General features: G+C 48.8%; 1 protein-coding gene across 1 annotated transcript; it reads left to right on the forward strand.

Annotated features, from left to right (window-relative positions):
- Positions 1-10,015: 10,015 nt before the first annotated feature.
- Positions 10,016-119,044, forward strand: LOC8033744 (knirps-related protein). The gene is made up of 4 exons (XM_040500147.2): positions 10,016-10,069; positions 36,832-36,909; positions 115,631-115,775; positions 118,254-119,044. Exons 1-4 carry the CDS (start codon positions 10,016-10,018, stop codon positions 119,042-119,044), a joined length of 1,068 nt encoding a protein of 355 aa, XP_040356081.1.
- Positions 119,045-144,179: the final 25,135 nt, after the last annotated feature.

Here is a 144,179-nt window from a genome sequence, read left to right on the forward strand (position 1 = left end):
TGGCAGTCTTCTAAAGGCATTCGCGCCGAAGGCCTCTCGATTGACCGTGTGCTTAAGTAACAGCCTTCGCCAGCGCTGTTTATAGCTGTTGAGTGTGTGGAGTTTCACGCACTTAGATGGTATCACAGCGAAAGACCGCGGGTTTAAGTTGGATTTTCGATCGCCCAGAAGTGTCAGTTTTCGGCACATAATGCCTGTAGCAATCAGCCTTCGTCAAATTGCGACCGCCTCAAACGAATTTGTACTTGCTGCCTGAGGATCTGAAGGCCGACACTTCATTTCGGTGTTAGCGCCTTTAAACTTTCGTCTCATTATTATTGTTAATCCCCGAATCAGCGCTATACCGGGGCGCGTATTACAACGTACTCACGGAGTAAAACCACGGAGCAGATCCCGGGCCCTGAATGGCCTATTTGAACGTCCCGCTCTTTCGGAAGCAGGAGACGGCAATGACCCTTGCGCGCTCGCTGTTTCTTGTTTGAGATAAAAAGACAGCTCTCACCGAGGCCGGCGGACGGGTCGCCCTTTTCGGAGGTGCAGTGGGGGACGGCGGGGTGTATCACTGGGGCGCGTGTTAACCCCACTGATCTCTATTGTAGTAGGCTGGATCGCGGATCCGGAGCCCGTCAGTGGAACCACCGGCGGCCATTGCTCGACACCAGGCAATGCACGCAAGTCTATGGGAGAAACACTCAAAAGTAGGAATATTAAGCCTTGTACGCGGTGCTCGAAGGCGAGTATTTTATGGTGTGCTGCGATCATTATATCGGGTGTTTGGAGGTCGAATCCGTATGTGTCAAGTGTTTGAACGCCAATTAAAAAAATCAAATGTGCCGGAGCACCACCATCTGTGCCGGCATCGCTTGCTTGAATCGCTAAATAAATGACACGTTCGACAAATGAACGACACGCTCCGAGTTTTAGTTCGTCACAGAAGCCCTCACTGCAGTGCAAAGGAAAAGCTTGCACCAGATGTACTCTGTACAAGCTCTTGAAACGAGCAACTATACGCGACCGGCGTATGCTCTCCCCCAACGCTGAATATACACGTGAGATCTGCTCAGCCAGCCCCTGGTCTCACTTCCCTTCATACCAGATATTTCTCGCTTGTCACGCAACTACGGTGGTAAATGGTTTGTTATACAGGCCCTTATACAAAGAGTAAGTAGAATAAATATCTTCACTGTGCGTTCGAAACCAACAAAGACAAGAGAGCGAGTGCGACCAACGAACAATCGATGAGCGTTCTTTAGCCCGCGCACGGATGCGGCACTAGTCACGTGTCAAGCCAGCCCAATGCAAGCGGTACCTCCTCGCCGATCCAGCGTGGTGGCATCCCGCAACGGTCTGCCCGCAGAGCCGCGGCGCAAGACGCGAGCGCTACAGGTGCCCACGGACTCTGGAACCCGAATCCAAGCACGCGATGCAATGAACGATAGCGGTTCACCTGCCTGCGCAAGGGCGTCTGAAAACGCCACCTGCGCCGGGATCCGTTGAAGGAGCTCGTTCAGGAGCGGCCAGTCGACAGCCTCGCGTGCCACGCGGGCCGCGGCTGTCGAACCGGAAGCCGCCGGCCCTCATTAGCCAAATCGGAGAGATTTTCGGGGCGCGGCGTTACTCCAGAAAATCGACGACGGGACGCAGATGCAAGTGCTAACCTGAGATCTTGGAGAAAAAAAAAAAAAAAAAAGAAAACACAAACAAACAAGCACGAGGCAGCAGACCTGCTGCGGATGCACACACATATATATGTCCATCATGACCCCAGCCGCGTGTCTTCTGCAGTGGCGCCTAAACAAAATATGCTAAATCTCTGCTTGTCAACGTGCCTCTCGTCGGCTACGGATACGATCATTCCTGGGTTACGCGGGAGAGGTACTGTATAATCAGTTAATCACCGTGGTGTGCCTCCCAATGGCTTTCCGGTGCCGCCAGTAACGAAAACTACCGTCGAAACAGGCGCGTTTTACGGGGTTTCGCTCTAGTCGCATCATATTGTGAGTGTGTGAGACCGTTTTTGGGATCTCTGATACAACCATCCATCCGCATTGGCGCTTATTGTCTCTTGATTTTGCTTAGTACAAAGTTGGTTGGACTATATCCCGCTGCATACAAAAAGGCGTAATCGACAACGAGCTCCAAACCATGTTGTTCGAGGAAAAGTCTTGCTCGGTCGGAAATCAAACAAAACCATCGAGTTTTAATTTTTGTTAGACTCTGGTGTCCTTGATAGATTTGTGGCGCTTTACACACCCGTGACACGACACCCACGCTGCTGAATAATTCAGCACGGTGGGTCGGGGTTGCGTTTCTTCGGGGGCGAATCGATCCTTCGACGTCGCTCTTTCCCCCGCACAGTGAGACGGTCACATTGGGCCCCGCTGCCCACCGGCTCAGAATGCCAATAACGGCCACACGTTGTCGATTCATCCGTCACATCCTACGCTTGGAAGGCGCGATGGGTGTGGAGTTCCCCACAGTCATTTTCCGCGAGTGACAATGGACACGTCCGCCCGCGCGTGAACTTGACGTAATACAAGTTTACCAAGGTGGCCGCAATGAAGGAACGAGTGCGTCGATCGGGATCAGACCCGCTCACGCCGCGGCTGAAGGACGACCCCACGGGGAATAATGCAGTCTGCCGTTGACAAGCCAGCGCCAAGCCTCGCTCACGTGCGCTGCCATTCATGCCTCTGCTGATCCGAAATGGAAATCCAGTCTTGTTCAAAGTCCCCAATTGGAAACGCTCAGTAGCTAACTGTACTTTGCTCGAGAGCGATCTTCTTCCTTCATTGGTCAAAATGGCCCGCAGATTACAGTTCCACCGGCAAGAAAAAAAAAAAAAAAGCCCAAAAAGGAACACACCAATAATTTTATTTTCAATGCAGAATATTTCCTGTTGTATATGTCGTTTACCACAACATTCAAAACAGCTATTTTTATTTTTTTTTTATTTTATCGGAATGAGTGCAGCCTCTGAGCCGAAGACGAGCCTCGAGCGGCTGTCCACTCACGTACCGGATGCCTCGCTCGGGGAGAGCATCACACTTAGAGCAGCGATCATTTATAATGCTTACTGGAAATCACGGCAGTGCGGGCGCAGGCAGCGTTCGCTGGCCTCATCGGCGATTCAATCCGCGCAGTCATCAATTCGTGACAACGTTTCGAAGCAAAAATGATATGAGCAGCTGGCCTTGCTTGGGACAGCGGCCTCTGGCCGAGTAGTGGTCGACACCGGCCGGTCTCTGCGGCCTCTAATAAATGGCACCCATCGGGAGCGGCTTCGCTGGCCGTGCGTAAGGATGCGCGTAAGCCCTCTTTGGGCTCCCGCGGTCGGCCCGATCGGCCGCTTGCTTTCTCGACGGCATTCATCATGGATCCACAGGCGCACTTGGGACCACATGAGACATCCACTCCGTGCTGCGGTGAGGGTGAACGCACCTCCTGAAGCCCACTTGAATCGGCATTACGCAGAGACGTCTCCTATGTTTCTACAACCACCACGATTCTTTTTTTTTTTTTTGGTCCGAGTATAGCAGCCAACCCACGCTCATCTACATACACAAAAACACGAGATCGAGGCTATCACACACCCACACACGCACACGCGCTCTCTCTCTCTCTCTCTCTCACACACACACACACACACACACACACACACACGCACGCACGCACGCACGCGCACACACACACACACACACACACACACACACACACACACACACACACACACACACACACACACACGGGTGTATCTCAAAACGTCCCATTTGCATTTGAACATTGCACATTTCGACCCATTCTCATTTGGTCCTTCTCGTTTGAACCTTCTCATAAGATCCGAATCGTGTTTTTTGTAACTGGACCCATTCTCATTTCGCCCGTTCGCGCAACGACCGAATGGCACTAGTTCGGCAAGATGTATATATATATATATATATATATATATATACTTCCAAGTGCGGTTTCCTCTTCTCCCTAGTATTTTTCCTCAATGTCGGGTTTCTTTTTCTTTTTTTGTAAAGCTGAATATTCTCCAGCTTGCTTGTTCTTTAAGTATTTTATCAGTAACCCATACTCGTCTACAGATGTCATTCATTCGAAACCAAAGCCGATAAAAGTTTGTTGCCGCTTGTCAGCTCTCCCGCCCGCATCCTCTAAAACTTCGTTGTGATTCTCAACCTTAGACCCTCGAGAAACGCTTTCCAATCCAACGGACTTTTCTGCACTAAATTCGGTAACCTCTGTACTCCAGGAGCGGAACCATAGCAGCTAAAGAAGCTCACTGCAGAAGACGCGAGGCATCTAAGTAGCTCGAGTGCATGATGTACGACGTTTCAGTCCAGCAACAACAAAACGATTTCTCTCACGGCCACTCACGGTACTGATTTCCAATTAAATGGCCGTTATATTCTCTTCGGGTATTGAAAATTGCGTTGCACCTGAGGGGATCTGTAAAACTACTTAAAAGAGGCAAACTTCCTTGTTGTCTTTTTTAGTCGCCTTTTCACGCGGGTCAGACGGATCCGGAGAGCGTGTTCATATATATGTAGCCCATTGAGAGGCAAGGATTGTCTGACGTGTCTTGACTTGCGTAACACTCTGTTCCTACGAACCTCTCTAAACAGATCGTTGTGAAAAGCAGACAAGAAAGCCGTGCGCGGTGGCATTCGCTCGTTTCGGTCGGCTGTCAAACGGTAGGGCACGGTTCCAATGACTGCTCGAGCTGCAAAGCTCAGCCAACAGGTGTGTCCATGAAGGCGACTGCCGCGAGTAACCACGTCCATCTCCCGTCGCGACGCACTTTCCATAATCGCTTCTAAACGAAGCCCGCGCGTTTCCTTCGCTCATTGCCAACTGGATTCCGTAACTGGTGCAAACGGCGACGAGCCTCCGAAGGGGCAAAACCCGCGCGCTGCTTCCGCAGTTGCCCCGACGCAGGCCGTCCTTTGGCGGCCGCTGTCGAAACGGGCACCAGGAAGCGCGCGCCTCTCCTCTTGAGCTGACGGCGCGGGGAGAGCTGTCACCCAGGGGAGCCGCGAGAAAGTCGCGCCGAGCGCTTCCTCTTCTCCCCGAGTTCTTCGGCGAAATTCCCTCGCGCGCATGAATGCTCCGGCGGAACGTGGCTGCCGCCCAAACTGGGGCAGGCGCGGCCCAAGAAAGTGCCGGCGAAAGTGTATCACCCAGATCCGCCCTAAGCGAGGGCGCGCGCGCGCGGTGTGCCCCGCTGGCAGCCGCTGCATAGATAGAGACGCATCCCGCGCCTTCGGCACTCTGTGCGGGGCTGCCACGGGCCGCGTCCTTGATAGGCCTATTTATGGCGACGGAAAACCGCTCGCCTTCCCGAGGAAACACGAGTTCTTGGCAAGAACAGGGGCGCCGAGCCAAGAGTCCGCCCCGACAGCGTCCCCAAACATTTCCTGCACGACCATCCTATTAGCCACCGACAAAAGCACACATTTTGAAGGGAGAAAAAAACAAAAAGTTTCGGATAACCGCGAAAGTGTTTCGGGCTCGGGGCCAGCTTCGCGTGTGCGAGGAATGCGTCCAGAGAACTCGTAACTCGCCTCCCTCGCAATCTTGCATGGACCGTGTCGTAACTACGCCGACGCGTTGATCGGTTTCCAGGTTGCGTGGTGGCGCGGATGTTTACCCTTAAGCATGGCTCGGAGAAGGCTTTCCTGCAGCGCATGCCAATCAGTCATTCCTGTTTTGACGATCAACGGCTGAGCCGAGAACAAAACCCGGAACTAGGGGGGGGGGGGTCTGATCGGGTAACTGCGGAGCTTACCGTCGAACGAGATCGCTTCACAATGCTCATTTGAGTCAATGGTTGAATTTGCTGCCCACTTTTCAGATTCAGCATTGGGTGAACAGCACGTTGAAGAGGACAAACTGTTTGTTAAAAAAACACTCGTGCCGTCAACCCTACCAAATTTGACAGTATTTAATGTATTGATTAATGCGCTCGGCAGAACGTTCGCGCACATTTCTTCTGCCGAAGCGCGCCCCCGCCTACACTCTAAGAAATGCCTGCGCGTCTACTTACCCGCAAAACACTCGAACAGCCAATTTCTGCGAGCTACGAAATCAGCTCAGCGAATGATGAGGCGGCACATATGTGTCATTACGCAATGCCAGCATGACACTTTGCATTACGTAATGCCACAGCACAGACTTCATTTTTAGGTCTAAACGGAATTTCCGCCTTATCATTCGCTGAGCTGATTTCGTAGATCGCAGAGATTGGCTCGTTGACGCGCAGGCATTTTTAGAGTGTAGGTATGTAGTACACTCTAAAAAAAAAGCCCGTGCGTCTACTTTCCCGCACAACACTTGGAGAGCCAATCACCGCAACGTACGGAGGCAGCTCAGCGAATGGCGATGCCGAAACATATGTTTAGACCAAAAAACGCAGTCTGAGTTGTGACATTAAGCAATGCAAAACATCACGCTTGCATTGCTTAATATCAAACTCAGACTGCGTTTTTTTTTCTAAACATATGTTTCGGCATCGTCATTCGATGAGCTGCCTCCGTACGTTGCGGTGATTGGCTCTCCGAGGTTGTGCGGGAAAGTAAACGCACGGGCTTTTCTTAGAGTGTATGTAGTACGTATGAAGAATGTAAAATGAAAACTGTTGCTGTGGCTGACGTTCGTTTTCAACGGGAAGAGAGAATGCCCACGCGTACTGGTAGCCTCCTTAGGAAGGGCCAAAACTACGACCTAGGCCGCAAGACCGACCCGAAAGGGGGAAGGGATCAGAAGAGGATCGGAGAGGGCGATTCATTTGGTCAGGGATTTCTGGATTAGTACTAGAGTTGAATCGGGAAAGCCCCTTGACAAGGTGGATGCTCCCGAACGTTCTGCTGGAAATATTGCCCGCAGAAAACGGTTGACTGTGATGGTCGCGACACGAAGGCCTGACTACTCCCTGCCGCATGCCGGAAAGTTAGGTGCGCGTTGCGAGTCGAACCATGCAGCCAGGTACATTCCTAAACAATAGTTACAATTCAACTATTTGTGCTCTTTGTTTCTATGTTCCAACTCCCCATTTGCTGTGTCCTAACCGCTTTTTGGTTTCTTGATGACAAGATAATGCTTATGATTTACTTTCTCCTTAACTAGTACCGCGTGTCTTCAGTGGCAGTGGTAAACACATCGAGTACGACTTCAAAAGGTATGCGCTAGAAGCTCCTTCCAAACCAGGGCTGGGTAGTGTCGATATAAAAATGTGTTGCGATGGTATCTTGAGATACCTTCGAGTGTCTGTATCTCTGTATCGAGAATTCGAGATACATTTGTAACATCTATTTGTATCTAGTAGTGAAATGCATTTACAATGTATCGCTTGTATCGCGATACTTTGCCGTACTTAGGTATCTCTACATTTGTCGCTCTTTTTAAGATAAATTTAAAGGATAAAAACATCTGTTTGGTGCAAGTTGCTTCGGAATTTATAATATTAACTTGCCCTATAACATGATCCATCTCAGTCACCAACATTAGAAAAAAGAGAAAAACTGTTGTTTAAAGACGTTTATTTTCAAGAATAACAAAATCAGCTCCTGTTGCAAAGCCCTCCACTCTTTCCAATTTAGCAGAGCGAACGCCGTAAAGAAGTTGAGCCGCTTTGAATCAGAATGGCATGGAAGGTTTTATTTGCCAGCAAGCAGTGAACTGTTTTCCAGCACGACGCAAACGGTAGGACCCAGCGTTCGCATTGGACTGCTCGGGCCCAATTCCGTCGCAGACTTCTCGGTCGGAAACCAATGCGGAGCGCATGTTCGTCTGCTTCTTGCACAAATTGCGATGATGTCAGAATGCTCAGCTCTTAATGGATGATTGAAAAACAAAATACTAGGTAGACCTCAAGGCATCTAGCATAGAGGGCTACCCACAATCCTTCCAATCAAAGCCAATCAGTGCTCGGCGTCGTTCGGACATCCCCGCAACCCATGCGTAAAAAGCAGACGACTTGCTCTCTGCCTATAGTGTCACGCTACTGCATGTCTTCGTGGTGTTATTGCACCCCACAGCCAATGACCAATTCCCCTTACACCCCATCGTATGCGGCAAACAGCCTAAAGACTGATTCACACAGTTGCGACCGACTCCGACACAACCTGTTTTTAAGCCTCTTGTGAGTGCTTACGACAGTCAGCGCAGCCGCAGGGATGGCGATCGCTTAAAAGCTGGTTGTGTCGGTCGCAACGCACTCAAACGCAAATGAACTAACCAGCCGTAAACCAGACGCACTTCGCAAAACCGCGACACTCACTATCACTACAATGCACAGCGCCATGGTGTAGGGAGCGGCGTCTGCTCTCGGATACATTTGACGTCACGAGTGCTCCTTCTCGTTGTTGCCAGCAGGGTGGCAGCAGGTGATATGGAGGTGTACGCGTAAACTTCAAAATTTTTTTCCTCAAAAGAAAATTAATATGTTGATTAAATAATTTGGTAGACATACTCACGGGTAGATATTTAGTACATGGTGAAAATTTATTAACATCAGTGGTAATAAAACCTGAGACTCAGGAACACAGAAGGGGACGAACACAACACAACGACTCAATTGAGACGTTGTGTTGTGTTCGTCCCCTTCTGTGTTCCTGAGTCTCGGCTTTTATTACCATGAATCATCACCAGCTCGCTTGTTTTTTTTTAAGTATCATTGCAGTTAACATCAGTGACCGTCAATATTTCGCCTTTTTAAAGAAACACTGACACCCACCCATTAATGTTTATGCCAGGCGATTTAATATGGTGTCCGAAGACTATCGAATCAATATTTTGCTACATCGTCACATATATTTTTAATATAGTAAAAAAACGAAACTGCTCGGAACTGAAACCGAAACTGGACTGTGGAGGAAGCAGAAATATAGAGTAGAGAGTTGCCGGAAGTCACGTGGCTACACCTAACCGCGTTTCCTTTTTTTTTTTTTTTTCCCCTTTGTTTTTCCAGCCGTGCGAAGCACACGAAAAACGCGCACGTCGCACGAAAAACGCGAAAGTTAAGCACTTCGTACAATGTCAAACACTTCATGCTTGACGTTTCCGCGTTTATCAAGCTCTGACCAAATCGCATTCGTAAGACGAGCGATGTCTTCAGCCAGGAGAAGGGGGCGACAACTCGGCGACGTCTTTGTGAGAATCAGCTTGGTGGTCGGGCGTGGCGTACGGAATAAATCCTGAGTGTTTTGATCGGTAAACGATTTCTCTTTCGAAGCTAGACAGATTCGCCGGTACCTCAAACAAGAGTTCTGAAGTAGAGGTCCCACGCACGTCGTCCGTCGCCATCGCTTAGTCTGCTTCATTCAGCCGTCCAGCACGCGACTCTCGCGATACGACGCCATGTTGAGAATTAGGCAGAGAATGCACCGAGTGCTGCTGGTTCTCTGTGCAACATTTTTTTTTTTTTTTTTCAAGCAACGTATTTGCAGTTTTTTAGAAGCTACGAAAAATGGGTATAATTTTTTTATATTTAATATTGAGACTGTGCCTTCAATGACTCACGACTTTGATTATGTTTGGCGTGTGCGTCTAAACCATAGAGAACGGCGCGTTACCACGGAGAAGAGAGGGAGCGCAACTCAAGCCGGCCAGTTCTCTCTCGGTCGACGGTTTTCGGGCGGAAGGAAAACGAATTTCGAGCCGCTAATTGTGTTCTGGGTAATTGGGCTTTCATACGTCATGTACAAATAAAAACCTTGGCGAGCATAAATACCCTGTCAGTGTCCCTTTAAGTTCGATTTTAGCAGGTAGGGGCCTTTCCAATACGCATCATATTTTGATGTATACATTTTTAAATGTAGTACTGCATCCGTCGCACGCGGGGTTAGGTATTCTGTCAGCGATGCGAGTCCATTACTGAAACGAGGAGCAGGGAAGTGTGCGAATGTGCCAAGGAGCAAGAGTGCTTCCTTTTTTCTTTTTTTTGTTAGCCGTATTTGTTAGGCGACTGCACCACAGTCCCTGACCGGTCACATGTGTTCTTTTGTCTTTTCAGATGGAAATAGCCTTGAGCGAGCCTTGCATGCCAAAGGAATGGTGGCCGAACAGGGTAAATACCCCATTCCTCGTTCGTTCTGGGGGCAAACCAGGCACGTAGCCAAGGAAGGGGGGGGGGGGGGGGGGGAAGAAGGGAGCCCATGGGCCCCCTCCCCCCCGAGATCTTACATTTTGCTGGGGCCTCCTCTCCCCCCTCCCCCTCACACAGCATTTTGACATGGTATGAGCCCCCCTCCCCCCGAAACTAAATCCTATCCTGGCTACGTGCCTGGGACAAACCACATTGTCTCACTTGACTCAGTGCTGCAAAACGCCGTGATGCACTACGATCCGGGCTGCGGCGCACAGAACTTCCGGAAACCCCCAAACAGTGGAAGAGAACGGACAAGGTTAAGGCTGAAGTTTAGTTTCGTGCCAGATCTCGATGGCACCAAGTAGCGAAAAAGTTGTCTGAAAAGAACTTTTTTCCAAGAGTGCCGGATACACTGCACTGAAATAATAGACCGGAGTTATACTCGGCTCTGGGTACAAAGCATGCTCTTCAAGAGGTTGGAAAGGGGGGGGGCACTAATTCAATCAGAAAAAAGGGGGATTCTGCACAAAATTAGAAGTGGCTAGAAATTATTTTAAGTACTCTCTGAAAAAAAAGCCCGTGCGTCTACTTTCCCGCACAACACTCGGAGAGCCAATCACCGCAACTTACGGAGGTGACAACTCAGACTGCGTTTTTTGGTCTAAACATATGTTTCGGCCTCGTCATTCGCTGAGCTGCCTCCGTAAGTTGCGCTGATTGGCTCTCCGAGTGTTGTGCGGGACAGCAGACTCACGTTTTTTTTTTAGAGTGGTACCCCTCTCAAGCGCTCAGTTTGTGTATCCAAAGCATTACACCTATTCTAAAAATAATATAGCGTTTTGAAGAGGTGTAATCGGTTTGAACCGCCTGCCAAACACCATTATAGGTGTTTTGAAGTTTACTGCATCGAAACCGAAATACCCGAATCGGTGAAGCGCCGAGGGGCGTGAACGGCTTTCCCGAGCAACGAGGCACTCCAGCTCCAGCGGGCGGCCCCTCGCCCAATCAGGCAAGGAAGCAGGCGTTCAATTGGACCAGGCAGATAATCGGCCACCCAACAAGCCCGGCCGCAGGCCGCTGAATCGAGTCGGCAGCGAAGCCGTCGCCGCGCCGTCGTCTCATTGGCTGCCGGCATCGGCCAGTGTCAATGATACAGCTGGTCGAGTCGTGACAGTTGGACCGCGGGAGCGCCGCCGGCCAGCACCGACAGGATAGGAAGTGCCCTCCCGAGCAGGGAGGCACCGCGCTCGGCTCCAAAGGGCAAGAAGACGTGTCGCGACCTGGCCCCACCGTGCGGCTCCGCCGAGCGCGGCATCGGGTTGTCTGGAAAGCCGGCATCTCAAAGGGGAGCGCGAGAAATTGTTTTAGCCGCTCATCCAGCTAGGCAGCCGGCTGGGTATTTCGAGATGGATGGCACGGCCTGTCGGAAGGGGAAACGCCGACAAGGCAGACGAACGCCGCTCTCTCCAGTCGGAGGAAGTGGCCGGCCACCGGAACACCGCAGGGCCATCTCCGTCATGAAGGAGGTTGTGGCACGCTTGCATCAACAACAACCGCAACAGTAACAACAACACTATAGAAAACAGTCACGACCTGACTTTATCCGTGTCCCTTTTATCAGAGTCAATATTCGTTATATTAGATCGTTCATGTACGCATATCGCCAGGATCACTCAGAGGTAAAGGCCCCTATCCCCGAGTATGCGAGAAAAGTTAACATATACCGTATTTACTCGGGTATTAGCCGCACTGTTTATAAAGAAAACCCGAGGGTTGGCTTTTCCGCGGAGCACGCCGATTGCCAATCACCGCTATTGACAGCATGATTCCAGCTGTTTACAGGACAGAGATAAGGTCTTCGCGCGAAGATACCATCTGTGAAGATTGCGTTTGTATGGAGAATCGTGTTCTCGATCTAGTTATTCGCTATGTTATTTATGCGCAACGCAATGATTGGCTGTATATGTGTTCTGCGGTAAAGTAGACGCAAGGGCCTTGTTCATAAATAGTGCGGCTATTACTCGAGTAAATGCGGTATATATATAGTTAAATTTGTTAATTACATTTTTAGTTGTTGAAAATAGACATAGGGTTTCAATAAGAAATTTGCCGAGCGTCGTCCAAAACCGCTAAATCAGTCATTTCTAGAAAGGCTTTGAGCGCGTGAGAAAGCGCAGTAGTGCTCTGAAGTTACCACTCGTGAAGCAGGTACAAGGCTGGGACTAGATAAGAGACGGAAAAATCGCGCAATCGCCTTACCGCAACCCTAGCCTTGTACCTGCTCCACGAGTGGTAACTTTGGCGCACTACTTTCTCACGCGCTCAAAGTCTTTCTAGAAATGACTGATTTAGTGGTATTAAATAACGCTCGGTAAATTTCTAATTGTGATCATGTTTATTTTCAATAGTTGAAAAGTTAATTAACGAATTGTATTTAATTACTCACCTGAGTGTGGCGGTTCTTCGCCATCGAATGTCCGCCGATCTGAAGGAGCGTATAGTGAAGACGGCATTTACGTAGTAGTAAAGAAGCCCTTTTTTTAAATCTGTCGCGATGTCTCGTAAATATTGACACCTCCGTTCCTTCCAAAAATCGTGCATAATGTGAGTCGCGCATAATAACGAGACAAAAAAATCACGTATTTTCACACTGAATTCCCAAAATGGTGTCCATATAGCGGGAGTGCCCCACAAGATAGGACATTCGAGAAGATGAACACGAGTTGGTGATTGCACATCCTGCTGAGGTTACTGTTATCGATCATCTTTCACAAATCATTTCCTGCGTACAGAGAAGCGAGTGATTCGCGGTTTCGACCGAGACCATCCGAGACGGGCGGACACATCCGGCGCTCCTCTCGGCGAGGCTGCCTCGAGCTCTGGGCGACGCAACAGGCGCAGCCCGCGCATTGGCAGGCGACCATTTGCATGTCCGCCACTTCCGCAGCCGGCACGCGGCAGCGCGCGACGCGGCCCTGTCGCGCCCGAAGGCGAAAGGGGGCGCCTTCCCTTCCCGAGCAGTCGCAAGCGACCCAGTTTCTCAGCCGTTAAAACAGTGTTTATCATCGTTACACCCGCGCCGGATTAGCATACAATTCCGTCGCCGCGGTGTATGACAACCACTTGGAGCGGAACATGACTGGCGACAAGCAGTGCGCTCGCTCCTCGGCCATTGTCGCCCTCCTCGCAAGGAGGCGCGGGCTCCCGATTCAGAAATCCGGTGGCCCACCAGGAAGCGGGCTTTCCCGCCACGCACAAACGCCCCCGCGCCCCGCGCTCTCGCCACTTGGCAGGGCGCGAACCAAAGCACGCGTGTCGCTCGCGAGCTCCCCATCGCGGCTCCATTTGGAGCGGTTACACGCAAGGAGGTGACGAGGGCATATGCGCAGGGGAGCAGAAAGGCACCGGGAGCTCTTCGCTTATACCAATTTGCTTTGGATACTGGTGGTCATTCATCAAGATCCGAAAGCTCCCGCTGCAGAACCCTGGGTTCAATCTCTACCTTTGCCCGTTTCGATTTGCATGAGCATCGTACCGGCGTGCGGTCGTGTATAGCTGTGATAACGAACGTTAAAGACCTCAGGCTAGCAGTGGTATCGTACTGGCTGAATGTCTGATTTACAGCTGAGACACCAGACGCCCATTGGGGCTGAATAACTCCCGCTTTCTAAACATACACGAAGCCCACAATTTCTTCAAGGTACGTTTCTTGAAGAACAACGCTGCTGCTACACCACCTCTAGGATAATTTGTCACAAATCAAAGAATGCTTCGCAGCCGTATCCATCGTTCGAAAAGGATTCCCTAAAACTTGTTTCTCGGATGCCTTTCGGCAAAATAGTCCCTTTTATGAAATCGGTTTTAATGCGGTCGATCAAGCCAGAACGCAGGGCGCCATGTCCCTCGGAACAGGCAGGTTTCCACCGTCCAGTAAAGTGCAACGACAAGATACGCGGATCGACTTTAGGCTCATTGAAAATAGGAGATCGCCAGGCAGGCACCCGAAACATGCGGGTGTAAACACAAGGTGGAGGCCAGTGCTGCCCTGGTTTATACCGAAAACAAAAATTGAAAACGTAGAGGCTCGTACAGAAAAGAAGGAAGAAAAAAAAGACCCCATCCCACGTATTTTAAGATTTATGCTAAAGTCGTCCTTCCCTTTTTAATTTATATTGAATTGTGTCTCGTGTTCATCGTGGCTCCTGGTTCTAGAATATGCTGGTCGGAAGATGAAATTTAACTGATTCGCCACACATAACTAAGTGTGTGCGTGAGATGGAGAGAGCGAAAGAGAGACAGCCTGAAAGTTTGAAAGATCTCAATTGTGTTCCTAGTAAGGTTTGAAAGGACCATACAAAGCTTTCCCGGTGTAAAGGGAACAAAAGAAGACCTTCGTCGTCAAGTCGCCCTTATGCACCAGACGCAGAAAGAGCACGCGACAAAGCGGCGTCACGCTTCGAGCCTCAAGGATACTAGAATATATATGACAGAGCTAAAAGAATGCTGGCAAGGTGGCCTTATAAGCTATTTGTTTTTCCTCAAGTTTTGAAATTTTTATACCTGTGGCAACCGTTTTTTATCCACTCTGGTAGTCGCAACGTTTCTATGTTGTTTAGTAACGGCAGGATTGTAATCTCCGCGTAACCGACCCCTCTCCAAATTTCCTTGCACAGCGCTCTAAGTTATGTATTTATTGTATATATATATATTAAAAGAATCCGTGAGAAGCGCAGTAGTGCGCTATAGTTACCACTGGTGCAGCAGGAGCAAGGCTATCGGCGCGATAAGGCGCCCGCGCGATTTCTCAGTCTCTTATCATAGCCCCAGCCTTACCCCTGCTGCACCCTTGATGTGGCGATCGGGGATTAACCAGGAAACGTTTCGGGACCTGGTCTGTCCTCCTTCTGTCCGGTGAACACCTGAATGAACTTCGTTTTCTTTCATCGGTATAAAATAGTCACGGAAAGTAAAAGAAGTCTGAAAAAATACTTACAGCTAGAACAAATATCTACCAAATAAAATCCCACTTAATAGTTTAATGCAATAGGACTAAAAAGGCAATACACCTTATTATACTATTAAAAAAAAGAAGTTATCTTAGTTAAAACCAGTTTTGGAACATGTAGTTGGCGTGAAGTCAACAATACCTGGTGTCATATTATGTTGATCATTTGTTAAAATTGTCGCTCGTGTCGTATAAAAAGATGAAACGAAAAAAAAACAAAAAGAAAAAAAGAAGAGAAAAGAACATATGCGGCGCTGAATATATCTGTATCGAATATCAAGGACAAAGGACGGTTCGTGTAGAGATGTCAAGGCCCTTCGGTTTTGTTGTATGAAATTTATAAATAATGACTTCGGATTCCTTATTTTTTCGGTCTCTGGTGCTTCTAAAGCCACCTTCAAATATAATGAAACTAAAATCAGAAACATTACGTTCATTAGAGTTAAAGTGACGAGAAGTCGTAGAGGCGCACAATGCCGGTAAGGGTGCTGTATCTTAGTCAAATGAGCACACACTTCACACGATTGCGGATCAAATAGAGGACACACAACCAAAATATTACATTTCTAGATTGTTTTTTGACATTTACAAAATTTACGAAAACGGGATTTTTGAGAAAATCGACTTCAAACTTTTAGCATTTGTTATTTCTCACAATGTTTACGTGAAGGTGGCTAAGCGGCTAGTCAATAGATCGTAATGTTATTATATTTATAATGGGCTTGCTTTGGGCTTTCTGAGCTAAGGAAAGAAAACGCACATTAATTACAGACAAAGAAGTTGTTCACGACAAGTTTGACAAGTTTGACATTTTGTTTAGAAAAAAGATAAAATTTCTAAAACTATTTGAATACGTCAAGGTGTCTTTAGTACCTATTAAATGAGCAGAAAACATTAAGAGGGTGGAAAAAAGAAACTAGCGGCAGCAGAGGGTGTCAAACACGCGACCTGCGGCGGCAGGCCAAAATACTAGTTTCTGCCACTGCGGCTTCTACGCTTCGTAATTCGAGAACAAAAAATCTGGGGAACATGCGGTTTGCGCACTCCTTCATTTGAGAAGTGCCCCCAAAACATATATTTTTTTCGTGAAAATGAAAAATAGACAAATTTAGCCTGCCCGATTTGAGATGAAACCACCCATATATATATATATATATATATATATATATATATATATATATATATATATATATACTGTGCTAGACAGTGGCGTCGCATAATGATCAACGGACGCAACCACACTGCAGTCCCAATAGTGGATATGCTTGCAGACTGCAAAAGCCCGCGCGCGTTGGGTGGTCAGGGATGTCGCGGTAATGCCAACATTTGGGAAGCACTCGTCAGCCGGTGTAAGAAGACTGTCGAGTGTCCGCAAGAGTTGTCATCCTCGCGTCGGCAACAAGCGCCCCCGAAGCATTGCGTCCTGCGTGCTGACAATGGAGACGCGGAGAGGAGCTGCGGGGCGAGTAGGGGTCAGGCACAGATGTCCGCGCGGAGGTGTCCCCCTTTTTCAGCGCGCTTCGTCACGGGATCGAGGAAGTGTTCCTGGACTGTCATCGTGCGCACTCTCTTCCGATCGTAAACATGAGCTCCCCCTCTCCGCTGTGACATCGCTCAGCCGCCCGACCAGGCGTAATGCTGTTAGCATAGAGGCCGTGCTGCACTGGCGGACGTGCATATTACTGTGACAGATTGCATTCACCGCATCCGAGAGCTGGGCAAGACCTGGTCTGGCTCGACTTCTCTTGGCCTGGACAGTGCTACGTCAAGCACTTCCATTGTTTGACGTGCCCGCCGGACCGCAATATTGCGTCCGTCTGTGACGCGAGAAAAATTGACCCTAATCTTCTTTGCTTTGCGGAGGCTGCGAAAGAGGCCCCTTGGGCTCTCTCGTTGCTCACTTCGGGAGACAAGGCCACTGTCGTTCACAAAGTCCGCGGTCATTTGTCAAGCTCGGTTCGGAAGGGCATTTGGATTGGGATCGAACGATCGGCAGACGCGGATTCAATTCCCCACGCTCGCACGCTTCGATTTCGGCAGGTCGCGACGAGGCATTCTTGCTTGGGTAGGGTGCACAGCAAAAGATCTTATGGAATTGGACAGGAAGGACGACCACGTGAACGAGGCTATGCTTCGGATGCGGGGGTTCTTAACTTTTCTTTTTTTAGTTAACCGTCTATATAGAGAGAGAGAAAAAAAAAAACTTTAGGCATGGGTGAACGCCAAATTCACGATTCGTCTCAAAGAATCATCGCACTGTCAGCTGAGGTGATCGCCGCCTCGTGAGAATGATTGCGACGAGTGCACAGACGAATATTTGTCGGTGCAGAATCCCACAGACGCATGTAAATTCTCAGCCTCCACAGATAGGTCCACCAAGCTTCCCAAAATAGTGTGTGTTTCGTTGCATGTCATCTCTCGTTTGTACACCACTTGGGACGCCCTTTTAAGACAACCGGATAATGGAGTTCCAGATCGATGATTACTAAATATAAAGTGCATACAACGACTCCGTTTCTCTTTAAATTTACACGCGGGAATATCGAGGGCGGTAGATAAATGCGTGCCAGGCGATCGAACCTTGACTTTATTTTATGTTAATTGAAAAAAATATCGTAAAGAAAAAGAAAAACAACAAACAGGCGCAATACAATGAAGTCGTACAAAGAAATTACAGAGAGGAATGCGATTTCCGGTGTCATTTGCCTCTCATCTAGAATACTGTCCTTAAATTAGCTACGCTTCGGAGTAACGACACTTGGCCATATTGGGTCTAAAAATTGTATGCTTGCCAGTTATGTGAAGCTTCATCTGAAATCACAGAAAAGTCTTTTCCACCCTCCACAAATGTGTAAACAGTTCGCGACAGAGCAAAGCAATATTACACGAGCTTCCTAAGAGCGAATCTAATGCTGAGGAAGTCGCACGTTTGAATCACGACGATAGCCCAGCTGCGTCTGCACTGCATACGAGCCTAAATGGCGGCGCCCACAACAATGTCGGGGAACGGAGTGCCGATACTCCAAGCGCAGCTCGTTTAGCGGCTCTGATGGAGAAAATCGGTCGTCGTTCTTTTTTCGGCGCGGCGGAACCGCCCGAACTTTTCGGTCGTGGCTGTGGGCCCGGCTGCCAACCAAGACTCTGGTGAGCTCCACAGCAGTACCCATGCAAGATACGACACATTTAATTACACTAAAGAGCCAGATCAAGTTGATATTTTCATGTGGGGATTATTCACTAGCGGCCATAGCTGTGTGCGCGACTGCTGAGCGCGTGCTGGCGGCGAGCTTCCACAGTTCTTTTGACACGTGCATTCCACACCATCAAGATTGCCTGTCTTAGCAGCCTATAAATGTGAGCTCGTTGTGAGCACGCGCAGTGAACAATGCACTCAAATATGGCGCCGAGTGAATGAACACTATATGGCACAGCTAGAGGACCTGAGGATGACTATCAACGGTGCAAGACGACATGTTCTATAGACCAACACGCGGCCCTGACGTCACGCAGCTGCGGTGGCGCTGTCGACGGCACTACGCATGCGCAGACGCTTCACGCGAATTCGGTTTCTGCGCAGGCGCAGTGCCCACACCTGGTGTGGGCAAACGCGGACTTGTCTGGAAACAGCCTGTCGGTCTATACAACACTTGAGTCTTCGGAAATGAATAAGTTTAGAGGTGCGAGGTCCTAATCTAAACTATGTCAGATTTACAAAACAACAACAACCAAAAAAAAACAAAAAAAACATTAGGGACCGTTGAATAATAGCCACATATATTCCTCAGAACTACCCAAAGTACCGTATTTACTTTAGGAATATGTAAACCTTCCAATAAATGAAGCCAGCGGAACAACGCGTCTATTTTCCGGCAGAGCACCTAAAAAAAACAATCGCTGCGACAAAGAAAAAAAAAAGAAAAAAAAAGAAGAGAACGAATGAAGATACGGAGGTAATGCTTGGTTCTCAGTATGCAGTCTTCGTTGGCTGGAGCACTAAGCATCTGCTCGATGCATGCGTCCCAGCGCAGATGGAGTTTCGTATGCTATTTCGCATAACTATTTCCGTAGATCACGATGCTCGATTTTTTCGCTCTAGAGAAAACTGACCTGCGGTTTTTTTTTTCTGCACTTCCAAAAGAAGAAAAAGAAAAGGGGGGGGGGGGGGGGGGGGGCTCGTGTTGGGAGGTATGTTATCCTCTCATTATCGCCACCTATTCTCAAGGCAAAATGAAAGTCGTGTACCTGGCACAAAATTTCGGGGCAGCTCCAACCTTCTAGCCGAAGCCCTATCCTGTTTATTTATCCCTTAATAAGAGTGATTATCTCGCATGGTTCACCCTATATTAGTCTTGAACGTGAAAGGATTGCCAAAGTAAAGTCAAGCGAGAACGAATTGACGCTAAAGCGAGTCCTAGATGATTGTCGAGAGCATGCGATGCAGGCCGTGCAAAAAGCCTTCCGATTCAATCCGATTCAAGGGCGCGGCGCCATCATGTAAAAGCTTATACGAGTGGTGCGCCTGTCAGAGCTCACGAAACAGCATGTGTAGAGGCATGCGACTGACATTACGCGAAAAGTAAAAAGGAAAAAGCGAAACTTAGCGGGATTCGCTCTAATAAAAGCAGAGGACACCCGAGAGCCAATCGCTGAATGAATTATGAGTAGTTTAATTATATACTTTTGAATCATGGCGGAGAATAAAAATCAATGTAATTTAAATCATGACTTAATTCATCATTTAAACCAGACCAGTTTTACTATCATTATTTAAATGAAACCTTTCCAGTAAAAGTGACCCCGAAATTATTTTGATTTACTGTTCGTTTTGATGCGCAATATTTTGTTTTTAAATTTAAGTAAAATAATCATCAAGCAAGCAAGCAAGGCTGAACATGAGCAAAAAGAACTTAGAAGTGCTCAAATCGGGGCGTTGATGTTGATTTTTGCGTTCCGCTTCGTTCGTCAGCTATTGCAACAAAATCGGAACGCTAAACAAGGAAACAAGATCCAGAAAAGTAATGTCCTTTTGCAATCAAGTCAGAACGCAAAAAAAAAGAAAAAAAAATCAAATTAAGATTTATATTTATATATTTTTTTGTCTCAGTATGGGGAAGATTGCACAAATAAAACGTTGCTAATCAATCGGTACTTTACAATTACGGTAATTCTTTCTTCTGCATAGTTATCGGGTGGAACAAATTTATTAATCAATCTGTCATAATACATTCAGTGGTGAAGGATCACCATTTTCTAGCTACAGTGATTTAAATAAAATTAATCGATTTAAATCAAATAACTTTGATTTATTTCAGTTATCTTTTAACAGTCATTCTTCCACCCTGTTTTAAATTGACTAATAGGTATTTGTAGTGATCATGTAACATTTTCATTTTCTTGGCATTTTTTCGGTGCAGTTGCTGATGTGACGCGACCTCAGCAACTGTTTTCCTCGCATAAACCGAAGCTAATGTGGACAAAACTACACATGTGGTGCTTAATACAACTAAGTTGTCATTAACAAATGGTATACACCATCCCCAAGTCGCCTGAATGTCTCCGAAGCAATGTGTCGGTCTGCGTATTGTTACTGCGAAGAAGACGAAGAGCGCACCTTGCAAATGACGGGCACGCACCGGCCCGAGCCGGGTCGGCGGGAACCTTCATCAGTCACATGTCCAGTTGCGGTGCTCCTTTTCTGGCCAACATCGTAACCATTTCTCTACTGGACTAGGTTCGAGCCGTGGCCAGAGTGTCCCCATATGACGGAGGTTCATTGCTGCGTAGGCATTTGGACTCCGCGTCAATGGATTCCCAGTTGTTTGGTTCATAATAGCCCTTTTGCCGGGACGTAGGTTGGGGTAGCAGATTAACCTCCGGAATTGCATGTCACTTCCGTGAGCACCCTCTCCGAAGTATAGGAACGCTATCGGCTTTGCACGGCAACACCGAGAAGACAACGAGCGCCTGCTAGTACTTTTGACTTCCATTCAACCGAACTTCTGTGTGTGTGTGTCTCTCTCTCTCCTGTCTTCCCGTAAAGAATAAACACCACGCGCAGCGCGGACACCCCCGTAATTCCGCATTCCCGCGGCGTACACCCTCCAATGCCGCGCCACATGCGATGAATTGCCGACTCATATTCAGTCCGTACAAAGTCGTCGTTGTTCGATTGATAACACCCCCATAGAGCGAGCGCATTTGCATAAGTTTGGCAAACAGGTAGCCTAGATACTTGAGCGAGCCCGAGAGCTACACGGAAGAGCGTGGGTTTTTATGGTGCTTTCCGTGGGTTTTTTACTCCATTGTCGGAAGAGTTTGCCCCGCGTTCCATTTGTTTACTCAGGTCCTTGATTTCAACCTCCGTAAACTTTTTGTTTTCATTTTCTAATACGTTTGTTGAAGGCCTCGCGACCGCATCTCTCATAAAAAGGACGCGGTTGAAATTGATCACAAGGACGTATTTGGCGATAGAAAGACTTGGAAGCCTAGAAACGCTGAAGTTACGCAACTTTGGAGTCTGCTGACATACACCGAACAGGAACTTGGCCCGGGCCAGTTCAGCTCAGTGGATTGAGAATACAACCGTACACAAAAGACCGCAGGCTAAGACTGGGCGCATTCTTAGAATACCTAAAAAAAGCTGCCCTCGAAATCGGAAGGCATATCACTGAGGCTGCTACAAACAAAATATTTCAGACAACAATGACAATTAAGGAACACAAAACGAGCCATTTTCGACAGTTAATGTGTAGCCAAATATTTCACCCGTTGCATGAAATAAAATTAAGTAAATTTGCGTTGAAAATAAATTATTTTGCACATTTTAGAACCTTCCTCTCTAAGTAGCGCCATGCACAAATACTTAGTTGCATAGTGCACTCGAGGAAAGAAAGACTATACTTCGTCTCACCCTACGATGGACTAAAGGCAGAAGCTACGAACCGCCAGATCCAATCACGAGCCACTTAGACATTGTGTGGTATTTCGCTTCGATGCACGTATCGGTGCCCGCGCCTCGGGTCACCGATGGGAATGGGCCGACAGTGGTTCGGATCGAGCAATGAGTGACTCAACAATTTTACATTGCAAAGAAAGCCACGGCTTACTGGCTCTTTGGAGTGTCGAAGCTATAAAAAGGACGCAGTGTTTTGGATTCGGAGCATTATTCGTTCAAACCTAACCAACGCTAAGCGTGTCATAGTTTAGCCTCGAACGTGATTGGACCTGGCGGCCCGCGGCTTTGGCCTTTAGTCCATCGTAGGATGAGACGAAGTATAATAGAAGATCACGTGCGTTCGCTTTCCGGCAAATAACGGAAGTATGTCAGCGAGCTCTGAATCCGATTAGACCTGAAAAACATGCGATGTGAGCCGAACGTCGTACCCGTTGTCACTGTGCACATCGTCAACTGATAGTTAGCTGAACTTCGTTATTCGCTACACTCTAAAAAATGTCTGTGCGTCTACTTTCACGCACAAAACTCGGAGAACCAATCAGCGCAACTTACGGAGGCAACTCAGCGAATAACGATGTCGAAACATCTGTTTAGACCAAAAAATGCAGTCGCAGTTGTGACATTAAGCAATACAAAACGTAACACTTGCATTGCTTAATGTCACAACTCAGTCTGCGTTTTTTGGTCTAAACATATGTTTCGGCATCGTCATTCGCTGAGCTGCCCCCGTAAGTTGCGCTGATTGGCTCTCCGAGTGTTGTGCGGGAAAGCAAACTCACCGGCTTTTTTTTTTAGAGTGTATAGGAACGTTGTGTTGTACGCAGTGGTTGACTGGCTTTCCTCGTAATCTGCAGAAGCGTGAACGCGCAGGCCTTTTTTTAGACTGTTGATCTGAAAGAGAACTTCGGTATGTATTGCAAAGACAAATGGAAGAGCATTATTCTGTTATTTGCAGTTTTATAGTTTGTCGCAACAAAGGAATGCGGGAGAAGTTCCGCCCTCGAATTCCCAGAGAGAAATGTCGACATAATGTCAGCCAGTGAGAACAGACCATATTCCTGGCATGACGGAGAGGGAGGAACATCTGTCTGCGATTTTCGGCACCTAGAAATAAAAAAGAATCAAAGGTCAGCCTAACCTCCAATACCCTTCGGGCATTGGGCATTCAGCAAAAATTTGCATTTCTGGGCGAGGCCTTTCCTGCAGTTCTTACGTTGCGACAAGCTATAGTATATAAATTTCTGGTCTACGACCGATTCCGTTAGTGGTGGTCATCTCATATAGCTGACTTGTACACGTTACTAAAAAAAGCAACCGGTTACAATTAAAATTACTTTACTGTAAAAAGTAACCGATTACAATTACAATTACTTTACTGTGAAAAGTAACCGATTACAATTACAATTACAGTCTAAAAAAAGTAATCGAGAAATTACTCTAAAGTAATCCATTACTTCCCACGTTGCTTTTCATTCAACTTTTTTATTATTATGGTAGCATAATCCTTGGGGTCTCGCGCTCAGTTGTTCCGAAAAAAAAAAAAAAGAAGAAAGCCTTGACTGTTTTTGCTTAGAACTGCGTGAGGCCAACACACCCAGTCACTCTCGCGAAAAAATAAATAAAAATAGCGCTGTTTATATACATTACTCACAAGAGTCTGGACAAGGTCATTTTGCATACCCATACGTTGTCTGCGGTGTACTCAAAAACATTGTACCCAGGAAACGAAGCATAGTGAAGTGGCCTCCAAATCCTCGAAGTCCCGTGCTTAGTAAGATCGAAAAAAAAAAAAAAAATGGACCGTTGCTCAGAGCTGAGTGACTCCAACACATCCCCCTGCCTAAAAAAAAAAAAAATCGGAATGGGTATTTTTCTAATCGATTACGGCGAAAACGTAACTAAATTACAAGGATCCTTACTTCTTACAGGAAGTAATTGAAGCGTTACAGAGTTACAGTAAAATGTAATCGATTACAAGTGATCCATTACGTGTAACGCGTTACGTTGAAGTCTGCATATAGGTAGGCAAGGTACCCTTCACTATGTTTCGCTCAGTTTTATTCCACGTGAAGATAAGCACAGTACCAGTCTAATAGACCGATCTCACAGCCAGTTTCATTTACGCCACCGCTGCCGCTATGCATCGTGGGATCTGTAGCATTTCTGTACGCGCAACAAACCCCTTGAGGGTCTGTGCGAGCAGAGCACGAGGCGGCACGAACTGTCTCGTGCACTGGCGCCTGCCTCTTGTGAACTACACTTATGGTGGCGTCACGCATTCGTGGAACGCTTAGTGAGATCTGTCTATTGAAAATAGGAATTTTTAGCCAACCGTTAAGCCGGTGTCACACTGCCCATACATCCTACAAAAGGCAGTCTGCAAACACGAGTCACCGCGATATCCGTGGTTCGAATGCCGCGTGTCAAGTTTCCCCTTGAACTCATTCCCACGCGGCATTCGAAACGCGGATCTCGAGGTGACTCGCGTTCGAATCTGTTTGCAGACTGTCTTTTGTATGATGTATAAGCAGTGTGACCCCGGCCTAACCGGGTTCCGCGTACAGCACTGCTGGAGCCTGTGAAACGTGCTTTTGAACGCGTGACCCGCGGTCACGGAATCACTCGGGCGGCCGCTTAAAAGGATGCTTCAAAGGCTCCAGTATTGCGGTACGCGGAACACGGGAACGGTTTGCTAGAAGTCCCCAATAGCAGAATATAACGCAAACAAAACGATACGTTACTACCTTCGAACCATAACGGCCATGTAACACGCTTCATTTAAAACAACAACCTTACAATTTTTTTTTTTTTTTTTTCTTATGAGCGTGTTGGTACCCAAGTGAGCAACCGGAAAGACAACAAGGGGTCTTTCTGTGTTGTCGCCTTTCGAATTGCTCGTAGGCACCTGAGGTGGCTTCGCACAGTGTGTCGCCGAAGTCGGGACGTCCCAGTGCAAGCCTTGCGGGGCCGAGCGGCGCAGCTGGCCCGTCCAGCGGGCGTGCAGCGCCGACAGCTGGACGCCAACGGCGGCAACGCGGCTATCCACCGGCGCAACGGCGAACTGCGGAGAGCGATTGCGGATGGGCCAGTGAATGGCGGGACAGAAACCTGCCCGGCGAAGTCTTCTTTTTCATTGAAGCGTTTCGCGGGGAGAGGGACGCGCCAAGGCGAAGAGGGCGAGCAAGACGGCCCGAAGGGAGAAAGTGGGAGGGTCTCGTAAGTCAGGTAATCACTGACGTCACGGGACCTTGAAGCACGTGCAGTTTCCCGCCGAAGCGGGCCGGCGAGAAGACGGTTACCAACAGACGGGCCTCCGCCAGCGAGCAGGTAGGACGCGGGCTCAGCGAGGCACCTGCCCTGTGGCACGAGGCTCTGCCTACTCCGATGCTCGCCGCGCCGGTCCTCTGTCGGATACTGGATGCGTTGCGGGACACCATGGACAGCGCGGTCCGTCCTCGCCGTCGCTTCTGCTGCTCGTCCCGGGGTCGCCTCTAGGGACAACTCGGACTCGTGCCGTCACTCGGACGCCCCCGCTCGGACCCTGTGCCGCTGGGATTTGTGAGTGCGTTGCGTGCCTTGCCCGTCCCACAAGGTCCGCGCTGCCGTCCAACTGTCACGGATGACTCTGGGAATGGTGAGTCTCGCTGCCGAGTGCGTGCTCCGGCGAGAGCTTCCTGTGCCAGTGGAAGCTGTGGGCGCCCGTACGCTCGCGCACCCCGCGCACGCGCGCCCTTCTCCAATGCTCTAGAAAGCTGTCGTTGCACGCGCGGAGATCATTCGCGCACTCGTGGTTCAGATTTCCACGCCGCGCGTGAGTGCCTGGTGGGCTCTTCTGTGCGGAGGCTCTGAGCCTCGGCCAATCTGGTTACCCTTAGACTGGACCGCGTGCTTGCGAGATGTCGAGGGGGGCTCTGACCTCTACCCCTCGATGTCCCAATAGCGCGCATGCGTGTCTGACAACGTTTGAGCGGGAAACACCGAGGGTAAGCGGCACTCACGTGAAATGCACGTTCCATTCAAATTACTTACATGAGTGTAGTGCCGGAGATATGAAAGGAAGGGGGTGTAACCAGCAGATTTGTTTTACATGAAAATTACGTAAACCCAGCGCACGCAATTATTTTCTGGATTTTCATTTTTTTTATACATGTCTAAATTGTTTACTGCTTCTCCGTTTTTTTTTTTTTTTTGTTTTTGTCGGGTCCTTACCTGACTAGCTAAAGCTATAAAAATGTGTCAAATGAAGCTAGCTTTAGAACGCTTATATAGGCAAGAGTTACCAAATCGAGGCACAGATTTCCTGCCATACGGGGTATCGAGTGAAAAAAAAGAATAAAACAAAGGTGCCTTCAAGAGTCACCTGAAAGTTTGTTGATGTAGGGACTTGCATGCAGTGTAACAAACCTTGTGGGGCACTGTTTTGCTACTATTGCACCCACTGCCCCTCTCCAATCACGCGACCTAGGCTGTGGAGTAAATAATGTCAATAATAGCAGAATCAGAGCCAGTTGCTGTGCAGCCTTGTTTGTAAGCAGGAGGAAACAAAAAAAGACCAAAGTAAACGCTAGATATGGAACAAATATTTCCGATATTGTCACATGGAGTTACTCATTCATCAAAACCTGGTTTCACAAAATCGTTTTTTTTAAAAATAATTGTAACTTAATAAGGCACATCTCAACCAACTCGGAATTGTTACCGCCTGCTTTAGCGCACATTGCATGTGCGAAGCAGGGTAAAGTGGTTCTGTGCGTCACCTGCACCGTTACAGGACGTATTGCTCGCTTTGAGAAACCATGCATGCCGCATCTGAAGGTTTAGCTAAGTTTCATTCTTCGGCCAATCTCGCAATCGTGTATCCTAGGTGGGACACCGCAGCTTACAGCACATCTGCTATGTTGTTACCAAAATTTTTAACTTTTCATATTTATGTATTTAACCATATTAAACCGATTTGTTTAAAGCCTTTAAATTATTATTTAGTAAGGCCTTTGACGGTGCTAACTCACGTTTATAAACCAGGCCCTTCCCCACCGGGCACGGAGAGTGACAGTCATTACGGCCTGCGGAAGGAACGTAAAAATGACGAGGCACTTACGATGTTACCACTCAAAAACGCATACTTTCTGCACTCAGACTCCAACAGCGCACGGCGCTTGATATGCCTAGAATGCAGCGTAAATCGAAATTTCCGGGGATACACTTTCTTAAACTGAGCTTAATCCGTAGATATGAACAATTGATTTTCCTTATCCTCTGCGGTAAAGCAGACCCGTCAGAACTGTTTATAATAACGAGCGTGAAAGAGTTATTCGTGTAAACAGGACAGTTTTTTTCTTTTTTTTTTTTGACAGAGCTGTTTTTTTAGGGAATCATCATTGAGGCGTCGCATAGTCGGGGAATGAGAGCGTTTACGTCCACACTGCTCGAGTGGCGCACGACTCTGCTTTACCCGAGGGCCTCTCAAATGCCTCTTCACAAAATTGACGGCACAATCTACGGAACGAGTGATGAACGATGCATTTTCTGTTCTTGTCCTTATTGGTGAAAATAGCTTACCATTCTTTTTTTATTTTTCGGAACCAACTTTTGCCCGCCATTTGTCGGCAAGTTTTGGTCCTTTTCCAACCAATGTCTCGCGTTATTTATTTTTTGTTTGTTTTTCTGGCGCATAGGAAGTGCGTGAAGGTTTCTCGTGATTTTAATGGCGTGAATGTTTCACGCGCAGTAACACGCCTACAGGATGCAGTTGTGCGACGAAATCCACGGCCACTTTTGTTCACCGCATTAACCGCTCATTCACACTGGAAGCGGATCCGCGTTCGCAAAGCGGTTGCGAACGCGGTTGTAGAAAGATTCAGTACACTTGCACGCGCACTTGATGTCATCGAGTGCGCGTGCTATAGTACTGGATCTTTATACAACCGCGTTCGCAACCGCTTTGCGAACGCGGATCCGCTTCCAGTGTGAATGAGCGGTAAATGTCATTGTTACCACGAAAGCCCTTCGCTCACGTGCTATACTCGCCAGGCTCTCAACAAAAGTGTTACGCGAGCAGAAGAAAGGCGAACGAACGACCGCTATTTGCAAATACGAAACTTTATACATACACTGTTTACAAGCAAGTACCGCAGTCGTCGTGGTCTTGTCAAAATACGCCGAAAAGACAATAAATTCGTCAAGTCACTCAAGAACGACACAAAGCCTAACAAAAAGAAAAGCAAAACTCGCGTTTCATCTTTTGTCTCGTGAGTAACACAACAATTGCGCAACTCTGACAGCGCTGGTTCTTAGCGAAAACTCCACGACTACTGCGTCCTGCCAAGTTTGTCTTGTCGTTTCTGTAGAAAGTGCGAAACGTGCGGTCATGAGTGAAATGTGTCATCCGTTTCTGACTGTCTCCGTACACCGACATGTCATCACGGCGCGATCCCCACCGTCATCTGTATTCCAAGCAAATCTCGTTTCTAGACGACATCAACGCTTTGACACCTGGAGACCTCGTTGTTGCAAGCGAGCAGTCATATCGTGTTTTCTTAATACGCTTTTGTACCTTAAAACTCTCGGGGGGAAAGGTTTAAAATATTCTGACCGATTCGGATGGCGCGCAGATGAAATTTTCACGGGAGTCCACCCTAACCCAGTAACGCATCGTCGACCGCATGACAACTCACTACGAGTTAAGTCAGTATACCATAAGTAGTCAGCAATGCCCAACTACGGCGCCACAGATTATTACTTCTCTAATTCCCACATTATTTCTGGTCCGCTCGTGGAGTAAATAACTTTTCGCCGTTTGAGACGAAAAAGGAGTCCTATCAGCGCATGACCTAGCTGAAAACCAACTTCGAAAGTCGTTAGTATCGAACGACCGTGGTATAAACGAGCGTCCGAAGGCGCGAGGCCACGCTTTCCTCCTGTTTGCCTAAATAGCTCCCTGAGGAAGGACGCGAGATTTTGCGGAGAAAGCGAAGCTAGTACGGCCCTTCGATTCCATCAGCGCTAATGTGCTGAAACATTTATCGAAGGTTTAAGTTACCGTCTCCATTATCAGGATACGAAAGATATGCGTGTGAAGTTTTTTTGCGCGTCACATTCGTCTAAAATTCAGCACTATATAACAAAATCGAACAGATCCAATTAGTGGACAGACTGCAAGTGCGTAGCTAATCATGTCGTTCAACACCTGAGACTGTGGTGCAGAAAAGGAAACAAATTTTTAGTCGAAGGAACAGACGCAGTAGGGAACGTCTCAATCAAAGGAAGCGAGCTCTGTTTCCAGTCCGGCCAGTCCCATGTTGTCGAGTTCCCTCTGTGTCTGTTCATTCGACTAAATTTTTTTTTTTTTTTTAACTTTTCTGCACCACAGTTTTAGGTATTAAACGACAAGATCAAATTAAACGGAGATAAATTCGGCCAAACAATGAAATGTATGACTGAATGCGTTTTTAGCTTTTAATGCGAGGTATCGAACCGGTTATTATTCCGGTTCGGGTTCGGGTTCAGTAGCTTTGCATTTGGTTCCGGTTCGGTTCCGGTTCAGTGATGCATTCCAAATATCGGTTCGGTTACCGGTTCCACCAAGCGCGAACCGGTTTTAATCGGTCCTGAGCTCTAGCTTAGACCGCGGCCGCCCGTGCTTTTTCTAAACAGACAAAAAAAAGTTATAGCTTACACTTGAGAAAAAAAAAGAAAAAAAGTGTGTTTAGCTCGGCGTCATTTGCATTAAAAATAGAATACAAACCTGGTCACAAGAACCGTGCTGCAAAAACGAGCACAGTAATGCATATAAATTTTCGCGATCTTGTCTTTTAAGTTTTTCTCGCTAACACCGTTCTTAATTACTGGTCATACAAGCGCTCGGAAACAGCAGCTCATATGAAGTCAATGAGCCAGCAGGCACAGTCACACCGTGCCACTTTGAATCGGTGAGCGCCAAGGCACGAAGATCATGAGCCCCATGACGAAGCACTTTTGCGCTGCTTGTTGCACTCCATCGGGTAGCCTTGGCTGTGGTGTACGACTTAAAACGGAGCGGAGCACGCATCGTGCTTGCAAACTACACGCCTCGAATGGCTGAGTTGAAGAGAAAGACAGTGAAGGGCAGCGGAAAGGTGATATTTCTTTGTTTCTTTTTTTTTTTTTTTTTCTGTTTCTTAAGCAGTCTCCACGTTGCTGATTGTTAAGGGCCATTCACACACTTGTTTCGAGTCTGACCGAGGGGCCACCGCAACGGCTCGCGACGTACAGGTTGCTATGGCGACACTTACGACGAGCCAATGGGGAGACGCAGTGCTGCACGACGCAAGGTAGCGCAACGCGGTCGACCCAGCCTTTACACTTAGCCGCCACCCGCAAAACCTGGCGCGGCTCGCGCAGTATTACGTCGAACCGCTTTCCAGTGGTGAACCGCTCACCGTCACAGGAGATTACCGTTTCCTGCAGTTCCGGGTTCGTTATCAAACGATTCGGGTTACGGTTCTGTTCCGGTTCGGTCAAGAAATAGCCGTCCTGCGTGAATGTACAGTATGTAGTCACGGCGATAGCTGCGACAGCTTCTCGGAAACGTATCCTCACGTGTCTCACATTTTACATGGAGGAACTATTGGCACTGCCTGCTCGAGGACTGACGCACTCATCTAAAACTATAAAGCTATATAAATAGACGATGTCACGTGACTATGCTAGAAGTCACGTGACATGTCACGTGACACCATGTAGTTGCGTGAGATCGTGGAGACACGTGACATCAGGGGGTTACGTGACGATGTTGACGATGGATGCCCTACATCATTTCGAGTGGGAGGAAGAGCCCATACCAACTATTTCTGTAAAATAACAGTTTTTTGGTCGGTTTTCGGTTCGGGTACGGTTCGACACCCGGTTTTATTGGCCCTGAAGCCAGCTTTAGCTAACCAGTGGCAAGTTCGAACAGAGCTTGGAATATTCATTCAATGCAAGCGTCGTACTCGGTGCCCTAAAGAGACTAGCGTTTCATGTTCTAAGACGTTATGCCTATTATGGGCTACACTAATATGTGCTACGAGGTCTACAAGGCTAGGAGCCCTGAAGACTGAAGCGTCTCGCGAAATCACACCTCCCTTTCAATGAACAAACGGTTAAAGTGCAGGTGAACTGGTGTAAGTTATACATGATGATTGAAAACCTGAGACTGGTTTGAAAAACGGAAAGTCATGAAGGAGGCGTTGTCTGTCCCTTTTTCTTTCTTTTTCACGATTTTCCGTTTTTCAAACCACAGTCTCAAGTTTTCAATCATCACGTATAATCATACCATTTTCGGAAAAATTGCCCATACGCCCAGACAATGGTAGTATGAACGTATAACCGAAGAAGGTGTTGCGTAATAATCTAACACCTTACAAATCCTTCAGCAGAAAGCGTTTTATGTATATCCTGAGTAACTCTGAAGCGATTCAAGTGGACTTTTTTAAGGAAGCCGTAGGGTGTTGGCAGTCGGATGTATACAACTCATGCCGACATTTGTGAACAACGCAAGTTTACCTACTTTTTCGTTGAGACGAGTGGCGAACAAAGCGAGGCCCGCCGCCGCGCAACTACATTTTCTTTCTACGCAAAACTGCCAACGCCCACGCGCTCTGAAGCTGCAGCCGCGGCAGACCGCGTTATGATTCATCATGCCGCTGGGCCGAGCGGCTGAGTCCGACCCGTGCAAGGGGATGATCTCTAATCGTCGGCGCGCTCTGGCAGAGAGAGATTCCAGCCCTATTTGCAATTCGCCAGGGTCGAATCACATCCCGTATGGGTGTCACATGCCGCTACCCAACGTCATCTCGGGCTCAGCGATCGTTAGCACTGCAACTCCGAGTCGCAAAAAACAAATAAATAAAACACCGCAACATGGCGCAGAATTTTTGTTCCAATGCAGGGAAGAGGGGGGTCGTAGGTACTGTCTCTGTACGGTCGACGTCGATGCCAGAATCGCGATGCATTCAACGCCTCAGAGAGAGATGCGAAAGCGGGAATGTCGCGGCGCAGTAGATCCCCCTCGAGACGACGGCCCGCTTCCACCCGCGTCGACCCGGCGGAAGGGTAGCCTCCGCGAGGGCCTCCAGCCAGAGTCGAGGCCCGGCCGAAGAGACGCCCCTCACCCGTGGCCCACAAAACGGGCGACGAGCAGCGTCGAGCGGTTCCGCCGGGCGTCGCCTAGCGGTTGCGTGATCGGTTGAGTGGAGCTCGCGGTGCGCCGCGCGGAAGGCGAAAGTGTGCGCAGCCCCTCAGCCCGCGCGCCAGATTGGTCGAGCACGACCAGCGGTGCCTGGGCGAGCGTCTAGGGCTTCCAGGATGTGCCCCCAAGGACGCCCGTCATCCGTGGAGGCAAAAGAGTCCCCGCGGGAGCATCGGTGGGGGCGCCGCGCTCAAATGGATCTGTCCTTGGCGTGGTCCTGCTAAGAGCTCGCGTGGCTCCGGCCAACTCTCGATGGTGGCCCCCTTTGTTCCCACTGGCATTGTTTCAAGCGCCGGTCAGGGGGTCAAAAGAGCCACTCACAAATGACGCAGAACAGGAGTAGCACAGTTCCTGGCCGCTCTTGTGAAAGGCACTCGTCGCTTACTTACCTCGCGTCGGATGCGTCCCGACGACACCTGTCTGGTGCAGCCAGAGCACTGCACGGGCCAGAATTTCTAGGCCCGACCCGGCTCGGTAGAGGCACGGCCCGGGCTCGGCCCGAGTCCAATAGAATATTTAAATTCTACGCCCGGCCCGACCCGGCCCGGAAGAGACACTGTCCGGGCCCGGCCCGGGCCCGGCAGCATTTTTAGAACGAAGCTTGAGCCCGGCCCGAGCCCGACACAATTGTTTGTAAAAATATAAGCATGAGCCCGGCCCGAGCGCGACAGATTCTATACGTGAGCCCGAAAAAGTCTGCAGGCTGTAACCTAAAAACTGTCTAAGCATAAAGCGAGCATATTTGATTTAAATTTCTTTTAAACATGGAACGAGTTTTTTTTTTTTTTTGACAAAATAAATATTCCGACTTAGACGATGTATTTTCGAGAATATGGGCGAAATATAAACTTCATCAGTGAGTTTGAGAAAAAAAAATCGGCAATATTTTACTTGTGCATTTCTTGAAGAGATATTGGACTTTTCGTCGTTCAATTCGTTTCACAGAGAGCTTTCTTCTCTGCGTGTTTTTGTGAAGAGACAATCAGAATCACGCTAGTGCATCTTCAAAAGGCTGTATAAGCACAAAATTATCTAGAGTAGTTAGCTTATCTTTGGTGGCATAGTAAGGCCCCCTGCACAAAGTGCAAAGTCAAGCTCACGTTTCTTTTTTTAGCTCGCAAGGCAGAGGAAAAAGACACTCGTGTTGTACCCTGCGACTGGAGTGCCCTCGTTTTCTTGACCGCACTTTCTTTCCCACTATGCTGGTGAAATCCCCACGTTTCCTTTTATCCACGTAAAGGCTTTCCAAAGCACACTTTTTGTTATCAACAATTTAGAATTGGAGGCACACGACTGGCCCAGCCACGGAAACATATTTTGTTCCAGCCCGAGCCCGGCCCGGGCCCGAGAAAATGCGTGCTACCCGGCCCGAGCCGGGCCCACGGGCCTTCGGGTTGGCCCCGGTCCGTGCAGTACTCTGTGGTGCACGCGGGTCCATCCCATCGGGTCGCACGATGGGCGCCAGCGCCAACGCACTGGAGGAAAGCGCCGCCCGCAGTGCGCACCGCATTGCGTCAGGATTATTAGCTGCTCCGTTCTGGCGGCTTTTGTTCTTTTCTTGCTTTTTCTTGGGTGGGGTCGACTGTTCACTGCACGAGAGCTCACTGCACGAGAGCGAATATTTTGCAGGCATCGAAAGTTCCATTAATCAGAAACACTTCAACTGTGTTCATTGAATTCTTACACTACTTAAATTGAGCGAAAAATAAATAAAAAAAAATAAAAAATGACACGGATACTATTTCCAGTAAATTAAAAGGTGTCTTCCTCGTAGGACGGTCTCGTTGGTAAAACTCTCTGCAGACAACGTATTGCGTACAAAAAATGTTTCCACTTTTTGAACGACGTTGCTGGTATCATGCTGTCGCATACGCTTCCGTTAATCGACAGCACAATCTGTAAAACAATGCATGATATCGATCCAATGAGTAAGCGGTCTGAGAGTTGCATTATCAGGGCGATTTAGTCTATAAAATAACGGTTTGAAATGCAGTCGTTTAGTAGCGCCACATCTGAGAATATGGGCCACGTATTGTGAGTCCCCTCTTTACAGAAATGAAGCTTGACTCATTTCCCTCTCGGAAAAAACGGATGGAATGTCCCTAAATAGTGAGCCATTAAGAGAAGCGAAAGAAATGTCCGCAAAATGCACTGAACATATCCGTGCACCAACAGAGGCATGGAAGGAGCCTGCAGGGCGCCACGCTTAGAATCGCGTGTCGAACGATATGATCGAAAGTCCGACCGCATCGTTCGCCGCCCCCGTTCGGTCGCATAATTGCGGCGCCGATCTAAGCGGACAGAGCAAACGAGACGCGCACGTCGGCATTCGCGGGTAATGACCAGCCCACGCACTGCCCATAAAATCTACACCTCCCAGATGGCGGAGTCCGATGCAGGGCCAGTAAATTGACGTTCCACACGGTCCTGCAATCTTCTTTTATGACTCCGCGGGCACAGACACGCGCGCGCAGTCGATCGGCACATATCATTTTAGTCCGGGCAAAGAGGATCCTCGTTCGCGAACTGGTGACCCCTCAAACCTAACGATCGGGAAGTTGGAGCAAAAGGAAAGCTGCGGTGCCCGAATCGCCGAACCGAAGGGTCATCGGAAAACTATCAGTTGGCCGGGGAACGGTCGTCGCGCTGGAGCAGCGAGACCCGCGGAGCGCCGCCGCGCTCCTCCGTTTCAGGGCCGCTCACTTTCGCCGTTCCGGAAAAGGCGCAGCCCGACCGAGCGACCGGGTGAAAACAAACGCGAGCACGGAAGGAGTCCGCCGACACAGAACCGGGAAACGGCGGAGGAAACATCCACGAGGGGACGGCTCCTTTGGGAGCGAGGTGGTATCGCGCCTGACCTCCCCGCAACCCCTGACCGGCCATCGTTGGCCGACCGCCTCGGCGAACATTCACCCCGCCATGTTGGCGAAGCAGCGCCCGCCGCCATATTCAGGTCAGAAGGTGGACTCGACAATCACATCGCCGCATTGATACCAATTGGCCGGTTCAGGCGAGCTTTGGTGCCGGCTGCGGGGAGGCGGCTGCCTTCGGTGGGCAGTCCTTCTCCGAGCCTCGAAGGTTGCACGGTTGTTAATGAGACGCTGCAAAGTGGGGGATGGAAAAAGGGAGGGGCGAGTCATCAATCAGTATCGTTAGCGCCGTAAATCGGTTGCCTTTTTAATGCGTTATCATTAGTGCCCCGGTACATGCGGCTGACCTTGGACTGGTTGAAGAACACGTATTCAAAGTTCACAACATCGCCACGGGATGGCGCCACAGCCTTACGTAACATCTAGCGACCGAAGATCGCCGGCGACCCAAGTACGCCCTAGCCCCCCCACTACACCTCGGTTGTCGTTACGTTACGCGGCCGGCTTGCGGATGCGCGTTTTCGACGCCCCAGGAAGCTCCTGCCGCCGGCTTTGGAGACCTGTGGACGCACACGGGCTGCGGTTCCGTTCTTCGGCCTGCCACGCCGTTCTCGACGCGCAGTCGTCTTACCATGTCACGGCTCCATAAGCGCACAGTGTCGTCGCCCCTCTATGCACATGCATGCACAACAACGTAATGGCTCTGTCGTTTACCGCGCTTGGCGCGCAGGTCCTTCATGCACAGGCTAAGTAAGTGACCTATCTGCTTGCATTAGGGAGAAGAGAGAGTTCGGGAATGCTCACCCCTCGGGAAAAGTGCTGAGAGGCTGCATTCACCATGCTTCGAGAATCAGCGTGGCTGCATCAGCAATTTCGGCCCTTTATATATATATATATATATATATATATTTACTTATGCCCGTGTGCCTTGTTTTGTGGTCCTGCGGAGAGAGTCATGTTATTTGAGAGTTGAGAGGTACCATCGTCCGGCCAAGCCGCAGCACGCGGATGACGGATTTGTACTTCCACCCGCCTGACCGCAGCGACGCCTTTACGTGGCGCCAGGCGCCTCCAACTATCGGAGCTTAATCTGGAGTTGCTACACTTCCTGCCTCAATGCGGATCTGAAGTAGCCTAAGCTTTAAGGCCTCACTGCCCGCACCCAGGCATTCTTCGCGTAGCGGGCACTTTAGCTGGAATATAAGAGTGAATGGGTGCGTATATAGGACTAGGAACTGGGGTCGATATGCACATCACAGTACGCTCTGTTTTTTTTTTTTGTTTTGTTTTATATGCTCGGTGGTAACACACGCATAATAAAGTGAGGCTTCCCCGCATAATACGTTCAAGCGTTAACTAGCAGATTGCAAATGCTGGTATACGACGCTTTGCACACGCGCCAGATTACAGCCGCCATTGCTGATCTCTTGTCTTACCGAGATATACCGAGCCACTAAAACGGGCGTTAACGAGCTTCCACAATGGCCAGTGCTGGGGAGAAGGACACAATAGAATCTAAGGTGGCAATAACCTGGCCTGCTATGATAATAATGAGGTGAAGTAAGCGAAATAAGAGGAAACAAAAATGGAAGTTGGATTATGACTGCGCCCACCCGCAGATGCTGCAAAGCATGAGCGCCTCTAGATTCTGTAGCTGAGGAAATTGGTAAGCGCTCCTCATTTTTCTCTTTTCTTCTATTACAGATGAACCAGCTGTGCAAAGTGTGCGGAGAACCCGCCGCTGGATACCACTTCGGAGCCTTTACGTGCGAAGGATGCAAGGTGAGCTTATCCATTTGGAGAAACGAAGGCGGCGCGACAAACTTGCTCGCCAATTGTGGAGTGCCACTCGGCGAATACGTAAACAGCCGTGCTCGAAACACGACAAAACCGCCGTCTTAGGAACGCTTCTGATCCTTCACTTGTGTCACCACACATGCAGAAGTCGTACGTGGTTGTCAACAGGCATTATAAATGAAGCGCTCCTGGATCCCAAACGAAGCGTTCTTAGGCACATAATATGCGAGCAAGGTTGGTTGGTTTGCTTCGTGCATAGTACGTTCCTCTTAGAACGCACACTTAGAAATATTGCTCGAGTCATTGATACGATTGATTCTATAGACACATACCATTCCTCACAATACCTAATGAATCCTCAGATGGGCAGTGATATATTCTCCTCGGTTTTATCACCATGCGTGGAGAGAGCGTAGTTCGAGGATGCCGAGCAGAAGTTATCGTGATAGTGTCGCACACAGTGACGCTCGAGGATCCTATAGAAGATCACAGTGCCGGAACAAACTGAGCTGAAACCAGAAGAATGAAAGCACGACGCATTATAACCTTCGTAACACATTCAATAGAGGCCACCGACTGAGAAGGCCAAAGTATACGACGAAAGCAAGATACTGGCGGCGAGGATATCACTCTCACATGACTCTTCAGCGCGCAGCTCTCGTGGAAGTTGGCGGGCTCCTGACCTCACCCGTTGACCTCCTCGCGAGCTACGCGGCGTTTTCGCGTCCTACCCGAACAACACACTAGGACGGTTCGGGGCGCGCTATGGATGCATTATCGGCGCCCGAAAGACCCACAGACGTACGGCGCCCAGCAAACCGCGCGATCCAACGAGTCGAGGGGACAGTAAACAAACCAGCGTATTCAATGCGTGCCTCGCTAGGAAAACAATGCTCCATCGGCGGTTGGCCGTGGCCAGCATCGCTGGTCACGATCGTCGGGCTCGCCACTCGGACCGACCGCTTGATGTGTCTGTCGGAGAGGGGCCCGAGGGGGTGACGCACTTGTCGCATCAACAACAGGCGCATATACGGTGGCGCATCTGCACCGCGGAGCACGTCGGTACGACAGATCTCCGAGACAATCGCCCATGCTCGGGCGTCCCGCCACCAGACGCGTCCAAACATAAGGAAGTGACTGCCCATCGGCCCGACCGTGGGAAAAGAGGCTCTTGATGACGCAACTGCGGCTCTCACTCGTTGCCGCTTTTAACGACCGCCTTGGGCTTCGATTGACGCGCTTCCCTCGGGCATGGATTTGGCGCCCTTTCGCCACGTGCGGTGACACGGCGCCGACACCCATGGCTTCTCGAGTCTTTCTGGTGCCGCTCGGAATGGCAGCTGTCGCTCTACGCTGTCTGGTCGGTAGGCCGACCTTCCGAGTCATCTGTGTTGCACGCCGATTATGGCTGCATCAGACGTTTCTCGATAAGTCATCCACTTCCGGTGTCCAAAGTTGATTCGGAAGAAGTAGTTGTTTGATGTGCATCCTCCGGGAGGAAACGCCAGCATTGGCAGGACCCAGTTGCAGGCGACTGCAGCTTCAGTGACGCCCAAAAGATAGGTTGGCCCGGAAGCGGACGATGTTCGTGCGCACCTCTCTGTCGCTCGGCTTTCGTGCACGGACAGGGTACGGGTGACAAACACGCCGGCAACGGTACCCGACGGCACAGGGTCACGCCGCTGTCCTCGTAGGGCACGAGGGTTCGCCGGTTGCACAATGGGCGCAATGGGCCGTAATTCGCCGCTGGTCCTCCCTTCTTCCTTTCGGCCGTGCGAACGCGGGTGCCCGTTTAAGTTCCCACAAAACCCGTTTCTCGAATGCATAATATCCGACAAACAGTGCTGGTGGTCCGCCACCTTGCTGGAAGGATCGGGTAGGCTTCGGCGGTTCTCCCCATCGGCCAGCTTCGACAGATCCCGCGCAGCGCAATATGCTAATTCGAACGCTCGCCATCTCTCTGAAACCGACCGCGAAACTGAAGGATTCATCAAACTTGAAACTCAGGCTCGTTCGATTTGGCTTGAAACGGGCGGCGACAAATTGGAAAACAAGCGGAGCTTCCAAACTGTGGGAACTTTAGATTCATTCGTCAGCTTCTTTTCGATAATCTGGGAGAATACCCCTCCGGAGTGAAGGGGGGAGTGAGGGAAGGGGGGGGGGGTATTTTTGGTCATTCACAGAAATCTATCCTAAGAGTGAATTCACGCCATATATAGCTCCTGTTACTCATCACATGACGAATTTCTGTAATCGGTTACTTTACGACAGGCATGTGACGAACGGAGAAGTATACCCATAAAAGTGGGGATAGATAGATTCTTCGAAGGGTATACACGACCTGCGTCCAAAATCTGGCCAGTATCCTCCCAAAAACAACATTTGGTTTCTACTTCTAGCAACCAGAAAGTTATCAGGAGAAAAAAAAATGCAGTGGAACTTTTAGTTACCTATAACGTCGCATACACAGCAAGTTTGTTTAATTCCGTAAAGGCTGAATCCAAGGAGCAAATATCGGGCGTAGGACCGACGAACTTCGTCCGGTGGCACGTCCGCCTTGCGCGAGGCGCAGGGGCTACTGTTCTGACGCCACGCGCAGAGCCAATGTTGCCTGGCGAGTTTCGTTGCTTTTTCCATACGCATAGGTAACAATTTTTGTACTTTCAGTAAATACCGTTTAAAATTATTCTTTGACATTCATTACCCATAAAACACGTGTTAGTTTTTATTTGTTTTTGTTTTTTTTCTGGGGGGGGGGGGGGGGATAATTGCGCGAATAATCTTTATGCAAGATTATCCACGCAATGATAATCTTGCATAAAAATTCGAGAAAAACGAGCGGCGTTCACCCCCTCAATTCGCAGCCAGAACAAGCGGCCACGTGATCTGGAGCCGATTATATTCCACCAGTGTTTATCACCGCCACGCGCTGGGGTTGGCAAAGCACAGGACACGCGCCGAGCTCCACACATTGGTAAGGTTCGGTATAGTTCGGCTATTTTCGTAATCGTAGCGATTGGGCACGAGCTAACCGATTGCATGTCGGAGCATTCATTGTCACGAGCACAAATCGAATGCTCACGCAATGCGAACGTCTACCGTATGAGCCGCATCTAAGTATCGCCACCGCGGGCTTGATGAGAAAATCCTGGGGATCGCTTTGTTGACAACGCAAACAATACAATCCCCACAACTTCGTCATCAAGGAGAGACTGAAAGAAAACGTCTGCTTTTATCCTTGATATTTCGCGACGACGAAGAAGCTTCCTTGTCAGCGGCGTCGCGTGCGAGCATTCGCTCTTTCTCGCGTGAGTTGAACCGTGGTGGTGCCAGTGTGCAAATAGACCCCAACCACTTCCGGTTCTGAACTAGACGGCAGGTTTCGCAGTATTTGCGAAGTCAAATATACACGCCATTTTCTGGAAATGGCCACTTAAGGCCCGTTCACACTCTTGCGACCGTGTAAGACCGAGAGAGACCAGACCGGTTTTTAAGCCTTGCGATCTCTTAGGACCAGCTCCGCTGCATCGCATCCGGTCCTAAGAAGTCGCAAAAGGCTTAAAAATCGGTCTGATCTCTCTCCGTCTTACTCGGTCGCAAGAGTGTGAACGGCGCTTTATATCAGTCACACCTAATTCACTCTTACGGTAAAAAAAAAAAAAAAAAATGATGGGTATAAAATTAGGAAATATACGTGAACTGAAAGTGTGCCGGGGCCACCCAATAGATGGCGCCAGTGAGTTTGTTTCCAAACAAAAAAGGGCGAAAAGGCCTTTCTCACAAGAGTGTCGCCATCTTGAAATGTCGTCACTTCCAGTATGGGCGGAAACATTATTTTGCCGTTGCCACGCCAATTGAATACATTTAGGATATAAGCGTAAACCGTCACCCCTTCTCGATTTGTATCCCCTTTACTTTTTAACTATTTTTTATTCTTTTTTCCTCACCCCTGCCGAATATGCCTAGCAGGTGGCCGGGAACGCGATTTTGCGAAATAGGTCTATACTTGGGTCCAATTCGTTCCAAAAGCTGGTGTAAAGTGTGAAAAAAAAAAAAAAAAAAAAATCTTACTTAATATTGTGGCACGGCACCTTTAAGATGTCATGGCCCCCCATTATCAGCTACGCAATTTACACACCTAAATACGTAAATAAAGTGGCACGGTTTAATATGTACGCACGACACTCTTCACCTTTTTTTTTAAGTCTCGTCTTGCCAATACAACAAATACCTATCCCTAATATGAGTTTTCTGGCAGGTATTGTCCATAGTGGCAATACTTGCCAGCAGAAGCTGAAGTGACTTCTAGAGTTAGCCTGGGGTAGATGGGCGAACCGTTTCAGCGGTGTCCGATGCAAACGAGATGTCCAGAAGCGGTTCATGCTCGTGCCCTAGGCTCCGTTGTCTTATCGCGACTCCAGCAAAACGAACGGCACCTAGCGGGAAAACACTGAACTGGCCGGAACAGGTCCCTTCGCGATTTCTGCTCGTCTCTTCTGGCTTCCGTGTTTACATGTTGTCAGTGGTTTGCGCGATAGAACAGTTGTACCGGTGACTGTGTCGTAACCGTAGTATCGCCTTGTGACCCAGGTTGCTCTGCACGCGACCTATGGAACCGCGTGAGCCAGACGTTCTGCGTTTATCAACGTTCATCAGCACCGTGGGAGGAGTGGGCAGTCCTTTCATCGCTTCCTAAAAGAAAAATCAAGCCTCTGGAAGCTCGCTTACCCCAACACATCGTTGCAGGTTCGAAACGTGGAAGATAAAACGCGGGGGAACCAATTTTGAGTCCAATGCTTACTTGCTGGTGCCCCAGCGTTGTGCGTTCAGCTGGCACATGGCGCGGCACGACCTGGATTCGACCGCCATATTTGGCCGACAGCGGGTCCCCTATAGGTCGCTGGAGTCGCGAATATAGCGCAGCTATCACTTTCTTGTTGCTGCTGCAACTCGGTGCACTGGGGGGATGCGACTCGTATTGCTGGCAACCGCGTGTATGATTTCCCCCCTACGTGTCCGTGAGCATGTATTTGCGTCGTACCCTGTAGTAAGTCCTCAGCCGACAAAAGATCAGAGGGACAGATACAGCAAACTGTGTGCTCGACGTTTTTGTTTTTGGTTTTATTTCTGTTTTTTGTTGTTGTTTTAGAATCAAAAACTGAATAACAGAAGAAGAAAAAATTGCAGGTCAGCTTATCTCGCTCTCGCCATCGTGATCCCCTTCGAAGTGTATCTTTCGTGTAGAGTTTTATTGGATAGTATGGCTCGTTCCGACGTATACAGATGTGTATTATTCAACCTTGGCTGCACGCCCCCTTCACGCGACTCGTGATTAGGCCGCGCATTCGGCAAAGGCAAACGTTACACGTAGCTTCTCTTCTATCGCGTTTCTGAGGCTCCAACGACACCTACACTTCACAAAGTCTCCACTGCGTTGCATTTCGGAGCCCCGACGTGAGGGGGGTCACTGCCCTTGGCGTCAGCCTCCCGAGATCGAACTCCCCACGGCCATATCGTACCTGCGCCAAGCCTAAGCGTGCGCCTCAATGACATGCTATCAATAAGTTGGACGATCCGATGCACACGGTAGAATGCGCAAATGGCGTTGCTGCATGCTGCGCGGCGCATAGTTGTCGGAACGTGGGCTGCGCAGCTCTGTAATCAAAGCAGCCCGGCTTTTGTGCGTTCGAGGAAGCGGCCTCCCGACCTTCCCGGGCCCCAGTGAGGACCCAACTGTTCTCGCAACATGGCAACGATCCTCGCGAGGCTCACTTCGTGCTTTATTGCGAGAGCTCGAGGTAAGCCGCAACAGGGGACCGCGGTGCTCACAGCGCTCACCGTCGACGAGAGCTGCGCCGGCGAGAGCCGAGTCCGTAATTTACCCATCCCCCGCGCCGTGGCGCCCGTGGAGCAATCAGGCCCCTGGGGTCAAGCAGGCGCGACGGCGCCGATTTAGCCCGGTTAAAAGATTTCGCCGGGTTCGGCCAAGGCGACCGCGCTCTGCCGGCCACTTGAATGACTGCAGACGCTCCCGGCTGTCAAAGTGGCCCTTTCTACACATCAAACAATTCCGACCGGGCGCCGTTCGCTCTCCCAACTGGCAGATTGGCCGAGGGCTGCTCTTAATAACGGCATTTCGCGCCGGGCCGCGCTGGAGAGGCACGGCCGAGCTAATCGAAATCGCCGGGATAATCGCGGCGGCAACTTTAGTCTCTTTGTGTTTCGGTGCAATCTGGTCGTCCATGTTCCGTCGTAATCGGTGCAGGCGGAGGTCCGGCTAACAACTTAACGGGTTCTGTGTCAACAGTCGGAGCACGCGGCGTTCGGTTCTGACCTAAAGAAGCGGCATTCTGGGCTGCGGAGTTGTCGCGTTGCGGGCCTGCGTGTGCGCACAGTTATTCTGGTCGGGACTGCGTTGAATTACGTTGCCCTGGTCCCGAAACATAGAGCGGAGGAGGGCAGTGCTCCGACCCGCTCATGCGCTGCATTGGGAACTCAAAGATGAGCGCAAGAAAACAGCTAAAATGGGAAGTCTAGACTGCCAGGGCTGGATTCGCTTAGGCGTCAATAACGCGGAGAATTCCAAAGTTTAATGTACTTACATTGAACAATAAAGAGCAATATAATCCGGCAGAAACCGATGAATGCGACAGTGAATCCCTAAGGAACGGCGTTTCGTAAAATTTCTGGTATCGCTTTAGTGGCACGAAGTATGATCATTGCCGAAATATGACGTCAAAGTGTAGCCGCGTACTCCATTAAACCCGATTCTAAAGGTGCGACCAGCTGCTCTTTAGCGGGTGGCAAGCGGGTTAGCTTTTAGTCACGGAACACTGGGTGACGCGTATCGCAGCACCCCCGTGACGTCACGTCGCGGTGGAGCTCTGGTTGACTCCGCACGTTGTACCGCGTACCGCAGCACCACAGTGACGTCACGTCGCGGCCGGTCGGATGGATGGATGGATGGACGTTAATGGCTATACCCTTTGTAACGGCAGGTAGCTTGCGCTATCTAGCCTAAGTCTAAAAAGACAAACATGTGATTCCTCACACCCTTCTAAGGCAACACTGATAATCAGCCGTACGACTGATGATTAGTGCTGCCATTCGGTTATGCCGTAGACGCCCGAAACCAAACTTTGAGTCGTGATATATATAAAACTACACACAATATCGAAAAAAGAAAAAAAGAGAAGAAAAAAGTATACTCTCTAATTCAGGGACACTGCCTGAGCTGAAAACAGTCGTAATTTCACATTCGAAAATATTGACCGGAGTTGCCCTTTAATTGCTCATTTTTCGAGCCACTCAGGATTGTCAGCTTCTGGGTCTTCAGCACCCGAATCTTTGCTCAAGAAAATAATGCTTTAAATTTCTGATAAGAGAAATGGCACTGAATATCAAAGTTAAATAAATGAGGTCAATTTGACTTAGAATAAAAATCAGTTCTTAGATCTTAGATAAAATTAAATAAATTCTTAAAAATATATAGAGTTTCGTGAGGATGAGCTGAAAATTAAGGTTTCTGGTTGATTAGAGAAACATGAAGTCGAATTTATGATTCAAGACCAATTCATTGACATCCAAGTGGGTTGCGAATATGCACATTAAAAATGATTGTGATGAAGAATACGAGGACCTCGTTACTAGTTCTTATGTTTTGAAGTTGTTCGCGGGATACACGTGCAATGAATGTAGAATGAACCAGATGAACGCATGGGTGCATGCATGAATACGGCTGAATTCTTTTAATCAAGGGACGACTTGCGCCATCTAGCCAGCGTCTTCCCCTTTAACATACGGCACCTAGCGGCGGGCGTAGCAACTCATTTCGGAGGAACGCTTTTGCTGCTGTCCAGAGCCGGCCGACCGACTTGGAAAGCAGCCGACGCAAATGCCGTTTTTTTTTTTTTGTTTTTTTGTTTTTTTATTTTGCACGTTCCTGTTTTTTTCAAAGCACACGCGAGTCTCCACCGCTAAAGGGGAAGATAACTCGTACATGTGCAGAAATCTTCTTGGAAAAAGTTCATAAAGGAACTTCCGAGTAAGAACGAAAAAATTAACGACCCCGTTTGGTAAGCAGAAATCATGTTGTAGCTTGTAGTATCACGTATGTAGAACAAAGGCTCTTAACGTTCGTATTGGCCGTTTCCCCGAGTATCTGGGGGGAGAATATCGAACCATCGCGCCCCTAGCGACTGAGTTCAGAACTAGATACATGGGGACAACAACATGAACTGTTCGGTTTTGTTCCCGACACAGCGCTCGGCTGGGGCTCGCTTTGAATCAGTGAAGCACAGATTGAACACGAGCCGCAAACTGACGCAGCACTCAACGTGTGTCCTGCGCTCGATCGAGGTAAATGACGTAAAGAAATCACAGGTCTTGTGTTTAGTAAGCAAAACACTCAGATCTGTGGAAAACAAGCTAGACAAAGCGCCCCCTATAGTTGAATCTCTTCACCAATAGGTTATAGATTGATACGAGCCGCTTTCTTGCTTTTCTAGTTACATGGGGACGCATGCTTCTGAACCATAGCTATAAAGCTGGCAAGAGACACGGACAACTGCTTCGAACTTGAACTTGGCATTTCTGCATGCGTTAGTTTTCGTTTTGTTTTGTTTTCACGCGGGAAAGCCGTTCCCCTCAGCGTCCCAGTGACCCTGTATACGTAGGCAGCGCCAGCCCGACCGTGGCAGCCGCTCTTCCGAAGGCCCGCAGTTAGCCGTCACTGCTCCGAGGCGTCGATCCAAACCGCGCATTTGTGGAAAGTGGCACCTGCGCAAGGGCACGCCGATGCCGACCTTCTCCGAAACAGAGTTGGGCCGTGTTGGACGGGGAGCGCGCTTGCACGGGGCGCAGCCTGGCGCAGCCCGAAAGGACAAAGGTGGATGCCGGGTCGGGATGTTCGACGTCGGGGGTCACCGCGGCGCTTTCCTCGTTGCAAACGAAGACGGATGGCCGCAACCAGGACGCCCGTCCGTCCGTCACGCGCTCCGGCCGCCTGCCAGGCGCGCTCCGCAGATGCGCCGACCTCTCGCGGAGGTCCAGTCGGCGGCCTTCCCTGGCGTGGCGCGAAGACGAGCCTCAACGAGCCCGCCTGATGGATTGATTGATCGAGGCCCGAGATTTGCCCCGTCTCTTTGGCCTTCCCCTTTAGGCCCGGATTTGAAAGCTCGAAACCCGAGAACAGGACCAGAATCAAAATTTCGGACAAGTCTGTTCCGAATGCTCTTAAAAAGGGATGACTTCCGAGTGATTCTTACACGGTCCGTTTTGCGCTCTGCCATCACGATAGGCAACCATCGAGCTGGAAAGAGATTTCTTTTTACGTGTTGCTGCGAAGGGAGTTGCCGGAGCCCGAGCGCGGGGCGTCCACGGACGCGTCCTCGCCCAAGTGGAAAGGAACGTGCGGCGAACGCTGATTCCTGCCTCGCCCATCGATACAGACTCATCCGAGCAGGGGCACACCTTCCGAGGAACGCGGCGAGACCTTACACTTGGAAGAGCCGCGTTTCGCAACAATCAGGACGGTCATTGTCGACTCGTCCGATACCGCCTCGTCCTCCGCCTAACTCGAGGCTTGCCCGCGCCACGCGAGCGGTCAGGTGGCGTGCGCATCTTTCGGACAGCTCGCGGTATCACGCTGAGGGGACGTCCGATGAAAATGGCGTCTGCTTTCTTCGTTCGGGAGAGGCGACAAACGGCTCTCAACTAAGTGCTCACCCGGGAAATCAGCCAGCAAAACGGGCGGCACCACTTGCCAAGACACTTCACAAGGGTGCAGGGCGCTTGAGCTTAGGAGTACACTGGCGGTAAAACATACGACCGCTGCTTTTGTACTTTATAACTGGCGCTCCCTACTCAGGGCGTCGTAACCCTCATACTATGCACGTTTACCGTGTCCTAAAATATTACAGTTTTGGGTGAAGTTACTATTCGTGATCGGTTCACTTTAGCACGAACCCCAAATCTTCTCGATTTTATAAAGTTACTCTACTACTGTATGTGTATCCATGGAGGTAAAGAAATGGTTATATACACAGCCCGGCAGCAGACTTGCCTGTATTTACGTGAAGTGATACAGGCCGAGATCTACACCACCTGCAAACTATTCAACGTAACATAAAGTTGTTATCCCGAAATGCGACTTTTGCGTTGGAACACAGAGAAGTGGCAGTAATGACATCACTGCAATCAAATTGTTGCCATAATAACTACTGTAATTTGGATAGTAAGTACAACAGAGGGGGACCAGTTATTGTAGTAACTTGTCCACCTCTGGGACGAAAGGTCCAGACGGATGCCCAGAGTTACGCGCTGAGATTCGAACTTCATCGTGACCTTGCCATTTGTCAGGAGTCAGGACCCATCTCTCGATCAGGATGAGCTTGCGCGCTGCGCTTCACTCAGGGAAGTGCGTGAACCCTGTGTAGCAGGAGTTAGTTTTTTGCTTGGGTCAGTTTTTCAGTTTGCTAATCCTAAAAGCACTTCAGTGAAGTGCATTACATGAGGGGGATCTCGTGAACAAATGAACAGTGAAAGTTGCCGAATAACAGTGTGGTTAACAATAAACAAGATACATTAAACAGGTAATATAAGAACACAAGTAAAAAAGAAAAAAAAAACAGTGATATAGATGGTCGCATATGTCGCTCGAGTTTCTTCATATATTACTTTCCCACCGCTATCTACTTTTTTTCGTCGGAAAACCGAATTTCGGTGCAAGGCAAATGATCGTGAACGCTCGCACTATACGATTATAAAAATGCCATTTAGGCTGTCACGTTTCTTTATTTCTCTAGACCTCCTTCAAACGTTTGTTCTTTTCGGAGGGGGAAAACCGCCGGGGGAACGGCAAGCAAAAGAAATCAAGACGGTACTTCTGCGCCGAAAGAGGCCGGCGTGACCCGTCGGTTAGTTTTACTCGCAGAGAGTCGGAAAGCTCCTGCCTCGTTCCGATCACACACGTATCCTTGGAGCACGCAGCTGTGTACATGGACGCTGAAAATGACTCGTTCTTGTTTACTCTTGCCACTCCTCTTTCTATATTCGCAAGAACACATAACCGAACTGATGGGAACGTTTCCACAAATTCTACGTTTAAAGCCTCGATCACGAATATTTGACGCCCTAACCAACAACGCAAGTCTTTTTTGTTTTTTTTAATTGCTATAAATAAAATAATTGAAATAGCTCCACGAGATCGCCATGCGCACCTTTGCGATTCCGCTGTTTTATTCTAAAGGAAGCTACTTCCAAATTCGGGCCCGATGAATCAGGCTTGGCTCAACCTGCAGCGACAGAATTCACGACGATCAGACGTACCCCGCCCGACTCGTAAGGCAACGCGAACGTCGAAGACCCAGAAAAAGTGAATCCATCGCGGCCGCGCACTGCAGCCTCGAGCCGTCCGAGCAACCCGATTCAGTTATATGCCGCACATCGTCTCCTGACTCGATATAAATAAAGACGGGGTAAATATTTATCCCCGCTGCTTCTGCGTGAGCCAACGGTGGTTCCACATCTGCCCGTTTGCTCCTCGGCGACCCCGACGACCTCCGCGAGCAGCTGTACACAAAGAGTGCGCACCACGCCAGAATGTGCCTGCGCTTCCATTTCCCGATTCGCCAAGGTCCCCCTCTTGCAACGCGTCCTCACCGCATCGCGGAGCTGCCTTTGCGGCGCCTGCTCTTTTTTCGAGTTTCAAAATGTAGGTCTAATCATTAAACGGCCGGCCTGAATCGCTGCGTGTCGGGCTCTGCTACGCCACGAGATCGCCATAGGGCCACCCCGACAGCGGGTGAAAGCGACCGAGTCGAGCGTGAATTCGTCGCGCGCGCGTCTCGGTATACGGCTCGGCTTTCGCCCGACGTTTTCCGAGCGGTGATCCCTTCGCTTCGGCGTACGTCGCCCACGGGCCACGTCCCGCGCCGAATGTCTGCTCCAGTCAGGGATCGCACGCCCGCACTGCACGCGTACGTCGACTGCCGGCGACTTGCCCCGGGGACTGAAAAGGCCCGGCTTGCTTCGTTCGTCGCCTTCATCGGCGCATAAGGCGCAACTGGTGCGAAGCTCTGGACGAAGCTCATGCTGTCGTACTTCGAGAATTGCAATTTCCGTTCAATCGTTTTTTGTTTTTTTTTTCTACTCCGATCATTAATAGTGCATTGGTTGCGACACTGCCTCAAACGCCTCAGAAATGCCGAGAGTGACAAATGTTCCGTCACTCCCTACGTGCGTCGCTTCCTACTTGTTCCTTATCGGTCGGTTATGATTGGCTGTAAATGAGCCTACACGGGAATCTGTCCTTTGGACAATCATACACATTTCCGCATGGTAGCAACGCAAAGGAGATGTGCTTGATCGCGCAGAATTAATTGAATACGCCTGTAGATTGCCTCAGTGTGCTGCCACTGATTACTTGAGGTCAACACTAAGAAAATGGTTGGGCGTTACATTTTTCTTGGGTCTCGCGTTATCCAACCGCGTACACCATGCCGAAAGCGCCGCAGGGTTTTCCGTCTTCCAGGACAATCGTCAAACTGCCACAAGAACGCTCAGGTGGCGATCAAAAGTCCCATTGTAGAGCGCGCGCATGTGGCGCCGGCGCAAGGCAGCATCCCCCCTGCCTCATTAGCATGGCGAGCGCCTCGACAAGTGGCAGCTGTCATTAATTTCCCCCGCAGCACTCTTCGCTGAAGCTCCGCGGGGGGAGGGTAGCATAATCATAGGAGACGCCCGGTCTCCGCTGTCAGCGTAGACACCTCGCCCGTGAAATTGGCTCGAAGATTGACGCGCCACGGCAATTTGGCCTCCAGGATCGGGGAGGCGTTCGACCGCGATCAATGAGCGCCCAGTCGATGCTGATTCGCCCGGACGAGCGCAAACGCAAGACTCGAGGGACGACCCTCGCGTCACTTCCCTCAATGTTCAATGTCTGCGCTGTGATACCCCGGCTGTTTCGGATAATCTGCTTGAGAACGCGACCAACGCGGTTTGCAGGGAAACGCAACTGAAATACCCAGGATTGAGAGCCCCGTGTGACCAGCTGAGCTAACACGCATTGCACCGCATAAGGTCAGTTCAGTGTCGACAACGTGCTGGAGGCGCTTGAAGGCCCATTCCCACAATAGCACTTGACTACGTTTGGCTAGCGAAATCTGGAGCGTACGATCTGCGAAAACTCTCACGTCTATAGACATGGGAGTTTTAGGTTTGTGGGCCTAGCGGGCGCGTGCTCAATTCCTTCTTTCAAGTGACAGCACGAGCTCCCGCTAGCAGTGCGAAGCTCATACGGTCTACTATAAAGTCTATAGTTACGTTTGACGTACGACTGCGAATTATAGGGATATTCGTGCTTCGCATGCCGAGTTACTCTTTGAATTGGATGCCACGCGATACATGAGATGCAGATGTCCCAGTAACTCCCAGCCATACGTGGACGTAAGCTCCAGCAATGTAAGTCGCTTGTAGACAAAAGCTACTGTGTGAATGGGCCTTAAAGAGACCATGAAATTATTTTCCAACCTTCGTCCTCCTCAGCTTTCCTCTTCAACTCAAAAGCGATATGCAAAATTACGTAGTCGCGACATTGTATTTCACCGGAAACGAAAGTACTCCAAGCTCTCTGAGGGTTGATGGGGTTAGCCATCCGTGTTCCATGCGTCTGGTATAATCGTCGATAAATGTTGAGCTACAACGAAAGTCCTCCCAGCCTTCTTGCCGACGTGGTCGGTCTTCCAGTCTGATTATTTTGCTTTCATAGACCAGCTCATGTTTAAAAAGAAACCGGAGCGCCCCCAGCGGACGCTATCGGCGCTGCGCATGCGCAATGGAGTGCGGGCCAGGCGCTAACCGCCGCCCGGGAACAAACCATTAAAATGCGATGTTGTCGGTGTCGGTGTGAGCCCCCGTGCTCTCTTTCGCGTTGGAATTGTTGATTCTACGTCTTCCTGACAATGTCTGATTACTTGAGCGGCCTCAGCGAAATTAACGAGGCTCGTTACACCGCAAAACTTCGCCTGAATAATGTGGCACGCGGCGATTCATTCCGCATGGACGCCGCAGAATAGACGCTGAAGCCTGATTCGCATGATGAGATTCCGCTCGCTATTTTCAGTCCCAACGTCGCTCGGCCTGCAAAAGCGTGAACCGACGCGCCACCGCTGCGGCGGAGTTGGGTTCGTGTATATACACGTAATAAATTGAGAATGTGTAAAGTAGTGTCAATTATTTTGTCAAATACCGTAAAGGTTTATTTTCCCTGTGGCAAACTTGCGAACGTCCTCACTTCAAACTGCTCGCCTACACAACACTCATCCGCCCCAAGCTAGAATATGCCGCAGCGATATGGGATTCATGCCAAAACTGTCTTATTGAAAACTTCGAAGCCATCCAAAACCGTGCTGTAAGATTCGCATACTCCGACTCTTCGTCCTTTACCAGCGCCACCCAACTAAAGAAACGCGCCGCTCTGTGTTTACAAGTCACCGTCGAAGAATTGCCAGACTGTCTCTGTTTCATCGATATTATCACACGTTGCCACGAAACCCATACATCCCGATCCGTTCGCACTTTTCAAGTCGCATTAACAACACCTAACAGGTGTCATACCCTCGCCCAAACACAGATCGATTTGCAAATTCCTTTTTTATTAAAACAGCCAAAGACTGGAACGATTTTCCTTAAAACCCGGTATAGCTGTGGGACTTGGATAAATTAAAAAAAAAACTTTTATAGCGCTGGATCACTCATAGTTTCATAATGGTGAATACCATGCGTGCAGTTTTGTTCTCTCCCTGTCTTTCCTTGATATAGAATATATATTCTATATTCATATATATTCTGTCCATAGGTTTTTTTGGAATTTGTGCTGCGTACTACCTCCTCCCGGGGGCCTTTGAGGAAATAAATATAAATAAACGAATATTTTGACGTCACAACTTTGTACACCTTATTGAGAATAGGTTAGAATTTTTCAAGGAAAATATACATTGGTATATATATATATATATATATATATTTTTTTTTTTAATTTACGTCGAGTTATGGCATATTTGGCGAAATCAGCCGAATTCCCCCATTAACACAAAAATTAACAAATGGTATACAACTAATTTTTTATATCATTGTAAACTCCATGTAACTACGCACATTTTGATGAATTTTACTAAGTATTTACAAAAGTCCTTCAATATAAAATAATTTCTGAAGACGTGTTTAAGATGGGCTTTCCTGACGTTTTTAGTAATTTATTGTTCATAGCAATTTTGAATATGATTTAAAAATCTTTTCTGCGCGTGGTGCGAAACGTTTGTATAATAAACAGGAGAAATAAATATAACACCGTAAGGTGCTTTAAAAACAAAACAAAAATTAAAGGTGCACAAACAACGTTCGTAGATCGAAGTCAATTGACAAGCTTTATAGAACGCCTCGCTTCTCTTCGTGGCGCGACATGGCGCTCGCCGCGTTATCAGCCCGCCTGCCAAGCCGGTGGAACATTGGATGCACATTTCCCGCCGTGGAAAGTGATTCGATGGTGGTCTTTACGGTAAACATAAAAGTTTGCGTGAAAGGTTGCTCGAGAAGAGCATAGTTTCAAAATGGTCCTTCTCCGTTGCCTGCAGAGGCTTCGCCGCTGGTGGCGCTATATAGGAACGCTGTCCACCTTATGCGCTAGCGTGCAGGCAACAAAGAAGAACCGTCTTCGGATGACGCGGTTCCATGGGGCTTGTCAACTGATAGATCTAAGAACGTTGGCGCAAACTATCATGGAAAATCTTGTCATTTCCTATGCCTCCAGCTTCTCAATTCTTATTATATCTGCGAGAACAAATTAGCTACGGCGTTCACATATAGCGAAATATACCTCCCAAGGACCATGACTTACATACATATAAAAGTATGACCCAAACCATGACTGGTATCGCCCTGTACCGCTCATGCACCGAAAGTGATCGAGAAGGGACGTCGATTACATCGCAGAAAACGGGGTATCATGATGTCCGAGGTTGCCATTCTGGCGATTGGTCGTATAATATTCCGACAGGAGAGACGAGTGAACGCAGGTGTCGCTGTTGTCGCAGCGTCCCAAGTCCCAACTCGTGGCTTCTGAAGCTTTCGTGGATTGTCAGGCTGGAGAGCGAAGTACAGCGGAACAGTCGTCTGCCGCATCCACCTTGCTGCGCTGCCAGCTCCAGGATAGCGGCAGGCAACACCATTAGGCCACGAGCAAACACGAACCAAAGATTTCTGGTATATACCACGGAGGAAAGGGCGAAAACACGACAAACACACAATGCATCCACGCTCCGCTATGGAAATTACGGCGGCACGTCTCGCGGCTATTCACTGGGCAAAAGCACTCGTGCATACAGTATACAATCGTGCTCATATAAGGTTAGCCGAGCTGGAGATCTATTGGCGTCGTTCTGTTGGTATGTTCTCGCCCCTTTCACGAACCTCTCGGGTTCCCATTGTGATTAATCGCTCTCAGCCTGCTTGCGTACGCACGCCCTATAAGAAACTTAGCGGACCAGCAGAGGCGGACCCATTGCACTGTTTATTCTTCGCCCGTGCTTTATCGCCCTTATTTGTTATTAATCAAACCGTCGAAACAAAAACAAACAAACAAAAAAACATATCGTAACTTATTATTTTAAACGCCGTCGAACTGCGTGCGACGATCCACGCGAGTTTGTGAAAGTCGGCTGTGGTGCAACCTTTCGGAGACGGGAATGGGGACAGCCTCTTACGTTGTCCTTCCGTGTCCTCAGCCCCGGCTTCCGTCATGCGTAAATAAGTCGGCATTTTGTCGTTATTTCAACACTACGCCTCTTCGCCTTTTTTGTTTCTTCTTTTCTTTCGTGAATGATGCGTATGGTATTATACATGCACGGTAGAAAGGCAAACGAGAGTTCTGCCAGCGAGCCCAAATAAAGGCATCGACGGTGAAATGTCGCGTATGAGGCCAGCAAACTCGAATCCTCTGAAGCAGTAGACGTAAGTCACAACTGTGCTCCCCTTGAGATCGCTCATGACCACAGTTATTCGCCGAAAAGGTACGTATTGGATTGTCATTGTTCGGATGCCACTCCATAAGGTATAACATTAAAACTCTGGTGAGTACTTCAACGCTTTCTCCCTTACTCCTTGCTTCGGTGTACCTGGCTTAAAAAGGAATCTAGAAATACGCAATCACCACCGAACTCTGCAGCACAATGATGAACCTGTGTAGCGAATCAAAGGCGGTTTAGATTGAAGTAATCGTGTAGATCGTCTTGTTATAGCTCAAGCTCAACTTACACGCAATCAGCATCCTAGAAATCCAAAATTTACAATCACGCGTGGCCTTTTTCCTTATGAAAACCACGGCCAATTATCACGATACGCCCCTTTGCCCTAATCATGCTAGAAAACCCAAAATTACAATAATTTGTGGCTTTTGTCCCTATTTAAAACGTGACCAAACATCAAGACAGGCCTCCCTTTTCTGAAATCTATCTCGGAAAAAGGAGGCGCGTCATGATGTATGGTCGCGTTTTATTATGGAAAATGCCCACGCACGATTGTAATTTTGGGATTTCCAGAATGCTATATGCACGTAGGCTCGAATTGCGCATATAAAAAGGAATGCCGAAACACACTTCAGTTCTTCTTCAAACTTAAACACACCACGCCGCGGCCATGCATGGAAAAGGTATACTGTCAGGGTCATCATTTCAACAATGTTAAAGAGACACTGAAAGCCGCCACATTTTTTCTTTCATTTTTTTGCCAGGCGATTTAATATGGTTCTTAGAAGACTCCCCAATTAATATTTTGCTACAGAGCCACGTATATATTTAATAAAGAAAAAAGAACGCAACTGCTCGAAACCGAAACGTCTTTCCACTGAGCTACTGGGGGAGCTCTTTCGTTTTTGGTATAATGCAGCCGTTTGACTTTAGGTCGGAAAGTTTTGTTGCCGATTGCCCTTCCGCCAGGGCACTCCCTAGGCTCGAAGTCGGACAGCACCACGCCTTTGCCACATTCGCACTTAGTAAAGAAATCGTACGCGTGCATATTCAAATCTATGTACGCACTTCGTACTCGACGTTTGCGCGAGTGGTGTCGTCAGCCACGAGAAGGGGCAACGGCTCGGCGACGTCTTCGTGCAAATCGGTTTGGTGGTCGGGCCTGTCGTACGGAATGAATCCCAATTTTTTTTATCAGTCCAAAATTTTTCTTTTGAATGAAGGCAGGATTCGCCGGTACCGTGAACGACAGTTCTGAAGTAGAGGTTCCACGCCCGTGGTCCGCTGCCATCCGCTAGTCCCACGATACACGAGACGACGCCATGTTGAGAATTATGCAGTGAACGCACAGAATGCTTCCGGTTGTCTGTGCAACCTCCTTTTTTTCAATCAACGTGTTTGCAGATTTTTAGAAGCTACAAAAAATGGGTTTCATATTTTTTTCTGTTTTTAATATTGAGATGTGCCTTCAACGACACACGACTTTGATTAAATTTGGTGGTCGTGTCTAAACCTTAGAAAACTGCCCGTGACCACGGAGAAGAGATTGAGCGCGACTCAAACTGGCCAGTTCTCGATCGGCTGTTTTCGGGCGGAAGGAAACCGAATTTCGAGCCACAAATTCTGTTTTGGGTAGTTGAGCTCTCATATGTCATGTACGACTAAAAACCCGGCCAGTATAAATACCCTGTCAGTGCCCCTTTAAGTGGCTTTTATGAGCCATGTCACTTTAATCAGGAACCAGTAGTAAGTTGAAGTAGATCGTTCCAATACCACGGATAACGATACTCGATAACGATGCGATGCCTGCGCATTAGAGGGCTTAAGTAGATCGTTCCGACGACTCCCATAACGATACCCGGTACTCCGCTGCCGCCTTCCCGCATGCATCGTACCGTTGTCGCGTATCGTTATCGGCAGTATCGGAGGTATCTGAACGATCTACTAAAACTCCATATTATCGGTGTTCCCCTCTCATTTCACCAATACCCTCTGCGTCGGCTGTGGGTCCTGAGACGGTCAACTCCGGAAAGAAATAAGGCGGGTCTCTCAATGCGGCTGTCGCTTGGAGCGAGTCGCCGCCAATCTGATCTGTTGATCCTTGTGTATATATATATATACAGGGTGTTTCACGAAAGGTGGGCAAATTCGATATCGCGAAGACTACGGATTGCACCTAAAAAAGGCTTGTGTCGTTTTGGTCCTAGGCCAGAGGCCTATTTATAAAAAAAAATTATTGAAGTTCGGGATAATTAAGTTGTTAATTATTTTAGCGTAAATTAAATTTTTTTTTAATATTGAGTTGAAGGGCATGGTTGCAATCAGAATGTTGCTGAGCATCATCAAAAAACACTAAATCAATAAATTTCACAGCGTTAGAAGGCACGTGTAGCATTTTACGGCTTTCTGAAAAACCACACAACTTCGACGGGTTTTTAAGTTTCGGTTTGCAATCGGAGCGCTTCTCGGCACCGACGGCACCGCACCCCGTTGAGAAATGGTGCAACCAGCCTCTGCTGCGTTGCGCAAGGCTGCGTATTTTCGGCACCGATTTGAAGTGCAGGGGGCGTGGCCAATGACGTCAAGGACGTCAACAACACGTTTTTTTTTGGATGCCGCTGACTACGTTTTGAAATGTCGGTCGCTCGGCGTGTGTGTGGTCGGGTGCTCGGCGGCTCGGCGGTGTCCGCGCTGGTGCGTGTTGTCGACGTTGCCGCCTGTACTCGTCGCGTTCTCAGGAACATCAAAATAAGCGTTCTCCATTTTCAAACTTCGACCGGTGCCGTTGGTCACTCCTGTTGCAAATGAAGATTACGTGTACCGGAGGTGACAGAGCCCAGCCGCAGTAATTTCGTACGCATTTTTCTGGAGTTGTACCATGTGTGTAAAGCCTAGTTCAGACACTTGCGTTTGACTGCGTCTGACTGCGTTGCGGCAGTGAGAAACTTGGACATCCCTGCTGCTTATATCGCGTGCCAAAATGATTCCTTGAATTGGATTGCCACGCTTCATACTAAGTACAGATGTGCCGGTGACTCGCTTTCGGTTCTCGACGCAACGCTGTCAAACGCATTCAAACGCAAGTGTCTGAACCGGCCTTAATACGACGGATTATCACCCTTGTATAGAATAGCTGCGAAGGCCGTGCAAGCGGCGAGCGAGTAGCCTTGACTGGCATGACTGCACCCGCTTCAGGAACCAACTAGCTCGCGTTTTTAGCACTGTCGTCGACATTTTTTTTAAACTTTTCAGTGTTAATCGTAAAAAAGAAATGTCGTAAATATCGCCAAATGCCCCAACAAAACAAAATGTTCGAAAACAAAATAAAACTACGCTGCCACCGCCACGACCGGTTGCGTGCGAGGCAGACGTCTTAACCACTAAGCTACACTACAGGTTTGAAAACCTCGTTTTGACAATTCGTTTTATACGGGACTTTTAACGCGAAGTATGTACCGTCGGGCGGCACTTGAACGCTCTGCAAAAGTGCCGTCGGACGGTCACGGTACTGTAGTCACTTCGAATCTTCTTCTGCAACAGGTAGTGACCGACGGCACGGGGCGAACGAAATTGGAAAACGTCGACACACACCAGCGAGTACACCGCCGAGCACCCGACCACGCGCACACACTCGCCGACCGACCGACGTTTCAAAATGCAGTCGGCGGCATCCAAAATTAAACGTGTTTACGTCAAAGAACACCAAATATACATTGAAAGTCCGTGACGTCATTGGCCGCGCCCCCGGCACTTCAAATAGGTGCCGAAAATACGCAGCCGTTGCGCAAGGAGAGAGCAGCAGAGGTTAGTCACTATTTCTTTACGGGGTGCGGTGCCGTCGGTGCCGAGAAGCGCTCCGATTGCAAACCGCAACTTAAAAACCCGACGAAGTTGTGCGATTTTTTGAGAAAACTTCAAAACACCGCGCGTGCCTTCTATCGTTCTGGAATTTGTTGATTTAGTGCTTTTCGATGATGCTGAGCAACTTTCTAATTGAAACTATGCCCTTAAAGGGGTACTCCACCGATTTTTTGAGCTACCTCAACTAACTATATTTTCTGACTCCCCGGCCTTTACTCTCTCCGGTATACTATTCAGAATCGCGAAATTCATAATAGTTATTGCGAAATCGGCAAATGAAAATGATGCAAAAACCAACATTCAAATATACGCGCGCTTTTCAGGGCCGTGACGTCAGTGGCAGGCAGGCTTGCCAGTCGAGCAAGCAGCCAAAAAATAGAATATGCCGATCATTTGCTCCGTGCTGGAGCGCGGGTACTGCAGCGAGCTTCCCGAGCATTCATTTGACACCATGAAACTCCTTCGAATCAGTTTAAAACAAAATCTACAGCCCAAAGAGTGAACCCCTGCCTTCCACTGACGTCACTTTTTCGCTGTTGCCAGTAGAGACTTCGAGCTTGAAAAACACGGTGAGGACCAAAACTGTAAATTCAATAACTTCGCGAAAAAAACAATATTTTGACCTAATATTTGGGATACTATTTTCGTGATGTTTGTTGGTTAGTTTAGGAAAATTTCAAGCAAATCGGAGACAATGAAAAAATCGATGGAGTAGCCCTTTAAGCACAATATTAAAAAAGCTAATTACGCAAAAATAATTAGTAACTTAATTATCCCGAACTTTATTAATTTTCCTAACTAGGCCCCTGGCCCAGGACCAAATCGACACCAGCCTTTTTTTCTTTTTTTGGTGCGATGCCTAGCTTTCGCAATGTCGGAATTTGTCCACCTTTCGTGAAACACCGTATAGCAAGCACATGTCTCCCCGGCGTCGGTCCTGAGCGCGGAGACGTTCGCTGGGTCCCCGATCTCGATTCGGACGCCTCGAATTAATCGGAATGTCACGGGCCCTCGCATCCGCGCGATACGCTCGCTTTCTGAGCGAGCAGCAAACTGCCGCTTTGGGTCAGGCGGCTGCGAAACGAGTGCACGGAGCCAAAAGAGGGGGGACCATCTCTCGACGGCTCGTCTCGGTGCCCGGCTGCGCGGGCCCAGCGGGGGTCTCCCCTTGCTTCGCTTTCACCCCCAGCCGACCCGGTTCGCGGGAAACTGCTCCAAAACGAAATGGGTTCTCTTTGTCGTGGGACGGGGTGGCCTCGACGTTTTAGTGCTCTCCAGAGGAGTATTTTGGTCTTGCTTTGTTCTGATCCCAAAACAAAATAGGAAATCTTGTTACGTAGTGTCTGTAGTTGTGAGTCGTGGGCCCCGTCCGCTTCTGGTCAGAGATCCAGGGAGTCAAGAGATGTCATGAAACGGCAGAGTAAAGAAATCCAAGGAGTCCACGAATCAAGATGTCTGTGGCAAGTCAAAAGTCAACTTCACAGCGGATCCAATTTGTCTTACCCAAGTTCATTGACAAATTAGGGCGATAAGGCAGATAATTATTTTCCGTTAACTTTTTATATGATTTTTGTTTCGTCATTTTTAAGGCGGTTGTTGTAAGACGATATTAGCCAGTTCTCGACCGCGGTTTTACCATTCCAGCAGGTAACCGAAAATTTATTTTACTTGCTTTTTTTAAAGACACCGCAGTTATGCCAGCTTTTAGGTGTATCGAGATGTCACGTGTTACATCCGGCTTGTTGAGATTTGAGGATTGCACCGATGTATGTGGGAAGATTTTAGGGAAAGCATGTATAAGCTGCTCTTTTAGTGGGGCAAAGGAGTCTTCGAGCATTAATTATCCCGATGGATCGTTTGGAACATGTGTGCAAGTTAACAAATTTAGCCCGGTACGTATTCCTGCTAAAATAATAATTTGTGCCACACGCATGTTGGCAGAGGCTTTTGGTGGTTCTTTTTCTAAAACGGCGCTAACACAGGTTTCTCCGCAGTGACGGCGAACAGTCGCATTGAGGGCTGTTGTAGTTTAAATGCTTAGGTATCATTAGGTATCTTAGGCTTATATTGCACAGTCGGATTTTTCTTGAGATCTTGGAATTATAATCTTAGATTTTCTGTATCTTTTTGTATGTATGATTTTGGGATTCTGTTCTGCGATGGGCGCACAGCCTTTGACTCGTGGCCAGCACAATGGTCTACAGTGAAAAAGACACTATCACACAAATGTTAAAGGGGCGTTGCAACGATTCTCAAACTTTGCCTCATCACTTCCGGGATATAGACGCTGTCATCTATATAGTGAAAAAAAAAAAAAAAAACATTTCTTCTTGCGTGCGCTAGATTTTATTAAAAAAAATATATTAAGAAATTTAAGTTCAAGGTATGCCCCTCAACTCTCACGCCGTCCTTTGTGTGACGTCACTGGGGGTGCCAGGTGGTTTTTCGTCGGGTTCTGTCTTCACTCCCTCCGCGATCGTCGACTTTTCAAGGGATTAGCATCACCAAAGGTCGCGGCGACCGACCGAGCCAAAAGACGGTTCGGACGGGAATGATAGTAACGGAGAAAGAATGGTTTGGCTCAGTTCCGTTAGATGGCGCCTCGAAAACTTTGGCACTGGAGTAACTAGGGTATACTAGAGTGCTAGAGCAGAGCCAGAGTATCGCGTTCCTTTTTCTTTCGCCACCAACTCCGTATTGGCGGAGAAGCGGTCACGTGCGCCGAGCTGGGTCCCAGCTTCACGCGGGAAAGCGACCTTGCAGGCGCCGAGTTTCGGGTGGAGCATTTCTCGCTTTGCGTTTGCGAAATATGCATGCTACACTAAAATCGAACGAACTGGAAGGGTCCTTGACCATTGAACATTATGTGTAGCCACTGGGTACAGTATAATCACGTCGTTTTAAAACATGATGTCAAAGTATGGGAAGCAGACGACACGGAGTACGATCGCGTTGCTCGGCTCTGCGGAGCTCGCGGAGTGATACGCGGCCGGCACATCCGGGCACCTCGGACCAGACAACAATGCGCAGCTACGGCTTGCGGAGGGACGACGTTTTCGTCGTCCCCTATACGTCCTACAGAGGGCATTAGGGCTCGCTCCCACAGTTACGTTGACTGCGTTGAGCTGCGTTGCGTTGCGTCGTGCAGCACAGCGCCTCCCCGTTGGCTCGTCGTAAGGGTCGCCATGGCAACAGCTCAACGCAAGCAGTCTTAACGCAGTCAAACGGAACTGTGTGAACGAGCCTAAAGAGGGAAACAGCAGACAAATGACGGCACGATGGCGCACGCGCGGCACGACGCTGTACTATATTTTCTCTGCTCCGCACGCCGCCTCACGGTCACGCCAGCCGCGCCTCCGTGTCCCCTGCAAAAGCGACGGTCGCTTCCTGGAGTGCAGCTTGGATCCAACATGGCCGCCCTGGGAGCACCATTGCGATACAATGCTCAGAAAGCGGAGCATATACAGTTACTCTATTGCGTACTCCCCATGACGTGACACCGTGGTTCCCATTGGCGCCATACGCGGCTTCAGATGGGGAAATAATGGGATTTTTACTTTGCGATTACTCAATGGAGTCGCAGTATTTCTGGAGAAGGTGGCGCTTTCACTTTTACTGCTACCAAGATAAACAATATAAAAAGGGTAGCAAATTCTTTTAAAGGCCGACCTGCAGAAGTGTTCTTCCGCCTGGCCTCAGAAGTATAGTTGACGTTACAGCGTATGGCTCCAAAGCGTGCTCAGGCTGCAAGCGAGCAGTCTGTAAAGTGTTCAGACTATGCCGATAGTCTGGGTGTTGGGTTCCGGCGACAATCTCGGGCTAGCCAGAAGCGAGCCCAGCCGGCGCGCAGGCGAGCGCGTGTCGGCGGCCCGACAGCCGCCGCAGTCCCCTCGCGGTCTCTGAGCCGAGATTCCAGGGACCCGCGGGAGGGCCTCCAGCCAGAAGGCTCGCCAGGGACAAGGGGGGCTGCCAGAGCCGCATTGTTTTGGACGTTCCCGGAACGGCCTTGTGCAGCGGCCTGGGCGTGCCGAGACGATCGGGCGGCGCCCCTGCGCTGTCACTCGGTCTGCTTCCATAAATCCCCCGGCTTATTTTGACAGGATGAGGTTCACCTTTGTACGCTCCCTCCCCTCACGAGAGCGGATTAGCCGGGTAATCCACCTGCGCGCGGAGAAAGCAGCGGGCGACGCCACTGGGCCCCGCAAGTGTAACAAGGTCGGAGCTTCGTTATCCGGCGAGCGTCCTCCGAGGCCCGCGCGGACCTCGCCGGCGCGCCGGACCACCGCGGAGCACAAAGGGACGACGGCGGACCGGCCGCCCTGCTCTCTAATTGGACCTTGGACGTCCCCGAGGATGCGGGCCCAAGAAGCGCTCGCTTGGGAAACACCGTCTTGCGCCTTTATGCTCCGGAAGAAAAAACTTCCTGGTTATTGCTGGCTCCAGTGCTGTTGCAGGGGACGTCGCCAAGCTCAAGGTCTCCCGACGCCTTTGTACGCGGGGGCACAACAGCCACGACACCCCAGTCGCTGCCCCATGTCTCGGTGCGACGGCTAAATTGGCCCTTGTGCAGACAACGGGACATCTGCATGAAGGATGCCGTCGTCGGCGAACAACGTACTACTTCCAAAATGAGAATGAGCGTAACAAGAATTACGCGTTACGCAAGCACGGACTCTTAGGATTGGACCGGCAGTTGGATGCATGCATATAGATGGGGCGGCGGCTTTCGCAACGTGCCCACAGCGCGTAGTGCGTTGGAACACTCCGCAGATCAACGGCGGTGTTGCATTTTGGGAACGTTATTTCGGCCTGAAAACGTCTGGCGGAAGTAGTACCACACAATAAGACACTTGAACAATTGCGAGCAGTAACAAGAAAACGAGCAGCTCTCTCCCAGTTCTTTTAATCAAGGCCCGTAGAAATGCTCACCCGCAAAAACAAAAACAAGCAGCTTGCTGTAAATCATCCTGGCGTCGTGATAAGCGTCAAGGTCTGCCGAGGGGAAATGATCGGATTTGTACTGCCGACCTATCAATCAGATGCAGGGGAGCGAGTGCATGTCAAGCCCGTGGAAGCCTTCGGTACCCAGCAAAAACACGTGAGAAAAACAAACTTGGAATTCGCGCTAGCTTTGACGTCGCAAATAATTCACTTCCTCGATCGCTGAATGCAACGAAAAAGAAAAAAAAAAGCGAATCGGACTCAAGCTGAACGTTGCTGTTCACGTCGTTCTTACGTACAACGGCCCGTGATGAACTTTTCCTTTCGTGGAAGGAAAGTAAGAGAGCTCGCGGGGACTCTGTACCAAGTATTAAAAACACCTTCACTGGCAATCGGAAAGAGGAACGTTTATGTGCCTTTTTCCAATAATTCCAGGAGACGTCGTTGACGGCGGTTTGTGTAAGGACAACCCTCGAGGCTCTGGCGAACCACTTCGCCTCCATTGATCCTCACGGCAATTGTTTATCACCTCCTAGATTAGCCTAGCGGTAAGTTATCAGGTATTATATAGACACAAGCGCCCTCCCTGCATAAGATGGTGGGTTCCTTATCGGTAATGTGCACTGACGGTACACTTACGCAACTTTCCTCTCCTGCCAGCCTTATATTGCACGCTTCGGATAGATTTCTCTCCGTTTCGTTTTTAAATTTCTCAAGAATTTTTGTTCTCTGCGGATTTGGTGCACACGGGCATCTGTTACAGTTAACAGCAAGATTGCCCGAGGGAGAATTTCTGATCGATAAAGTTTGCTCGCGCGCCCTGTCGTTAAGCCAGCGCCTTACAGCCCCCCCCCCCCCCCCCCCCCCCCAGCCCCGTTTGCCCAACATACTACACCATTCCGCATGCCATTAGTATCTCGCAGACCACTGACGTGGCACAGTCAACAAACTTTGTAGCGCGTTTCTTTTCACATGGCGCTTCACCTCTTTTTTTGTTATTGATTTTGAGCACAGTCCCGATAATTTCTGTGGAGCAGAGAAAACAACAGGCACCTCAAAGTGTACTGCAATTCTTTTTAGGTTGTGGGACAATCTGTGCACGAATGGGATGACCACCGGTCTTATCTTCTTTCTTTTTGAGCCTTGACCTAAGGGTTCCCTTACTTCGCTAGGAAACATTCTGGATAGCTGGCAGTTTTTAGGCGCCCTGCCTTATCGCTGATACTCTCGCTTCTAACCTGTTTGCAAGACTTTCAAGTGAAGCTTTCATCAGTGATGAAGCAAGCCCTCTTTTAACCAATTTCGAGTGTGCCGAAGTAAAGGGGAGAACCCCCTTCTTCAAGCGCGACTGATATTACCAACAAACGTGTTCCTTATCAAAGGTCATGTTCAAGTCCAAAACTGCAGCTTGCCTGATGCCACGTTTTGGTGGGTGAAAGTAATGCCATTTGCGCATATCAAAAATTGTGTTTTCAATAAATGTTTTAGTTGTAAGTAGCACTCTGTGCTGTCTTCTCTTCCTTGTCCCCGTTTTTCTGATGTGTTTTCATCTGAATTAACCTGAAACAGCTAGCCCAATTAGCCATTTTTACCGCTCGTGCCCTAACCCATCATGCTATACTGACGACTCGGTTGAACTGGCTCATTTCCACGGACCTCTTAATTCCACCTTATTTCACCGCGCAGGTCATCAGCGCACTTCCGGTTTCTTAGAAGGCCCCAACTCGAAGTATATCCTGGTTCAGAGACTTCCATCATCTTAATCCGGAACGCCTCCGCAAAGTTGATTTGAGCTGTACATCTGCGAGCATACCGATGCACATTTCCTCGTCGGACCACTTCTTGTGAATTGGTTGCTCCTGGAAACGCAGTGTTCGCTCGGTCGTTGTGCCCACTGAATAGGACACATGCCCCGTGGCCGTACTAGGCTCCTTGGAACTGCCACGCTTCGAACGCAACGCCGCGAAAAAATCGCCGAGCTAATGCTAAGCGTTCTTAACGTAACTGCGACTCGGCCATCTGGAAGGCTCTCGCAAGTCGGGAACTCATTCACTTGGAAAACTTGCTACGACTCACTGATCGAGTGGAACCCGCGAGCACTCATTTGCTTTTCTTCAGAGTTGCGCGCATAAGAGCATTACTACCAGCTCGGGGAGCTTGAGAAGTCAAAGTTTCCACGAGTTTGACTAGTGATATGCCACCTACATGCTTTATGATGTTTAGTAAATGTTTTTCCTCGTTGTAAGACTATCCACGTGGAACTGGGCTGAAGATTAAACAGGAATTGCTCGCGCCTATCGGTAAAGGTCCCAGTCGAGATAGACGTCATACGATTCGAAGGCTTTCAGAGGGACGCCAGACTTGACTGTCTGCATGGACCGTCGCTTTCGACTCTCCTGATCAGCCATAATTCCAAGGTGGCGCGTGACTGACCCTTACAGATGCTTCAACATTGAAACGCCGTCAAATGTGTCTTTTCGAACAGACATCCACATATGTCACTTGACAATGCATGAGAGGCGACAAGTATGGGTACACTGCTCGCTTTCAGAAACTTTTGGGGAGCTGAAAACCCTAATATAAATTGCAAAACTTTCCGTACATTGTTTATCTTATTGCGTCATTTTACCGCCAACACTCTAACACTCAGGTGGCACAAAACGCTGTGGCAACCAGGCACGTAGCCGAGGAAGGGGGGGGGGGGGGGGGGGGGGGGGGGGGCATGCTTCCCACCCCCCGAAATCTTTCTTTTTGCTAGGGCCTCCTCTCCCCCTCCCCCTCATACAGCATTTTGTCATGAACGCCCCCCCCCCCCCCCCCCTCCAAAAAAAAAAAAAATCCTGGCTACGTGCTTGGTGGCAACGCCGAGAAAAAGTATCGGACGTCTGCGACGTCCCATGGAACTCCGCTCACGTTTGCTCGACGTTAAAATAACGTCCGCATATGAAGTTCCGCTATAGTCCCATACATGACGTCTTGGCGACGGCATGTTTATACCTCAACGTCATTAACATCATCACGACGTCAAGCTAAGACGTCCTGGAAACGTGGAACATTTACGTCTATTTGTCGTTGAAATACCGTCTACAGCTAACGTTCTGCTTTAGTCCCTTAAATGACGTTCGAAGGACGTCTAGCTTTAACTTCAACGTTGTATACGGTACTATGACGTCATGGCAGGACATTCCTGTAACGTCATGTACAAGATCTTGTAAAAACTTAATTCGCGTTTGTTCGGCGTTGAAAAAACGTCGATTAATGACATAGCATAAATGGTGTCTTTTTAACGTCTTGCTTTAGCTTCAACAACATCACTCTGCGACGTCAAGATAAAAGGTCTTGGCAAAGTCACCTAAAATAACTTTATTTAGAAATCAAATAAAAACGACCCCACTGGGCGAAAAAAAAAGAGGAACGCCGTTTCTTTTTTTTTTCTTTTTTTTTTTGTTCCTGTAAAAACGGAACGAGTTCCCGTTCCAGTTACACCGATGCAAAATGGAACGGCAGCGTTCCTTGGTTTCTCCTAAAAGGAACGCGTTCCAGGAACGCCGTTCAGTACAACACTGCTTTCTCGCTGCGCTTCAGTACACCCTCACCCCTGGTTGTTTCCCGCCGTCGCCATTTTCTGCACCTGTCTTCGCGCGTATTTCGTGTTTTTTTTTTAGCAGCGTTAGTAAAGGCTTGTTTACACACTTGTGAGCTCTTAGAACCAGCCGCCTTGAAACCTCTTAATATCTCTTACGACGAGAGGACACACTGGCGCCATCTATTGGGTAGCTGAGCAAACTTGGCGGTCCGGCATATTTTCTATTTCTCTCGCGCATTATCCTTTCTTTCTTGGCTCGAAAAACTTTCGTCAACGTTATAAACGAGCCTTTCTCATAGTAATTACGCACATTTGACCTTGAGAATCCCGTAAAACCTTCGCTCTTGTGACAGTAATTCCAGGGTCCCCGCATAGTTGGCGCCAGCGTGCCAGTGTGTTCTCTCGTCCAAAGAAATTTTAAGAGGTTTCAGCAGGTCTCGTCTTTCTCGGTCGTACTCGGTTGCAAGTGTGTGAACGGGCCTTAAGGGGCATAAAAAGCAATAAGGACCGATACAATGGCACGATACCAAGGTGTTCTGACGTGCGGAGGCATGTTGGCCTGCCCTTCATTTGCAGTTCGCAGACAACCGCACAGACGGCGCTCGTTACAGGAAAAAGGTCCATTGAATACATGTTTATTTTAAAGTGCATTGTGGGTGACGAGCAGTGCGCCTAAGCAAGTGCCCGCGACCCCCTTCCTTTTTGTCTGTTTTTTGTTTAGGCGTTTGGCAAAGTTTTGTTTTAAATTTACATTTAAAACTTCTTGGTGCGTCCTGGGTACTCAGGTTTGCTCAGACTTTCCGGGCAACAGCTGCGGAACATCAGAGCTCTGCTGCGTCCCCCCCCCCCCCCCCCTCCCTCCCTCCCCAGTCTCCACCCACCCAAGCGCAGGGGCGATCTTAACTGTCACTGCTCGGGTCCACCTTTCCAATTGTAGAAGCACAAACACGGAGCGGTTTCGGCTCTTTGAGAAGTTAGAAGGAACACACACACACAAAAAAAATACCGTCTGGGATTCGGAAAGAACAAGAGAAATGACGTATATTGCTATTTATACTCGTTTTCACCTCAAAAACAATAGTAGAAAAAAGAAAAGAGAAAAAAGTCGGTGCTGTGTATTATGTGCGCGTTCGCCACGTGTAGCGAGCACGGCATATTGAGCCCAAACAACGGCGGATGCAACCGGAGGCACCGGCAGGGGAGAGCCGAGCGGCGAGCCACAGAGAAGCACGGGACGCCTGGAAGCGACAGACTGAAAGCGGTTGCAGACCAAAAAAGACGCTTCTTGTAACATAAACCGCTTGCAGTGGCGTAACTAGGGGGGGGGGGGGGGGGGGGGGTACAAGTGCCCCAGGCGCCACTTGGGAGGGGGCGCCGAGCCGAGTCCCCCTGTAATAATATAATGATGATGATGATGGTGTCATCATGACTATCATCATGATGGGCGCGAAATTTCATTTGCCATGGGCGCCTTCATATCTAGTTACCCCACTGACCGCTTGTATTCTTAACAATTAAATAAATATATCCTTGCATTATCCGAAATTAACCGGTACATCACAATAGCGACGAGGATGGGATTCATGCAACAAGGACGGATATAAACAACTGAGCGACATCGAAACGATGGTCCGAAGTTGTCGACCTTGCCAGGAACTGAGCAACGAGGCACCCAAAGTTCCCATGCACCCGTGGGAATACCCAAAAAAGAAATGACAACGCGTGCATGCAGACTTCGCAGGACCCTTTCAAGGAAGACATTTTTTTGCTGATCATTGATGCATACTCAAAATGGCCCGAGGTAGTGTCCATGACCTCGACGACTTCGGCAGCCAACACAAGAGTGTTTCTAACTCTCTCTCTCTGAAAGAAATGGGCTGCCAGAAAAGATTGTGACAGACAATGAACCATAATTCCGATCAAGTGAATTCCGGGATTTCGTGACCAGAAACGGACTGCAGCAGTCATTCTCACCCCCGAACCTTCTAGCAAGGAACGGTGTGGCAGAAAACTTCGTCGGGAACATTCAAGAAGTCTGTCAACGTAAGCCTGACGTCGGGGCTGACCATGGAAGAGACGTCGAAAGGCGTCGTCCTCCGAGTTCGAGTAAACCGAACATACGAGATTCGCACGAACGACGGAAATACCCGGAAACGGCACATTGAACAGCTGAGACATGTACCCAAGGAGAAAGAGGGAATATCTACGAATCGAGACGAGAGCCTCAGGCGCGCAAAGACATCGAGAAAGTTCGTTCTTCCCGCGGCATTCGTCAGCGAAACGGTTGACCGTCTCCAATTTCCAGTGGCGACTTTCCCACCACGATTCTAGAATCTAGACAGTCAGAACGATCCTGCAGCACCGGAGGCAGGCACTCCAAGCTCGATTACTACACCGCTTAATGGGACACGTGATCAAGACACGGAGGGCAGCCCTCCTCAGAAGATCAACACGGACGCGCCAGCCACTTACGCGGCTGGCCCTGTGAAAACGTTAAGACTTTTTTAAGGGGGAGATATTGCCGTGTATTATGTGCGTGTTCGCCACGTATAGGGAACACGGCCTATTGAGCCCAAACAACGGCGGATGCAATCGGAGACACCGGCAGGGAAGAGCCGAACGGCGAGCCAGCACGGGACGCCTGGAAGCGCGGTCGCAGACCAGAAAAGACGCTTCTCGTAACACCAACCGATTGTATTCTAAACAGTTAGATGAATATATCCTTGCATTATCCCAAATTAACCGGTATATCCCAGTCGGCGTCTTGCGGAGCCTCTTATTTCCCTCTTTGAAAATGAGACGGCCGAACAGTTGATACTTTATTGTAAAGACGGTGCGAAGAGGAGGGCCCGTCCACTTGGCACCGCCATTCCTATTGAAGCGCACTACAGGCTGCGCGAGAGCTTCTGCTGATGACCGTTGAGTGGCGCGACGAGGGCGAGAGGTGAAAAAATGAAATACACAAGCTTTTCTTTGAGGAAGACATGTCTATGCGGAGCGCAAGTTCGTCTGCTTCTTTTACAGGGGTTGTGGTGACGTCAGAACGCCGAGCTCTGATTGGCTCTGAATGAAGGATAGTGGGTAGACCTCAAGGTAGCTTGGTTTTAGGTCTACCCACTATCCTCCAATCATAGCCAATGAGAGCTCAGCGTCGTTACGAAGCACAGATGTGCCGGTGACTCGCTTCCGTATATTGACGAAACGCAGTCAAACGCAGTCAAACACTCTCAAACGCAACTGTGAGTAGGGGCCTTTTCTATTACCCAAACCTGCAGCCGCGTATGACCCATACCAGCCGTGACGTAACGTCCACAAGGTGTAACTTGTAGTGAGTGTAGATGTTCAGAGCCGGATCAAGGAATTTCGGGGCCCTGGGCTAAAGTTGCTTCTGAGGCCCTCATGATACCGTATTTACTCGAGTAATAGCCGCACTATTTATGAACAAGGGCTTTGCGTCTCCTTTTCCCACAGAACGCATATACAGCCAATCATTGCGTTGCGCATAAATAATATAGCGAATAACCAGATCGAGAACACGATTCTCCATACAAATGCAATCTTCACAGATGGTATCTTCGCACGAAGACGTTATCTCTGTCCTGTAAACAGCTGAGCTCATGCTGTCGATCACGGTGATTGGCAATCTGCGTGCTCCATGGAAAAGCGAACACTCAGGTTTTTTTCATAAACAGTGCGGCTGTTACTCGAGTAAATACGGTAACTTCAATTAGGAAAAAACTGACTTCAATTAGGAAAAACTTCACTCAGACCTCCACAGAGACAACATCTCTGTCCCCTTCTCCGGGGAGCATCGTATTCAAAGGCCGCGCTTCAACAACACACGTTTGCACGCACTATAAAAGTAGGCACGAGCACAATAGTCCCGAGGACAGATGGAGACGCCATTTATAATGTTTCCCTTTTATTTTTCTAAAGAGGGATGGAAAACCCCAGAAGGCTGGGGTCCCCTCTGAGACTTCTTTTCCTCAAAGCCGTTTTAAAAAGAACGTGGACAAGTAGCGTGAGAGGACGGTCACACGTCAAATGTGTGGGGCCTTTCTGTACAACAACCAAAAACGAAGTAGGAAAAACAAATCGCCACGCCGAGTGTTGTTTGGTTTCGCTGGCAGTGGCCATTGTCTTCGACAAGCCTCTCTTCTAAAATGCAGTGGGCATATTTTTTTTTTTATATATTTTGTTTCGTGTCGTGTAAACATGAGTGAATGCGCCAGAAGCCTTGTGTCGTTCGTTTCAATATTTTATTAGATAGACTTCTCGTGGCGCCATCTAACAAAAAACAATTGCCTCTCTCCGCCTTTTTCACGCGTTCTGTTTATTTGGTGAAGTGCTATTTGCTTTTACCAAAGCTTGAAAACGTGGCAAGCGTAGTCATGCTAACACACACGTTTGGAGCTGAGGTGTTGAAACGATAGGATAATGGGATCGGCGGCCGAGTGGGCCAGTGCACACCAGCTCGGAGCACGTGGAGCAAAAGCTCGCGCTAACCCATGATCCTGGGCTGAATCCTCACCCCTGCCCGTTTCGATCTGGATGAGCATCGTACCGGCGTGCGGTCGTGCATCACTACTGTGTGATGCACGTTAAAGACCCCAGACTAGCGGTTGTACTGCACTGGCTAAATTTCTCATCTACAGCTGGGAGACTCGTTGCCCGTTGAGGCAGACCAAGTTCTAGGCTGTTTAGGTAAACATACACACAACCCAGTTTTTAGCAAGAAGCCGGAAAATGAAAATAGAATATCCAACGCTTTACCCCACTACAGCATATACCACGTCAAATAGGGTGTATTTTTTATTATGATTCGGACAAAATAAAACTGAGAAAGAAAGGTCTCATATGTCTCATCAAATTTAAAATAGGAAAGCGAAAATCGAGAGCATCTCGCGTGTCTAGTAAGCACTTCAGTAAAAGCGACTTCGTGTATTGTGTTAGTTCCAGTGTGTTCTGTGAGTGCTCGTCTGTTATTATTTACAAGTTGATTCCTTTTCTTTTTTTGTACTAATCCAGTAAACAAAACATTTCCTCAAAATAACTGGCAGGGGGAAGCGGCAGCTGACTTCCGGAGTCGTTTAATTAAATCTCTTGCTTATTCCCCCGGTCGGCGCGAAACATGCGAGACCCCCTCGTGATCCAAGTCTTTAAGTTGGTGACACTTCAGCGTCCCCAAAAATGAGGTATACAAATGCTCTGAATCACTAAGGTTTGTAAGTTTCATTTTGCGGACCCAAAGCGATTTTAAATTTGTAAACAATTCCTAGTAAAATATTGCATAGAACAAATTAATCGATAGCCTGAATTTGCCGGGCCGTGGCCGAAAATTTAAGAAGTTATAAACATTTCTGCCCTTCTTTCGAGCAGAAGTCGCGATGTGACGAACTTTGCCACGTATTCTATGTGGGATGAGCTAATTGCTTCAGTTGCTGACGAGCATTTGCTTGTCAGCACACTTGGATAGAAGCGTCGGTATCGACAAGCTCCAATGTAGCGAAAATAAGTGTGCGGCGCTTTCAAACATAAATGTGCGCGTGTACACGGGTAAGATGACAGCACGTCATTTTTACTCTGGTTAATGCAACACCTTTTTCTACAGAAGCCTCCACTGATCCGAAAAACACTAACGCACGCCGCGCCGCGCAAGCTGTGATGTGAAGCTCCAGGCTTGTTTTTAAACACTTTAAAGTGTTTTGCTTTGTTTTCATTTTTTTTTATATAAAAAGCAACTTCGAAGCCGCTGTTATTCATTAGAAAGAAAACTCACAAAAACGTCATACACGTTTCTTTACTAAATAAACCGTTTTTAATCGGCATAGATGCAAACTAACATAGCCCCTTCCGTGCTATGCAGAGGGTAAGTTCGTCTGCTTCTCGCACACGGGTTGCAATGCCGTCAGAAAGCCGAGCTCCGATTGGCTCTGTTGGAAGAGTAGTGGGTAGACCTCTAGGCTAGCTGCCTTGAGGCCTACCCACTATCCTTCCAATCAGCGCCAACCAGAGCTCGGCATTCTGGCGTCACCGCAACCCCTGTGCAAAAAGCAGACGAACTTGCGCTCCGCGTTACATAGCGCGTCGTCTGCTCGCATCCTACCCGCTCCGCCACAGGAAGGCGCCCGCGAGGTGGCACCACCAAAACATCTCGCCGCCCAATACTGGTTTGCACCTCAAGAACCGTAGCAAAGAAGCCCGGCTCCTCTCGGAGCATTACTAATTTACGCTTTTATCTAGAGAATAGACCGGTAAAAACCAGCCAGTTTTGTTACGACGAGTTGCCCCAATGCACCGAGGAAACGTTCGTCTTTTTGCACGTGGGACAACCTCGCTGAAGCACTGCGCGTTCAGAGCATGACGCGGCACAAGGCGTCTGGAGAACTGCCGCCGGCCTCCTTTGAACTGAAGTTATGTTTGCGTCACGTATGCTCCGAACACTTAGTGAGATCGGTCTATTAAGGTAGATGTGGATGATTTTAGGTTAGATATATGTGCTCTTATCAAGGCGTACACGCTTCAAACTCCAAAAGCTTCGCTTCTTCCTCCGACAGCCAAATCATGTAAGAATTAATTCGCGCGGCGTATGAACAATGCGCAAAACTTTCGTTTTTTCCTGATGTGAAAACGAGTAGAGAACGAAGAAAGTTCGCGGGCACTGGGGCCCTAATCTGGACACTTGGCCAAAAAGACGGCGAGAAATCCGGTAGTGTCCTGTTTGGACACCCCTTTACCCGTTTGGCGTCATGTGCGCCGTGTGCGACCGACTCTGGTTCGCCGGAGACGTATCCACGATCGGCGGCGTGTCGGGCGAGAAGAAGCGGGAAACGGGCGCTTGCGCGTTGCGCCAATGTATATCGAGTAGAGCTCCGCTGGTCTTCCTTCTTCACGAGAGTGGAAAGGCTGAACGTTTTTTTAATCAAAAAGTAGCACACTCAAGCACATGTCATTTTCTCTTCTCCACTTTAAAAGCAACAGAGGCTAACTCCCTGAATTATTAAAAATAAGTAAAAAAAAAATGTTTCATGACCTTTTGAACGTATGTGGATGGCTTCCCCACTGAGGGCGTCGAAATGATCTCTCCAATATCGTGCTGAGCTCTGCAACGCGCAAACCCGCGGCAGCAACCAGTCAGCACTCTCACTGGGCGAATGGCACCCGGCGTTTCCGGGAAGCCCGACCGGGCGAGAGGGTTGTGCGCCAGAGCCCCCGGATCAACGGAGCCTCCCCCTACAGCGATTTGGAGCGGGTGGCTCGATTAAGTTGGGCACAAAAGGAGCGCAGCGATCCGGCAACCCGACGACCCCCTCGCGCAATCGTCGGACCCGCCGGGGGTGCCCTTTCGCCGTCACGTAGCCCCAAAAGGCAGGAGTCGTGGGGCGAGGGTGCGCGTATGCATAACAGCGTCGCTTTCGATTGGCCAAAGGGCAGCGGGTCGGCGCCGATAGAAAGCGCACACGCGCCGCGCGTCGCGCTGGAGTACCGAAATAATTGGCGGCGATCTCGGCTTTCAGACCGCAAGAGGCCGCCGCGACGCGTGCGCCCTACCGCGGGCCGTCCTCTTCCGTGGCCCCCGACATATGTCGTCCGCACCACCGAGACAACCCCCGGTGCGACACGAGCGCCGAACGCACCCCGGCCACGACAACAACCACCGAGCCAATAAGCTGGCCTGAGATGGTCGGGGTTTAGGGCCTGTCAACGCAGTTATCCCACTTCATCACGGCGCCCGGGTGTGACCCAGAAACAAGTGGAATCCTCCGGGAAAAAAAAAGAGACAAGTAAAGAAAACAGAGGGCCTCGGCTAATTCCCCGAGGGGCGCTGTCACAGTCTGCCCGGTCGATTGTCTGTCTGGAAGCATACTGGAACGAAGCCATCGACGGCATTGTCTCCCCGTTTCCATTTCAAAGATGGATGGGCCGTGCTCGAAGCCGCTACTGCATTCGCAGCAGCAAGGCGCCGGCACAGAAGAAAAGCGACGGCACCGAGAACAGGCAACCAGGCGCCCATTTCCCAATGGACGAAGAGCGCCGCCGTGTCACCCTTTCCAGGCCGAGTTCGCCAGCCTATTATTAAATGCGGACGCTGACAGCTCTCTCCGCGGCCAAACGGCGCTCACGAATATCGAGGCATTCACAGCGGCATGATCCATATTTAGTCCTTCTGCGCGCCTGGAGAATGTGGGACCGAGAAAGCCTCTTTGCCCCGACATGGACTCAACGTTGACCCAAGTTCTGCTCGAAGCCATTTCTGCTCCAAGTTTATGGGTCTTGAGCCGGGGGTAGGCCAACACGAAGGAGTTGACTTCTTACAGTCGTGAACTCTCAGACATGACGGGTGAATCAACAAACCAAAGCCGATTTCGGTCTCGGTCAGACATTATAGATGATGGGCTCGTTTTTCGTCTGTGCGTACCATTGAGCGTGACAAGGAGGGCTGCATGTCTAGAGCACTGTTTGCACCTTGCTTCCCTCGTCACTTTGTGTCAAGAGAAAGAAAAAACTAGATTAAAAATAATAGAGATTAAATGTACTTGCTTCATGCCAGATTAATTTTATTGAACTCACGGTAGCTCAAAAGTTATGGCAGTTTATTATAAGATGGTATTTTTAAACATGTCGGATTAATTTACCAATGCGTGCGATCAAAAATAATATTGGGGAAGAAAAAATTACTGCACATTTGAAGTAGATTAATGAAGAACATTTTCTAGGCATTCCTGCCAAACTAAAAGGAAAGCAGTTTGATTGTTTTAATTAGTTCAAAAGCTCTGTTTGCTTTTTTTTTTTTTAGCGTTCTGATTTGCTTGCAATGGGACATTACTAGTACCGTATTTTCCGGGCTATAGTCCGCGGACTATATATGTTTAAAAGTTGAAATTTCTGGCTGTGCGGACTATCTACGCGTGCGGACTATAGAGGAATTATGTTTTTCAATATCGTTGATTATGACGAGACGGGACAGATTTTGTGAATAAAAGAGTATGTTATTGATAATTTATGTATATTATAGGCTTTTTTTGTGAGCTAAGAAAACATACATATGTCAAGGTGTGGCGCGTATGAGAAGAATTTCGTGTCGACTAAGCACCAGGTGCGGACTATGCACCGGGTGCGGACTATGCAGCGGGTGCGGACTATCTAAGCAAAAACTTTTATTTTTGACCCCAAATTTGCCTCTGCGGACTATACACCGGGTGCGGACTACAGTCCGGAAAATACGGTAACTGACGAATGAAGTGGAAAGAGGTCGAAAGGAAGCTCAACACTCCGACTGAGAGCTTTTGGCTCGTGTTAAGCGGGATATGAATATTACTTCGTCGGTGATAATTCGATCGAATATAAACAAATCCACATACAAATGAAGCATCAAATGACACAAATTGGAAACTATATTTTTAAATTATTTTTGAGGGAAAGGTTTGATTTAAGTCATCGTGGTATAACTGCTCTGACTTAAATCACGATTTAAATGATGATTTAAATTACGATTTAAATCATCCTGACATTTATTCTTTCCCCAGATTTTTGCGCTCCAAATCTGCGAGGTGCTAATAATAATAGCACCCTTTCAGTAAAAAAAAAAAAAAAAAATCGTATATAGCACATGCACGCGCCAGCCAGACCGTTTTCCTCATCAGCTGAAACCTCAGGTTTGCGCCCCTAGATCAGGAGGAAGTGGAATATATGCAGTCGTGATTACCAGCTGGACTATTAAAGCCAGATCAGCTGTAGTTTACAGCTCCTGGCGACATTTCTTTCGACCGCGGATGAACAAGGTGGCGTACGTTGCGAAAAAACGCCTAACCATGCGCGTCTTGCGCGAGAATCTCAGATCGGCGGTTATCTCGAACGGGCCAGCCCCTTCGTCCTCCGGCGCGGCAGCCGCAAAGGACGCGAGCAGCGGGCCCGCGTGCTCGCGGTGTGCGCAGCCAACGCAGCAGCGATTTCCCCAGCGCGCTTCCAGAGCCGCGTCCCGCGCACTTTTAACATTCGGCTCAGGGCTACGCGAACGAGCGCATTTGTCTGGCTCCCTCGCGGTCTGCAGCTCGCGTGACATAACAGCGACCCGACAGTGGGTGGCGCCACGGGTCACCTTGACACAGCCGCCCCCGAGTCGCCCCGAAGCCGACCTGGAAATCCGCGCCACTGCCCGAAACAGCCGGGCTGTCTTCGGCGCCATAAACACCGCGGCCGTACGCGCGTCGGGGGCAGCGATTGCCATCTCGGACGCGTTGTTCATTCACGGGGAGACTTGACGTGATCAGAATCTGAGGGCAGCGCGCTGGCGAGGACGCGAGAGCAGGAAGAGACGCGCCGTCGGAGCGAGGGCAAGATGCCTCGGAGCAGCTCGGCGGCAATTTTCCGAGCTACGCCCTGCGAGAGAGCCACCCGAGAGACGGGCACGGCGTCGAGGCGGACAGGCTGCTCGCCGCCTCTCAGGAATCCCGAGCCTCTCATTGTTTGCGCGGCCGCTTGGGCGGAGAGCTAACTTCATTTGCGCCAGGGTGGAGGCGGCTTCCAGCCCGAGCGGACGTGCACTACCCGAAAGGAGTGCGGCCGACTGCGGGGGCGCTCCACAGCTCTCTGATTTATGCAACACTGCGCGACTGATCTCGAAGGCAGGCGAGACAAAAGCTTCGTCTTCGTTGTTAACGCGCGGCTGCGGGCGGGAGGGACCATGCCTCGCAATGTGCCGCTCCCTGCGTGTTTACTAACATCTGACGTCATAATAACGCTTCTTGGATAAGGTTATAATGCACCGCTCTGTTTGCAAATACGCAGCTCAGCGCACGATCTTCACAGCACAGCACGCGCCTGATTTTTACCAGATCATCGGGAGTCCCTCTAAACACGAGTTTTGTTTAGTACTACCCAAGCCTCGGTCGGCGGACGTATTCCATTGACATCTAAGGTGACAGATTATGCCCCAAAACGGCCGAGTAATTAAGAGCCGCATAATACTATCGGTCGCGGGACTGCGATCTCTTTAAACTATAATATTACCCCGATGTATCTCCCGAAGAATTCTGAGTTGGACTGCTCCCTCCGCGGGACAAGCATGCCCAAGAGAACTTGTGTACTGAGGGCGACCGCCTCCCTCGCAGGGCCAGAGAACGCGGGACCGAGCTGGCCGAGCGAGCGACGGTCGAGCGAAGCGGCTCTCCCCGAAGGAGGCTCCCCCGCGTGGCTCGCGGGCCGCCGGGGCAGACCTCTCAGCGGCACGTTTCAATCCATCATGTTCGAAGCCCCGATTGTTAGGGTCCCGAGTTTTCCGCGTTAGACAGCGCCTTCGGAGGGCTCTCCCGCTAGCAGCGAGTCACGACCAGACCGGCCGTGTCAAACACGAGGTGTCAATAAATAGAGCGGCCGAAGCGCTCTCTTACCGGCCCGTGACTAGGGTCGTGCTCAGGTACGTACACCTTTTAATTTCGGAACGTTGCGCCGGTAGGTGTGCTCCCGCTTCCCCCCTCCCGAGCTCCCGCCTGGCTTTCTCCGAGATGGGTTTCGTGAGCAAGTGCTTGCTGATCGCGGGGCTCTTCTCATATGCGATGGGCGATATGCCGCACTTGCTTTTGCGAGCTGCCCCGCACCGCGTGTCTCGCCGAAGATTGCGCTCTTCGAAACGGGCAGACCAAGTCTCTGCCTCCGCCTTCGTACTCGACCGGCCGAAATTACGGCGGTGATGCATATCCCCTACTTAAAGCACCCTTTTCTCACTTTTATTTTGTTCCGTCACTGTTGCCTTTGCGCTTACTCGGATAGCCCGAGCGACCGGACGAAAAACGGGGCGATGCAAATTTTGAGACTTCTCATGGATAATCATCTAAAACCGAAGTGTATGGACTGCGTGCATGGACTGTCTCGATATGTGGCCCCTTCAGCTCTCTAGGAGCAATTTTGCCAATGCAGTACTCCAACTGACCCGCGTTCTTTGATGTGCATCCCTCTGTAGTGATTGCACGAACGCACGGTGGTATCAAATCACTGCACTGCAAACGCATGTTTTTAATCACGTTTTTATGACGGCTTTTTAGTCAGTGAATGCGTGCATAATAATACTACATGTCGACCTGAAGATGCTAAAATATAAAAATAATAAAAAAAAAGAACAGAGAGGATGACTTAACGAAGCCTTGCATACCCGCTCTGAAACGGGGCCACGAGAAGAGAATGCAAGGTGAACACGAGAGAATGTCGAACGATCCCGCTCTTGCTACCAGTTGTTCGCAGCGTGGGACGATCCACTAACGCTGTGGGGGTGCTCCAGCGAGCCACCTTTCTGTGTCGCTTCCCGCCGAAATTCAGTGGGCGAGCGCTGTGTTCGGGCGTTTGTCCGCATTGCTCGAAGACAACTTCAGCATTTTGTTTTGTTTGTTTGCTTTCATTTAAGACAATAAATGGAATAGATAGCAACGTCGTTGTTATTCACTCGACAGCTTTATGGTTTACCTATGGTATACGTGCGTTCCATCCATAATGTGTTGCAATATAAGAACTGCAGTAGATGCTCCATCCCCAGTCTTAGCTTTAAACTATAGAGTTCCTGTATAGACTCCCTACGGGAGCCAGAGTCGCGCGTTCATCTCCGTAGCGCCGTCTTTCCTGCACGGCATGTTGATCCCGCTCCTTACGTGACTGAATTCGGCGAATAGCGGCGCCGCACGTTCGAGGCGCGCGGCGCGCTCAGAAGCAGGGGAACGTAAAGTCCCTAAAAAAATATCCAGGGACGTTAGGGGAACGTATACGGCGGGGCGCGTGCAGCGTCTACTTTCCTGCACGGCACTTGATCCGGCTCCTCACGTGATCGGATCTCGGCGAATAGCGGCGCGGCGGCGCGTAGAAAACAGGCGCGCAACTCTGGCTCCCGTAGGGAGCCTATACAGGAACTCTACTTTAAACCATCCACAACACCTGGGCGTACGCGCCGCCAAACACGACGGAAGGCGCGCGCGCTGAAGGTGGAGCTTTTCTGAGAGACTTTATGCCGAAACAGGCTATAGATCAGTAAAGGGTTCCATATCGTGCCCCTGAAACTAGTGGCGTCTCTCACACTTAGTGGTTGCACGACTAATGTGGTGCACGTTGCGCAACGTGCACCACATTAGTCTGCAACGCTCGGCACACTGCAAAATAAGAGACGCATAAAAAACAGCGGGACGCAGAACAGCGGCATGCAACTTTCCGCGAGTCTGCATTCACTGAAAAAGACATTTGCTGACGATATGAAAAGCCCACTCGAGCGTGCGCGGTAAAGTGTACGTGTCAAGCGGACCTTGTCCCCCGCTTCTTGAGGAAGGGCGGCACATCCTTTTGGTTATACAGTTGAGGGTAGTTTTTGTCAGGCCATGGCCGCCCGATCGTTGCCGGAACATCAATTGGCCTTGGTCAGGCAAACACCGATTTACACGCGAAGATCCGGAGCTTGTTTTTGGCCACGTCGCGGAGGTGCGCGCTCTTGATGAGCTTCTCGGGCATGCTCATTTAGAGGGTGGTTCTCATTTGAACCCGTTCGCATTTCTACCTTCTCGTTTTTACCTTCTCATTTCAACCCAGCGCAAAACAACTTTCGCGTTTCTCCCTTTCTCATTTAAACCGTTCTCAATGGGTTGTTTCGAGATACACCCCATTTCGAAGGCTCCCTAATTCTTTGTTCACCCCCCCCCCCCCCCAAAAAAAAAAAAAAAAAGGTATATATATATATATATTGTGATTGTTATTTGTATTTGTTTACATTATTAAAACCGTGAAAGCCCGGGGAAAAGAAGGACTTGTGCGTGTTCTCTCGGTCAGTCCCTGCATTATCTATAGCTCATCTTCCTGCGAGGACTTACAGAGTGGTCAGCGTGGTATTGAGAGACGCGCGATTCGGCAGGCGTCGCTGGACAGCACTGCAATTACGGGGCCCAGTGTTTCGAACCTGAAAACACCGAGTGTTGGCCGAAGCACTCACGTGAACCACCGCGGAACGTGCCGCTCTGTGGCCAGCGCCAGTGCGGCTGCCAAGTCGTTCAGACACGGTGAGCGTGAGTCCACTCGACAAGAGAACAGCGACGAGGTGCGCAGTAATTGAGCACGTAATCGCTACGCCTATTTCTGTGTGTGCTTTTACTGTCACATTTAAACGGATTCAACGGAACGTCCTCAGATATGGTGTCCAATTGCACAGTCAGATTTATAAAGAGGGCCAGCCAGATGTGCCTGACACCCGGGGCGTGTAAAACTGTAAACAAAGCATTGCCCCGCGTGTCCATCCGCGCGATGAGCAGCCCTTCAATGGCCTTCGCCCTGGGCTCGTCTGACGGCGCCAAAGCGAGCGCCTCCGGGGTGCCTTGGGCGGCTCAGGCGATCAGTGCGCACGTCATGGCGCCCGCCGCAGTCCTACGCTCAACCTCAATCCTAGATTCCAATTTAAAAAAGGGCGGCACGCGCGTTCCTGCGACCCCCATTGTTCGCGCGCGCCATATCGATGACCTCGGCCCGCGCGCAGAGCGTCTCCCGGTCGTGCGAGGGTGGCCACTGGAACGTTCGCCCCGTGCAATTCCGAGCGTCGGTGTGTCGCCCTGCGCGGTGCTGCGTTCTCGACGTGCCCGCACGCCCAGCGGCACAGTCTCCCACCTCGACGCCGCGAGACCCGGAGACGCTTGCTAAGTTTGCGCGAATGCGACGCCATCGAATCCTCATCGGTCTTTGAGGGATCAGCCGGTCTTCCACCTCCTGCTTCGTTCGGCCTAGTCCGCCCCACTCGAGCCAACCCCGCGCTGTCGTAGTCACGTGACTGCATCCCCCCCGAACTCCCGTCTCTATTTTCCTTATTCGTCTCTTCGGGCCTGGGAGTATTTTCTAAATAGACATCCGCGCAGACGAAACGCAAGCAAGGAGCGACCGTGGTGCGGAGGATCGCATCGCGGGCGGCCGCGGCAGCTCACGCAGGCACCTCATTGGCATTCGACCGTTCGGTCCCACTCGTACCAGGCTGCACGAGAGCCGCTCCGGCTTCGCGTGGTAAATAATTCAGCTGATTTTCACTCCAGTTCCTCGACCGACGCGCGCGGCTTATGAAGAATCGTGCGGAAAAGAGGGGGGGCATCGCGGGCCTTTTGTGAGCCGGCGCGGGTCAAAAGGCCGTTCCGATGCCACGACCCGGATTCTTTTGATAAATGAGAGCGACGTTCTTGCACCCCCCCTCTTTCTCGATGAGCACCGGCATCCCGCTCCTTTTCTTCTGGCGCGCTCTTTTCACTCTTTCAGGGCGAAGGACACCCTCGCGCGAGGTGCAGATCCCTGTTCTGCAGAGGGGTCTCCGCCACCACTTCCGACCACGCCGCCGCTGGCGCTCTCTCGCCGCACGCGATAATCGGTTCGCGACAGCTCGCGCCACGGGGGACGCCTGCCGCATACCGCCGTGGCGCCATCTCCCGACAGGGCGGCGCACCTCACGCTTGCGTCGAATGTCCAAATAGACTTTCCCGCAGTTCGCTCGCCTCGGAGGATGGAAGTGCTGCGCCATAGGCGCCAAATTGCGTCATGAACGAAAGTCTGCTACATATTGGGCCCAACTGTCATTTTTGTTCAGAATACCTGCGCCAAGATGAGCTTCATCAAAAAAATTAAAATATTTTATTGTTGGTCGACCTTAATGTTAAAATAAGTAGGTGGAAATGAATATAGTAGAAATATGTATTTCACAGCGTCTCTATACTCAGCGTGTAGTTTGTTTCGCCTCAAGTCCAAGCACAGTCGAAGGCACAAACAGACCCAACCACGAACACACATACAGAAAGCTCAAGTCATAGGACATTCGCTGCAGATGATTGGTCTAGCCGATGAAAAAACACGCACAGGAAGACGAATGCCCTGATGTCTCGTTTTGACGCCGTTTGATTGGTCACATTGGCTCGTAGCGTCGGCTGCGCTTTAACTTGAGGCGAAACGAAGTATTGAGATGGTTCGCCAACCGCGCTGGCCGGCTGATCGCCGTCATCGCCCAATACTCCAGACGATGTCGGCGATGTCAGGAGCTAAAAGTCGCGAGAAACGTTTGCAAAATAGTAAGGTGGCGGCTACTGTGATGAGACATAACCAGGGTCTTGCACTCCTGATGACATCACTTGATCATCATGTTTGCCACATGCCTCTGCGCCCTCACTACAGTGTATTTCGTGGCACTTGAGCTGCTCGCTTCAATCTTCACCGAGGTAATGGAGAGCTTCACCGAAACCGCTAGAAGCAGCGGTTGACATGGGGGAGCGCCTGGGTTGCGTAGCGTGATAGGCTCCGGTATTAAACTCAGTACTGTTACAGGTCGACCTTCTTTGTTCTTTATTGTAGGTTAACCTGTAATTAAAAAACAAAGTTCCAAAAAAAGGACAAAGAAACGCTGGTCTATATTTGAATAAATATGGTAGTTATGGTAAGTTCTTGTGCCGCTGTCGATCGAAAGAACAGCAAACTTTGACCCAAAGCTTGTTACAACGCCGCTAAAGAGCACTGTCACTTGTGTATTTTATACGCTAGAAAAAACGTACTGCTTGTTTAATCATAGTCCAACGTCGACAGACGTGTGAGGGGATAGGCTGGATTTTGCTTCCATTTCACAAAGATTATATTTCTAGGCCAAATAAAGTACCGTGTGTAGAATGGGGAGTGGGAGAGAGAGAGACTTTATTTCAACTAGAGTGTTGCGTGATGATTCGTTTTTTTTTTAATTATTTTAAATGCCCATAGTGAATGGACCCTACTCTGACAACAGCCTTATTTCTATAAAGAAGGCTCCGTGTTCTTTCGGCGCCCTATCTATTCTTATTACAAAAGGTAATAATATGCTTTAGTATCAAAGAGGAACCCTCAGTCATTATCAAAGATGAACTCATTTAGCGATGCAATCACTTTGTTATTTCCAAGTCATGTCAGATGCTGGCGTCTACTCCAGAAGTGTCAGTGGCTGCTCCAAAACAATATTTTCCCTGCTACAGAACCTGCTACAAAATATCAAATGCCGCTTCCATCACTACATTGCCATGTCCGCTCTGACTCGCAAACGCAAGGTCGGGTGAATGCGCTGTCCAGTGTAACTTTTGCATTTCAGACGCGGCAAAGGTGAAACCATGACATAACAATGAATTGTTTTAGTGGCCTTATTTCGAAGTTATATTTCTGAACCAAATAAGAGAGAAAGTTTGTGAATAGACAACAGCAGGGTGTGCCTCGGCAGCACAGTGTGAAACTGTTTATCTCGCACGTCGAAATTTTGGCTCACTAAACATTAGGATAGGAACTTTCGACAGAATTCCGAGAGGCTCTCCCATGATTTTTCCATCGTATATCTATACATCGGCCGCCACTGTTTCCATCACAACACAATGCGTTAGACCACGTCACGTCAGCGCAAATGCAGCTGGCATGAGAGGGCGTGCGGCGTGGGAAAAACGTGAACCCGCGTTTCAAGCCTCGGCCACTTAAGGACCAGGAACCCACGCGCCCTCGACTCAAATTAGCTGTTGCCACTTCCTCCGTCGAAGCCGAGACTCGCTCGGAGACCCACGCGGGACCCGCAGAAGGCGACCAGCGACGGACAACACAGTTTCCGAGTAGGTGTCTCGCATGATGAGGCACGCGCCGTTTCAAGCGCAAAGAAAAAAAAAAAAAGATTGAAGGCGAAGACCAGCGTTCCGTGCTGCAGCTCCGACCCGGAGCTGCAATTACGAGCGTCCACAGCAGCCGCCGAAGGCGCGACGCTCTGCCCCCGAGTGGCAACGGTGGCCCTCTTCCTGTGAGGCGATGAGCGACGCCGCAGTGGCATCGACGCTGCTCGCACCAATTGTTCCCGAGCTGCCCGTCCCTCCCTCCGGCATCGCAACAGTGGCGCTCCGGCATCGCTCCGGCATCGCAACAGTGGCCTTGAGAAGCGGCCGGCGGGAGTTCAGGGAGCGTAACGGCAATTTTCGCCCCCACTCGGAAAGGGGGCATCCTGCACCCTCGAATTCGAAGGAACCCCGCTTTGGTGCCCGCTGCCCACACCATCGTACCTCCGCTCGGGGGCATGCCGCGCACCGCTCACTTCCGGTCCGCGGGGCGTCCACGGTCTCCGTGAAACAGCCCCGCCATTAAACTGTTCACGAAAATAAACGTATACACCTGTGAGTTTGCCTCGGGAGCGAGCAACGCGCCTGATTCATTTCTTTCCTATTTTCTTTCGAAAACTCGCGACCATTCATGCGCTGTATTGCCCTCATATATGGCAAGAAGGGCAGTAACGTGCTCATATTACTGTCTTTAATTGCTAACGTTAGATCAATAACTCCTCGCGCGCACGCACGCACGCACGCACGCACGCACTCACACATTATCTGCTGAACACGCACGCACTCACACATTATCTGCTAGCACGTTTGGAGTCACGCGCGTCATCAAATTCGCTATTTTGTTTAAGCAAAAATCATTAATGACATTTCAGCTTCCCACAAGCGTGAGTTGCAAAAGTGCCGTTACTCGGTAACGTTGTCACAATATGATTGGATAGCTGTTTTGCTAAATATTCGCGCATGAAAGCATACACCGGACGATATAAATATCTACAAAAATCCTAATTCGAGTTTACAGCTGTGTCTTGCTATTCTGGCACGTAGTGTTATTGGAAAGTCAATTTTCCCGTTCGCGCCGTGTACAGAGTCCTACAGACTGGTGACGGAGATTTTACTCTCAGTTATGCCCCCCTTACACACACACACACGCACACGTACACACACACGCGCGCACGCGCGTACGCACGCACGCACGCACGCACGCACGCACGCACGCACGCCGCACGCACGCTTTTGTTTTTGCAAACTCCACGCTCAGTTTGCCGTCAAATGCCTATTTGTACTTTTGCCGAGGTACACGTTGTCTGCGCTGGATGTACCCAAGGATGTCTTCAAGTTAAGGCATGCAAGCGATAAGAAAAACGAAAAAGGTCCTATCCTTTTCGCGGTGTCATCTAGTTTCATTGAAACTCTAATGAGGCGAAGGCCTACTTGTCCCATTGAGCGAAAAATCGGAGTAAATGGCCATAAAAATGCGATTGAGTGGTACACGCCGCTCAGCCGTATGCTCAAGGACGACTCTGTCCTTGGCGTCGTTCTTGAGGTCGTCCTAGAATTCGTCCTAGGCCTCTAGGACGACCCCACTTCTCCCATTACGTGAAAAACAAGCGGCGGCGTTGTGCCCGAAAGCTGGCTATAAAAATACGTCGTCAAGCGTCATGAGCGTGATGTCATCGAGCGTCATCATACGCCATCAGCGCGCTGTCACTGCCAGAGCCGACGGGCATAACTGTCAAAACTGACGGGCATGAAAGCGGCCCAGGTAAAGCAATCAGGTGCCGGAGAAGCCGACACCACTAATCGATGGAGCCAGTCAGGCGGCGCAAAAAGTGAATCGTCACGGCACTCGTCGTCTTTATGCGTTTGCTCTCAGCGGCTACATCAATCACGCATAGTGAATGCGCCGCGATCCTGCGCTTTGTGTTCTATGCGTGATTGCTGACAGCAAACGAACAAAAGAGAACGAGCGCCGTGACGATAGACTTTTGGCGCCGCTTGATTGTAGCGTCGGATGCGGTCGAACATCAAAGTGAAACCAAGTATAGCTCGTCATTGTCCATGCATGTTTTGCCGAAAAAGTCAGGCCATTACGCTGAAACACCCGCCCCTATGTAAATACGTTTTGCAACGCAACGCCCCATGGTGGGAAAAAAAAAACAACAAACAACGAGAAAACATGTTTAGAATTGCAGACTGCATTATCGAGGCACTGCGTTAGGTTCTTATGCCACGGAGCTTTTACGATGCCATTTTAATTATCTCACGAATGTCGATTTGGAGAAGAAATACCTGATGCAATACAAAAGATCTATGAAAAAAAAAAAAAAATTGTTCAAAGCGTTTTGCGCGGTCAGCTCACTTTTGAAGCTGCTACGATAGGAAAAGGGCAACCGCGGATCATTTTCGAGTACGTATTGCCGCAACATGTTTGTTTAAACATTGTTAAGAAACCCTTTCGCCCGTGTTACTGTTACGTAGACTGGAAAAAACGATGATTCTATGGTAATAATACTGCCCGAGCGTCTGTCGCAATTATTCAAACGCGTATCCCGTGTTTTGAAACGACGATGCCCACGGGGTTGCCAGCCGGTCTCGAGCCGCTTTGTATTTGCGTGATAATGCATTCCTCCCCAGAAGTGCGTATCAACTAAAAAGAAAAGGGAAGCACCACGGCGTACAAACGTGACTGGGAACGGCGTTTGGGTCGGGGCAGTCTCAAGATCCGCTCAGAACTCACGTGAAATTCCAGGTGCCCAAAGCGATAACTCGTCCTGCTCCCCACAAAAAGATACGACCCGAACAAGGACACACAAGTGGTCTGGATTTGAGCGCGGATATTTATCAGCGGAATCCGCGAAATTCCGCTCAAGGTCGTTTTCCACCGAAACAGGAATGTTGGCGGGTAGCAGGGTTGAAATCGCCCCTTGCTCGAATGGATCGGCGTGAATCGCCCTTGCTGGCCATGTATACGTCGCTGTGCCGGGCAAGCGCCAAAAGAAGTGCACGCGGACTGGTGGTTACCCAGAACCGCCGCCGTTACCGAGAAAGCGCAGATAAACGCGGTCCCAAAGGGCTTGGCATCCGTCACCTGCCACGCTCTCTCTCCGGACGCCTCCTGCCCTTACGCGCGCGTCGTCCCATGCGCCAGAAGGCGGCGGCTGCCTACGTAGAGACGCCAAGGCCGTCTTGGAGCAGGCGCTTCCTGGAAGACCGCTGCCCCGCTTCACAGCCCTAGACCCCAGGCGGCGCAGGTTTCGACACTCACCCCGCGCAAAGCAGTGCACTTTCTCCCGTCGGAGCGTGACTCAAAAAGAAAACACTTTCTCCGAAGGCGAAGCAACGCGGATCCCACTGATGTCATCGCCGTGAATCGCGGACCGTTCCGGCCGCAAACCGGAGGCGGGCGCGCATTTGGGCTTTCCGGTCCACCTGCCTTCGCGGGCCGTTGGGCGGCGCAAATTGAAAAGCGCGCGTCTCTCTCGCGCAAGCCGCGCGCGGGCGGAGGAAACCAGCAGCGAACCGGCGGAAGTCGCTCGGGGGTCTCTCAAGCTCCGAGGCTTGAGTCACTGGTTCGGCACGCCGACCTGTTCGCGAGTCCGCGACCACTCAGCCGCACCTGCGCGACGACGCCTCCGTGCTGCGCCCTCATCGATGCTCATCGGGCAGACCCCGACCGTCGGGGCTTGTTTACGACCTGCGACAAATCCGCTCGCGTCGACGGCCGCAACGGCGCTCCGCCATCGCCATTTCGGTCACGTCTCCCGAGTCGCCGTCGTCTATCGCTTCGCGCAGTCTGCGTGGAGTCGCACGCGATCGTGCAACGAAGCTCGCGTGCTTAGTCGAGCGAATTGCATCGCTCCACGTCTGCGCCGCCGGTGTCCGCGTGGCAGCGTGGCTTTTCGCTTGTCCCTGGCGAAACTGCGAATGCGCAACGTTCGCAGTGCGACACTCTCGGGAGAACAGCGAGCGTTGCCCGACAAGAAATGATCGTCTAAGGAGGCAAAACTTGCGCGGCTTGGGCAAGGACATGTGCGAAACTTCTACGCCACGTGTAGCGATTCTCTTGAGGAACTTTTACAGAGTCATCAATTCACTCCACTGTCTTGCCCCTCAGAAGAAATGACTAATGAATGAAATGACCGAACCGTTTTCATGAATATTTTGAGTTTAAATTCGTCGAATGGGGGCAAACGAACGTAGCAGCGTGAAATTAGTGTTTTTTATGCGTTATAGGAAGTTTTAGACGGTATATTTGAATTGCTCGTGTTGTGATAGAGTTTGATTACGCTCAAACCCTTTCAAAAGAGGTTAACTGATCATTTTATTATTTGTAACACACCAGAATCGTAGATATGGCCTTCTCGTGTGTTTACTCAAGTTAGTTCCAAGTTCCTCCTTCGTACAAATCTACGACCGCTACACAATGTTTGTCAATCTTACGTTCATGCATAATGGGTTGCCCGCAACGTCACTGTAGGAATATTATGATATTATTTCAACGTTTCTACTTCTTTCACAAGTCTCACGGTAGTGGTTGATATATGTAATTAATATTAATAATAATAATAACAATTCCTCTAATTCCATCTACATTCTATTTTAAGAGCCGTCGGAACTTAGGGCTAGATATGAATAAGATTCCTGTTATGGTGGAGGTCGAGGGTAAAAGCAATGAAATACAGCTTGACGAGGCCCTCGACTCCATACATAGGCACAACAGCAGAGGTATAGGAAAAAAATGCCACTTCATGCGAAAGAACAAAACGGGTGGATAATATACGAGCACAACACACATGCTAAAAAATATTGAATAATCCTGCAAATATTAAACGAACCGCCAGATCACCGGTATTTCAAAAAGCCGTGAGAGCTACACTTATGCGGTTCATGAGAGTGAACTATGCGGCCAGGGGGATATTATGTGGGTGGATAATCTTTGCGTTAAGTCGGCTAAATAATTAAAATTCGTTAGTTAAATTTTTAATTTGTGAAATTAGACATATGGTTCCAATTAGAAACTTACTGAGCCTCATGGAAAACCAGTAAATCAGCTCTTTTTAGAACGACTTGAAGCTCGTGGGAAACTCGGGGGCGCGCCAAAGTTACCACTCGAGAAGCAGGCACAAAGGTAGCAGTGGCGGAACGCGATAATGATCTAATTATCCGCGTTCCGCCGCTGCTAGCGGAACGCAGATGATTAGATCCTCATGAAGGTTTATTTGAATAGACCTTCATAAACCTTCATTCGGCGCTTTTCGTTTAGCACGTGTGACTATCTGTACCGAAGTGACGTACGAAAGCACGCTCCCCTCTAACGCAGACAGCTGAAAGGCTCTCTACTTAATGCACCCTCATTGCTTCCAAAACGGTATGGAATTTCCGTCCGGTGTGTTACTCGGTTTTGTTCGAAACGGGGGCCTATGCGGACTCTATGGTGCGCGCTCGCACCTTCACCGTTCATTCAGTTCACCTGCTCCGAAATGACACCTTAGCTGCTCTGACGCCACACCTCAGCTGTCGCTGTGTTTCACCTGACGGATTGCGCAAGTGTTTACAGTGTTTTTTTTTTTTTTTTTTACATCACTGAGCGACAGTGGCGCTTCTTTGCTGTTTCACGCGCAAAATGTCCAGCACGTGTCTGTGTTTTACTTCCACTTCTGTGCGTGTGTGAAGGGCAAGACACGTGCATGTTAAAACGCTCGACAAGTCGTACGACGCGTCGGAAAAGTGGCCGAATCCAACCGGGCGCCGACAATCACAGCGCCACGCGTTTTCGCGTGATGCCATGATTGGCCGGCACCTTGTCGGATTCGGTCATCTTTCCGACACGGCGTACGGGTCGACCCGTTGGTCGTTTTGTCATGCACGTGTCTTGTTCTTCACACACGTACAGAAGTAGAAGTAAAACAGAAGCACGACACACTGTGTTCTGAATCTGTCTATCGTGGTTTGCAGGGGCCTATCTCTGCACGGGCGAAATTAAAACAAAAACAAACAAAAAAAGACAGAAGGATATGTGAGTTTAGAGAGGTGACATAACTTTGCAGTATAACTTGAAAGACCGCAAAGTCTAAGGCCCCAGCGAGTCAATCATAGTAATAACAGCGTCGGAGCAAGGCACATGACAATGTACTCTCGGCGGGCACTCGGAAGAATTGTGACGTGCTTCGCTCCGTCTCTCTGATTGGCTCGTTCGCCCTTTGCCAAGTTATACTGGAATTAGGAACGTTGCGCCAGGTAGTATTATCAGATTTTTTTTATTTAATTTAGTTATAGTTTATTGCATGACTAAACATTCCGAGCGTGTAAGCATGTGTAAATGACTTTGGCGGCCATTTTTCGGACAAAGTGCCGCTGGCTGACGGTTCCGGGAGCCAAGGTCACACCATATTTATCGCATATCCTGTAAACAATTGCATCGTTAACGGCCATGATATCAGTTTATAGTCGCTTCCCCTCTGACATCGTCATCTTGTAGCACTCGACAGCGTGGGCCTCACGCGACGCCACGCCAACGTTGCTACAGATCTCGTCATGCCCGGACCGTGTTAACCGGTTTGCAAGGGCTTTCGCCGTCTAATCCGCAGCTGTGCACGAGCGAAACATTCGCAGTTGCCGGAGAATCGTCAAGAGAACAAACCCGTCTGCCAGCGCAAGTCCTTGCGTGCTGTACGCTTATTGCTTTCACACTCTTCGCCAGAGCGATCTCGCAACAGCCTGAAACGTCCCCCGCCTGCGTCTTCGTGAAAGCCCCTTGACGCTCCTGTCTGCCCGGCGCTCATTGAAATCTCGCGCGCGGTAGATGTACCAAGCGGATATCTGTGACCAACAACACTGTTTTTCGTCATAAAACCGACGCAGACTCGATTGTGCAAAAACGCATTTGCTTTTTCGCGCGTTCGGTGATCGCGTAAAGCCCTCCCCCGTTCTCCGGAATGCCTCGTCCCCATTTGTCCGTGCGTCGAGACGACGGTCAAGCTAATTTCGAAGCGACTTGGGCAACCCGCCGTCAAGCCCTATTGGGGGCGTCACGCCTTTCCTAACGGCCGCCCGACGTGGCTCGGACCCGGTTCGGGCTGCGCACGCGAGGCGGCCGAGTGCTTTTGAGATCTCTCCGGGGCAGCCCCGGGGCTGCCCCAGGGCGGCACGGGTCTGGGCGTGTCCTCCTGGCCCTCGGCCAGCGTCCGGCGAGGGCCGGAGCGCGCCGTGGACGCCTGCTCCGAGCCCCGCCGACTGGAACCTTCCTCAAATCGATGGGCATGAGGAAAACAAGAGGCGCAGAGCGCGGCGAGAGCGGCCCAACAAAAAGCCGCACAAAGGCCCGGCGGAAAGGGGAGAGGCGGAGCAAACTGGAAGACTTGGAAAGGCGTCCAGGACCTTGGAACATCAATAGTGAAAGTTTTCGTGATATGCTTTCCAGGCTCTCGGAAGAAATGCCTAGCGCATTTACGTCCCGTCGGCGGCGACCAAGGTCGTGGATCGGCACGGAGCCCTCCTCTGCTGCGTCGCGGGGGAAATTTCTGGAACGGTTGCGCGCGGCTTGGCTTCCTTTGCACGCTGCCGGCGACAGCGATGCAGAACGCTCCAGAAGGACACTCCTTTTTTTCCTGCGCTGCCGGCTGCACGCGCACCGCCAAATTCACATCACGAAGCCCGCCACTCGCCATCTTCCGTTAGCCGCTTTCAGCCTTTGTTGGCAAACACAAATCCCGTTGCTTGACCACCGGGATGGGAAGGACTGAGTGTGTGCGGCGTTCGTTGCAGATCGATCCAATTTGATTTTTTTACTTTCTCGCCACCACTATCTCTCGTCTCTTAATCCTTCTCCCCTTGCCTGCGCGAGCCTTACCCCCCCTTTTAGGGCTGATACAGTGCGTAGGAGCTTTGTCGTGTTCTTCCGCATTCCCCCGGCTGATATTTTTGATGAGGCAGTGAATGGACACCAATTCCACTCGGCAAAGAGCACGAGCGCGCAATGCCCCGATTCTGAAAAATGGGGCTCTGATATATTGTACCTCACGCGCACTTCTTAATGTCCTCGCGTTCACTGCCAGGCAGAAACGGCAACTATGAGCGTGGCACCTGTTTACAGTTGTGACGGAACACAAGAGCGGCCGCGCTCGAGTGATCAACTACACACGCATGCATTGAACTGCCGTCCCGCGTTCCATCCATAAACCATAAGGCGAGACGGGGAAGTCCGGCGGGAACGAGGGCTCGGCAGCCAGACAGGCTCGTGCGCGACGCCGGCGACAGCGCCGCACGCGAGCGGCTCTTGTTCAACGAGACCCTCCTCCAGAGACGGGCAGACACAATGCGGCGATGATGAAGCGTGGCTCGGGGCTACGGGGCCCGCAGCAAAACGCAGCCAATTAGCGAGAGCCGAATGGACCGTTCTCCTGCGCGACTGCCGGTCATCAGTTGAGTATAGCACGAACGAGCTCGGATACTTTAACTGGCCGAGCGAGTTCTCTGTACGCGCTGCTCAAGCAAAAGGAAGCGGTCCCAGCAGCGCAAAACAAACTGATTTACTGTCGGGAGAGGACGGAGGTCAGCGTGATCTCTCAGAACACGGAAAAGGGCATCTTCGCACCCCAAATGCAACTGGACGTTGCATGCTCCAGAAATGTAAAGCAAAAAGGGACCACTGGACAACTTAGCGGGAATTCTCGCATTCTGGTGTTCGTATACTTCTATTCGGCAACAGCCAGGCGGCGCCGGCAGAGTGAGAGTCCACGGTCATACCCTGTCTCGTTGTAACTTGGCAAAGGGTGAACGATAAGCCCCACATTGCGTGCCGAAGGCTTCGAAATGCGCGACGTACACGAGCGCAACGCACACATATTGGAGCATGATGCAGCGAAAAGCCTGATACTTGTTCGGAGTAGAGGCGCGGTCTGGTGATACGCAGTCACGTTCCCATTGGCCCGCCAGGGCCGTAGCTTCCGCTGTACTCGCATGTTAGCGATCACGGCTTCTTGGTATACCCAGTATTTCTTGTTTCAGACACTAGGCTATATGCGGCGCCACCAGAGTAAAAGCTCACGTTTGAACAATACGCAGCCGCCACTCCCAGGGGTACCCAATATTTCTTGCTTCAGTCGCTAGATGGCGCCAAATCAAAGAGCACTGCAGGTTGCCTGTATCCCTCATTTGTCGCACCTTTCTCCACGTTCATTCGGTCTGTCCCTCACCCACCTCCCTTCTGGTTCTTCCTTTTCCCCGCAACTCCGTCTCATCGCTAGTGCTCTATTTCTCTTTCCATATCTTTTTCTCTGCGCGCCGCGATCTATTCTTGATTGTGCTTTTCCATAGAAGTAATACACGCGCACAAGAATGCATTTTTCTTTTCAATTCACGTAGGTTCAGTGAAATTCTTATAGAATGATATAAAATTTTTAGTTCGCTTTTCACGCTTCAATTATGATGCCGTTGTGCGGCTTCGTCCTTTGACAAGCGCGAACCCTCGATGCCTCAGATCAAATAAAAACGAGAGTATCTTTTACCAAGTTGCTGTAGACAGTGATAAAAAAGAAATCCCAACTGCAAACTTTGAGTGGTTCACTGGACGTGCCTTGCTGGTCAGCGCGAGGCAACTAAAACAGCAAGCTGCTTCGCTACTTACGTCAAAGCATTCACTCGTCTTTCCTCGCGATACAATGAAATTCACACGCCGAATGTTTGATGGATTGCGCTCGCCTTCGAAACGGGTACATCTTCAGCACTCCCCCTTTTCTCCGATGCGTCTCGTACGCTATGGGATCCACGGTCGGACAGGAGGGCTGGCAGAGGGTGGAGGGGGGGCACCCGAGGAGAGGTCTCCGGGAAAACCCGAGAACGGCAGTCGGGGCTCAGCCGAGAGACATATTCTCCGTGTGATGTCACGCGTGGGTGGGTTGGCGCGTTCATCATGGAGAACTGGGTTTGCGGCAGCGCTGCGCCACGAACTGTGCCGGCCCCCGGCGCGTCGGCACAAGTCCCTCCGGTGTCGGCTGGCGCGCAGAATGCGGCGGAGCCAGTTCGTCAGCTGGAGCACTATTAACCCCGCCACCGGGGCATCAGCAGAGCGCTCTTCCTATGCATGAACCTCGATTCCTGGCTCCCTTTCAGCCTGATGCGCAATGAGCGATGGAATATGCGGGGTCACCGGGTCGACCGGAGATTAAATTATTGCGCCGCCAACACGAGCAACAACGGGGCACGGGAGGGCGTTTCGGGGCTGTTCGGCAGCGTCTCGCCAGGTAGCCCGCACTCCGACGGAGGGAGGCCATTTCTGCACTTGATCGGGAGGTTGCTGGTGGCGCGGGGGAACCGGACGCTGGCCGCTCCTATATTGTTTCGCTTTCTCCCGCTGCATCCGATTGAGCACGCTGACCAGCGGCGTCCTCAGGCGCAATGATGCGCATTGAGCGATGCCCCCGCCACTTGCACCAAACAGAACCGACTGCCCAATGCTACGGTCAGAGCTCCATATTGGAAAACACCTCGCGTCATACTGCCGCAGCGATGTCAACGTGGATGCAATTTCTCAGTTCCACGATTGCTGCTGCACTGCGCGTAAGGATTCACGCTGCGATATACCGGTAGCCCTCTTCCGCTTATGTTTTCACTTACTTCAGAACCAGATATAGAACGCGAACACGTTGTTGCTTGATTGCACTATGTACTTCGGGACCACTTCCTTTTTCATCGTTGCAAAATCTTCAGCTTTCCAATAAGCAATGAAGAAGGCTGTCGGCTGATCCCCGCTTCAAGAGGGTCATGCCAGGTGTGCTCACTGGGCTACAGCTCGGCGAAACTCGATTGGTTCAATAAACCGAAAGCGACATCACTAGTATAAAGCAGATTTGCTGCCCGATTCGGGGTATCAGTTGCCTCAACCATGGCGCCATTTTTACATGTCAGATGCGCAGGGACTGCTTCGCCCTGCATAGCATTAAGATTTATCATACAAATTTCAAAACAAAAGAAAAAGAAGTCACAATTTGCAACTCAGCAAGGAAAAGAAAAACATAAAAACGCTGCCTATTTTAGAAGTGAACCTGTATTCTTTGAGATGAAAAAGAAGCACCCCCAACACGGAAGTGAATTAAGTTTGTTTAGCGCACATGAGTTTTATGTCGCTATGTTAATGCTGTGCATGCGGTGTACTTTGTGTACGCATTCAGTTGGGCGACCTAGTGCCTAGTGCCTAGTACTCCCCAGAAGCCTCCGTACTAAGTGACCTAAAACGAACCAAAACGTAGAGGAAAAATACAGCGGTCCAATGTCAGGTACAAGGGAATTTCACCGCCACGATGTGTTTGGTCGAAACACTGCCTGCGTTACGTCCAGACTGCATCGTTCTTGCGTGTTTCAACAGACGTCTTTTTTAGCCCCAGCCTAAGTCGAATGCGTATATACTCCTCTCCCTTTTATCCCCCCCCCCCCCCCTCGCTTGAAAAAAAAAATTCACAGGATCACTTACGTTGTTCCTAATATTTTTTTTTTATTACTTCAAATAGAAAGGTATTGAGAAAATTACTAATTACCGTAAAAAGTAGCGAATTATTTTTGAAGTTACTTTTGAAGTTACTTTTATATGTTGTTTTTATGGTAAAAAGAAAGTACTGAGGTTTTGATCCGTTAGCGAAATTGTGCTAGCCAAATATGAATCGGCTTGTTTTTTTTTGTTTTTTTTTTTCACAGAAATGTTTTAATAGCTGGTTCTGCTTCTGCTTGCCTAATTGTTTTGTACTTTCTTGTTTGTTTGGTCAATGATGTACTGCGAATACGTAATTTCTACTTTGAGGTTTAGCACGCCTGAGCCTGATTTTTTAGACAGTGTTTGCTTGTTTACAGTGTTGCATAAAGTAAATCTAAAAAGTGCTTCAAGTAAATTACAAAGTAAATGAGAGGTTACGTACTTCAAGTAAAGGAGTACGTTTACCGGGTGCAATGTACTTGAAGTAACGTATATAAATACAATATACTTCAAGGTAAAGTGCAAGCACTTTCAACACAATCTTTCATGATGCCCTTTCATTCCCTACACAGTGTTATTTTAACTGGAATGCATTGCTCCAGAGGTAATCGGAGGTGCATCAGTTTTTTACGGAAATGGCAGCAAATATTGTATGAGGTCAAGTCGCTGCAGAGTCGTTCTTTTACTCTTGCTGACGAGCTATATGACACAATCAACTTATAAGGCACTTATTTCCGTCGGTCTTACAACCGCCATTACTTTACTCAGAGAAATGACCAGATGACGTCTCGAAAGAGAGCGGTTTCACACGACGATACCGCCATTTTTTGTTTTCAAATTTAGGGGATGTACATTGAAGTCGGGAATTTTACTTTCCCCGAAAAATACAAGCACATGTTCAGAGAATTTACTTCAAGTAAAGTACAATTTTTCTAAACAGTAGTGCTTTGGGTACCATGTACACAAAGTACTTCCCAACACTGCTTGTTTATTATCTTTTTATGTAAAAACGTTGGGGGAATAACCTCAGGTTTCTCGAACGATCTTTAAATCTTTGAAGATATGCATATCTCGAGTTTTGGGAGGAAAGGCAACGCAAAAAGGTAATCTTTGCATTGCCCTGTGGCACGCGATTCTTCGAGTACAGCACAAACTACGGGAGCACCAGATGAGTTTCAGAGCAGGTGCTGCATTTTGTTGCCTCCTTTAAGTGAGGATGCAGTGTGTGCACCGTAGTGGGCGAGAGTTTCTACGTTGGGGAGAAGCGGGGACCAGCTCTTTCTCTTCAAATGGGTCAAGTCTCATTGAGCTTCGGGTCACAGAGAAACGCCAGTCTTCGGCGCTAATCCCGCAGTTACTCGGCCTCTCTTGCGTCGTGTCTGTTCGCTCCCCGCACCTTGTAGCACTGTTTTTGAAGTGGAAGGGGGGGGGGGGGGGGGGGGGGGGGAGCTTGTTAAAAATTTTGGGGGTTTTGGACTTTCCAAACCATTCTCTCCGCCCCCCCCCCCCTTCCTACGCAATATGCTTCCCCCTCTTTGCAAATATCAGCTGATCTTCCAACATCTTATCTCCACTGTGCAGGAATGTTTGTTGATAGGCAAAACAACCACTAAAATTCGAAAGTAATTTGTTAAACTTGACTAGAAGTTACTCAAAAAAATTAATTCAAGTAAACTACTAATTGCCGAAATAAAATGTAAATGAAAGTTACTAAACTACTCGGAAAAGTAGTTAAACTACACTAACTTGAGTAGAGTAGTTGAACTACGTACAGGTCTGTACTAAGCTGACTGACGCGACCGCAACGCCACCCTGTGCTCTCGTCCGGCTGCTATCTTGGATTTTCTGTAGCTTCTCGGAACGCACTCACACAGAAGCTCCTCGAAGCCGAGAGGTGATGAAGAACAGCCTTGTTCGTCCCGTGTTTGCCGTTGGCGTCTCCGTGGTCTCGTCCGCGGGCTGCTGACAGGGCTCTGCCGGGTCTGTTACCGCCCTCCGCATGCACGAGGACGGGCGGCTGTCTGATGGTGGACGGGAGGTGGCCGGCCGCATGTACGATGGGGCCAACCACTACTCATTGACAACAGGAAACACAGGGCCAGTGATTTCCCTACACACCCCTCTTGTTTTTCTGAAGGCATCCCTTTAAAGGAGCTGTGCAACGATATTCAATTGGAATGTTTTTCTCTCTACACTAGCTTACTGGCACACCTCGGACTCAAGGATACTCACACGCAACACCATTGGCCAAGAAACTCCTTTGTTGTGGTGTAATTTCAAGGACAAAAGCGATCATTTTCATTCAATCTCTCCTTTGCAAAATTTGATGACGTAACTCGGGGATCGCAGTACACCCAAGTGACGATATTTGAATGCGGTTCACAGATTGGACCCGAGCATTGCGTGGGCACTCGACTTGGGCTCGTGACAATTGCTAGCTCGAGAAGCATTCGGGTTGTTACCCGTGTCCAATCGCTGCAACGACGACAACAGCCGAGCCATAACAATGTCTGGAACTCAGCGCGTGTCCTGCGCTTTGCCAACCCCTGCGCGTGGCTATGATCAACACTGGCGGCATATAATCGGCTCCAGATCACGTGGCCGCTTGTTCTGGCTGCGAGTTGAGGGGGTGAACGCCGCTCGTTTTTCTTAAATTTTTTTCTGGGACTTCTATTGCGTGGGGTGAAAAACGAACGCGTGTTTCATAGGTCATTAACGTTAGGGATCCGATTTAAGCGGTATTTGTGCACAGTACAAAAATTGTTGCATCGCTCCTTTAATTCTCGATGACTCCTCTAGTCTCCATGTGCCCCCCCCCCCCCCCCCCCCCTTCTAAAAGTTTCGACCCTAATTTCAATTCCTGGGGAAACCCCTTGGCAGCGCCAATTATTGCCTCTTGGTCGTCATTGGTTCTTTTTCGCTGTTAATGGCGCACTCTCAATGGCTGTACCCTGTCTTTCTTAACCGGCTGGGAACAATAGGTAGCCGATCAATAATAATAATAATAATAATAATAATAATAATATTAAGTTTTATTAGCACAAGAGCATGCACATACATTGATTATTGCCTCACGAAAGCACTTGCGTGAGGCAGTATTTCGTCCAGTGAGCTAGTTTTTCCTCGTTTCCATGCCATGGACATTCTGAACCTCGTTTGCGCGAAGCTACACATGACAATCAACAAAGTAACACGATATTCGCTACACGGCCAGCAACAGTCGCCGATTGAAGTCGCGTTCGACCCCGATCGCGTTCGACCCCGAAATGGGTTCTGAGCTGTACCGTCTCGGTTACATGCCTTCTCAATGTAGATCCCATTTTTTTAATACTCAAAAGAAAACAAATATTTATATTTCCGGTTGTCATACTCAGCGGATACCGCACCGCGACAAGGTGACACAGCAGCTCCATTTCGTGACTGGATTGGAAAGTAAAAAATGACAAAGGAGAATCCAAGAAGTCGCAAGAAAAGGACCAAGCACAGACGAGATGCGTCCTTGTTCCGTGCTTGGTGTTTTCTTGCGAATTTTTTTTCTGTGTAATATTAATCTTTCACCAACACGCTCGTTACGAATATAAAGAAGCCACCGACGATAGGGATATATGTGGTAAAAGAACAAAACAAAACAACGTCCGCAGACAGCCAACATATCAGAAGGCCTACTCACGTCCTTTCATGTAATTAATAGGTTTACCTTATCTTTTCACGCCCTAAGCATGCTAGTTATATATCCTTCTACCCACTCCCTTGCGGGGAATGCATAATGAAAACCCTACGCACGAAGCCGGGCAAGATCGCAGCAGTTGTCCAATAATTAGCACGACTCGCGCCAAACGCGACGCACGGTGCAGCATACAGATACGCAACCCAACGAATTACACAGAAGTGGCTGCCCAGCTACCGTAGAGAAGCGCCGTCAAACGCTGCACCGCGACTACAGCAACCAGACGCCGTCCCCTTCGAGCGCCACCAAGGCTAACCCCAAAACTAAACGACTGGCCATTTGCAACGCACAGGCCGCGAACGCTTAGGCTGGGTACACGCGCGCGGCCACTGTACTCCTTGCGAAAGTCTCCGATATTTTATTCATAAATGAAAACGTCTCTAACAAAAAGGGGGTCAGAAAAGGCGCTAGGTGAGACCGCGGACGAGGTTGGCGCCGTTCACATATTTGCGAAAGTTCGAAAAGAAGTCGCTCTCAACTATACCGCACACGAGCAGGCGCATACCAACCCCGTGACGGTGTAAAATTTTTTTTTTTTTGCGCATTTTTAGCCTATTCCTTTTCAGTTCGCTTGCTTACCTTCCCGCTTAGAAGATGAAAATAAAACTTTTACGCTCGTGTATCTTTTACGATTATAAATTATTTATTGCGTCATAGAGTGTTACGAAGTATTTAAGCACAAACTACAAAAATAATCTAACATAAACTTATTTTGTCGCTTACATGCTAAGCAATAAAAACAACAGCAACAAAACCTCCTCTTTACTGGTCCTGCAGATGTTGGGTCGACCAAACAGTTTTATCACGGTTTTATCACATAATTTAGATAATGGTTTAAAATGACTCCATAAAGACGGAGTACTACACCAAAGTCACTGTTCATTTCCCTGCAGACCATGATGGGAGAATTATCCGCACCTCAAGCACCTTCGAAGCATGATCGCTTCGTACATGCTTCGAACAGACGGTTCTTTGAAGGACCGATGGGAGCGTCATGCAAGCAAGAAACGCGTTTCAGACACTGTCTGCACACTGTCTTTTGTATGAGCTATTAGGGAGTTTCAGCGAGTCGTTTTTGCAGAATATGGTTCCGAAGTCATGAACGGTGCAGCTGGTCCGTCCTGTCAAACCGTACGTGAAATTTAACCTATTTTAGCGAATCGTAAAACTGGCGCAGCCGTGTAAAGGATGATGATGATTGCGTTTGACCGGCAGCGCAATCTTCTAGTAAACACATGAAACATTCTGCAGCGTGCGAAACCGTGGTGGCTCGTGTTTCCGGCGTACGAGTGATGTAAACAAGACGGCCGACGTAACATTTACCGGTCGGAATTTTAAGACCTGCGAAGTTAGATAGAGCAAACAAACTTTTAGCCTTGCCACTCTGGTGAAGAAGGAAGAGCAGCGGAGTTGCAGCTTCTGTTAATTCTCGGCGGTGGCTTTCCAGGCGAGCGATCCGCTCTTCTTTCGCACGGGAATCTGAAGCGCTCGACGCAGTGGAACATCAGGCGATAGCGGCCTCGCAGCGGTTGCGGAACCATCCGCGCTGCTGCGCACATCGCCGCTCATTCCGTTCCTGCTTTTTTTCCTCCGAAGAAGTGTTGCCGGCATCTATGAGCGACGGCAGCAACAAATGTCTGGTCGCCGAAGCTAGAAGGGTTGCCGCGATCTATGAGCGACCTGCGGCAAGCAGACAACCGGCAAACACAACACTCTGGACAGCTACCACCATCTATGAACCACGGTGGTAACCAGAGTGTTGCGTCGACCACGGGTGTCTACATTTGTTTGATACCGGACACGATCCTGGGGAACTAGCCCTTAACAGCTCCGCTGTAAAAGTTTCTGAACGACCGCAAAGGTAGGTATTGTGTCTCAGTCATCTTGAACTTGAACGATCGTTTGCGTTGTGTGCCGTCGAACCAAATAATTTCGTCTGCTCGCGGTCGCCACGGCAGCTAGTCAGCCCGCAGATCTGAAAACAATTACTAGCATGCGTAGTTTACAGCATTCGGGATCGCTTACCATTGTGAGCCGTCATCGAAATGATTTGGTTCAACCTCTCAAATGAAGCAGAGTAACATGGATGGCAAATCGCCTCCCACAGTCCTAAGCCTAATAATGCCTGGCTGGGGCGGCGGACAAACCGACTTCTATCTTTCTTTTACTCGAATCATGAACGGTGCGGACTGCGTTCCGGTGACGACTCCATCCGGCTGGAGTGGGAGAAACGAACGAGAAGAGCCTCCCGAAGCACCCAACTACCCGCGCGCACATATGCGCAGTGGCGTCGCCGATACATTCGAGGATGAATTGTTCGTGTGGAAACGACTCGCTAATACTACCTATTAGAAAGTTTCAGGGAAACGTTTTTCCACATCCGATACGGCACGAGGGGCCCTCCGGTACGAACTGCGCATGCGCGACCGCAGAAGACTCGCACTTGCGCAGTTCGTACCGGAGAACCCCTCGTACCGTATCGGATGTGCAACAACGGTTTCCTGAAACTCTCTATTAACAGCGTGACCGTGGCGATGACGATGAAGCACACGTAAGAACGCAAACAACCTAAATGTAATATTGATTTTCATAAGCGGCTACATATCACTCTACGTTGCTGATTAGCGCAAGCGTGCTCCTTTCTGGAGTTAGTTTTCGCCAAGTAACATACTGCCTTATTTCAATCAGGTCCAAGGAGGTACCGTCGACTATTCCCTTTTTGTAAGCTTTCGGTTAACAGTTAAGGATACATTGGGAACTGTACTGGGACTGATCCTTCGCAGCTACAGGCACCAAATAAGACCAAGAGGCCGACTCTTCCGTCACTCTTAAGGCGCATGTCACCTGTGGCCCCATCTATCAGAGCGGGAAGTTGTTCGAAAGCGTGATCGGAAACAGGTCACCCTGCAGTCTGGCGCGCACGAGCTCAATTCAGACGGATGATGCCCCGTACTCCCCAACGCCTAGAATTTCTCTATTGGAGACACAGTATCATTAATCAGTCAGTCTGCAGCTCAGCGGCGTTGGCCAGCAAACCGCGGTCTCCACACTGATTCTGACCCGCCGTGTACAGCGACACAACCAAGCGGGCCTTGGCTGTCGTCCAGGATTCGCGGCGTGTCTGTGTGGCTGACCTCCCGCTTCGGCCATAGTAAAGGGCATGTCGCGTCTCCGCTATATAGACCTTTTCTGTGTACTCTCGTCCCCAGCCACCTAATAGGCGTATCCGGTATGGGCGACGAAAAAATAATCCAACGTTTCAACCTGCAAATAGTAAAAAAATAAAGGGGAGGCAAAACGAGAAAGTGTGACGGTTACGCTTATATCCTAAATGCCTTCTATTGGCGTGGCAAAGGCAAAACAATGTTTTCGCCCATACTGGAAGTGACGCCAATTCAAGATGGCGGCGCACTTGCAGAAAAGGTCTATACGAACAAAGTTCGTCATCACTCCGTTTAGATGCCCGGGTTGCACCCAGCCCTCAGTGGTGCTCACGTGCCCATGAGGCGGAGAGCATTCTGATAAGCGCACGTTACTCGGGCTCGCTGAGGCCACCGTTCGGAATGGACAATGAATGTGTGCTGCAACACCGGGATTGCTCGTGAGTTATCCGTCGCGCTGACACGAGGCACCGGTGGCATCATTCCGGACCGGAACCGAACAGCATCTTCAACGGGTCGAACCAATAACTGAAGCCCGTGCACGAGCTTTAGTCGAAATGCTATAGCATTGCGACGTCATTGAGATCGAAAGCAGATACAAGTTGGATGCGAGTGTTGCGACAATGTTCGGTATAGGCCGCGTGTCCAGTCTGTGCTACACTCGGCGTCGGACTCGGACCCAATTGCCGAGTCGGCGCCATCCGAGTGGTAGGACGTTCCACGGAGGTAGACTGTTATCATGCTTTCATCATGCTACGTGCTGGTGGTTGAACAGAGCAGGCAACTCGAGTGGCAGAGTGTGAATGAATAGAAAATTGCAGTAATTGCTTCGCCAAACCGCCGGTCAAAAAAAAAAAAAAAAAGTGTCACTTCTTTGGCGAGTTTTAAATCGGTGACCGGTCGTTTTGCTCGAACGGAGCGATCCATCTCCAGTTGATCGAAATATCCGCCAAGTCTCCCGAGTTTCGACGTGGTATCCATCGTCCACAATTACGCGCTTCCGTCCGACGGCCATTTATGTGCGTTGAACTCGAGCCAGTGCGCGTACTCGTATAAACCGCGATTGTGGCGGTCTTTATTGTATTTATGACGTTCTTCAGAAAACACAAATGTAGGCGATTTTGGCTCAACTTATTGGCGCGGTTACGCAGAAATTGGCAGCGAGTCAACACTGCTGTTTCACGATAAGCAAGGCAAAATGTAGAGGGGAGGAGAATGAGGGTTGTGAGGAGAGAGATAGCTACACATTGAATCCGGATGATTCATTTGGCCTGGAGCCTATTTTCTAAGAAACACCCGCACAAGCGGAAACATAGCTTAGATCCACCATGCGAGTATTTTCCCACATTGTGGCTCTGGCTTGACATACGCGAATGCGCTTGATTCATCGATCACGCTGGTTTTATAACCGATATGGTCACTCTGACGTTTTCTGCTTCACTTACCAGTTACCTTTATCTACAACGTCGTCAGCTATGAATCCCGATACATTGTCGTCAGGGTTCAAGATCTGATGTGGCGAGGGGGAAAGGTTTTATCTGTTGTACAAACCGAGCAGCCAACAGCGTTCACAGCCTCACGAAACGCACAAGGCTGTCAAGCTGGACACATGAACACCCGAATCTTCTACTCCCCTGAATAAGGGATTTCAATGACATCTTATGTTCTACCCTACCGAAAAATCCGGTATAACTTTTTACTATCCGGATTATGGAACCGGAAATTTGTTAGTGGAAACCCGAAATCCAGATTGCAGACAAAGGAATTATTTCTGAAAACCTAAATTCCAGATAGATTCCAGATAGATTCCAGATAAATTTCCGGTTCCATAATCCGGATAGCGAAAAGTTATACCGGATTTTTCGGTAGGGTAGCGTTAACAAGAGAGCACTATTCTCATATCTATGGCAGTAAACAGGTACTTTACTGTCAGCGACATCAGATCAGCGACCCTACGCTATAGCGTGCAATCGAAGGCAAATACTCGCGACCTAAGGGCACGTTCGCACCATTTGAGAATAAACACACGAATTGCCGCGTGTTTGTTCGTCCAATTATTGCGAAAATGTAGTCTCGGTTAGCGTGAGGTAAATTAATGAACACGTAAGCCCCGGGGCGTCTCGAGCGAAAGCGGAAATGTGAATCTCGACGTTCAGAATATATGCACGACGCTGGCAGGCTTGCAGCAGAATGAGAGGAATACATCAGCCCGTTGCTGGTGCGGAGATGCGAGCATCACGGCCGTGGGACGAAGCCGAGATAGATGGTACTGACGCGATGGGGGTCACGCGCAATGGATGCTCTCCGCGGCAGCATAATTGCCCACCGCATACACTCGCTTAGGACGGGGAAAGTTCTTGGGGCCACAGCCACACGCTATGGATTCCAGGGGATCTAATTGAACAATGTCCATTGAGCATCTCGGCTTCTAGGGTGCGAAATTATGTCTGCTTGTGTTTACTTGGCTGGCAGGCTTTGATGAGAAAGGAAAAGCGAGGTCCGGTTAGCGAATAACACGACTAACCTAAACCCCGACCCTAAGTCACCCGTGGATCCACTTGAGACCTTGTAACACAACTGCAAGTCGTATGAATACTGGGACTGGGACATCTTGCAGTCTTGCCGTATGTTACAGCAGGAACGACGACATTCTTAATGTTCCGTACTAATATAATAATAATAAAAAACAATTGGGGGACGCGCAATTTCGATCAATATATATCTATATATATTCTTTTAAATTATGGATTGCGATTGTGTTTTTAGTTAAAGCAGTATTCCTGAATTATAAGGTTTTTTTTTTCCTTCTCGATGTTGTGTGTAGTTTTAAAAACATCACGGCTTAAAGTTTGGTTTCAGGAGTCTACGGCGAAACCGAAACTATCTGCTGGAGGGACGGCAACATTGACCATCAACCGTACTGCCACAACGTACGTGTGCACAAGTAACTAGCATAGATGAGGACAGGCGGTACAGAGGAAAATTAGGACTCCCTCCCGCGTGGCTCCGGCCCAAAGTCTCAACCCTGCCTCCCAGTGGGTCCGGTGCTGGGGTAACGCCGACTAGGCTTGACCAGAGGAAAATTGGCGACTCCCTCGCGCAGCGGGGGGGGATGGAGGGGGATGGAGGGGTAGGGGTAGGGAGAGGGAGGGAGGAGGAGGAGTAGTGTGATGGTTTTAGTTTTTTTGTCTTTTTGTCCGATCCTTCAAGGATCACCTCTGCTTGGCTCGTTCAATGACGGGCTCAGCCTTTACAATTGATACAGTTTTGGTGGTATTAGTCATGAAACTAAAGACCCGTTCACACACATGCAACCGAGTACGACCGAGAAAGACAAGAACGGTTTGTAAGCCTCTTACTACGGCGTAGGACCTACTTCGCAACAGAGCATCCGGTCCTCTGCCGTTGCGAGAGGCTTAAAAACCGGTCTTGTCTCTGTCGGTTTTATTCGGTTGCAAGTGTGTGAACAGCGCTTAATACAGCTAATTCATTGAACCAACATACTAATGCGTGACCGCATTCAGCTGCAGCAACCACTGGATACTACATTTCGAACTACACATTGCCCTTGAGCCAACTGCAGCAGGCTTTTTGATTTCAAATTCCTCTGCCTGACGTTAACCTTACCGACTATTTATTACGTAACAGTTGAATTAATTGCGTGCGTGGTTTGCGGAGAGCAGAACAGCGACATACATATTTTTCTCACGTTGCAGTTAGTAGACTTCGTGATACGGAATAATGATTTTTTATACTATATATTTAACAGTCAACGTCCTGTAAAGAAGCGGAGGACGCAATACGTCTCATAGTTCCATAAAGATAGTCCCAATTATTGCTGGAGCTTTCTAAACCTACGTGTAGCAAATGGACTCCGACGGCGCACCCGACAAGCATGCAGGGACTAAAATTAATGGTCCTTGCACGCAGGCAGAATGCGTGCGCTTTATCAATTACGGATGCATAACAGGCTCCATTAGGAGCTTGAGACTACGGACAAACACTGGTTTAAAGTCTGCCTCGCGTATTTAGGCGCTCCTGACCAAGACCCAAGTCTTGAGAGGCTAAAGACACGCAAGTTAAGGGCCATTGGACCGCGCCTTGCGTGGAGACGTTGATTTTTTGCTTACCCCCTCACGTTTAGGAAAACTTACCACATAGCTAGCCATTGTTTAAGTGTTAGTTGTTCGCGCTATGGTAATTTGTGGCTCAATTAATACATGTCACGAACTACGCATTACGTTGAAACTGTGGAGTTCAATAGGCAAGTTGAGGGCACAATCACCTATGAAGTGCACACTCTAAACTAGAGCACTGCACGGTCCCGGGCCCGGGCCAGCCCGAAGGCCCGAGCCTGAGCCCGGCCCGGCCCGGCCCGGCCCGCGGGCCCGGCTCGGGCCGGGTAGCACGCATTTTCTCGGGCCCGGGCCGGGCTCGGGCTGGAACAAAATATTTTTCCGTGGCTGGGCCAGTCGTGTGCCTCAAATTCTAAATTGTTAATAACAAAAAGTGTGCTTTGGAAAGCCTTTACGTGGATAAAAGGAAACGTGGGGATTTCACCAGCATAGTGGGAAAGAAAGTGTGGTCAAGAAAACGAGGGCACTCCAGTCGCAGGGTACAACATGAGTGTCTTTTTCCTCTGCCTTGCGAACTAAAAAACGAAAAAGAAACGTGAGCTTGACTTTGCGCTTTGTGCAGGGGGCCTTACTATGCCACCAAAGATAATCTAACTACCATGGATAATTTTATGCTTATACAGCCTTTTGAAGATGCACTAGCGTGATTCTGATTGTCTCTTCACAAAAACACGTAGAGAAGAAAGCTCTCCGCGAAACGAATTGAACAACGAAAAGTCCAATATTTCTTCAAGAAATGCATAAATAAAATATTGCCCCAATAAGCGCTCCCCCCGCACTGTCTGCTAGGGGGGATTTCGCCTGCCATTAACAGCCTGGCGTTCCCTCATATGCACCGTTATTATTACTGAGTTGCGCCAACACGTGAGCAATGCACGAAGTTGCCCCGTCGGCGGAAGCACCCAAAAATTAACGCGACTACTTGGTTTCGTGATAAGTCGGAGTGCAGCCGACGCTCTGAGCCGATAGGACCAATCATACAGCGCCGAAAGCGCAACACCAATCGTCGCCTTTCTTTTGCGTGTGCCATCGCCGGATCATCCAGGGAGTGCTCCGTAACCATGCGCTTTTAGTCTGTGGGAGTCTGTTTTCTCCAACCTTTAACGGGGTTTAGCCAGACATTAGAGAGTTTTCGTATAGCGTTGCTGGCTCTTACGTACGCAATACGCAATAGTATAGCGTTTGCTAAAAACTACCTTCTCGGACCGATTTTAGTTGTGCGTTCCGTAAATGTTTCCGAGTGAACATCTCGCATGATCTTCTTGATTGAATTTACCAGAGCCGTAGAATTCCGCGTGCTTACAGCGCCACCACGCTCCTCAAAAGACATATTGGGAATGAATACGTTTCCAAGAAGTTTATTTCAAATTAAGTCAAGCCGCAGCTGCCTGGTGAACCGCGCTTTCCTGCGGGGTACGGAGGCTACGAGTGCGAGTGCGTAGCCAAATGGCGATCACGGAGCCTCCGTCAATCGTTCCGTGGAAACGGCACCTTTTATCAATGCTATTGCGGGAAAACATCCCTGACCTACTGATTCCCAGTGCACGGCGACAACTTGGGCGATTTTTTAAAGATTCGTTCGTCCGTCGGCGAGGAACTGCGGAAAGGGGCTTAGCGTTGAGCAGATTGCAGCGCTCACGCACTTTGCGAGCTGTAAACATTTTCACTATGCACTCCTTCCGCTGAGCGGCGATCTGACTCGACTGCTGTTGATTCCGGAAAAAGATTGCCGAGCTGAACACCACGTAATTTCACGTAACACTGAGCATCGCGCACACCACGTCACCCATGCTGCGCGAGTCGAGGTAACCGCCATCTTGAAACTGGTGCTCTCGCTGGGGCCGAGATCTCTCTCGAGTTTCCCGCAAAGCCCGGTAGCCTGAAACGCAAAATCCCCAGCGTCGCGTGCGTACGCAATGCGCTAGCCCTTCTATTTCGTTCTACGCATGCGTACTCCCGACCCGCAATTTCTTTGCGTACGCAACACCTTAGCGTACGGCCCACTAAAACTGTCTAACATTTACAAGTTGTTTGTGTCAAAACTAACGCAAAACTAGGAACTGCAGTGGGCTTTCCTGATCCCTTTCCTTTCTGAGATTACGATACAGCGCTTTCAATCAGTTGTAGTTCTCGTACTCAAAGTCATTGTAGGTAGATACCAGAACGCCTTACTATATGTTCATACTTTGGAATGTACTGACAGGTGTTTTGCACGGTGCTTTTTTAAACAATGATTGAGTTATTTACAGTTTCAAATTTTTGGACACTTTCCACGCTCATGCGTTCACTAAAGCAACATGGGAATGACACGCACTATTGAAGCTTCTCTGACGTTACCTGCGAGTTCTATCCTTATAAGCACATGTAATTCAGGGATGTGAACAAAAAGGGCTTCGTACACACTTACTTCACATTGTTTCGGAAACGGGTGTGCTTCTTCGTTTCGGTATGTTATTCTTTATTTTACGTGATATTTCGAGACAAACTTAGTTGAGTTAAAGGAGCTGTGCAACGATATTCAATTGGAATGTTTTTCTCTCTACACTAGCTTACTGGCACACCTCGGACTCAAGGATACTCACACGCAACACCATTGGCCAAGAAACTCCTTTGTTGTGGTGTAATTTCAAGGACAAAAGCGATCATTTTCATTCAATCTCTCCTTTGCAAAATTTGATGACGTAACTCGGGGATCGCAGTACACCCAAGTGACGATATTTGAATGCGGTTCATAGATTGGACCCGAGCATTGCGTGGGCACTCGACTTGGGCTCGTGACAATTGCTAGCTCGAGAAGCATTCGGGTTGTGACCCGTGTCCAATCGCTGCAACGACGACAACAGCCGAGCCATAACAATGTCTGGAACTCAGCGCGTGTCCTGCGCTTTGCCAACCCCTGCGCGTGGCTATGATCAACACTGGCGGCATATAATCGGCTCCAGATCACGTGGCCGCTTGTTCTGGCTGCGAGTTGAGGGGGTGAACGCCGCTCGTTTTTCTTAAATTTTTTTCTGGGACTTCTATTGCGTGGGGTGAAAAACGAACGCGTGTTTCATAGGTCATTAACGTTAGGGATCCGATTTAAGCGGTATTTGTGCACAGTACAAAAATTGTTGCATCGCTCCTTTAAGAGCACTTCCACAGTTTTGCCAGCTATTAATTTCGGAGCTGGTACTCTCCGTAACGCCGCCGTATAAAACCATATCGCTATTTTCGCTTACGGTCATATGAACGTCCACCACCTGCAGCCAGGGAGGTCAATACTCCCTTTTTCCAACGAATCCGAGATTCTACGAACGCATGACATCCGAACGAGACACTAACCTAACGCTCCGCCCGATTTGCGGCTCACTGCATAGCTGACCGTTGGACGGAAGAGAAGCGCGGTCTCTTTCCCAGTCGGAAGGCCAGCCAGAGATAAGCCGAGCGAAAGGGAGAAGCTGGACACCTTGAACTTGGCGCGTACTCCCGTCGCTGGCGGGCCTATTGAATGGACTCGCTTGAGCGTGTCACACAGCAAGCTCAGTGCGGCCGTCTCGAACCGAAACCAGAGGGGATTAATCGGGCGGAGTCCACTTCCGCCGGCCTCATCGCAGCCGGGGAAGCAGCGCCGGGGGCACCCCGACGTCGAGGTGGATCGTTAAACCCGTGCGGCCGTGTTTGTCCAGGGGAGCATTTTATCGGCACGACGGCTCCGCTCAAACAAGTTGACGCAAGCCGTCCAGGGCGAAGAGGAGCCCGTTTCAGGGGGAAAGAAGCCAGCGGTCCAGAGGTCGGCCACCTGCCCCGCTGGTGCCCGGGCTGTGTACCCAACCACACGTCGACTCGGTTAAGGAGCAGCGCGGTTCAGCGAGAGGACCACCCCTGTTTGCGCAACATTTCGCCCAGACTCCCCCGCGAGGAATCGAGAGAATGCGGACGGCCTTCCGAGGGGCTGCCGGGAGGGCGCGCGCACTCGGCACGTTCTGTTTGTCCTGGACAAATGCGGGGGCCCCGTCGGTTGCACCGGTGCACGCCCCGACCCCGGCCTGACCCCACGTCGAGGAAGACTCCGCAGCGACGACACGCGAGCCGCTGCTGCGACCGGAGAAAGTGGCGCCCTCTTCAAGAGGCCTCTCCTGGCGACGGCTGAGCGCGCCGCTTTCGGGGACATTGCCTCGAGCAGTTCGAGTGAACAAGCGCACCTGAACGCACTTGTTGGCGAGAGGGCGATTTCGTGCTCCGAATTAAGGTCTGTAAACACAGAACACGACTCCCGTTTAGGCAAGCCGGCAAGCGGCAATGACGAAGTGCCGTGGCGAACACAATAGTTCGAGTGTGCATCGGATGATGGATCTCTATCACACTCTGCCCCAAGTTTCACGCCTTCAGAAATAAAATCAAGAGAAAGTGCTCAATTTTCGCTGATGTATTGACGCAGGCGCAAGGCTGCACAATCCTCTAGATATATAAGCTGTTTGAAATGCCGAGACTCGATTTAAAATGGGACGTAAAAATCGGCGCATTCACGTAACAATCTAACCGTTTCGTGAAAGATGTATTTCACAGGTGAGTTTTACATTGTAGAAACGGCGACGCAGACGATTGAGTCGAGCGGCGAGGCGCGGTTGACGCACGTATTGATAGATGGCGATAAATCCTTGATCCGGCTGGCTTAAATATATATATATATATCGAGACATGCTGTCGCGACGACCCGGGTCTATTAATATGAATATGATATTTTTGTAATGTACCGTTGGTTTAAAAATAAATGCGGACAATGATAGCAAATCTTGAAGTAACAAAAAGAAGAGAAACGCGGTTGCATGACAACGTCGCTCTTGCTACCGACTGATTTCGTCTGCGTGTCGTCTGCTTTCTGTGGCTGTTCGGCTACACGTTTCGACGTATTCCGACGCTGCTCCCGACACCATATGTCAATAGGTGCGCCAAACGCGCCCCGCCACTCGACTCGGTCGTCTGCGTCGCCGTCCGCCGTTGACTCTAGCAAGTATTTTATACCCATATTTTTTTTTACAGAAAGGGAGCTACGCCGTGTAATTTTACAAGGTAAAACCCACCTAGGAAATACACCTCTGACGAAAAGTTCAGATCGCTACGAGCAGGCGCCGATTTCTATGGCCCATTTTAGATCGAGCATCGGCAGTTCGGACCCTCTGGGACATCGATGCTGCAGCCACCTGCAGTGGTGGCGGAGCGTGCGTTCACCGCCTTTCAAAATGTCGAGTTCACACCAGGAGTACTGGCTTTTACGACAGATTTGATCTTCGTAAATATTTATGTCATTTAGACTCTGTTTAGCCTTCCACCCAAATGAAGGAATCCAAAGCACTGATGTTTTTCCTGCCGTCATCGTAGTATATGAAGTCCGTATTTCCCTTACAAAAAATGAATAAATAAGCGAGTTTCAACTGAAAGTGTAAAGGATTCACACAATACACCGCGTTAAGTCTCAATTGAAACTCAATAGTTTTTTTTAACGAATTCCCATTGAACCGGCACAGGATATTGGCCACTGAGTTTTAATTAAATGTTTAGCAATTGCATTTCAATTAATGTTTTGGCAATAGTCTTTCACTAGAAATTTTCCTGTGACTTTCAATAAAATATTTGCAATTGAAATTCAGTTGAATTTTTGCAACTGTGCTTTAATATATTTTTTTGCAACTGTGTTTAAAAAAAAGATATTCGGCAAATCGTATAATTCCTTAAAGTATTGAACATGGTTGAAACGAAGCACCACGAAGGAAACGGAAACAAACATCACAAAGCACTGACAGCAAACTCTTTGAACTTCCCTTGGCTAGCCCACCGCCTTATATACCCTTCATAAGAAAGGTATTCATTTGGCCGGTGACCACCTCAGCATTTATTAAGGTTCCAAGTTTGCTATTTCCTCCTCGGAATTGTGATAAATGATAAGCACCGTTTCGACGTCATTGGACTCTATCCCTTAATTTAAAAAAATTGGTGCAAGCAATAATCGTTCGGTGTAGTGGCTCAATCCACAAAAGCGATTTCTCGCTGGTATGTTATCGCTTCTCTGCATAGCACCACTCAGGACAAGACGAGGCACGGTAGTTCCTCGCTTTCAAATATTTCATTGCTTCTTTTCTTTACGGAGTGACTAATATAATAGGCTCAGTGATGTCACCATAGTCACTGACAAGAGTGAAACCGGCATGGCGTGTCTTTCAAACACCTGGCCTTCAGCACGCGCTCCATGCCTTCCACCGTGTCTTGACAGCGCGCGCGCGCTTAATGTGCACGAGACGTTGAAGCGTTTTCGAGGGGGAGACTCAAGCTTGAGGGGAGACAAGTGAAGCTCCTCCCTGTTCTCACCATGTCAGTGACCTCAGAGTTATTATAATGCACGCTATGCTCTCGAAGGTGGCAAAAGGATTGGGTCTCATTTCTTGCACAAATGAATCTGAGGAAATATGTTTGTTCTGAGAGACATACGTGTACTCGTCGTTATTTGCAGCTGTGCCCTTGCTAGGTTCCTCAACAGCAAAGGGCACAAATCAGCTGATGTCAAGTACTCAATGACAAAAACTCATTTGAATCTCTAATGAGGAGACACAGACATGTCTGTCAAGTAATAAAACTGAAGTGCATGTTCAATGACTAAGCTAAAAATAATGAATAACAAAACTTATTTATGTATCTAATGAATAAACTTAAAATAATCAAGATTGAGCTCTTAATAATGAAACTCATTTGCAAATGTATTCAGTAAATTCAAAATAATCGATATTGAGTTCTTGATGATACAACTCGTTTGCATATCTAAAGAGTAAATTCAAATGAATAGATATTGAATTCATAATGAGCAAGCTCAATTGCATTCTTACTAAGGAAATTAAAATGAATGGATATTGAGTTCTAAGTGAGCAAACTCAATTGTATTCTTAATGGGTAAATTCAAAAGAATATATATTGAGTTCCTAATGAGTAAACTCAATAGCATTCTTAATGAGTAAATCCAAAAGAATATATATGGCATTCTTAATGAACAAACTCAATTGCCTTCCTAATGAGTAAATTCAAGAATATAAATTGAGTTCTTAATCACCAAACTCAATTGTATTCCTAATGAGTAAATTCAACAGAATCGATATTGAGTTTGTTATGATGAAACTCATTAGACGTTGAGTTTTTATTGAGTTTCAATTGACTCTATAATAATACATTAGAAACTCAGTTGAAGCTCATTGATATTTTTGTAAGCGTTATAGCACGGAGCGACGAATCGGCCACTTCGTTCCAACGGTCACTGTCGAGTGAAATACCCCTTATAGATTGGGTTCCGTGTTTTCGGTATACGAACCCCAAACCCTGGAGCCGGTCTTATCAAAATCGGTAAAAAACCGAAAAACCCTAAATTAAAACTGTCCTTGAAAAAAAAATATAAAAAAATAAACGAAGTTTTACGGGAAGAAATGTTTGATTTTATTTTTGACCCGGAACACAGCCCGCACTGAACTTTCCGCGAGACTGCTGCTTTCTTCGAGAGCACTTTTCTTGTTGGGACGCTTTCCAAGCGGGCCACATACATGCTTCCTGGAGTGTGGAGAATCCCGCAGCTGTGCCCTGTTCTCTCTAAGACAATCCCCAACGGACGCCAATTTCTTGCCCGACACCGAAAATAGACAGCAAAAAAAAAAAAAAAAAAAAAAAAAAAAAAACATTTATTGGGTAAAATAAACCGCGAAGAAACAGCCCCTAGTCAGAAGAAAAATAAACCCCGAAAACACATAGCATATAATGCCACGCGCACCTCCGAGCAAGCGCGCCCGTGGCCGAATGGTTTTCGTTCTTGGCTCCCACGCGAAAAGCAAAGGTTCAATGCCTGGGAGCCGACACACCTTCTGTCGCGTTCTAGGGAATTCGAGAACCCTGCAGTTTCTTATTCGAGGTCTGAATGTTCTATGCGACGAACCTTCTACGCCGATTGTTCCGTGTGTACGCAAGGGAGTCAGTCTCGCCCCAGCGCTCGATCCTGCTGCTTCGCCGACATCGACACCTGCGGCGCTATACTTCGTCTCACCCTACGATGGACTAAAGGCAAAAGCTACGAACCGCCAGATCCAATCACGAGCCACTCAAAAATTGTGCGGTGTTTCGCTTCGATGCAGGTATCGGTGCCCGCCTCTCGGATCACTGATACGGGGACGGGTGAACAGTGGTTTGAATCGAAGAGCACTGAGTGATTCAACAATATTACATCGCAAAGAAAGCCATGACATATATAGGCTCTTTGCAGCGTCGAAGCTATAAAAATGATGGAGCGATTTTGGATTCGAGCATTATTCGTCCACCCCTAATCAATGTTGAGCGTGTCATAGTAAAGCGCGGAACGTGATTGGAGCTGGCGGCCCGTGGCTTTGGTTTTTAGTCCATCGTGGGATGAGAGAAAGTATAGCCTTTTTCTATTTTGTTTTGGGGCAAAAGTTCGTCCCATTAAGCGTTTAGCTTCCTTTGGTTATTCGTCGCCTCATCAATGTCATTCGTGAGAATATTATGCTGTATACTCTCAGCTCACAACACTAAATGGCTCAGGGCGATCGCTTGTTTATCCCAGAGGAACGCTATTTGGCGGTGACAGGGCTAGTCTAATTTTCCGAGGCAAGGCCAGTCGGTATAGACTGTAGCGCCTCAGACTGCTGGGGCGAACCTTGCGCAGATGTGTCCCTTGCGACGCTCACGCAGAGTCTCATCTTCCGAGCCATTCCATAAATTTCTTCATTTCGGCTCATGCCGTCTTTTCAGCAACGGACTCTCCTCGCTTCACACAATAGGCTAGTCTTTAAGTCATTACGGAGTTGTAGTACACCGTTTCCGCAGCCCGCTAAGCACCCGAATAGCGCTCCGTTATCCGCCACAAGACATTGAACTTTCTAGACAAGGCTGGCGGCGCGCATGCGCAGCTGTGGTATTTTTTTTTTTTTTTTTACGGATATTGTAGCGGGGAAGAAAAACGATCTACTACAACTCCCTATCGATAACCACGCCGGTAATTTCTAACGCAGAGTTTCAGTTGCATAAAAAAAGAAAAAAAAAACACACACACACACACCAACGAGTGCAAGTTGATAATAGCGAAGAATCCTTCCTGTCCACCGAGCTCGCTCGTGTTCCGCTACGATTTATGTTGCCGTTTGCCAGATCGCTGGAGAAGCTACGCTAACGTTCCCCGCCCTCGTTTTCTTTTGCAGTCCTTCTTCGGCCGCACGTACAACAACTTGGCGGCGCTGGGCGACTGCAAGAACAGCGGCCAGTGCGTCATCAACAAGAAGAACAGGACCTCGTGCAAGAGCTGCAGGCTCAAGAAGTGCCTCATGGTCGGCATGTCCAAAAGCGGTAAGGCCGCCCCGAGATATTCGACCGGTCGGGAACACGAGACCTCCCACACTGCCGCGGCGTCCTCGCCCACGGGGAGAGGGGCTGCAGCGGCGTGACCTGCAGATAAAAAGTGGCGCATAAATATCGACGCTTGCAGGCTTCCGTTCGATTGCGCGTTTGCACGCCTAGCGATGCTCGACGCTCGGTTGCATGCAGCCGCTCTGTCGCCGAGAGGCGTGAGCTCTTTAGAAGCCGAACGGTAGAAAACAAAGTTCTTGGCGGTGTTGGTTCCAGCCTCGTACTTTAAAAGGTATACGGCGCCTCGCAATTTTCTTGTTTATGGTTTCTGTTCAATCTTTTACTAACGTGCTCATTAGGAATGTACTTTAGAACGAGTCTTTGAGGAACAACAACTAAAGCTACCTAAGGTTTCTTCTACGTTTTGGCGCCAATATCTTGAGCGGTATTACGGGCTTATGGGCCTTTGTCGGTCTATCTCGTATTAAACTTATATTAACCATCTTTGAACAAAGAGAACATTCACTACCTATTCTCGAAAACCGCATAAAAAGTTTATGAACTATATAAAACGATTTTTTTAATATAAAAGCCTTTCGTTGACCGTCCTCGTTTCACAGACTCGTGAAAACACTTAAGTAACGAGAACCAAAGTTCATGGGTTTATTGGGCGGTTTCAAAGAACAATATACGATTATAACATGAAACTAGCCCACATGGAGGCACCTTTCAAAGTTTTAGGTGCAGGTTTCCCTGGTGATGTACCTTCGAACCAAATTCCAACTCGAGGTATGCGTGAACGTACAAAAAGCGTTTCATACAGCCAGACACACTTCGCTGCCGCTTGTTCAGCTTGTCAGACGGATTTGGTTTTGACCACCTCTTTCTATCCACTAGTTCAAACCCTTACAAGTGCATTTGGCTGCAAGTGCGCCAAACCATGTAATGTTGCATTTACTAACATTCTGCGTTCTGAAATTCTTCTCTCAGTCATTTCCTGTAATTCTTCCCTCTATCATTTTTCAGTGTCAAAGCCTCCTCGTGTTGAAAGCTTCCAATCGCTTGAATATCAACCCATGAGCTCCAAAGCGGCAAAATAACAAACAGCTCGAAGAACAAGTGGGAGCAGCTGAGCTAAACACATTATTTCAGCAAAAAACAACAAGTGGGAAGTGGGCTTGAGAATATGACCCACAAATTAACGAGCACCGCAAATGAGCAAGACAATTGAGCAGCATTCTGTTGAAACGAAACGTTTTCCATGAAAATACAGCATAACCATTTCTGCATCAATAGCAAGGCCCCCCCCCCCCCCCCCAAGTCGGGACCTCACTCCGTTACAAAACGCTCAGACGCCTCTCTGCGACGTGACACTGAGGCTGACGTGAGGGCGTGAAACGTCATGCTCGGTGTCAGATAACAGCCGTCATCTTTCGGGGAAGATGAATTGGCTCTCCGAGTGCTCTGCAAGAGAGGAGACTCACGGAGTTCGGTTGCATAGAAGAGTCCCGTGTTTTGAGCCGCTCATCAATAATTCGAGGCGGTTCTCTGCGCCATGCAGGCACCGTGAGATAAGGGAGCACCGCTCACCGTGGCTTTCGCCTCCTCAGAGTAACGAGGAAGCCAATAAACGCCGAGTATTTGCACAAGGGTAGAACGGGTCCAGGCAGCTATACCGCAAGGCCGCCCCGCGCGATCGGTCGCAGAGCAATACGCACCCGGGAAACAGGTTTGGTGCCAGGTTCGACCCCAGCCACCGAAAGCCGTGCACCCTGCGACCTAATGCCAAATCGCGATGCGAGGCAAACCTAACCTCGTTGGTCGGCAATGGGGTCGATCATGGACCCGGCTAAAAACAAAAGCAACAAAAACAGAAGACAGCCAGTGCAAACCGCGATTCGCGAAACTGCTGCTCTGCTAATTCGAGTCTCACACGGTTCTGCCTTAGCTTCGATGTACGAAATTCATCACGAGACGAACGCAATTTCTCTAAGTGGAACGCGCCCCTGCTTAGTGTTCAAGATGGCGGAACGAGCCCGCGAAAGCGGCGCCAGATTACCTATGGCACGACACAAGGCTTCTGTTTTGTTGTGCGAGGAAGGACACTTGTGTCAGAGTGGTTACGCAGGCTGGTTCCGGTGGGAAATCGCCGATCTTTACGCATCGCTGTCTTAGATAGCCCCTTGGTATCAGGCCTTCATGCCTCCCTGGCTGCCCGGCCTTGACCACAATATGGAACGCGGTTCCCGCTGGTCTTCCGTGACTGTGTCCCGTTGCTGCATCCTTCCGATGAATCGGCTGCTTTTTGATGGCACTTTTATGTCGGAATCCTACTGGCTGACTTTCGTCAGCCAGAGCGTTTGTAACCTTGCCCACAATTAGTCGCGCGTAAGACGAGGCGTTCTTATGTCAGCCACCTTAGCCAGTATATAGCTGTTCCTTTTCTAATCCGCAGTGTAATGTTGTTTCCCGGCGCAGGCTCCCGGTACGGACGGCGCTCCAACTGGTTCAAGATCCACTGCCTGATCCAGGACCAGGCGGAGATGAACTCGCGCATCGCTGAGCAGCATCAGTTGGGCGGCGCGGCTCCGCAGCCCCTGACAGCTTTGTACGACAAGGACATGCTGGGCCACCACTACGCAGCCAAGGCGGAGGAGGCCAACGGCACGAGTTCTCCGCTGTGGTCGTCGGACAAGCCGCCGTCGTCGCCGGCCTCCTCGTATCCCCCGCCATCGTCGTCCGCCAGCACCGTGGCATCAACGCCGACGGCCTGCGAGACCAAATCCTCGAACGGAGAAAGTCCAACGAATACCGACGCATTCGCCTACCATCCCATGTCGCCCGTGTCGCCCATCTCTCCGTTGCATCCGAGCAAATTCTTCTTCCACCCTGGCGCCGGCGTGTTTTTCGGCAAGGCGCCTATCACTCACAACGGACTGTCCAAGCTCTACGCCGAGGGTGGCGGCGCCATTGCCTATCCGTACTCCCCCCGGTACCTCCCGTTCGGCCCGGTCAAACCGTACCGGGACATGCTGCACCCGTCTACGCTGGTCGTCAACGGCGAGTGCCTAGCCGACTTGCCCGAGCAGGAAGGGCCCATTGACTTGTCCGTCAAGAAGGCTCCCTCGCCCAACGCCACGCCAGCCCGTGAGGGCGACGGCCAACTCGCCGGAGAGGACGAGGACGTCAAGCCCGCGGTCTTGGCGCCGTCCTCCTCTTGGGCCGTCGCCGAGATTCCGCTCGACCTGAGGAGCGCGAAAAAGTGCTAAGGGACCCTGCCGGACGCCCGCCCTCCGGCGTCGTTGTTCTTGTTCCCTCGAACGGGACCTCGCCGTTTCCGGGCGACGCGGGGGGCAGCCCGTCGTCCACGTGTTCATAGCGGACTCCGCCGTGGAGGGGAGTTTGCAGTGCGTGTCAAAGGTCTTATACTATGTAATATATACCCGCCAGACACACACACCTATACATACACACACAGCCAGGGAACACGGACAGGGAGGCTACAGATGCAACTACGTCCACCGGGGAAGCTCACAGGCCAGGATTCCCCCCCCCCCCCCCCCCTCCCCTTTTTCGAGCGTCACTTCCCGTCTTCCAGGTTGACCTGCAGCCGGAATCTTTTTTATCCTCTCCGAGGGCCGTTTTTCCACACACCGTTTACTAAGGGCATTGCAGAAGACTGTTTTCGTAGGCAAATGTTTCGTCTTAACAAGTCTTCTTACTCGTTCCTTTTTGTCTTCGCGTATCATGTTCGCAATGTTCCTATCGACATTCCATCTTCCAAAGGGACCACCGACCGTCGAACAATCATTCCAAAACCCTGCCTTCTTCGCCTATCACACCAGCATTCCCACTAATGTCTTGAGCGGCTAGCGTCAGCCTGCCATCAGTATTACGCAAACATCGCGGCCTCTGTGCCTGGGGTTCTCAGAAGATCCTTCCGGTCTGCACACACCCAGCTGGGTGACCTCTCCCGAGACCGCCCAACGCACTTAACAGAGAAGTCTCCGTGCGCGCACAGCGAACGCGTCGGCCCTCCATGAGTGCTTTCGAGAGACCCACCGGGGCTCAGATCAGTGACTCGCGTGCTGCGACACAACTCTCCAGTGGCGGCCAGGTTCATTGTACAAACCCACACACTGCATTCATCTTCAGAGAGAACCTCTCTACGCAGGACTCTGAAATTGTACTGTCGTTGTTTTTAAGCGTTTCTTCCATTCCCACTGTGATACGACCTTCGAACCAGGCGGTTCGCTTCGAGCCTTTATATATATAAATATATATGTCGATTTTGCGTACACACGCAACGGGGCTGTGGGCATTCTAGTACAAACCATTCCAAGTGACTCTCTCTACTTGCGGCGCTTGCATCGCTCTCTATTTTTTATGCACCGGGCACGTGAGGTCAGTACCTGATGGGGTCGCGTCGTCATATTGTCGTCCGCAGCGAAGAAGTGCCTCTTGGGCAGCATCCGGACCACACAGCCACGAGGGTGGCTTTCTCCCTTCACCCGCCCCGACACTTCCAAAATATTTTGGTTCTCCCCGTCCTAATTAATCGAATTTTCAAACCGTGCAAAATTAGCTATCTGACTGACATGTTTAAAGAAACAATAGAGCATATTTTTACTACGATTTGTCATTGATTTTGTCGCCAAACGGACTCGGCGACAATCCAAAGCTACATGGAACACAGCGTCAAATCGCTTCAGTGAGCGAAGCGCCTCGATCTTGGGGCTTCAAACGATCAGCGAATTTAATTGCTAAATCGGTGCCAACCTTGCGGTTCACTATACTCGTTGTCACAACAAGACAACAAGGAAGTTTTGCGCATTATTCACGCGCTGCGCGAAGTAGTTCTTACAAGATTTGCTTGCCGAAGGTAGAAACGCACATGCCTTGAATAAATTACATGTCTAATCTAAGGTGCACCAGCATATTTCTTAAGTCGACACCGGAAGGGGGAAATTAGTAACGTTCCGCGATTCGTGAGGTGAACACGAGTATAGCTGATCGGTTTCATCGTTCCCCAAGAAGACTGTAGACGCCTGCCTTACTACGAGGAAGTGCCAGCTGGCCCTAGTAAAAGACGCATGGCAAAGTAGACTGCGAGCTCTGTCCTTCTCGGCACGTGTTTACGCACCTTCTCGCATCTTGCCCAATTTTAAGTCATTTATTTCATGGAAGTTTAGACAGCAGGAAGTTAGTCTGCGCCAAAGGGCGTCGGACATCTCCGCAGGGCAGGGGCGGGACTCGAACCCTGAATCCATCGGATCTGCAACACGAGCTGTCGCTCCACGTGCTCCGAGACCACTAAGGAGCTTGCACGAGTGCTGGGTTGTGGAAATGGCATGCTGGGTTGTTGGTTCGTAAACACTGGAATGGTGCGTGGCAAGTACTACGGAGCAGAGTACTGTCTGTAACTCCAATATTTTGCATCAACAACGAAAAAGGAAGGAAAAATGAGCGCTGTCGTTTTCCCCACTTTCTGCCCTCATCTCTGTCTGGAAGCCCGACTACGTGAGAAAAAAAGCGAAAGCCATGGTACACACCTAGACTCGCTTCCCCTCAGCTCGCCCCTCTTCTGAACCTGTCGCGTGTCAGATGTCAAAGGAAACGAGCTCGTCTATGCAAGGCGAAGCCAGGTCTGGATTTGTAGAATGTAAATATTCGCGGATACGTTGCTTACTATCCTCTTTCTTCACCTCAGTCGAGTGAACGCATCGCTTCGACTGTGCCGTCCCACGACGCGCTGCTACGTTCTACTGTCTCTCAACGTAGTATTCTCGCTAAACGCCATTCTGTCAGACTTCCGTGCCGCAAACCCGTCTGATGCGCCCCCTTCCTCTACCCTCTTTTTGGCTATGCCGACAAGTACGCCCCCCCTAGCGTTGTGCGACGAACCATTTACAGCGGCGGCAGTGTACGGTAACCGTCTCAATGACCGCTTTAGCGCCCGACGTATTTATCGATTCACACCAACAAAGAACTTGCGGTAGAAGAATGAGCTTTTCTTTTTTTTTTTTTTCTGACAAAGCTGCGGTTTTTTCCCTTTCTACTTACTAACCAAATGATCTCGTAAAAGAGAAAATGAAAAAAAAAAGTCCGTTGTACCGACGACATGGCAGCGCAAGCGAAGTGGATGACGTGTTACTTCGCATTATCTCAAAGTCCGATGCGCCACCGGACGCCCAGAAGGGCATGCTTTATGTTTTTAACTTTTTTTTTAAATTTTTTTTAAGGATATCACAACTTCATCCGTCCCCTTCAACGGTCACCTCTCACAAAACATCGAGATCTGAGCATTGTTTATGCACGCCATTACCGCCTGAAACATTTCAACCATGCCACTTTCACTTTTTTTTTTCTTTACCCGGCTTTGTTTTCAACATGAGTCTCATTCGTGCGTCTATTTAAAAAAAAAAAGTGTATTATGAGTATATAAATGACAGACTACGGCTGTAACATTGTTAAAATAAACGATGCGTTGAGCGTTTTCAGTTTGCGTGCACATGTGTGTTGTCTTCTGCCCACAGTGAAGCAAGAAACACCCTTCTGTTCCCCTCTTTCGTCGTTGCCCTGCTTCCACGCCCATCGCACGGTTAATTAAATCATGTTCAAAAGGATAAAGAACACAGGATAAACTAATGATCACAGTAATCCGGCCGTCGAATTGACTTCACTATTCAGTCTTCTTTTATCGGTAACTGCTGAAAGGTATCCAGTTTCACGGCATGACAGCTTACGAGGTAAGTAACTTTTAAGCTTCGTGAAGTTAGTGGGCATCATAAAGAAATGTATTGACCGTGAGCGTTATAATTTAGCGCGACTCGCGTCAATATATATATATATATATATATATATATATATATATATATATATATATATATATACATATATATATATATATATATATATATATATATATATATTTTTTTTTTTTTTTTGCAATTTAAAGAAAACTGCGCGGAGGTCCGCTCTTTTAACTATTTTGGTACAGCGATGGAGTTTGAGAGTGACGGATTGCTCTTTCCACCGCCCGTAATTATATCTAACTCGGTAGAATACCGGGTCATAAAAACCATACAGCACCCCACGCAGCAAGAAAATGAATCCAGGAGGAAAGCTAACCTTGACTATAATTTCTACGTACGGTTATCAAATCAATGTTTGTTTGATGAAGTGAGCAAGTTTAATTGCCATATTCTGGAACCGGGTGAAACATTTTATAGCAGTATAGTGCAATAAAAACTACAAGCTTGTCCCACGCAGGCGTTACACATTTCAAAGCAGGGCGCTCTGCCACAAATGTTCTGCCTTCATGTCGACCATTTCCGTGCGAAAATTGCCATATTTAATTCTTACGTAGCTGGGATAGAGGTTATTTATTTTATGACTGGAAGAAGTGAGAATTGAAAGCGTACATTCTTAAACGGTAAAATGTGAAGGTTTCGCAACACGGTGCCGGCTCCTACATGAAAGGCAGCTCAATATAACAACCAAGAAATTCGCCAAGTTGCAACCTGCTACACCGGTTATACTTCCCCCGGCTGTCCTTTAATTACTGTGTTATATAATTGTGTTTATTGTTTTGTCTTCGTCGTGCAGGTGAATAAAGATATAATAAGTATACTTGTGTGAGATACTTTAAAAAAAAAAGAAGGAATTATCTGCTAGTGAAGCGCGTAATAAGCGCGTGCACACACGCAAAGATTCTTCAGCCGAGTTAAACTAGTTCTGTTCGGTCGGCGCTCGATTCACAAATTCGTAGGTGAAATTTCCTCAGCATCCGTCAAAAGTCCGGTAAGCTTTTCTCCGCATCGGATGGTTTTTGGGGTGAGCTTTTCTACGGTGAGTGTTTCTCCGGTGAGCTTTCTTCTTGTGAGCTTTTCTCCACCGCCCAAAGAGAATGCACTCATCTTGATTCGGCGAGAAAGATTTCAGGCGGCCAACGGATATGCTAAAATCAGCCACGTTGTTTTTGACAGATGACGCTTCAAGACGCTCAGAATTTCTCAGTTTTTAAAGTGTTCGCTGGCAAAAACGATTTTTGCCAGCGAACTTCAAGAAGGCCGACATTTATTCGGGAATCACCACGTTTGGTCTATTCGGAGCCCAACAGCCGTGTGATTTACAATACACGAGAAATGCCTGCCCGAAGTCATTGCGAAACGACTCAAGCAAGCGTACCCAAGCAAGAGTGTGAATGGGTTTTAGGAAGCGTGCTCGGGGGCCGCTCAACATAAGTCCTGGTCGTCCCGCAGGTGCATCGCAAGACTTGGTAGTCCAGGCAACAGCTCCTAGATATGAAGGCCGAAGGGCTGAGTTTTGAACGTGATGAGGTTCAAAACTCGGAACGCGTTGGCCTCTTTAGGCCACCGCGAGCCACTGATTGAACACGAGTGCGGCTCAGACTCGTGTCGTCGCTGATTGGGGACGTGTCTCGGCCGAACGCTCACTCAGCAGTCCTGTCCAATGAGTGCCCTGCGTTTGCCGTGACGTTCGCCCAGGTCGCTTGCGCACACTGTCTCGGTTATTATTAAAATACTTATTATTAGAATTATTAGCACAGATAGCCGAGTCCCGAAACCCTAAATTGGGGGTGGGCAACCTCTGCTACCTCTTCGTCCAGCCATGGGCCCGTTAATCAAAAGAGAATAGACCAAGCCACATTGTCCACAAAGTCATACCGGTCAAATTTTGTTAAAAGTTCGAAGGGTCGAACCCCGAAAGTTTGACCTAAAAATCCGGTTCGACAAAAGTTCGCGACACCCTTGGTTCCGCCTGGGTTCCGCAATCCGGAGATGGCCATCTTAGCCCAGGGTACACATCGCGACACTGTTAGCGCGAACACGACATCGGTGCATTTTCGCATATTACTTCTAAATAGTATTAGCGAGCACGAACTTTTATCGCTTTTACGTTATAGAACTAAATGAGCTCTTTCCGTAGCAATAATTACTTGGATGGCAACCCTTGGTTTCAAGGAGAAAGACTGGAAAAACCGGCGATCGCTTGTTTGCGCTAACCGTGTCGCGCTCTGTACGTAGCGCTGCTGGCACTGCTCCGGAACTTCGCTGTTTCTAGCGGCTTCGTTTGCTCGTTTGATAAAATTAGTGGTAAAAACGTTGATGCAAGTGAAATGTTCTGCACGTTTAGACTGAGAGACGGAATTACAGGCGGCCTTCGCTGCCGCTGAAGCTCAATCAACTCAACAATATTTATTAAACAACGTGCGCGACGTGCTCGAAAAACGAAACCGAAAGAAGATGAGTCGGGAGGGCGAAAGGTTTCTCCCGTCTGCCTGGAGAAGGAGAAAAAACGTCTCGTTCCTCCCTTCCTCTCGTGTGCGCTTGGGGGCGCGTCAGTTGAAGGGAGGAAAATGCGCCGTTGGTACCTTTTTCCTCCATTTTTTCTTAGAGTGTTCTTTGCGGTGCTTGAAGGCGAGTATTTTATGATGTACTGCGATCATTATACTGGGTGTTTGGAGATCGAATCGGTATTCGTCAATCATTCGAACGCCGATTAAAAAAATCAGATGTGACAGAGCACCACCGACTGTGCCGGCGTCGCTTGCATCAATTGCTAAATAAATAACACGTTCAACAAATGAACGACATGCTCAGTGTTTTAGTTCGTCACAGAGACCCGCACTGCAGTTCAAAACAAAAGCTTGCACCAGAAGTACTCTGTACGAGCGCTTGAATCGATGCGAATGTCCTGCAGTAAAGGCCTTCTAAATGCTCGTCTGCTAAGCTCTGATGACTTCGATATCACGAACGACTCCACATTGCCTTTCGACAACCGCTGTCTCATTTAATCGTTTCACAGTTTAAGCCCAACAAAGTCAGAACCCTCGACAAAAACATTTATTTAAAAAAAAAAAAAAAGATTGACATTCTAACGCTTTTGATATGTGCGTCCAGAATAATAACTCATTCCCGGAAAACACGATATAAGTTTCTTCGTCAAGAACAACCTCCCGTTTTCTCCCATAGAGCCCCGTGCATTATGCAGGTGTCAAGCGATGGCTGCCTGTGGTACCGCTCGACCCCAGCAAGACAAGCCTCCGTCCGCGATCCAGCTATACTACGAGAAAGATCAGTGCTATTGGCAGCGCACCAACGACAACGTCCGCGTTACGTCGCATAGTGAAGCGCTGCCCGCTCCGACCTCTCCTGCGTTTTGGCCGCGACTGCCCCTTCCCACGGTGGTGATTCTCGATCTCTTTCCTGACGAAAGGTACGGCACCTTGACATTCGCCAATCTACCCGCGTCCAGCGTTGCTCTTTGTGTGTTCTCGCGTCCTTCGACCCGCAGGAGTTGCTCGGAGCTCGATTTCAATCGTGGCCCCGCAGCTGGAGGCGGCAACGATGCAACACACTTTCATTGGCGTACCAAGTTGATTTTGAGTGTTTGTGTGTGTGTGTGGGGGGCGGGGGGGGGGGGGCAAACCAGACCCCCGCCTCCCCCCCCCCCCCCCAGGACCGGGGGCGGTGCCCCTGGCATCCCTTGGGCGCCGCCGGCCAGTGTTTGTTCTCCCCAGTGGCGGCTGTTCCCGGGGGGGGGGGGGGGGGGGCAAGCGCCTCCCTTGCCCCCCCCCCCCCCCCCCCCCGGTTGGTACGCCCATGCACACCGCCATGTTTTTCGTGTATCACGCTGGAATGTTCCTCTACGAAGCGTTTGTTTATTCGACGATCGGGAAATCACCACGGGACGATATTCACCAGTGCCAGTAATTGATGAAATCTACATGAGAAGCATTTCTCGCTCCACTTATTATCATATCTCTCTTTGCTGACCAGCGGATCGAGTAGACGTACTGGGGTTGAGATTATCACGGCAGTTTTCGCCAGCGCAAGGAGTGCACCTGTGCTGGTCAATGTCCAGGTCTTGTGTAAAAAAGCTGTACCGACTGTGTTCCAAAGCCTAGCACTAACCGTCTTATTCAAAAGTCATAAGCGATTTTCTAAAAATTTCAATGAGAAACTGGCAGCTGAATGGCCCTGCAGTGACCTAAAATGGGCGAAAACAGGCCCCATTTTTCCACTGCAAGTTTTAGAAAATCACTTATAAGTTATAATTTTTTTAATCAGATAACGGTTAATTCTGAAACTTTAGCATTGTTTCAAACCACTAGCGCTACATTTGGGCGCCGATGCGCAGTTTATTTTGCGGGGAAAAAACACTAGAATGTTTGGGGGAACACGCTGTGTAGTACGGAACAAGTATTCCAAATAAACATATAACTAAAAATTATAATAATAATAATAACAATTATTATTATTATTATTATTATTATTATTATTATTAATTATTATTATTATTTCAATACACGACGCGGGGTCGTGCAACATTCCACCCTGGAGGTGTGTTTTAGCTTGAGGTTGCGTTATACGGCGAAGCGACACAGACAACATATAGCGATGGCTACTCCATTGGCCCAGCTTCTCTGCAGTGCACCAGTGCGCGGTGAGCAGCGCACTCAACGGAACAAATTAAGCTACCCGAACCATGGCCTCCGAGATTCTTGGCGTGCAACGCTTTACGACCTTTCCAAACGCGCGTTTGTCCAGCAGAAGGAGCGTATACACCAACCAACGTTATGAGATTTGCTCACCTACGGAACTGCCCATAAACGCTGTTTGCATGAGCAGTACCTCCCCCATTTGCCCCCACGGCTCGCCACCCGTCGTTCGACGCGCCAGACGGCTCCTATGATAACTGCAGTGTCTTCTATGGAATACATATGTTTGAAAGCACAGCGTCCAGATGGCGTTTGGCGTTCTAGCTGTGCTCTATGTAGCTCTATGATCTGGAACACACAGTTGTGAAACGAAAATCTAGATGGTGCTTCAAACGACGGGAAGCGGACTGAAGTGAGTGAGGAGGGGTACCCCCTCTGCGGGAGTTCCACAACGAATCTGCGGTGGTGCTGCTGTCGACGCTGCGCATGCGCAGAAGCTTCGCCTTACGCCAATCTGGTTTGTGCACTCTACGCGCAGTGCCCACACCCGGTGTGGACAAACAGCATCATAAGCGACGATTACAGGAACTTGAAGCTATACCAGGTTGACAGCGGCGCTACGTTCCAAGCCCTGGACACGAATACACGAATGCCTTGGGGGTGGCAGCCGTCCACTTCGACTGGGCAACATTCTGCAGCCCGCTGGGACTGACAGGGCGTTACCATCTGAAACCTTCATCGAAACAGCCACGTGTTTTGTTCCAAACGCGTTTCTTTTGCTCCATTTTGTTCCGAACGCTTTTGTTTCTTTTTTGATCCGGAGCGCGTGAAAGCGCATCTCGCGGCACGAGCTCTTGTCGTTTTTTTATAGGCGCTTTGCACACGAGCCAGATTACAGCCGCCATCGCTGAGCTTCTCTTGTCTTGCCGAGGTGCCCAACCACTGAATCGGGCGTTGTCGAGCCTCCGCTAAGGCCTATACTGGGGGAGACGGGCACAGTAAAAATCTAGAATGGCAATGCTTCGTCCTGCTGCGGCAATGATGAAGTGAACGGAATAAGAGGAAACAAAAACTGAAGGTCGGTTACGGAGGCGCCAACACACAGCTGCCTAAAAGCGTCTAGAGGCTTTACAGTGATGTCTCGTTATTATGGACAACCCCGTTTCCCCTTTATAATGTGAGTTGTCCATAATAACGAGTCAAAAATGCATGTCTTGTCCCAGTTTGTCCCCGAAAACGGTGTACATATAGCGGGGTATTTATATTAACGAGACATGACTGTACTTGGTTTTTCAGAGATCGCGTGCAGTGGGCATTGGATACTACAAAAAAAGAGACAAGTTTAGAGCGCGTTATTAACGCTGTGGCGTGGCTCGGGCGTAGCAAGGAAAGGGAAAAAAAGTGAACGTTACGAAAAGCTGTGAAAATATGTTATCTGGTGGAAAGACCACATCGGCTACTGACCAAGTTATCTTTGTATCTTCGGATGTCATCTCCAGTGAGTACAAAGTCATACTTCCACGCCTGCCAACCGATAACCTCGTCCTCAATTCCGTATTTCTCCACGCCGACATAACTGCTAGGCCGTACACGGCCCCAGACTTCCGATTATTGGGTTGTTTTGGCGCAAGCGCAACGGCCCGGACTTCTGATATGCTCTCAAAGACGTAATTGACCTAAAGTATATTAAAGCTTTGCTTTCGCAGTGAGATGCTCGTGAAAGGTAAGAAGGGCCTTGTCCTTGACCCTAACCACACAGGAACTCAAGGTAAAGCTTCTCTGGCTTCCGGACTACCTTGAAGACAGATACGTCGCCGAAGCACCGGCGCCTTTTGGCACAGTACGTAACACATCTTGGGAGAAATGGCGTTGCCTCGGCATGGAGCACATGGACATCCTGAACAGGGAGGGGAACTCGACCTTGCACGAAGGAATGGCGTCGGAGATGATTCCTCACCTACTTAATGGATGTCAGTCTCCTGTTGCTGTTCGGGAAGGCCTCCGTCAGGCCTCAGATGCAACAGAATTAGCCCCGAGAGCGAACACAAGCGTCGCTGCGGTCGCCGCGCTCTGATTGGGTGAGGCGTACCGTGACGTCAGGGCGAGTACTCCGCTCCGCGATCTCGCATCGGCTCGCTTCCCAGCACCGGTTTCTTGGTTTGGCGATGTGCGCCGCAAGCTCTTCGAGGAGCTGGACATCGTTTTCCCGGTGTACAAGACGTTAAGTTAGGCCGATATTGACGTGCTCCCGTACATTTTATAAGCCTGCTCATCCCTTTTACCTTTAAAATTGGGTTACAAATCCCGAAAGCAATCGACGGAGGCAATTTTGCGAGGGATCGGTGAAGCGGTGCCGCAAGTGTTTCAGACGCTGGAATTCTGTTCCTTGCACGTTCATCATTTAGGACGATATTACGTCCCGCTTTCAAGGCATTTGAAGTGGCATTTATATAATGGGCCTTTGGGTGGTCGGCAAATGAGCTCGCGACTCCGACTTTGCGCTGCCACTCTGCATGCGCTGGTTCGCAGATGTTTCAAAGGCCCTGTGTCTGATTATCTTTGAAGTGCTCATGGAACAGGGTTGTCTTACATAAATGTAGCTTCTTCGTGAATTAATTATATAGTTTATACATGTATGCAGGCATATTTCTTAAAAGATTCCCAATTACTGGAAATTAGTTTGTATGGAAGCAGCAAAGACGGCCGAATTGCCTCCAGTTGCCTGTATGCTATGTATTGAACTGCCCAAAATATGCACAGCAATAGTGCCGTAATTTGGAATGTTTATATTTTTTCCTGACATTTTTATTCCAGCCTTGGGTATTCAGAAAATACACCGTTTAGTCTGAATTGTCATTTCCAATTAAAAGAGACACTGCTGCAGGTCTCCAAAAGCTTCCTCAGCCTCCAAACTCCCTACAGCTGGACTCTCTGACAACAGAGGAAAACAGGAGTAAAAGCAAGGATTCGAACGTCTGTCCAGTGGTAGATGCAGCACTAGTAGCATAAAATGTGGAACCTGTGAAGGGCGACAGTCTGCGTGAGAAAAGCTTCTGGTATTTTAGCTTCAGTACATTTCGATTTAAGTAAAATCTCAATTTTAGGACTTAATGGACTAATAACGAGCTAGACACCTTCGCCTACGTTTGTTACACATTACTTGAGGGTTGATATAAACAAGTCCACAGATACCACCCGTGTATTCCATTGAAATACTATCCGAATCCAGCAAAGGTCAAATGCGAGCAATGTATATAATAAATGTTCCTTGTTTTTTTTTCCTTTGCCCCTGCACTTGGGCTGTCTTACTTGTGATTCTCTCCCCATGGCCCAGACTGTATTTAGCATGTTGCTCGAGCAGCATGCAGCTTTTCTGCTTCGGCGATCTTGTTTAAAAACGGAGACACAAAAAAAATAGTATACGTAACCTGCCAATTCATCCAAACCATCAGCAGCGTTTATTGTGTGAGATGTAAATCTATAGTGATGCTCCTGCGATTGTGGCCATATTTCTGTATTTTCATATACCAGCTCCGATTCATGCGTTGCCTGCCCTGTCTACCATGCAATAAAGGCACATATGAACGGTTCTACTTCCTACGAAAAACATGCCAGAAAAAAAAAATATAGAAACGAGCGCGCCGACAGCTAGCGTCGTCACAGCCTCCACAGGGCGAGCGGCGCGAGTCGGGGAAAAATTCACTCCTCGCCGTGACGTCACCCCGGTTTGCCGTAAGGGGGCGCCACGCGAACTTCTCGGGGCTAATAGGCCACGTCGATGAGTTGTGACCCGGGACACCGAAGGTCAGTTTGATCTCCTAATAGATGTCTCGGAGGTTGTCGATGCTTCGAGACACACTCCCCACGTCACAGCCTTCTTGAGGCTCGACGAAAGTGACGTTCCCTCTACAACAGTGCCCGACCCCGGTGTCGAGAAAAACGACCCAGGACTCCTACCAGAACCGACCCCTCCACCTGAAGATGATGATGACAACTCATCAACCACAGCAGTTGTCGGAGAAGACGTTGCAGCATGCGAAGAAGACACCGTGGCCAGCTGTGAGGCAGCGCCGACAGCCAGTGAGACGGATGCAGAGCTGTGGTCCCAAGTCTTTTCAGAAGGACTCGGTCATCAGAATGACTCTGTGCCGCTTGATGAGGGGCCCCTTACACGTCTAAAAAAAATATGGAAGCAGGCAGGCTCTGGGCATCAACACCATTCTAAACAACAAGGCAACCAAAAACCGCTCGATGTCAATCAGAACATGGACCTCAAATCCCCTTAAAGTAGTCTCATAGACCCTACCCTTCCTTTACATTTTACATCCTTAGATGTAAGAGGCCTGAGGACTAAGTGGAAACAATGCCAACTTTTAAAGAGGCCCTGCAACAACGTTTTGACTGGTTTTTAATTTGCACCGAACCTAAGCGCACTGAACGTAGTAAGTTAATGAAACTTAATGAAACTTTTCTTTTCTCGAATTTTGTTTTATTTTCAAAGTTATGGGCAAATTAAAATTACAAAAACAAGCAAAAAATAACCTCCTTCAAGACGTCCATCAAAGCCGTGACGAGCACACCGGACTTTGTGAAATACGTCTACCAAATGGCCAGGTGGCACGCAGGGCGATACAAGCCCTTTATCCATTAGAGCTAACATCAAATTCACAGACGAAGACGACGATGAAGTTTGCTATCGAACTCTGAATATAAAGGAAAAAGAAGACAACGCTCAGAATTCGTGGCGGTTAAAAGTAACTATGAAATACACATGGCCGTCGTCGATTCTCTCGTAAACCAGGGGGGCTATGTTGCACGTTTTGGACTCCCAGGAGACTAGGGAGAAGGAAGTGACGTCAACGACACAGCAAATGCAGATTGGTTGTTGATTTTGTTTTCTTCTGTCAACATCCAATCTGCGTTTGCTCTAGTCGTTGACGTCACTTCCTTCTTCCAAGTCTCCTGGGAGTCCAAAAAGCGCAACATAGCACCACAGTACCAGGGGTACCAGACGCCGGACTGCCGGACGCTTCAACTTCTACGATTTTTGACGGGACAGTGTCGTCTCACGATTTCTGAAGTGGCCTGTTTGGGCAGGCCTTTGGTCGCAGTTGTTACACCCGCTTACCGCCCTTTTCACTCCGACATCGAGATTTCAAAGTAATGGGTTTCCGCTATGCAAAGAGACGAGTTTGCGCCCAACAAGTACACTGGTTTTTGTTCGAAACGTGCTCCGGACGGCGCATATGAAAACAATATGCTTGGGTTCGAAGAAGGCTCACCTGAACCCGAAGCTTTGCCGGCCACCTTTGAAGGTAAGAAGGCAATTCAGCGGATGCAAAAGCACACACAAAGAGGAGACGAAACTCGGTAGGAATTATAGATCGACTGTTCTAGAAAAAGGCTATTACATCATTAGTTGTGTGCACTGTTCTGAAAGTCACAATCATGGTTTAGAGGGTTGGTTTTACAGATGTAAAACCAACCCTGGAAATAGCGCATTAAAAGAAGAATTTAGAAGTCTCCGTAATAGGGTCACTGCAAAAATAAGATTAGCAAAGAGAAGACATTACGTTGCCCGTTTGCAGACTCATCAGAGTAACCCCCCCCCCCCCCCCCCCCAAAAAAAAAACAAACAAAAAAACTTGGGATGTTGTTTACGAATTAATAGGGGGTAAAGGCAAAGAAAATATTAATGAAACGGTGTTAAAATCTTTTGGAGACTCCGATGTAGAGTCCTTGTGCAATAGGTTCAACGCCTCGTTCATACAAGGTGCAACAGATCTGCCATACCAGGGACATGGCTCTTCCACCGTTTTCACCATATGTGAAGAAAGGTGTCGAAATTCCGCCTACTTGCCACAGATGTTAGAAGACTTAAAAATAGTTATCAAAAGTATGTGGGTGGCGAAACCACCTGGGCATTTAGAATTCGTTTAAGAACATTGTAGTTAATTTCGAAAAACTAAAACATCTTTTATTAAAAATAGTAAATACATCTTTTTCTGGATGAACGATTCCGAATGGTCTTACAATTGCTGTGGCGAGGCCTGTTTTTAAGAAAGGAAGTAGAAAAGAGATGCCAAACTATAGACCCATTTTTATTTTGCCCGTACTATCCCTAATTATAAAAAATTTTGTATTTTGGTCCATGACCTTCTTTTGTGATAAGCATTCTTTACTATGTCACTCACAGTACAGGTTTCGACAAAATAGAGGAACAATTACATCGCTGGAAGATTTGTCCGACCACATTCATGATAATATTGATAGAAATAATTTCGTCCTTTCTTTATTTCTAGATTTGAAAAAAGCGTTCGATTCAAGTGATCACAGGTTACTCATATACAAACTTGAGCACCTGGGCTTTAGAGGCCCATATACAAAATTTTCAACCAGCTACCTTTCAGAACGGGGTCAATTAGTAAAGATTGGTGATTTTAAAAGTAATTTACTGATAATTCTTTCTGGTGTCCCCCAATGATCTATTTTGGGTCCTTTTCTTTTTAACATCTATGTGAATAAAATAGATAAATTGAACATTTTTTCACGCGTTTTTCAATACGCCGATGACACCGCTTTGTACTCGTGGGAAACAATGAATCGGAAGCTCTGTCGTCCCTTCAAGCCGATATCTACGAGCTAATGGCATGGTTCAAAAGCAATCGTATCTGTGTCAAAGGGATGCTGAACCGAAATCTGGATTCCCCTAAACACGCGGCAAAAGCGTGCAACGAAATGCTACAAACACCAAAACATCACTCATACAGCTATATCTCAAACGGATGACCGTATTTTTCAAAAAAAAAAAAAAAAAAGAGGCGCATTCGGCAGGAATTTTGACGTCATGTTTCTCCGAAAAGGAAAGGGAACGGCCTCACGTCTTCTCCCCTTCGCGGCCTTGAGGGAGCGAAGCGAAAAGAGGAGGAAACTAGGTATCTTGACGTCACGCTCCTCGTCGGCCTGATTCAATCTCGAGTTCTTTTTTCAAAAATACGGCCGTCCATTTGAGATATCGCCTTACTAGTAGTGTTGTAGGGATTGTAGCGTCCCGCCTACATCTCCAGCATTGTTTTTTTGAAATCCAAATTTCGGTTCACCATCCCTTTAACGTAGATAAAACAAAACTAATGTGTTTTCGTATTCCTCATAAAACAATAACATTTAATACACCGCTGGTTCTACATCGATCTAACTGCGAGAGATGTAAATGTATGCCGCTTAAATGTGTATCTTCGATAAAATATCTGGGTGTTATTTGTTTTTGTTTTTGTTTTTTTATGAACATCTTTCTTGGAATAGTCACATTGAGTATCTCGCGAAACGACTTCACGCAGTACCTGCATTTTTATATCGTTTGCGACTTGTAACCAACCTGACTTTGAGAGTGGGAGAGTCGGTGCTTTGGTACGGTGTCACACTTTATGGTTCTTGTTCGAACTCTAGAAAAAGTAAATTAGATAATATTTTGCATAACATTTGTAGAAATTTAGCACATGGAACCAAATTGGATGAGTTAAGAACAGAGTCAGAAATGCGTTCGCTACAGCTTTTGTCAATTGAATTATCTATGCAATACTAGTTAAGAATTATTTTAATAATACGTTTAAGAAACCTGTAAAAAATCAAAAGGTTTTGAGAAAAATAGAGCGGTTCGCCCTTCCTTGGGTATACACAAATTACGGAAAGCGGGTTCGGTCTTTTTACGTTCCTCATTACATTAATTTGTTGAGTAATGAACTTTTACATCTACAGTCGTTGAAAGTGATAAAAAAAAAGCTTAGAAATTGGTGTTGTAACTACGATTTTTAAATTGTTGTACGGGTCAAGAGTATTTCGTTTTTCTGTTTATTTTGTGCTTTGCATTATTTGATGTTAGTAGTTTCTCTGCTGGTTGCCAGGTCACGCCTACAAGCACTCACGTGCTTTTGCGGACCTGTTTGTAATGATGTATATTTCTTTGTGCAATACAGATATTATTATTATTATTATTATAAAAAGCGGGATTCCACTGTCTCTCATGTGTTATCCGCCTGATATTAGTGTTTTTATTTTGGTTTCTTCTTATATCGTTGAAGTGACCATATCACCCGAACCGACTCCGCTACCGAAAATTGTTTTTGTTTTTAATCTACTCCGCTACCCAGTTACTTGGGAGTGGAGGGCTTAGTTGTAAAAACTGTCATGCGATTCATCACGCGACTTTCACGGTGCAGGTTGTTTTAGAATGGACTTTTTTTTTTTTTTTTACAGTTGCTGATACTATTTAATGGTACATATTTTTTCAACGTAAACATATATTTTGTTATATTCTCCTTCCATATGTACACATTCTCTTCAGGAGCGCTTTTTGTGAATGCAAAGCATGTCACATTTTGTTGTGAATTGAGTTCCTTTTTACAAGTTACACAGGTTTTTCCGTATTAAGTCCGCGTGTCATGGAATGGTTATTTGTGCCGTAGAAATGCAATAGGACGATAATAATGCGCGGTAGAGCACTGCACGGGCCGGAATTTCTAGGCCCGGCCCGACCCGGCCCAGTAGAGGCACGGCCAGGGCCCGGCCCGAGCCCGACAGAATATTTAATTCCTAGGCCCGTCCCGACCCGGCCCGGAAGAGCCACTGCCCCAGCCCGGCCCGGGCCCGGCAGAATTTTTAGACGGAAGCTTGAGCCCGGCCCGAGCTTGACAAACCTTTATAAATATAAGCACGGCCCGGCCCGGGCCCGGCAGATTATATACATGAGCCCGAAAAAGTTTGCAGACTTTAACCTAAAAACTTTCTAAGCATAAAAGTTAGCATATTTGATTTAAATTTCTTCTCAACTTAAACTTTTTTTAACACGAATAATATCCTGACTTTGACGATGTATTTTCGAGAATATGGACGAAATATGGGCTTCCTAAGTGATTTTGAGAAGAAAAAAAAGGTGGGCAATATTTTATTCATGCATTTCTTGAAGAGGTATTGGACTTCTCGTTGTTCAATTCGTTTCACGGAGAACTTCGCTCTCTACATCTTTTGTGACGAAACAATCACAAATTCACAATCACGCTAGTGCATCTTTAAAAGGCTGTAAAGCATAACATTTTACAGGGTGTTTCACGAAAGGTGGACAAATTCGATATGGGGAAAACTACGCGTCGCAACAAAGGAAGGTTTGTGTCGTTTTAGTCCTGGGCCAGGGGCCTATTTAGGAAAATTATTAAAGTGCGGGATATTTAGATTGTTAATTATTTTGCCTTATTAACTTTTTAGAGCGCAGCTCTTAGGGGCCCGTTCCCGGCTTGAGCGGCGTCGCCGTCGGCGTCACCGTCGGCGTAACCAAGGTCATCCCAAGGTCACGTGACCCCCAAGGTCACGTGACCCCTCCAGGTCACGTGACCCCTCCCAAGGTCATCTCAAGGTCACGTGACCGCACGTGACTCCCAAGGTCACGTGACCCCTCGAGGTCACGTGACCCCTCCCAAGGTCATCTCAAGGTCACGTGACCCCAAGACCCCACGACCCTTTGAAGGTCACGTGACCCCTCTGAGGTCACGTGACCCCCGAGGTCACGTGGTCTCCTCCCCAAGGTCACGTGACCCCCAAGGTCATGTGACCCCTCCCAAGGTCATCTCAAGGTCACGTGACCCCAAGGTGACCCCCACGTGACCACCAGGTCACGTGACCCCTCCGAGGTCACGTGACCCCTCTGAGGTCACGTGACCCCCCCTCCCCGAAGTCACGTGACACCCCTCCCCGAAGTCACGTGACACCCCCCCCCCCCCGAGGTCACGTGACCGCCCCCCCGGAGCATATTAAAGAATGAGGGGAGGAGGAGGGGTCTACCCTCCCCTCAGTACCCTTCACTCCTCCTCCTCAAGAGCTGCGCTCCAATTCGGCGTTACAGGGATTTGTAAACGGCTTTCACTTTTTTTTAATATTGTGTTTATGGGCATGGTTTTAATTAGAAAATTGCTCAGCATCATCGAAAAACGCTAAATCAACAAATTGCAGAGCGATAGAAGGCACGCGAAGCATTTTACGGCTTTCTGAAAAAACCGCACAAATTCGACGGGTTTTAAAGTTTCGGTTTACAATCGGAGCGCATCTCGGCCCCGACGGCACCGCGCCCCGTGGAGAAATAGCGCAACCAGCCTCTGCTGCGTTGCGCGAGGAGGTCACGTGACGCCCCCCCCCCCCCCCAGGTCCCGTGACCCCCATCTCCCCGAGGTCACGTGAACCCCCTCCTCCCGAGGTCAGGTGACCCCCCCCCCCCGGAGGAGAGTGAAGAATGAGGGGAGGAGGAGGAGAAGGAGGAGGAGGAGGGGTATACCCTCCCCTCAGTACCCTTCCCTGCTCCTCCTCAAGAGCTGCGCTCTAATTCGGCGTTACAGGGAGTTGTAAATGCTTTGACTTTTTTTTTTCTTCTTTTTTAGCTTAAAAGCAGACGAAAATGACACTCATGTTGTACTCTGCGACTGGAGTGCCCTCGTTTTCTCGACTGCACATTCGCACTATGCTGGTGGAATCATATACGTTTCCTTCTATGATCTATCCACGTGATGACTTTCCAAATGAAAAACGTCTTTTTTTAACGTTGCCGTAGTGATTTTGCATTTCGCTTGTTTGTTTTCATTGAACCTAAACGATCAATGAGCACACTTTTTGTTATCAACAATCTATACTCTGTTTCACCTTCTGTTGTACCGCAGGAAAGGCTACAAGCGCGAGCTCCCTGCTCTAGGGCACATCTCGGCGGCACAAGCTCTCGTGCACCGAGGGCAGCTGCCAATGCTATGAGCTCGCGCTTCTAGCCTTCGCTGCGGTACAACATAAGGTGAAACGGAGTATAGAATTTGCGGCACGCGACTGCCCAGCCACGGCCCGTTTTTTGCTAAGCCCAAACCTGGCCCGGGCCCGAGAAAATACGTGCTACCCGGCCCGAGCCCGGCCCGCGGGCCGAGCTCGGGCCGGGTAGCACGGGCCCGTGCAGTGCTCTAATGCACGGTGGAGGTCTAATGCAGTCAACAAATCTTGAAATAATTATGTGAATGCAGAGGCCAAGGAAGCTTGCTCGAAGTCAACATCAAATTGAGGGCTACCGAGCACACATCCCCGCTTTTTTTAAAGCTATAATTGCGTAATAATTCGTGGCAAACAAATAAAACACAGCAGAGGGTACCACTATCACAAGGATAGCCCTTCTGCGCAGTTATCCGCGTAGTCTAAGTTGTTGAAGGGGGGAGTGAGGGGGTGGGGGGGGGGGGGGGGGGGGCAACTGTAAAGTTTAAACACGCAAGGACATCGCGGTGGCAAAGCGGCGACCCTGTCTCCATCACCTGTCTTATCTTAGGGAAAGCTCTCCCGTCGTTCGAAGCCGGTTATACTATCCTTTCAAACCATCTCAGCCCTGGTGAACAATGTAGCCTCTACGGTTACGTGTCCAGCAGTTGCCAAGCATGAAGGCCGATCTGTGCCGAATCCTTGTCCTCTGACGACCGTTTTGGGGAGAGCAGGCATGTACAAGTTACTAAAAAAAAACAATTAAGTTAAGTTACTGAGTATTGGCCTCACCAGTAATTTGAGTAGAGTAGAAATTACTCAAATGGAAATTGAGTAAATTACTAAGTACCGTAAAGAAGTAGCAAATTACTTTTGACGTTACTTTTTTTTTTCTATGGTAACAAGAAAGTGCGGAATTCCGCTAGTCAAATATAAAGAGGCTTGTGTTTTCACAGAAATGCTTTAATAGTTTGTTCTGCTTCTGCGTGCCTAATTGTTTTGTACTTTTTCGACTTTTTTTGTTTTCTTTGTCAATGATGTACTGCGGATTATCACTTCTACTCTGAAGTTTAGCACAGCCTGAGCTTGATTTTGCACACAGTGTTTGCTTGTTTACAGTGTTGCGTTAGGTACATCTAAAGTATTTGAAGTACAAAAAAATAAATGTTATGCATTTCAAATTCACCGGGCGCAATGTACCTGAAGTACTATAAATACATTATACTTTACAAGTACTTTTTAAACGATCAATGAGCACACTTTTCATGATGCCCTTTCATCCCCTACACAGTGTTTTTTTTTTTTTTTTTTTTTTAACTGATATTCATTGCTCCAGGGGTAATGGAGGTGCATCACTTTCTTTTCTTTTCTTTTTTTCCGAAATAGCGGCAAATATTGGATAAAGTCAAGTCGCCACAGAGTAGTTGATCTACTCTCGCCAGGGCCGTAACCAGGGGGGGGGGGGGTTAGGGGGTTCTGACCCCCCCCGAAATTTTTTTCTGGGTACGGCCCTGATGTACCGAACCCCGCAAAGCACTCAAGATATGCGCATATTTCGTGTTTGTGCCCTCGACCTAAGTACGAATAGAATGGATACGAATTGCAACTGGGGTTTAAAACTTCACGAGAGCGATTGCTCTGAACGTGAAAAATTATTTCGCTGGCAGTCGGTGGTAGGTCGGAGGTCCTCTAGGCTTGGTGGTAGCGGCATGGCGAAGGCAACTAGCGACTTCTCATAAAACGCAGGGTCGTCCAGGTGAATCGGCAAAAGTTATACACCAACTTTTATTCCCTTCCATTACCAGGAATTAAATTCCTGACAGTTTTTTTTCTTTAGGTTACAAGCGATTTGAAAGTATCCTTTTATTACCTTTTTAGCAAAGCGGATGACCAGCCATGGTACAGTGCGTGGTACATGTTCGGTGCACTTGCAGCCAGCCGATTTTAATCTCCACCTCTGCGCACGCGCAGTGGCGCCGGTCGGCTACCGGGTACCAAACCGGGACCGGTTCTCCGGTTTGCTATAACTCTCCATTATATGCCACCAATGCACATGATTCATAGACGAAAATAAGACAATAGACATTTTCAAAATGGCCGCCGTTGTCCCCGAAACCCCCCCCCCCCCCCCCCCCGAAATTTTTTTCTGGGTACGGCCCTGACTCTCGCTAACGAACTATTTAACACAATCAACTTAAAAGGCACTTATTTGTGTCGGTCTTATAGCCGCCATTACTTCCAAGATAAATGACTAGATGACGTCTTGAAAGACGATTGCGCGTTTTCATATGAAGATACGCCATTGTTTGTTCAAATTTGGGGAATGTATACTTTGAAGTCGGGAGTTTTATTTCCCTCGGAAAGTACCAGAAGAAAGCCTTGAGTAAAGTACAAGTACATGCTCAGAGAATGTACTGCAAGTAAAGTGCAAGCTTTCTAAACCTACTTGAAGTGGTATATACCATGTACTTAAAGTACATCCCAACACTGCTTGTTTATCTTTTTATGTAAAAACGTTGGAGGAAAACGATCTTCGAATCTTGGAAGACCTGCATAATCGCAATTTTGGGAGGAAAGGCAAATCAAAGAGGTCACCTTTGCGTTGCCTTTTAGCACGCGATTCTTCAAGTACAGCACAAACTACGGGAGCAACAGATGGGCTTCAGAGCGGGTGCTGCATTTTGTTACCTATTTTGAGTGAGGATACAGTGTGTATGCCTCCGGTAACGGGCGACAGTTCCTAGGCTATCGTCTTTCTTCAAATGCGTCAAGTATCCTTGAGCTTCGGGGCACAAAGAAACGCCAGACTTCGGCGCTAATCCCGCAGTCACTGAGCCTCACTTGTGACGTGTCTGGCCGCTCCCCGCGCCTCGTAGCAGGGTTGTTCCAGTGGGAGGCCTGTGAAAATTTTAGGGAGTTTCAGACCCTCTAAATCACTTTCTCCCCTCCCCCCCCCCCCCTTCCCTGCCTACGCCACATGCTTCCCCCTCTTTGCAAATATCAGCTGATCTTCCAACATCTTATGTCTTTTTCAGCAGAAATGTTTGTTGATAAGAAAACCTACCACTAAAATTCGGAAGTAATTTATAATTTGAGTAGAAGTTACTCGGAAAAAGTAATTAAAGTAAACTACTAATTACCGAAATAAAAATGTAAATGAAAGTGACTAAACTACTCAGAAAAGTAGTCACTGCAGTAACTTGAGCAGAGTAGTTGAAATGCGTACAAGTCTGGGGGAGAGTCACGCTAGGGGCCTCATTCACACAGCCGGCTTCTCGCCCTGTCGCGGCGCAACCGCCGTCGGCGCCGTGTCAAAATCGGGACGGTGCGGGAACGGTGGAGTGTCCGAACCAGCGGCGGCGACGGAGCTGCCGGCGGTGGCTACATCAATGGATGGATGCTGGCGAATGTACCCTCCATAATGGGCGGTACCTTACGCCACCTTGCCTAGAAACCTTTCTGAATCTTTCAAATCCTGCGTCGAACTTTTGTATCCCGTATTTATTTATTTATTTATTTATTTATTTACATACCTACATCGCCTGAAGACGCATTATAGTAGGGAGGGGCACAGACATAACATTTGTACACTATAAACACAAGGTGAAACACAATTATTCAAGAAGTAATACACATTGGTAGTTAGAAGTAACATTGAATATTTTGAAGAAACCGCTCCGACAATGCCGTTTCAACAATGTCACTTGGCAGGTTATTTTAATCTTCAATGGACTGCGAGAAAAAAGAGCATTTGAAAACATCAGTTCTGCAGTGAAATGGACAATTTTTTCTTGAATTATCTCTTCTTTCTGATACATAGGCAGGCTCAAAAATATACTTGGACCTACAAATTGCGCTATTGTTGTAAAACGCTTTGTGTAACATTTTGAGACGGAGCAATTTTCGTCGTTGACTCAGAGGCATCCAATTTAGAGACGACTTAAGTTCAGTTATGCTAGCTCTGAAATCGTAGCTACTTGTAACAAATCTCGCAGCACGATTCTGTACCTTTTCAATTTGATCTATAAGGTTTTGTCTGAAAAAAATCCATGTCTCACTGGCGTAGTCGAGAAGAGACCGCACATGAGAAAAATATAATGTCTCCTTCAAAATTACGTTTAATAAATCCCAGTGACCGGCTTGCTTTCGCTGTAATAGAGTCAACATGTTTATTCCATCTTAAATCACACGCAGAAATAACTCCCGAATCTTTAGCCTCCAGTGCCAGTTCAAGTGAAACAACGCCGATACTGTAGGATGAAGGAATAAAGCTGGTTTTTCTAGTGAATCTAACGCTAATACATTTAGATACGTTTAGAGTCATGCGCCATTTGATACACCAGTCATCAATGTTATCTAAATCACTTTGAAGAGCGAACACTTGAGCATCGCAGGTCACATCACCATACAAAATGCAATCGTCTGCATATAATCGAATATGTGAAAAGACAACTTCAACTAATTCCTTACTATATATTTAAAAAAAAAAGAGAGAGAGAGAGGGCCAAGTACCGACCCCTGTGGGACTCCGGATGATATTTCTATATAAGGGGACTGTATAAACCGTTATTTAACACGGACTGTTTTCTCGAATTTAGGTAATCACCAATCCAATTGAAAATTAACAAATCTATGTTTAGTTTGTGAAGCTTGTTCATAAGAAGAGCATGAGGAACCATGTCGAAAGCCTTTTTGAAGTGCAGAAAGATACAGTAAACTTGTCGGCCCTTATCAAACGATTGTGAAATGTCGTGATAGAACTTGAGCAACAGCGTGGTACAAAAAAAAACCTGTACGAAAGCCGTGTTGAGACGGGCTAAAGAAGTTTATAAGACTAAGGTGTTTCATTAGGTTAGTGTAAATAATGTTCTCTAGTTTTGCAGCACACACTTGTAAGTGAGGTAGGCCTGTAGTTTTGTAGCAGATTTTTTTGGCGAGACTTGTGGACCGGGACAACACTTGCAGATTTCCAGTCCAGAGGCAAGAGGCCACATTTCAACGATACCGTAAACAAAATTACCAAGTAACTCGAAATAACTTCAGCACAAGACTTCAGGACAGCGTTGGGAATTCCATCGGGGTCAGGTGCTGAGCCTTGTCTTATTTTCTTTAGAAGGTTGAAAACACCGTGTGTATCGAAATAGATTTCAGGCATAAAATCGGTAGAAACAGGTACTTCTTCGGAATCGCAATAATTATCCGTCATGATATCCAAGAAAGCAGATGAAGTGATCATTGAAACTGGCAGCCTTTAAACAGTCACCTCCTAAAAGGCTACCCTCGACCAATAGAGAGGGCACTCCAACAATATATATTTTTATTAGAGCAAATAAACTTCCAGAATGCCTTCAAAATTTTGACTGAGTTTCACATTAAGTGTTGAAAAGTAGTTTGCCCGAGACCAAGTGATTGCACGTTTAAGGGCGACACCTACCTCCTTTAGTTTATGTATGATGCAGAGTCATTACGAGCTCGGTATTGAATTAGTGCACGTTTATTTTTATTAATAAGTTTCCGTAACTCGGAGTTCATTCATGGTTTATCCTGACGACGCTGCGAGGTGATAATTTTCGATGGAACGAAAATACCAAGCAGAGTCTTCATTCTGTTCCTAAATATGTTCCACAGTAAGTTAATGTCACCTGCCACGCTCATTTCCTCAAACTCCGAGTAAAATTCTTCAAGACTACTAGACAAACCAACATAATCACCCCTGTCGAATAGATACACTTTTTTTAGGACGAAAGAAAGCACTGTGATCAAATGAACAAGACAAATTTGCAACAACAGCCTTATGGTCACTAATTCCCGGAATAACGGCAAGAGCGGAGACCGCCGAAACACGATTACTGAACACAAGGTCGAGAACACTTGAACGGCTAGAACCGATTCTCGTAGACTCTATAACAAACTGATGAAGGTCATAGTCATTGACAAGATTAACAAATGCAGAGTATATACCAGTATAGTTAGAAATAGACTTTTTGAGTTCTGTCCACCGAATATCCGGTAAATTATAAATCACCAGCGATAAGAAAAAAACCTGCTTCTACCACAGATAAATCGTTATGCAAAGAAAAAATAGAGTTTGTGTTGCTTGATGGCGATCTATAGATTGAACCCACAGAAAGATTATCACCGTTGGCAAGGGAGACTCGACACTAAACGGA

Source organism: Ixodes scapularis, unplaced genomic scaffold (assembly GCF_016920785.2).
Source record: "Ixodes scapularis isolate PalLabHiFi unplaced genomic scaffold, ASM1692078v2 PGA_scaffold9__187_contigs__length_104089568, whole genome shotgun sequence".
Classification (NCBI taxonomy): Eukaryota; Metazoa; Arthropoda; class Arachnida; order Ixodida; family Ixodidae; genus Ixodes; species Ixodes scapularis.

What these genes read in the sequence shown, in the direction of transcription:
- LOC8033744 (XM_040500147.2), top strand. Translation starts at nt 10,016, where the DNA reads ATGGAAATAGCCTTGAGCGAGCCTTGCATGCCAAAGGAATGGTGGCCG. An exon ending in TTACGTGCGAAGGATGCAAG is followed by an intron (nt 36,910 to 115,630) that starts GTGAGCTTATCC and finishes TTTCTTTTGCAG; the next exon opens with TCCTTCTTCGGCCGCACGTA. An exon ending in GGTCGGCATGTCCAAAAGCG is followed by an intron (nt 115,776 to 118,253) that starts GTAAGGCCGCCC and finishes TTCCCGGCGCAG; the next exon opens with GCTCCCGGTACGGACGGCGC.